We start from the raw sequence: 144,179 nt of genomic DNA on the forward strand, positions 1-144,179 counted from the left end.
AGACCACTTGTGGTCTCTGCCGAAGGCATAACTCAGCCGTTGCATGCCGCTGGCGCAGCTTACAGGCAAGAGGCTCCAGTGCCAACGCAAAGAGTATAGGCAACAAGGGGCACCCCTGCCACATACCTCTCTCATTGGGGAAAGCCGGAGACACCCAGTCATTAACACACACCCGAGCAACAGGCTCCATGTACAGCACCCTAATCCACTGAAGGAAGAACGGGGGTAGGCCCAGCCTAGTCAAAACAGTGAACATATAGTCCCACTGAAGAGAACCAAACGCTTTTGGTGCATCCAGCATCACACCCACTTCTTGAAAGTCTGGGTCAAAGTGATGAAGAGTGGCGAACACCATACGTAGGTTGTGTGTGGTTGATCTGTCAGGTACAAAACCCGATTGGTCTGTCAGGACCAGGAGAGGAACCAGCAGCTGGAGCCTATTAGCAATCATCTTTGCCAAAATTCTGGCATCGATGTTAATAATCGAGAGAGGCTGATAGGAATCGCGCTGTTTTGCAGCCATAGCAGGCTTTAAGAGAGTCACCAACAGGGATTCTCTAAGAGTGGGCGGCCGTATCATACGCCTCCGCGTAAACCTCTAGGAGCGTGGGTGCTAAATCGTCCACATAGGCCTTGTAAAACTCACTAGGGAGTCCATCAGTGCCTGCAGCCTTGCATGTGAGGAGCGACATTATGGCAAGTTTTACATCTTCAACATCAAATGGCTCCGTAATATATTCCCTTTGCCCCTGGGACAACCACCCAAGTGCGATGTCGTCAAGATAAGAATGTATGTCCAATGTCTGCACTGTAGGCTGTTGCGCATAGAGTTTGGAATAAAAGCTAAGGACTATCTCACTAATCTCGGATGTAGTGTAATGCGGCATCCAGCATCTCCGTGATATATTCCTGCCTACGTGGAGCGGCTTATTTTTGTGTCAGAGAGCTACTTGCTCTGCCCCCTCCCCATAATATTGTGCTGTTCATTGTCTGGATCTATCCGCAAGCTCTTGATCCACAGTATCATTATGTTCAGTCACAAGGCCTCGAATGGCTGACAACAGCTTAGGAGAGGGGTTTTTCTCATAAGCACGCTCCAGCGCAGAGGTTTCAGCAGATAATTTATGAATTTTCCGTCTTAGATCCATCAATACACCGGCCTGCGCACCCATGCAGAACCCCCTAATGGTCACCTTGAAGGCCTCCCATAATATGCTAGCACTCTCCACAGAGCCTTCATTCTGCCTGAAATAGTTTTGGATTGCCTCACCAATAGTGTGTTTAAAAACATGGTCCATAAGGGAGGCCTGCTGTAGACGCCATGTAAAGGGCGGTGTCTCAAATGTGGGTACCTGTAGCTCAAGGACCACTGGGGAGTGATCTGAGAGTGTCCTAGGCATGTGACTACCCTCACCACCCATGTACAGACTATCGCAGTAACCAATAAGTAATCTATGCGGGACCACGTCCTGTGCATGGAGGATATGAAGGTGCTCTCCTGCGCACCAGGGTGTTGCACACACCAGACATCATGCAGGCTTCCTGCATCCAATAGCCCCAGCAGTACCTCAGATGCCTGCTTGGGCCACACTGTGCCAATACCCAACCGATCCAGAGCCACATCCAGAAAAACATTAAAGTCGCCACCCCAGAGTATGTCAACAGGGGGAAACCCCGAGATGTGGTGCCATACATCCACAAAAAAAGACAGATCGTCAACATTCGGTCCATAGACATTGACCAACAGAACATTCATTCCACCCAACTGGCCATGCACCAGTGCCACTCTGCCATGCTCGTCCATTTCAGACCGAATGACAGTGAATGGGACCCCCTTCTTAAGGAGAATCATCACCCCCCTTGAGTAAGCGGAATAAGAGGATGCTATTCTGACACCCGCCCAGAGTGATCCCACAGTTCTTTCCAAGACTTTAGTGAGGTGTGTCTCTAGTAAAATAGCAATTTGAACATCCAGCCTATCCAAATATGCCAATACAGATCGGACTTTCTTGGGGGTGTTCAATCCTCGTACATTACAGGTTAATAACTGTACCTTACCACTCATTAAACATGTACCAAGGGAGGATAAATCAAATACAATAGAACCTACAGTTTGTGCCCACATTAGCATGATGCCAGTTGGTTTCAACTTAATCGAAGAGAGATTTATTTATTTATTTGAAAAGTTTTATAAAGCACGAACAAGACCCAGAACAGGTAACAGAGCGTTGTACAAAGAGGACAATTAGCATTGCCGTGAGGAGACAGTAAAAGTGCAATAGGTAGCATAGGAGGAACCAGGTGAAGGCTGTACTGGACGAGGCTGTGCAGTATAAGCAGCGCACTACACCCAAAGAATAGTACAGTACATTTCGAATCGAGTACATATTTCAGACCCTATAGAGAAAAATGATGGTCAGGGATACATTACAATACACAAAGTAGAAATGATTGTCAAGCACTCAAGGGAAGTGATTATCACAGGACATAGAAGCTTTTGCTGCTGAAGTTCTTTCAAAAGTACTCATTTGACTTGTTTCTTGAATGAAGCAGTTGAGGGTTTGGTTCTGATTTCTGTCAGTAGGGCATTCCAGATTCTTGGAGCCAGTCCTGAAAAGGTGCAATTGTAAATTCTTTTTTTGTTGCATTTGGGTGGTTTCAGGAGTAAGGCATTGAAGCTTTTTAAGTTTTGTCTGGAACCAGAGAACTCGAGTTTCTTTGCCAGGTTAACGGGGCTATTACGGTGTATAGTTTTATGTGTCAGACAAGCTATCTTGAAGTGAATCCTTGCTTCAATGGGAAGCCAGTTGAGTTGAATTAGGTCAGGTGAAATATGATAATGTTTTCTGGAGCCTGTGATTAGTCTGGCAGAAGCGTTCAGAGTAGCTCTAAGCAGAGATAATCTTGCTTTGGGCCGCCCTGCTAGAGTAACCAATCCATATTCTACTCATGAGATAACAAGGGGCTAGACTTCTGACTGGATGTCCTTGGTAGGTAGGAAAGGTTTGATTTTCCTGAGCGTGTTGAGCTGATGATTGGCACTCTTAGTAGTAGCACTGATGTGTCCTTGCATGTTTAGACATGTGTCCAGGTTGACACCAAAAGAGCAAGCGGAGTCCACCATGTGCAGGGAGCAGTTGAGTGCAGAGATATTTTTGATCCAATTTTGCGTTGGGGTCTCTTGGTTGACAAGTGTAATCAGGAGAAATTCTGTTTTGAGGGAGTGTAGTAAAAATGGTTATGTGTTAGCCATTGTTGAGTTCTTTGGAGCGCTGCATTAAGACTATTAAGATCCTTTGGATAGGAGATCTTCAAGTACAGTTGTGTATCGTCCATGTACATATGGTATTGAATGTTTGACCGGTTCAGAATAGCAGTTAGTGGTTCCATGAAGAGATTGAAGAGCGAGAGTGCAGATCCCTGAGGAACCCCAACCGGGGTGCTGGCAGCCAAACATTGGTTGACTTTGATTCTCTGTGTTCGGTTGTGCAGGAAGGAGGAGAACCAGTTTAAAACTGTGTCAGATAGCCCCATCCTATATTGCAGAAGGTTAATCAAGTTATCATGTTTAATAGTGTCAAAAGCAGAGGACAAGTTCAGAAGAATTAGAAGACAAGGCTTATCTTGGTCCAGAGCTCTCAAGGCGTCATCCACAATGTGTGTTAGGGCCGTTTCTGTACCATGGCCTGGTCTACAGTCTGACTGATGTCGGTCTAGCAGCTGAAATCTTTCGATGTGTTTGCATAGCTGTGTGTGAACGTATTTCTCTTGCAACTTCGCTAACAACATGATACTGGTGATCGTCCGGTAGTTATTGGGGTCTGTTAGGTCTGCATTGGGCTTCATGGGGATATGTGTGACTTGCCCCATTTTAAGACAGTCGGGAATCCTCCCCTGTAAGAGAGATTGTTGGATGATCTTGGACCAGAGAGGCAGAATGGCCGGGTGGAGGTCTTTGAGCAGCATAGCGGGAGTGGATCACTGAAACGATTGGATGGTTTAAAAGATGCCAGTGAATGTGATACCTCCTCCAAGTCCAAGAGATAGTGCCTACCACGTCCACCCATCCACCCACTCACTTCAGCATCCCCAACTTGCCAAAGCCATCCCAACTCAATTTCACCCTTCCCCAACAAAGACAACAGTTAGCAATATTCTTTAGGGGTTCTCCCATCTGGGGGGCGTAAGAGTGCGACTAGCCTCTGACATAGTCGGAGGTGCCTGAGCAAGTCTAACACATGTGCCTATAGAGCTGCACCCAACCGTCCTGGTGGGAATCATGAAAATAAAGCCCCTAGCGGCCGGGAAATGAAACAAGTCCCACCTGTAAAGCAAAAAACATACAGATAGTAGACTAGTGGACTATGCACAGAGTGCCCAGGAATAATAGAGTAAAAAGGTGATTGCACAGTAAACCATCCTACTGTTCCTCATCATCCTGTGTAGCGTTGGACTCATGCCACCTCCAGTTCAGGTGCTTGGCATGCTCCAAGGCCGCTTTAGGGTTGGAGAAGATTTTAGAGTCTCCATCAGGGCATAATCCGCAAATGAGTGGGGTACAGCAAGGCATAAGGGACCTCCTCAGACTGCTAAAAATTTGAATCGCTCCAAACTCTGGCTGCCTGCACAGTGTCCGTAAAGTCGGGGAAAAATGCAAGGGAGTTACCCTGGTGGACAATGTTGCCTTTGTCCCTGGCCATGCGCAAAATTATGTCACGGTCTCTGTAATTTAACAGCCTCGCAATAATAGGCCGGGTAGGTGTGCCCAGTACAGGCCTGGCCACAAGGGATCGATGGATATGCTCAAAGATAAACATGTTCGACAGATGTTCAGCAACAGAAATGTCTTTTATGAGGTTTTCCACGAAAGTCCCCATTTTGTCCACATTGGTGGACTCCAGCAGTCCCTTGATGTTATTGCACCGGGACAGCGCTTCTAAGTCCTCGTTCTTGGCCTGAATGAGAGCCAACACTTTTCCATGTTGTGCGTTTTCCCAGATACCTCACTCAGGCCATCCTCTGTCGCCGATACCCTCTGCTCGACCTCCCCCATGCAGACATTCTGATTTTCTAATTGCGATGACATGTGGTCCAAGCAGTGGTTCACTGCCGCCATTGTGCCCTCGATGGATTGGAGACTATGCTGCATTGCCAGGAGTGTCCTCTCTGGTGTAGAGGTAGCATCACTCTGGGCGTAAGCCTCTGAGTCTGAGGCCGCCTTCTGCTGAGTTTTCGTGGATTTGCGCACCACCAACTATGTGGAGCGGTTTCAGGGCTTAGATGCCCCACAGTGAGGCGGATAATGGACGGATAGTGGCTCAGCCGGGCAGAGCAACACTAGAGTGCAGCTATCTTGCCGTGCACCCTCTAGCGCCCCCCTTTGATGTTTCTTTTTAAACCTGTTAGGTGACAGAGAGCTTGTTTAAAGGCAGGCCAGGCAAAATAGTTGGAAAAGTTACACAACCATCTATTCTGGCCTAATTTGATAGCTAACAAAGTGGCCCGAGACATATGTCATGTCCATTTGAAGAGTATACAGAATTGAGCAAAATGAGAGAAGCTTCATAAAGCAAAGACACATATTTGCTGTATGTCAGTGTTGGCCACTTTGTACGATAACTGTATATATGCTTAATGTGATGAAATGCTTACTTGAGTGTTGCTGCACATCCCTCATTTGTAGTGCTATGTACATTCTTCATTTTTTAGGTCTCGTGTTTGGCAGCGCATGCGCTGCATGCGCTGTCTCAGCGAGACCTGAAGTAATCTATATGTTGGCTGAAATTTAGTGTAATTTGTTTTTCCGCTTGTGATTGGCTTACCTGAGGCATTGTGTTGTGTTTGTGCTTTCTGTTGGCTGTTGATCCTCCAGTTACTTCCGTATAGTTCCAAAGCAGCGGCGCCTAAGTACAGTTTTCGTCCGCAACTCGCACTTGTTTTAATTAACTGCAGTGTGTCATCTGTTTCTCACGCCGCGTTTGTTTATTTATTTAAGACGCGCTCCCCGTGTTCGCAATAGAACGGCGGCATTCCTCCAGCCCAGCATGCTACTTTCAAGCATGGTCTGCTCCTAGCAAGGCTCTCGTACAAAGTCTGGTGCGTGTCATAATGTGGGGATATTTCCATATATTTACAAGTTCATGCACAAATTTGTTCTAGGATTTGGAAATGTCGTCGATGTGGCTTTCGGCGGCAGCAGCAGCACCCATGAGAGCGCCGCATGCCATCTGCCCTTTCTTCTGGGCGCTCAAGCAATTTACATTCAAGCAGAGTGGCATTATTTAGCTGTTATGCAGAATCAAATGAATGGAAAACTCGGCCAGGGGCAGTCTTTCCAAGCAGGGCGCCGGGATTCACATGTTAATAAAAAGCTATAGAAGTGACTGCCAAGGGAGGCGAGGAGTGTGTGTGGGGGGAGGAGAGATTACTGCTGGCAATCAGGGCCCTCCCCATGTCCGCCTCTCCATTTGAATAGGGAGAGCCCGAGGATTACAACGCCTTGTAGTCCAAAGGACTATTCATGGCCGTCACCTGACCTAATTACATACATCTCAGTCAGTGGTTCGGCTGATGACTATCAGCATCCTGACCCTTCAACTTTCCCATCTCCCACACACAAAGTTGGCGGAAATTCACAGCGCGTTTTCAGTGCTGCTTCGTTCGATCCTGAGCATGACAGATGCACTGAAAGCAGGCTGCGCGCTGCAGGGCGAAGGAGCAGAGCTGGTCACTCACTTGTGTGTTTACACCCTACAATGAGATGCCCATAGGTCAAATTCAAATGAGAGTGGGAGTGAATGGGAAATGAGAGTGGAGGAATTAGCCCGCCATCAACGGGTTGGTCTCAACCTGGCGTTGCTGTGCAGATTCGGAAACAAATACTGACAAACTCGGTAGGTCTGGCTTTTGTAGAAAACTGAAGTGTGAGTGGGAGTAGACTATAATGATGCATTTGTAATTGCATTTATATAGCGCCCACTAGTACCCCTGATAAGGCGTCGAAATTGGTAAGAGCTAGACAGTGCGTTCACATTTAAAATATTTTAAGTTTCCCAAAATGGGCCAACACACTGCATGCTCTTTGCTAAATACGTGTTTGTGTTACAATAAAAAAGAGATAAAGTGCGGAGGAAATGCTGTTGGCAGTGAGGGGCCTCTGTGAGGGCACGATGACGCTCACTTACAATCTTTCACACCACTCACAGCGGAAGATGTGGGTGAGATAGATCATCTTCTTCCGGTACAGCCAGTTACCTGAGGGGCTGTGGCTCAGTGGTAGGGCGCATGCTGTGCATGCACGCGGCCCTGGGTTCGATTCTCCAGCATCTCCGTTTCTTTTGCTACGTAAAATGGATTATGATTTATGTATATTTGTGGGTGACGGACTACATAGCCATGTATTATTATTACTAAATGTATTATTGATGATAATAATAATATTCATGGATGTATCGACCGAAAATGATATCCATACAGCTGAATTGGAGCTGATAATGGCTAAAGAAATTAGTAGAATTAAATAACGATCGCTGGCCGGATAGAAAGACACTACCATGTCTGGTTTCACAGTTTCTCAATTACCCACACAATAATGTTAGACAACTCAGTTTCTATATTTTTTTAAAATTCCAAAATCTATAAAAATATAGAAACCCCAAAAATATGGAAACTGAGAGGCAGTGCATAAAAATACAGTCAAAAACAAACTGTGAGAACATGCAGTGAGACAACATAAAAATGTAAGGGTTGGTACTATCGTACAAATTTTACGTTAGTATTCGCTTTTGATACATACTACGTCAAACACTGACGAGCATGTATGCCCTCTATCTTCAAGGATTTGGTAGAAGGGCAGTTATCTATCTGGGTATGTAGTTTAGTGGTAGAGCGTATGCTTCTCATGTATGAGGTTCCGGGTTCAATCCCCAGTATCTCCAGCTTTTTTAAATAAAAATGTGCTTTTCGATTTTTTTTTCATTTACACTAATAGATCAGATGAAACATTTACTTTCTTTTCTTTTAATCTCATTTATTTTTCCGCTCATGACCGTTGCAATGCCTTCCGAGCACTAGCTCATTAATGTGCTCCGGTGGCCCCGCGCAAATGCTCGTGTGGCACTGGATGCAAAGACCACAACATATTTAGTCACTTATGGATTTGCACTGATTATATTAGTAGGACACTGTGCCCTCTGCTAAAATGTGCTTTTGTTAGTAGTCTCTCGATAGCAAATCAGCAGGAGTTGTACACTCATTTCATGTACACTGTACTCTATTAGCGACTTCCACCACTACCTGATTAGATATGCACCCCCTTTCTCATCACTTATGAACACTGCTACCCATCTCCCCATAATCAGCCTTAGCATCGCTTACTGACTAGTTAGAGCACAGCACTTCAGTCATCGTAAGTAGCTTCTAGCAGTTAATTTCTCGCTGGCCCATAGCAGATCGGACCCCCACCTACAAGGGGACCCCTCAAGGGAGGTAAGCGCCTAAGCGGGTAGGGTCAGGAACTGCGACCGAGGAGACTGAAGCGCTCCCCAGGCAAACCGACAGTCTCTTAGCACTCCCTCATCATAAACAGAGCTGTCTGACAGCTTTTAATTAACAAGTCTTTGATTAACCTTCATAGGAAAGTGAGCTCAAAGATCTGCGGCGGACGCGGGATCATTTCATTTAGAGTTAATCACTGCTCTCTTGTGCAACATCGGACTCAATCCCAGAGTCGAGCCCGCTCTGTTGAGTTGATCAGCTAAGTGTCAGCGAGAGGCCAAGTAATGAATGAGCACTTAGTCTATGCTGTGCTCCTTCTTGAGCGGAGTTGATGCGTGCTAGCAGGCTGCCAGAAAAACGCTAGCTGCAGTGAAGGACTTACCTTTTAGAGTTGTTTGTGGTATTGAGTATCTTTAGCTTGGGTCAGGCACGGCAGCTATTATTTATAGCGCTTAGTAACTGTAATAGCGTTGTATATAACAAGAAATTATCATAAATACTGTAAATATTACTCTTCAGTGAACTCATGCCACTGGTGCAGAATCTCGCACAGGACCAAAAAGGTCCTTTTATCTTAGGTATACTAGTGGTAAGCTACTGTAGATGTGGTCTTAATTTATGCATAAACAAATCAGTGCAAAGGTCTAAAGCTTTTCTGCAGAGCCCGCCCCGGGCGCTGCCAAGTACCAATGCAGCTAGTATTGATTTCACCGCATGTCCTTCTCCCACCACCCTATGCTTCTTTTTCCTTTGCCTCATTCTTGATAGGTTTCTGCTTCCTTTCCTCCCTGCTCTCTGCCCGACCCCTCTCGGGCACCATTGGTACTTTGGGGCCACAGCGCATATTTTCCACATCCTCATTGTTTGACCCTCAGCAAAAGAGAGAACAAATATGTGCAATGCAATAGGTCTCACATTTATGCGAGTTTGATCTATTGACATTGCAAATGACAATGCCTTTTATATATGTTTTAAAAACGAAAACAAAAAAAAAGCCATTGTCATTTGCAATGTCATTAGCTCAAACTCGCGTAAATACGAGACCTATTGCACTGCAAATGCTTGTTATATAGTGCAAACTCTTCCCAAAGGCATTGTAGCATCTTACAGTTAGATTGTAATGTGCCCAGAATCACAGGATGTTGAGCCGATGCCAACCTCGGTGCTGGCACTTAAAACTGGCTCTTGAACCTGGTTACGCAGGTCCAGTACCAGCAACCCTGATGGTAAGGTCATATCCTCTCCCCTTTTATTTTTATCTTTCATCATGTGCTAGTTATGCCTATAACTACACAGAGAAAAACTTCGGGTTTCACAATTGTTTATCTTGGAGTCTAAAACCTCATGACCTTGGATGATATTGAAGTGAAGAAAAAGTAGCACCTATTTACCCCGCCACAAATTAAATAGTCATTTGTTTCTGCTCTTTATTGGGCTTCTGGCTAAAGAAGAGAAATGGTTTACTGTTTGGCAGCTAGCTTTGAAAATAGCAGAGAATCTTCACGATTTACCCAGACACTGGCTAAATAATTGAGGTGTGGCATTTTTTTTCTTACGTTGTGCAAATAGCAGAAAAGATTTATTATTTAGCTGGCCACTGGCACAATATTAGAGATTCGTCATTGACTAGTTGGTAGCTGTGTAAATGGTAGAAACACGTCATTACTTACACAATAGTTGGCTAAATAGCAGAGATGCTGCACTGTCTAGCTGGCAGTGGTGCAAATAGCAGAAAACATCACTATTTACCCAGCTGCTGACTTAACAGTAGAGATTCTGTATTGTGTGGCTGGCTGCTGTCCAAATAGCAGAAAACATCACTATTTAATTTCCTCTTGGTTAAATAGTGTAGCTTCTGCACTGTTCATCTGGCAGCTCTGCAAATAGCAGGAAAACATGAATATTTACCCACCTGCTGGCTGAATAGTAGAAATTATGCAATGTTCATTTGGCAGTTGTTAAAAAGAGCAGAAATATGTCGCTATTTACCCAGCCGGTGTCAAAACAGTAGAGATTCTGCACTGTTCAGCCGGCAGCCATTCAAACAGTATAAAAACCTTCACTATTCACCTGTTCATCGGCTAAGTAATAGAAATTCTACTCTGGTTGGCTTGCAATCATGCAAAAACAAGAAAATATTACTCTTTACCTGCTTTGAATAAATAGCAGAGGTTTTGTACTATTTGGCCAGGAGTCATGCAAACAGAAAAACTTCACTCATTAACCAGTACTGACAAAAACAGCAGACATGTACAGTTAGGCCAGCATCTATGCAAACTGCAAATAACATAATTATTTACGTAGCTGCTGGTTAAATAGCAGAAATTATATAATATCTGACCAGTAGCTTGGCTAGTAGCAAAGGAACTACAATATTCAGCTGGCTAAATTGTATAAATGATGCACTGTATTGCTGATGGCCTTGTAAATATTTTAAAACAAATTTCATTACTCACCGGATGGCTAGATAAATAGTAGACAGTATGCATAACATAGCCAGTAGTTGTGTAAATAACAGAGGAACTTCACTATTGACCCAGCTACTGTTTAAACAGATTAACATTTGTTTTATTATGCCTTATTCAGATTTCAACAGGTACTTACCACGGGTAGATCTTCACACAATTAGCATCCGTCTGCTTATGAAAGTAGGCCCTGATGTATTATTAGTTAATTCTAAAGATCTTGAAAATTCTGCACATACTTTTTGCAAACAGAATAGTATTTTGAAAACTGACAGATGTGCTGTTTGGTCGGTTAATAAGACACTGAATTGCAAGGGGTGTGCAGAAAGATCTGCCTAATTAGTATTAATTAGGCAATTTGCGGCCTTCTGTTACTGGCTTTAATCACAGGAATAGTGGCCTCAAATGGACAGCACACACCATATATGACTGCATTCCAAAATAGAAATTAAAGGAACTAGTGCTGGAAAACAATTGGTTTAGGAAAACTTCTCCCCCATTGAGGCTGTCAACATCCTGTCCTAAAGGGTCTTCTTAATTTAATTACCCCTCCAACTCGGGGGCCGTTAGCTCATCAATATTTTGTAAAAGCAATTGCAATCAGAAACTATCAAAACATTGCTTTCCAAATTAGAAAGGGGGTGCAATCCCTTTCATGAACCCTCCTAATTGTCACACAGAAACTGTGACAAAAGTCCTTTTACTAACTAAAAAAAAAAACATAAAAATGGTTTTGTCCATACTAATAAGCACTTTTTTGGTCACAAACCTTGTGAGTTTGGGACATGAGGCCCTTAGTGCGAAAACTGTCTTAGATGATAGGCACTGATTTAAAGATCTGAAGGTCTCAAGTGTTTGAATGTTTCCAAGTTATTTTGACACATATTGAACAGAATACCACTCCTTTACACCATAAGCAAAGACATAGTAACTTGGGAGTCTCTTTATGGACCTGTCTCAAGCTCTGCAATTACTTCTTCTTTACAGTTACCTGCAGAGGTGACTAATGATCAAGATGATTCTAACCTTTGTCGAACTAGCTAAATATGTTTACTCATCTAAAGCTATGTACCCACTCTTATTTACAAAGCCATGGGTATGTACAAGGACCAGATACAGGATTAGCAAAAGGCTCTATGTTATGAGTAGGGGTGGGCGGAAGTCGTGGAGTTATACTCTATGGAATTCCACTGAGTTACATAGAGACCCAGCGCTTTTCTGCTGAGTTCCACTCACAGGTGAATACTACAATGACTAACTTGCATAAAGTCAGATTCTGTGCTCTGCCTTTAACCATTAGATGGCAATATATGTTTGATCTAGAAGTAAAGGGTGCTCTTCCAAGAAAGCATGTAACAAGGCGATGAAATGCAGCAGAAGCAGTGAGCTCGAAAGAGTTTGCATCTTCACAGTTCAGCGTTGTACATTGATTGAAGTCTACCTCTGAAGTCTCTAAACGCGAGCCCATAATGGTGTGAAAATGTGAAATATATATATTATGAACCTTTGCTAACAATCACATAAGGAATGTTGTTTTTGCAATGTAAAATTAGTATTCAGGTATGTAAGTGGTAACTCATGTTGAATTCCTTGTAGTACCAAAATCTACATACACACTGACATGCTCCAGGGCTAACGCCACAACTTCAGTGCCACTCTGATTTTAGCCTAACAAACAATAGTGACAGTGCCAAATGTTCCCACTCACACTGGTTACATTTTAGTGCTCACTTTCACTCACCTGCACATGCAGTGCCACAGTGCATTTACGACCTGCAATGTAAGAGTAATCATGATCATACCAGTTCCAATTCACTTTTAACTAAGCATCTCCATAGTCACACTCACTGCCTGCAGAGCATGGCCATCCATGCTCACACTCTAGCCAGAGTGATCCCTCCTATCCCCGCAAGCGTGTGCTCACTCACTATGTGCTTGCTTACTTTGTAGGTGTTCTTGGTCATCCTGTTCGCCTCCTCGGCGTCCTGAGACATGACTGCATTTGGGGGATGTAATCCTGGGGTGAGTCCCTTTGGTGTATGTCTGTTTCACAAAGGTAAACCTAGACCAAAAGTCTAAGTTTACAACTTTCGGTATTCACAAACATACTCTTAGACCAAAAGTCTAAGTTTACCACTTTTAATATTGACAGAGGTAAGTTGTGAGTTGTATCTTTACATCCACACTCAGGGTGGAGTTTCCATACTCAGGGTGGAATCTCCACTCCGAGTGCAGAGATTCCACTCTGCAAACAAATTCAAATCTCTTCACCCGGAGTGGATTCTCTAGCTGCAGAGTGGAACTTCACGCTCAGATCAGAGATTCCACCACAAGTTTGGAAACTCTACCCGAAAGCAGACATACAGATACTACTCGCAACTCTTCTTTGTGAATACTGAAAGTCGTGAACTTAGAATTTTATTCTGTGCTCACCTTTCTGAATAACATTCTTCGCATGCTCAGAAAAAACATTTCGCTGGATCCCCACCGAAACAAGGAAAACTGTCACCCACGCTCTGGTCACGAGCCGACTGGACTACGGAAACACCCTCTACGCAGGTACTACCGCAAAACTCCAGAAGAAACTCCAACGAATCCAAAACGCCTCAGCCAGAATCATATTAGACATCCCACGCAACGAACACATCTCTGGTCACCTCAAAGACCTCCACTGGCTACCCGTCAATAAGAGGATCACTTTCAGACTGCTTACCCACGCACACAAATCACTCTACGACATCGGACCAGAATGCCTCAACTCACGTCTGTCCTTTTACACCCCCTCCCGCCAACTACGCTCTTCCAGCCAAGCCCTCGCCACTATCCCTCGCATCAACAAGACCACCATGGGAGGCAGATCCTTTTCTTACCTGGCTGCTAAAACATGGAACTCTCTCCCCGCATACCTTCGCCTCACCCAGAACCACCTAGCATTCAGAAAGCAACTTAAAACCTGGATATTTGAAAGGTAATCCTCCTCCCCTTCCTAAGCGCCTTGAAACCCTATGGGTATGTAGTGCGCTATATAAGTTTTGTGACTTGACTTGACTTGACTATACTTAGACTTTTGCTTTAAGTTTACCTATGTGAATTGGGCCTCCAGACAGGAAGCTCAATCTTCGGGTGGTGTTGCCTGTTGGGCCAGTCTCAGTCAGATCCAAAGTTCCACACATAAGCTTCTTGGTGACGAGAGCAGGGCTCTGTATTAATTAATGAGTGAAGAGGTAGAGGAAGCACTCTGTGTCACTTCCCTGTTTTTACATTGAAGTTCCTATTTATGCACAAAACATTTGAAGATATTATATTTTATATTAAACAAGTCGAGGGAGAAGGTATGCTCATGGAAGATCTGCTTAAACGAGACTATCCACGCCATGTGGTAGCAAAGGCTCGCAAACGAGCCAGAAACAACAACAGGGAGAGCTTGTTGGAAATTAACGTCAAGGCACCTGATAAGTGCATTACATGTGTCACTACCTTCACCCCGGACTCCAATAGGATCAAATCCATCATCAAAAAACACTGGGGCATTCTTAACACCGGCGATTTGGATTTACAGACCCCCAGATTTGCATTTAAGCGCACGAGCAACCTTAAGGATCTATTGATCCATACTAGACCTAGGAGACCTATCCACAGTTCGCAAAGAATGCTATGGGATCTTCCCCCAGTCAAAGGGCACTATCCCTGTGGGTCATGCTCCATGTGTGCCCAAACTTTCACCAGCAAGGAAGTGACATTGCCCAACGGTCTTACATGGAACATATCTAAACACACTAACTGTAACTCCTCGAACTGTGTTTACATGATGCAATGCCCATGTGGCCTTCCCTATATAGGCATGACGACTCGCCCAGTGAAGACTCGTATGTTAGAACATAAGAGTAGCTTCCGATGCGCAAAAACCAACACTAAAATGACTACCCATTATCATCTTGAACGTCATCCTCCAAACTCTTTTAAATGGATTGTCCTTGAATCACACCCTCAAATGTCTAAGAGAAGCCTCTTCAGACTTGAACAACGTTGGGTCCTGAGGTTATCCGCGGACACTACGGGCCTTAATGAGGACATTCCGTGGAGTATGCTGACCTGATTTCACCAGTTTCCTTTCCTTGAGTTACTACCTCCTCTTGACTGTCACTCTCATAAAATAAGACCTTTATTTTTGCCAGTACTTAAGAGTGTCCTGGTGTATGATGGGGCACTGTTATTATGAACCCTCATAAAATAAAACCCTCATTTTAGCCAGTGAATATGAGTATCCTGGTGTATGATGGGGCACTGTTAATATGAACTCCTCAGCTGCTTCACTTAATTTCCCAGCGGGCCACTTTGACCCCTATGGAGTTCGTTTTTTAACCCGAGTGCCTCCTACACTTTGCCACGTCAGCCGATGTTGATATGCGCCGTCTATTATTGACGGTGATTTGCCTCCATGCGTCGTCATATTGCCATGACAACGAGCAGGACGCGCAGCCCCGTACGTTCTTCTTCTGTTAGCGGTCTAGCTAACCCGGCGTCAGCACGCTCCCATCTGACTCGTGCCTCTCGCGTGAGCTTGCTGTTGGGGGTTTTTTAACGGGCTAGGCGCGTTTAGACACCACCAGTCTACTGCGGCTGGCGCGTCACTAGGTGGACGGCGTGTATCGAGTAAACAGAACAGTGAGTACTGTACCATTGACCCTGAGAGCGTCGTCTTGCACGGCCACGCTTCCACTTTTTCATCCTGTTTTGGATGGTTTCTGCGAGCGCATTTATTTTACAATTAGCGCACAACGCTGAAATCCATGATCAGACCCACGTCCCCGTGTTCCCTCGATCACTGGCGTGTTCATCCATTATAGCACGCACAAGGTTGGGAACTGACTTGTTTAATTAGAGATTTTACTATTCCTCCCCGCTTCACACTCGTTAATTTGGCAGCCTCATTTCTATAGCTCCCCCTGATGGTGTCGAAGCGGTCACCACGGAGTCAATTGCCATGTGTTATTCGAGTAGTCAAGCTTGGAGTGTCACTGGTATTTCTGCCTCACGGACTACTCCCCATTATGGTGGATACAATTGCTCTAACACCTGTAATTGTTTCTTTTTTATTTTGTCTGTTTTCCCTCACCCTAGGACACTATAATTTAGTGTGTACTCCTCCCAGCCTTATATACAGCACAACCAAGGAGGGTGAGTTCCTTTGGATGTATTATCTATCATAATCTGATTTATCTAATATAAATATATGATGGGCTCTGGCATCAGTGATTGGATATTGTGCCTCCTTCATATACTTGCGTTTGGTTCCTTTACAAGTCCTCCATACATTGCTCACCATTTTTGCATGCCACGGTTGGCTTGACACCACTAATTGTCTTCAGTAACCGCAGCTGCAATGCATACGTTGTTTTAACTTTATTTGTTGTTTATGCTTTTTATTTGTTGTTATTTTCTCTCCCTGCAGGTGTGCTTTTTAACTACGGTACCACACTTTTTTAGGGTGCTGTATGCGTGCTCACTACTCAGTCTCTTATAGACATTGGGCACCACCAAAGAGGTGTAGGTAGCCGCATTTATTCCTTGGTCCTGATGAATTGCCATTTATTATATACAAAGGCAAGAAACATGTTGACCTCTTGATCACGTCAGCACATACACTCACTTAACTATTGGTGTCACATGTGCAGACTGTATATATTTTTTAACCAGGATGGTGACCACACTGCATTAAAATTATTTAGTGGATCACCTACCCCTGTTTTAATCACTTTAACTCCATTTGCACCTACACTCACATATATCTTAATACTGTTTCTTCAACCCCACACACACATCACTCACCGGCGTTGGAATAAAAGATCTCCGCTAGGAAGGCCCTATTAGGTGCCTGATCGGGCATTGCACTTGCCGGCCCGATAAGGAGCAAAGACCCGGTGATGAAGCAAGACACCCGCTTGTTGGGTGTGTGAGGGTCTTCTTTTCCAAATAAGGAGTAACCTTTACTCCTGCTTCTCACTATAGTTTCCTGTCACCACTGTGCGACTCACTTGTTATTCTGTCACACCTTGCGTTAATGCTAGGAACTGCATACCTTCTGTTTTCACTAACAAAACATTTGAAGAACAGGACAGTTAGACATGATGGCTGGCTAGAAAACTTTAACAAAATGTTTGTTTTCAAAAATCAAACTACCAAAGCAGGAGTTTGTTTTTGAAAAAAAAAATAATAATTCTCCCACAGGTTGGAAGTTTTCTCTCGGGGTAACAGGGACATTATTCTTTTTCCAGATACGTTTTACTCTAAATAGGTAGGTGGTGTAAAGTCATTCTTCCAATGACCCCTGGTCTGTCACCCCCATACTTCACCCAAACAATTCTACTCATAATGAAGGCATCCCTGCACTATGCGCAAATGCTAGGCAACACAGAGTGGAACAGCACAGGGAGAGAGTAGAAGTGTGTGATATCTTAGAAGACATGACGTGTTCTGCTCTCTCCCTGTCACACAATGCAGCGCAGCAAGCATTGCGTGACTTTTAAGTAAATCTGTCCCTTGCTACATACCCACCTCACATAAACACACATGAAATATCACTGCAAAGATATGGGGGTAACAAATAATTCCTCTCTGGACCATCTTAGATGTTCTAGCTGGATCCTCCTTGACTCTCTCTCCAGCTCATCTATGCCTTCGTATGATCTTGAGCTTCCCTTTGCTGATTGCCAAATCCCTTTGATTCCTTTGTTGGCTAGTTAACATTTTTCCTGTATTTTGCAATATGAGTTTCTAAAAAAACATTCTTACCATCATTCACAGACCACACTCATTTTCACCTGTCCTCCTTTAAACTCCTCTGCCAAGTTTTAGTCCTTATGCCTTCTGATCTACCCTCAGACTATGTTGCCAGCATAAGACCGCGTCTTCTTCAGTCAAAGGTCAGAGTGTACTAGTCCTGGCTTTTTATTCACTTTGTTTGCTCTGATTTTTCATCAAATACTTACCAGTTCTATATGTAGACTGAAGAGGTGGGGTTTACTAGGGGTTGGCCGCATAAGACGGATGAATAACAAACATTTATAAAAGGGATATCCTAATATATGTAGACTAGACTCACATAAGTGTCCTCCTGCTCCTTGTGTTATTTCCTCACTTCCAGGTCTTTAGGCATTTAGCTCCTCCTAGTCCTGATCCAAAGTAACACTTTATTGGTTGTTTAGTTGCTCCTGATCTTTATACTGGCCCTGGTCTAGCTTTCCAGCATCTGGGGGTTGTAGTCCTTCCTGACCTTGGTCTTCCTGGGTCTGTTCCTGGCTTGCCCTTGTATTAGCCCTTCCTTGGCATCCTGACCCTTGTATTACTGATCCACATCTGCTGGTCTTCTGGGTCCTTATTCACCTTGACCGGTTGTCCTGTTCTCCTAGGGGATTGGACTCCTAATCTTCCTGGTTTGGGTCATCCTGATTCTCCCTGCCCTGATTCTTGTTCTTCTGGTCCACCTGATACTGCCACCACTGGTCCTTGTCCTCCTTACTAGGTCCTCTTGTCCTTGGACTGGTCATTTTGGTCTTGGGTTGGTCCCATTGGTCCTCATGGCTCTGGATGTCCTGGTTCCCTTGATCCTCACCAGCCTGATCCTAATAACCCAGTTCCTAGTCCTCCTGATCCACATAGAGTTCTTCAGTTACTGGTTCCTTGGTTCTGACCTCTCTAGTCCTCCAGCAAAGAATTCATACACTTTGTAGGAAGGTGGAATCTGACTACATGGTTGCCCTCACTTTCTTCCTGGTCTTTTGATGGTTTTTGACTTAGTTTGGCTGGGAGCCTGCTATTCAGGTTCCCAGCCTATCTGCTTTCTCTTATCAATTGATTCCCTGTACCACAGATTGGATTCTGGGGTTCCCCTACTAAGTCCCTAGTATATGGTATACTATGTACCCAGGGTATAGGTACACCAGAGGCTTAACACGGGCTGAACCATGTATTATGCCACCCCTGGGAAGCCCTTCAAAATGGGGGAACAACCTTTACAACGCAACTTTTACAACGCACTACACTTACAATGCATTTTTTACAACGCAACATCCATTACAACGCATTCCATTACATAGCATGACACTACAACGCATTTTTAAAAACTACCTTTACAACGCATTCCATTACATTGTATACTACCTTTACAATGCATACCATTACAACGCATAATATTACACTACACTATCCAACACTTACCCTACTGTTGCACCCCCTGGAGTTAGAATAGTAATTTTTACCCCTATACTATCCAACACTTACCCTACTGTTGCACCCCCTGGAGTTAGAATAGTAATTTTTACCCCTATACTATCCAACACTTACCCTACTGTTGCACCCCCTGGAGTTAGAATAGTAATTTTTACCCCTATACTATCCAACACTTACCCTACTGTTGCACCCCCTGGAGTTAGAATAGCAATTTTTACCCCTATACTATCCAACACTTACCCTACTGTTGCACCCCCTGGAGTTAGAATAGTAATTTTTACCCCTATACTATCCAACACTTACCCTACTGTTGCACCCCCTGGAGTTAGAATAGCAATTTTTACCCCTATACTATCCAACACTTACCCTACTGTTGCACCCCCTGGAGTTAGAATAGTAATTTTTACCCCTATACTATCTAATACTTACCTTAAATGCAATTTAATATTATGCGTTGTAATGGTATGCGTTGTAAAGGTAGTATGCGTTGTAATGGAATGCGTTGTAAAGGTAGTTTTTAAAAATGCGTTGTAGTGTCATGCTATGTAATGGAATGCGTTGTAATGGATTTTGCGTTGTAAAAAATGCGTTGTAAGTGCATGCGTTGTAAAAGTGTGCATTGTAACGACATACATCCTTCAAAATGACACCACAGGTCTGCTACTGCAGCCTGGGTAAGGTGGTGCATGCACCCCTTACAGAGATATAGGTGCAGTGATATCTCACCTATCACTGCACATAGAAACCAATCAGTCACCCCTATGGCAGGCCTTATCAATCCTGAAGGCAGGGTGCTTGGTTTTGTGTGAGAGGGTGCCCAAGCATGAGCAGAGCCCCTCTGCAGCCTTCGGAATCTCTTCTCTGGGGTTGTCTGTGATGCAGCCTGACCATATACTCTTAAGTGCATTATAACCCAATGGTAAATGCTAACTTTGGACTGGCTGCACAGAAACCTGTTGTGTTTGGTGTCAAACACCTTGGAATCATACCCCCACACCAGTGACTGGTATGGGAGTACGATCCCACCCTTCTAGAGGAAGAGACATGATAGAGACATAACCGGTACCAACTTAAAAGAGCCCTGGCATCACAAAATGGATGCTGCAGCCACATACACGAATCTGGCCTCCTGCTGCTGACTAAAACTTCAGCAGGGGAGGCCTGGACAATAGGTTTACTGTCACAGGGAGGTGTCACCACCTCCCAGACAGGCTTATGTGTATTGGGGCTGGGTGGGTGCACTCTGAGATTGCTTTGAAGTCCTGCACTGGGGGCACACTTGGTGTCCCTGTGCATAGTCCAGCTCAAACCGGTTCAGGGGCTACCAGCCCCTGCTCTGTTGCGAAACTGGACAAAGGAAATTGGTGTAGCCACCCCTCTTTCCAAACCCTCTAATAGGTGGGCCCCCAGAGTTAGTCCACCCCTTCCTTGGGTATAAAGAAGGAACCTCTGTAATCAGAACTTTAGATATCCCCGGACGAAACTCTGCAACTGAATCCTGGAACTTCAATGCTCTACTCAAGACTAGAGGACTGAAGAAATCTCCCTTGGGGTCAAGGAGTGACTCCCCTGCTTGGCAGGCACCAATGAAGCAATTGCCTGTCTGAATCTCCGAAGCTCCCGATGGACTCTGAAATATCTGCAGCCCAGGAAGAGGATTTCCAGACTTCTCAGAGGACGACCCGAGTCTCCAGCAAAGCTGAGACCTGCAGCCCTTGTGAGTGATGTAGAACCGGAACTCCTGGACATCGTGCACATTTGCAAGTGCATTAACTTCTCAACATCTCTTGAAGTTGTGCTTTGGGTTACTTGTAGCCCAAGCCCCGAGTACTTTTTGCACTGAAGATTGTGGGCCTACACTCCACAAGTGTTCCGTGAGCCTGCTTCTTGCATTTCCGCTTGAGTCTCCTTTGCGATCCCTGGTTCTTCGACTGGTGGGTCCCTGTGAAGGCTTCTGATTATCCGTGGTCTTCCCTGGTTGCTTCAGATGTGCCCTGACTCCCCACCATGTGTTGAGTCCCTCAGACCTTGCTGGTCTGCACCGAAGCATCTTTCTCCTTTCTGCAAAGGTTGCTGTTGCCAAGGCATGTTGGGTCCAATCTGGGCACCGACACTGCAGCACTCGACATCCTTCGTGGAACAGCTCAAATCCAGCTCCTGGTTGTCGTCAACGCCTCCTGCTCCTCGTGGCTGAAGAGTCAAGCTTCACCTTCTTCACCTGAAACACCCGACATCGGTGGGCATTTGTCTATCGTGCCCCTGGTCACTGGCAAGTGACCCAGACTCTGTTCCCTCTGCTTTCAGGTTCTTCACATCTCCGATCCAGGCTTGGATCTCTTCAGACACTTCGCATCTTCCCGGCAGCAGCACCTCTTCGCCAGCTTCCATTGAAAACAACGACGCGACCCAACACCATTTAACACCTGTGCACCTGGCTTCCCTGGGTGAGGTAACTCAAGTACTCCAGTGCTCCCGGGGGTGTTGACTAGGCCTGGGCTAAAATTTCATTCCGTTTGCGGAAATTGCGATAATTTGACATTTTCGCGTTCCGCGGAAAGCGCAAAAATGTCAAAATTTCCGCATTCCGCAGCTTGGCGATAATTTGTTTCTTGCTCGCGCTGTAAAATAATACATTCTCACGCGCGCGCGATCGCCTTACCTGAATCCCTGCGTTCGCCAACAAGTTTTCTTGATCCGGTCGCGTTCTCCATGAGATGTTGTATTGTTTTTAGCCATTTGCGCTTTCTCGCGACAGTTCGCGCCAGCAGTGACGTCATGCGTCACGCGATCGCGTCTTTCTTCTCACGATCATGCACCGCGAGACAACTGAAAACAAGATGGCCGCGCCCGCGAGCAACCACATGGGTAAGTTGGCGAGCCGCAACCATGCAGAAAATCTCGCGAACATGCGGGAAAAAAACTTCCGCATCTTCGCGATATTTCCGCATGTTTGTGATAATTTTTAACATTTTCACGATAATTTGCGATGTGGATTTCGCAAATTCCGCCCACCCCTAGTGTTGACCCTAGAACTGCCTAAGTCCAAAAGGGTTTGGTCCTAGTCCATCTCTAAGTGTCCCTAATCTTTAAAAATCTTACCGCAACTTTCCCCATAGAAGCTAACGGGAGCTCACGGCTGTGTTCTCACACTGCACACGGTCCCTGTGGGTCCCCTGCGTCACTACCTTGGGTGGTTGCTTGGGGTCCCAGCGATTCTACAGGCTCTAGGCCTTGTGTCTAGTTAAGTCCTGGTTCTTATACCACTATTTTAGTATGTGGTTTGGCTCGCCCCTAGGGCCTAATGTGTATTTGTGCTACTTACCTGTAATATTTGAAGTGTAACTTATGTGTTTTGACCTCTAACCTCATAAAGAGACTAGTAATGTGTGTTTAGTAATAAATACATATATTGTATATGTATACCTGGTGTGGTTGCCTTTCATTTAGCCATTCAAGAGATTATAGACTGGTAAAACAAGCTGCTTTGCATTCCTTCAAGACTTAGCCTGAAGGCTGATCGCCATAGCTACCACTAGGATAGCTTTCAATAAAGGTTGTCTTTAACCTATCATCAATAAGGGGTTGTTTGGACTGGTGCAAGGTGCCCACTATAACTAGTGGACAGCATATACCAGGCCAACTTCTCACACACTTGCTTATTCTGAACCTAGTAGTCCACCATATGTTCCCCCATCTGGTCCCCAGTCTTAATGGCCCTAGTCCACATTCTCCTGACCTGACTAGTTTTCTGTGTCTTCCTCTAGCATCCCATGACACCTTTGGCCCTGATCATCAAGCGTGTTGTCATCTTGGACTAATTTGTACAATTGATCTTGATCCTCCTTGTTCAGGTCATCCTGTTCATAGCCACCGAGTTTGGTTCTCATGGTCCCTATCATCCTGGCATTCTTTGTAGTGGTCCTCCTTTCCCTCATTACCCTGGTCTTGCTTCTCTTGATATGCCAGGTCCTGATACTCCTGGGCCTCTGCGAATTGAGCTTCCTTTTCACCTAGGTTGTAGTCCCACTGGTCATCACTGCTCTGGTCCTCTTTACTCCTTTACTGTTGGCTCTGGTTACCTGGCCATTTTCTCTTTATTTTTCAGGTCCTGTTCTCCTGCATCTCCTCACTGTCAGTCTGGTTTGCCTAACAATGGCCTTCAAATTCCCGGTCATAACAGTCTGTGCTCTCTTCCTGGTTTTGTACCCATTAGACGTGCTCCTTTTGTTTCTTGTCCTCCTGGTTTGAGGCTTTGTATGCCTAATCCTCTTGGTTCTTGTTCTTCTGGGCATCCTGGTCCTTTCAGACTTTGTTCATCTAGCTCTTTCTTTCCTTAACTGACCCTCTTGACCCCATCCATTTAAACTGGCCCTTCTGATACTTCTCCCCTTCTCAACAGGTCCAATTACATCGGTTCCTGTATACCTGGCCTTTTGAGTCATGGCCCTCTAAGGCCTAGCAATCGTAGCTCTTGTCTTCCTGCTTTTGGATCATCCTGGTCCTTCTGGCCCCTGTATCTTGCCTTAATGATCCTTCTTGCACTGCACCCAATGACCGAAGCTCTCTTGTACCTGGGTCTCTTTATTTGGACCCTTCTGAAACTTGTTGTTTTGGTCCTGGTCCTTCTGAACAGTCATGTCTAGTCCCCTTGATCTTCCAGGCTCTGGCCATTCTGGTCGTTCTGATGTACCTCACTCTGGTCCTGCTACTCCCAATTTCTTGTCTTTTTGCTCCACCTGATACTCTGGGCCCTGGTCATATGGCCATGGATCCTCTGGCACCCCTAGGTCTGTCATTGGTGCTGATCCTTTTTATCCTCCTTGACTCTAGTCCTCCTGGTTCTTTCCCTACTAGTAGTAGTAGTAGTAATAACAGTGCACCAACAATCAATATACAAGCAGAATAGTACATAAAACTTGTTTTAAAAAGGAACTATGTGCACAAAAATAAAGCATCATCCTAATACCCTTTAAAATTACCCTTACAATATTCATTTAAAACATTACTTATTTTTTGGTAGTATTCCTCCAGGTAATAAAATATAATAAAGCTCAGTGGGAGAATGTGCGAAATACAACAAATACTAAGGTGCAAGTTAATTAGAAATATGTATTACTTTTAAAAATTTGCAAAACGAGAGTCAATACATTTGCAAATGTCCTCAAATGTGCATTGAAGACTGTACAACAAATGCATATTGTGTCCGTGTATAGAGCAAATAGGCAGCTGAGTAGCAAATATCAAAGGCATAATCAATCTAGGGAACAGAGCAATCTATAGCATTTAAAACTTTTAGGGGCTTATTTACAAGCCCATTGCGCCACCGGTACGTCACTATTACCTATATTAAAAGTGTTGCACTGGTGGCGCAAGAGGCTTGTAAATAAGCCCCCTAGTCTTTTAAACTACACTGCTTGCAAAATGGTACTCACAGCAAACACTATTTTTGGCGACGTGTCGCTTTTTAAAATTCTAAATGCTGCCATCTGGCTATGGGTAAGGGTGGGCGGAATTTGCGAAATTGACTTTTGCAAATTATCGCGAAATTGCACCAAATCTCCGCGAGCATGCGAAACTTTCGCGAAGATGCGGAGATTGCTTTTCCCGCCCGTTCGCGATGTGTGTTTGCGTTCTCTTGGGGAAATATATCTCCAACTTGCCCATGCGGTCGCTAATGGGCGCGGCCATCTTGCTCGCGATGCTTATTTCCTGTTCGCGATCGCAATGATGTGTTCGAGATTGCTAACTCTCGCGGGATAGCGCGACCGGCTACCAACAATCCAACATCTTGTGGCACGCGCGAATGGATAGGAAAACTCGTCGGCGAACGCAGGGACCCGGTAAGTCGCTCGCGTGCGCGAGAATGCATTTTTGAAGCACGAAAAAGAAAAATACTTCCATTTCGCGGCAGGTTGCGAAAGTTTTGACATTTTCGCGTTCTCCGCGGACAGCGAAAATGTCAAAATATAGCACATTCCGCGAATGGAACGAAATTTACCACCCAGGCCTAGCTATGGGTAGATATGTCGTGGCAGATTGGAACTAACCATTTGCGATGTGTGAGACGATACTCCCTGCAGAAGAACATTCCATGTTTCTCATCTTCAATACCCAAACTACATGTAGGGCAAATCATGCTAGTGCGCCATTTGCTAGTAAACAACCTGAAAGGTAGGATTCCATATTGGAACTGTGTATACAAAATTCCTAGTTGATGATGGGAATATTAAATCTAAAAATTCTTCAAACCTGTGTACATGCTTGTCGGCTAAATATTTGCCAATTGCAGACCCATTTTGACTATTTAGAGCATGACGGTCATTACTGTAAGTCCAGCATCAGGTTTTTAGCAATTTGAAACAGTTTTAGGGTCGTACCACAAGTTCTGCATTCCAAGTTTAGAAAACGAACTTGATATGGACCTTACCTATAGAATATCCCTGGCACCTTGAAAATTCAATATCTCTGCCTGTGAATCTTTAAAAACTTCAAGTCTGATCCAATATAATAAGGTTTTTAAAATAGCCAAATCAGCAACTAATATCCCAACATCCAAATACATGGGGGTTAATGGTGAGCTCGATGGTAAACCTAGAATCCTTCTAATAAAGTTATTCTCGGCAATCGTCAATACTGTAATTTACCACAGCTCCCTGTGCAGTTGCTCGGTATGTTTCCACAGCAGGGGAAATTATGCATGACCTAGTTTGATTGTAAAACCTTAAAATAGCATTAGTTCTATGTTCAACCATTTGTGTAGATTTATTCAGTTGACTTGTCCACCTTAGGTTATCCATGGCTATGGGTCTGTCGCCTAAGTAGTCAAAATTATGTACTCTCTCATGAGCCTCACCACCTACATGGATACTGCGACTTCCTTCTTCATATTTCGAAACACCATAAACTTGGTTGTATTAATATTTCATTTTAAATCTCTTGAATTACAAAAGTTAAAAAACATTTGAATTAAAGTTTAAAGACAAATTCGATGATTTAGAAATAAGAAGTGAGTCATCAGCAAAAAGGTATCTTCTTATTAGTGAAAACCAGGATATTCTAAAGCATCCACAACATCATTAATATACAAGGAAAATAAAGTAGGTGCTCAAACACAGCCCTGGCAGACTCCTCTCTATAAGGAAATGCGATCCATAGTTCGGCGTTGGGCCTCAGCGAACCTGTGCGTAGTTATTCACATGCAATTGATTTATTATGTGTACTAGGATAACTGGGACCCCCGTACTTCTCAAGGCTTGCCAGAGGGCAGAACTTGCTATGAGATCAAATGCGGCCCTGAGGTCAATAAAAGCTATGTATAGTTTTAGTTTCTGAATATAAAACAGTAAATCTAAAAATCCGATCTGTTTTGCTGATTCTTAATCTAAATCCTGCCTGTAGGAGGGGATCAAATTTCATTAGAATTAACCTAATCAAGAAGTCTCACTAAAAGTTTTGGGCATTATCAATGAGGCTAATGGGTCTATAGCTTGATGGCTCCCCTGCATCATCTTTTTTTTATATTGCTACAATTATTGCCCTGATCTAGGAATCTGGTACCTTCCCCCCAGCTGCTATGGGGTTTGACAACATGTTTAAAAATATGGACATATCGAGGGTTTGGGTTTATTCAAATCACCATGAATTTTGTCCAGGCCGGTGGCCTTTGCAGATTTCAGCGAATCAATTGCTCTAGTTGTTTCTTTCAAACTAAAGATAATGGAAGTGATGGGGTCCAATGCTGATGGTGCATAAAAAGTGCTGATGCTGTTATAAACCTGGGGGTCACCTGGAGGATAGAGGGTGGTAAAATGTGCCACCCATGTATATGGGGGAATGTTATAATGGTGTTATTTAGGCTTTTTTGACTTAGTTTGGGCAACAAGTCTCCAAAATAATATTGTGTCATTATTTTGACGGGCATCCAAAATATCTTGCCATAAACTATTTTTCCAGTCCTTCTTAACTTTGGTCAGGGTGGACTTATTTGTAGTTCTTGCTGCCTTGATATTGGCACGATTCCCTTCTATTATAGCGTTTCTCAAAGCTGTCTTTGCTTAACCAGTTCGCCACCTCAGGGGTATTAAAAGTTTTAACAGTACTAATTTGATAAAAGATTTTCTGTAGTGCTTTAAATAAGCCAGTGTGTATATCCAAAATAGGGATTGCATCCTCTTTCAACCATTCATATATTTCAAGGTGCTTGACATAAATGCTATAGATCTGTGTAAACAATTTGTGTTTTGACATAACATTCAGCCAGAAAACATAACAACGATTATTTTTTACCAAAGGGGCGGGCACAACAGTTATCTGATGGTTTTTATCTTAATTCAAGGAGTCACCAGATAGAATTACTTCAAGAGAATTGTGGTCATTATCCAGACGCGTCACCACTTCCATGTCATCCAGGAGAGGCCACAATCGTATATCAAATAAGACATAATCGATAGTACTAGTGCAATCACCTCTTTTGAATTGAACAGCCCTAGTAGGAGCAGAGGGAGTATGCCCATTACATTCTCTAAGAACCCTGTTTAATGTGAATGAAGCTAGTTCTAGAGCAACATTTGAAAGCGTTTTCTTAGGGACACCTGATATTGGTGGAATACCACAGGCTTCATCTTCATCTTTAGATATATCGTTTGAGTGAGTCGAGGGTTCAAAGGTAATATTAAAATCACCTGCCACATCAATTCTTTTATTTGGTTTGAAGCTATCAATAAGACCCTCAAGGAGTCCAAATGGCCCTGTTCATTTAGTGGTCCTCTTGTTCCTAGTCTGTCCTGTTTTTACTCTTAGTCTTTATCCTTTTGATTTGGGTTGTAATTGTTCTCTTTGATCTGCACCATGTCCATTTAGTCCTACTGGTATGCAGCCATTGATCCAGGTGTTCTTTATCCAGATTCTCCTTGTTCCGATCCTCCTGAGCCTGGTCATTCTGGTTCTGGTCCTCCTGCCAACCCCAGATGCTGGCTGTACTTCTTACCTCAGATCCTCCTAACCCTCGTCCTGCTAAATGTAATAATTGCTCTTCCTCACTTGGTAATCTGAGCCATGGTCCCTCTAGCTCCTGATCTTTATGACCCTCTTAGCCCTGTATATAGTCCTACTTGTCATAATCCTTTTAGTTTACCCAGTCCTCTTGCTCTGGTCTTTCCTATACCTCTGGTACTGCTGCCCCTTAGCCTTCCTAATCCCTATTTCACTTATCCTGAACGTACCGGCCATTGCCCTTCAAGTCCTGATTATCGTAGGCCTCTCTATTGTGACCTGATACTCCTGGCCCTCGCCCTCCTGTTCCTTGCAAGCGTGGCTCTGAAATAACTTGTGCTGTCACAGACCATTCTAGTTTTTCCTAGTTCTGGTGTTCCTTGACCTCCTCTTCATGCTAGTCTAAGAACTTCCTGGACCTCTACTTCCTGGTGGTGATTTGACTGGCCGCCATTCCCTTGTACTCCTGCCCCATGTCATTTGGATCATGGGCCTCATGTTTCAAAAACTTCCAATCCTGAACCTTTTCATTCTCGTACATCATTCATCCTTGGGCTGCTTCCCTTGTTTATATAGTCTCCTTGTTTGCATGTTACTAATCCTTCTAATCTTGGTCACCTCGCTCCATGTAGTTCTGGTCTTAGTTCTGAGACTCTTCATGTATCGGGTCTTCTGGTGCTAGTTACACTGGCCATTGTTTCTACAGCCCTCATAGTCCCCTGTCCTCCCACCCCATCCTAGTAGTTCTCCAGCTCTTCAAGTTTGCCTATTCTACCTTGTTCTTTTCCATCTGCGCATGGGCCCCTCAATCATACTCCTCCTAGTAATGGTCCTATTGGGTCTGGTCTTACTCATTCCTCTGGCAAAGACCTACCTAGTTCCTAAGTTGCTGGGCCCCCAGGTTCATGTAGATCTTGTCAATCTGATTTAGGATCTTCCTGAGTCTGACACACCTGGACCCTCTGATCCTGGTCACACTGGACCTAGACTGTGTTGTCTTTTATAACTCCTCTGGTCATTCTAATCTAGGATCCTGCTCACCCTGATGCTTTCTGGCTGTGGTCTTCCTGGTCCTGGTCCTTTTGCTTCTGGTCCCTTGGTGTTCCTTGATCTAAAGTCTGTAATCCTGGGTCTCCTGTTCTTCTTTCTATTGGTCTCCTGGTACTGGTCCTCTTTGGTCTGTTTACTTGGGTGTGCTACTCCTGTCCCTGATTGTCCTTGTCCCATTCGTCCTGGTTGCTGTGTACAGGCCCTCATAGCCCTCGTTGTCGTAATGGTCCAGGGCCTTCTGTTCCTTCTACCTCTGGTCCTTCTGTTCCTTCAGGCTCTTGTCCACTGTGTCCAGGTCCCCCTGGTCCACAACCTCCTGGCCCTCCTGATCCATCTCACCCTGGTCCCAGTACCTACAGTGTTACTATTAATTTTCCTTTTCCTCATCGTCTAGTTGTTCCTGGTTCCCTCTGACATTGTCACTCTTGTCCTCATATATTTGGTGTCTCTGGCTCTTGTTCTGCTTGTCATGGCCTATCCTAAAGTGGTCTGAAACATGCAGTTTGTTTTTTAATCTCAAGTAGGCTCACAGCATGGAATACAAATAGGATCATGGGCATGTGAGTCATAACTCAATTTTAGTTTGGAGAAATGAGGGTACTTCTTTTCATATTACGGGGTCTAATTTGACACTAGCACAGTTCTGTGCATATTCTTTTTTATTTACTCTCCACCTCCTATTTTTGACATTGGACATTGTTTCTTTTCTTTTATGGGTAAGAAAATTGCCTATGATGAGAAATGTGGGCAAACAGGTGAGTACCTACCAGCAGCTCCCTTGGTGACTCTTACGTGAGGTACTTTCTTACCTTCACACGTTTTTTGTACACACCTTTTAAATGGGGGTACATGACAGGGTGGACTGGTAAATACACTTTTAAAAAGTTTTCATTTTTGGACATTTAGGACTGGATAGGACTGGCAATTGATTAAAGCCAGCGGTTGGGCGGAGAGATCAGTATCCTACCCCCAGTTTCTAATAAGGTTTAATATGCCCTACACAGTCAGGTCTATTCAGTATACGTTCTCTCTTGCCCTATATTCTGCTACCTTTCATCCTCCTCCTACTGCTTCCTTTGCCAGCCCCCCTTCAAAACGACTTTAATGAGATATAGCGTCTTTTAATGAGACAGCACTATCAGGTACAGAAATGAGGCTCCAGTAGGGTCAGGACCTTGCCCATTTAAAACACTGCTCAACATGTTAAAAATCCAAACTACCATTCCCAATATGCATTGTGTAAGTGACTAAAATTACAGTGTGGCTGAAGGGACCACTCATTACATGGGACCAAAGCATGAATGTAAAAAACCCACTCTCCTGGGTGAATAGTATGAACATGTGTATGTATTCACTTGCAGCAGAGTGGACTCCTCCTGTAAAATATATTACTTGTCTGCATCCTGCTTTCATTTCACCATTCCTCCTGTAGGTGCTTCGTAACGTTGTGTCCACAAACACTAATTACCTAGTGTACTTGTTCCTCCATATGGGGCCCAGATGCCACTTATCTATCTGCATTCCCTGTTCACTGCTGCTTGTTGACGTTTGCTGTATTGCCAAATTTGAAATACTAAGCAAGCACAATCCACCTTAAACAGAAGCCTAAAGCATCATGAACATAAAAAAACAATGTATTCTTACGAGTGATTAAAACATTTATGTTACATGCTTTAAAATTATCCTCAGTAGTCTGTACTGACAGCAAGCAAAATATCTGTGTTCCATATCCTCCTGAAGCTTCTTTTGTATTCATATCCTATTTGAATATTACAAATGTTTTATTCAAAATTGGTTTTGAATTTATATCTGAAAATGACTGATTTTTACATCAATAAAATATTTTTGAGTAGCAGCTAGAAAGTGAATATTAATCAGACGTGCCATGAACAGTAGGGCACAGGTTGAAGGTCAGAGCACAGAAATCATCCAACACCAGTCGTTACAACGTATCGTGGCCTCAGTATTGTGATAACTGCTTGGTGCACTAGGCCTGGGATGTGACCTACATGCATCCCATGAAGGCGGTGTACAGACCACCACAAACAATTCAACACAAATGGCCCTGCAGTCAAGAAACACAGGTAAACAGTTTGTGAAGGAAATTATTGTCCATAGTATGAGTCAAAGAGAAGTATAGGTCGATAGCTTCCCAAATGAAAGAACAAAGGATAATATTTTTGATTGTAGAAAACGATGTCTTTATTCTTTTAATCCATACACACTTTCTTTAAAATACAGACGCACAATGGAAAAGACTGCCAACGCGTTTCATCCCTCATGGGACTTCTTCAGGGCCTAAAAAGTCTGCAATTTTCTGTAAGTTGTAATTCTTATGTAAATATTTGGATCAAAAAGAGAGTAAATTAATGATTTGTCTATTATTCAGAGTCATTTATCTAGAGGTAAAAAGCCAGGCATCCCCAAGACGCACTGTTTGTGGCTCTCCCTAAGTGATAATATGGGATACGTATCACCCCCGCGTGTGTGCGGTTGTCCGGTTCAAAGGAAATCGAAAAGCAGCAGCTATAAAGTGAATATTAAATCAGACGTGCCATTAACAGTATGTTTTCATCCCAAACTGATGCAGGCTTGCTGCTAGTCTTGAAAGTTTGCACTCAAGAAAGATAGATTATCCTTGTAGAAATGCAGTGCCTCCTAAGAGAACACAGACAAGACAAGCAAGGGCAAAAAACAGTCATTCCGAGCAATGTTTTGCAGGTATTGATCTCCTTGAACTGAAATTAACCCTGGCCTCAGTAAAATAGCGGCCGCATGGCAACACTGATCTAGAATTAAAAGAGAAGTGAGAAACCAGTGTCTATGAAGTGCACTGCCTCCAAATGCAGATGAAGAATGGGGGGGCACATTCCCAACTGCTGCTGATTTAAGTGAAAATTAAGTTCACAAGAGAAGTAAAGATGGAGTGCATTGCTTGGTAGGTAAATATCCGCATGTCCAGAGAAAAAATGCTGCCACTGACTGCAGGGGGCTGTTCCATTGCCATATGTTGAAGGCTGTGATGGGTAGGCCTACATTGTGAATGACCCTAAAAGAGACCAATAGATGAACAGGGTTGATGAAAGCCCATACATGTGTATGTATTTTTATAAATAATTATTTGGGTAAAAACAAAAGTTCTTGGCTAGCGCAATACCTAAAAATACAATGTCACCAGCCAAACCACACCTACTACACTCGAGGGACTGTTGGTTATGGGATTTTCATCTTCACAACACCTGCACCTGGCTTTGGGGCAAAAATGTAGATGTTGGACATCAGTGGATGACCAAAAGAATTTGCAGTAAAGTAAAATTATATGTTGGCTACTGTCTACCTGTGGGATTTTTCATTCTTAGTCAAGCCGCTTAGTGAGTGAATCCATCTTTTTGATTGCACCTTTTTAAGGCATCCAGTTGAATTGTGAATGCTGTGGGGCCTACATAATAGGCATGTGCCAATTTTAACTTCCCTTCTTGAATTTATCACTTAATAATACCAGCAAGTTCCACAAAATGTATGTCACTACTTTGTTTGTCAACATGTGTTTTGGTGAGGCATCATCCTGTAACCCTTTGATGTGTGTCTTTTCTGCATTTTTCTGTTTGTGGCATTGAGCTATGTACCAAAAGGATCATAACATGAAATTAGAGCTAATGTGAACCTTTACAGAGCATACTTTGGGGGTAGGGTGGGGCTTAGTGGCTACAGCTGCTGAATTTAGAACTGGGGAGCTAGCTTTAAATAGCAACCTCCATCTAACATCCTGTGATTCTGGACAAATCACTTAATTACATATGTCTAAAAAAAGGAATGTGTAATGTTGTCTGGGTCAGTTCTAAGTTGCTCAAATGTTCTTGGACCAAGTTTACGGTGTGTAAAACTGCTAAACAAAACTGTAGGATTCTAAATGCTTTCTTCCCACTTATTGTTGTCCTTCATTCTGTTTTAGGTCTGGTTTGACATCACAGCTTTCTCTGACACATTGCTACCAATTCTTTCAAATATACATGCATTGGCCTTATACTTCACTGACTGGAGTAGTATAAATCCTATTGGTTGTTTGGTTATCATTCCACTCTACAGAAAGTTCTTGCTTCAACTGGAAATTCTGAGGTATTATTTTACATCTCAAAGTATAGTCAATTATCATGCTGTTTGTCACATTCAGTTCTCTGTCTCCTGTATGCATACTATAAAGAAAGGAATCATATTTTGCTACGTATTTTCCCAGCACTGGCATAGCAGATAGGGTAGGCTTTAATATGATCAACATCATTTGTGGATGCAGCACATGCAAACATCATTTGAGTATCTCAGTATTTACATACATAGGCACACAGGAACAGAACAAACCATTTGGATTTGCCAATGCTCTTTTTCTTAGCCCAGTCCAATACCCTCTGAAATGTGTCCTTAAATGAAAAAGTGAATTTTAGCAAGACTATAATCATATCACTGGCATTTTATTAGAATACAGAAAAATACATGAACACTTTAAAAGGAATTAGAATGGCTGCTTAAAAGAAGACACCAAACACCAGTTTTTTCACATATGAAATGAATGAGCTATTACAACAAACATGTAAGAAAGAAGGTAATACAGAGGGAGAAGGTCATTTTGTAGACCATGGTGTAGCCAGGCTTATCAGAGATCGGAGTATCTTGGCTCATTATACAGATTATCTGATGTATCCGTTTTACTTCTGTCACTTCACCGCATAAACCTCTACTTCACACAGCGTAAGGAACTGGGCATAGTATGGAATAAGGATATGGACGTATTGTCCCTCCATCCCATTGCAGCAGAATACAGCAGGGTTGTAAATGTCTGACAGTGTGACCATACCACAGCTATGACAAAAGAGATAAAAGCAACAGGTTTAGGTTAATGAGAAACAATCCAGACTATATAAAAAGGATTAGTTCATGAGAAGGAATATCTTGCCTCTGTTTATAAATACATCTATAATTTCCCTCCACTTATATAAAGTGGGCAACCTCAAATCAAATTGACATTAGTTATTTGGACTCTCTCAAATCTTTCTTTTCTTGATGGATTACTACTTACCTTGTCTTTACGTAAAGAATGTGATGGCTTTACCCTTGTCTTGGTTGCCCACCTTTATCAATACCTTACTAATGTCTTATCAATACGTTACTGACCTTTGTGAATATCTGCAGGCCTTGACTTTCCTATGAACATAGACTACCCCCAAACATAACTATTCTCTGTATACCAACATCTTGTGAGCTCCTAAATTGACCCACGCCTATCTACATATTGACTAAAATTCAATTTGGCACAAATTGGTACCCTCCTCTTTGATCCACCAAAACTTCCCTAGAATCATCATTATCTGATTTAGAGGTGGAGATGACTATCTCATATGATTAGCTAAATTCCTAGGCCCGGCTGGGTGTCACAATATTAGCAGTGATGAATAACATTAAAATGTCAGTACAACAATCTGAATGTAGCAGCAGATTCACCTGATAATCCATTAAAATCCCAGCCAATGAGGTGATTATGCTATAAAGTGCACTCCCCAAAGATCACAGTATCTCAAATTCATATCCCGTGCGATGTGTGAGGGAGACTCTTTCCAGAGTACACCTAGACAACACAGGTTACTGCTAAGATGGAATGTAGTTCTTTGCTAATTTGGGCAGTTTCCTCTCCACATCAAGATGCCAACAGGGTTTTTTTCTGGGTTGTGCCTGGGCTCTGTTCAAAGAGATTTAATACACTGGGTTATTGATTGATGGGGATGTAAACCTTTTCAATTAGCAATCACAAAAGACACTAAATTAACCCTCTGGTAGGTTTGCACAAAAGCAGTCAGGCTTAACTTCGAGGTAATTTGCAAAGTATGAATGCAGCATACAAAGAGTATTAAAATGAACCACTACACAAAAAATATCCTAAATCATTAAAAACATAGATTAAAAGAAATGAGACTAAAATGACAAATGTCCAATCAGTAGAATCCGAAATATGTGATGGTAAAGTATTACGTGGATGCAGTGTCTAAAAGTTCAAAGAGACACTCGCAGCGCCCTGGTCATGCCAGACCCGGACAAAGTCACATTTTCAGGCTGACTAGAATGAGGCATACAAATGACACACAAATAATGGACGGAATGCAGAACAAATCAAAACATTCACCCACAGTCAACAGACCTGAGTTAAATCCATCATTCTTTTGCTTACCATGCCACCCCAGTTTAGACCCAGCAATATGCAAATCAGTCTTGACCATGTTCGTTAGGGGATCAGTCCAGCCCAAACTGCCAAACCAGGTCCTCCCTAGATCGGAACAAGCATCCTATGGCCAGTTTCGAGGTTTCAGCCCTCTTCAGCTAGGCTAACTTGAATCCAGTGGCGCTGTGAGCCTGGGACCCACGTCTGGGCATACCCATTGCACTTAGGGCGAGAAAGCAAAAGACAGAAGAGTGCTGTGGTCTCCATGCCACTGGAGTCAAGCTAGCCGGGCTGATGAGGGGTATAAACACAAAACCGGTCCCAGAATGCTTCTTTCCAGTCCAGTGAGGAACAGGCATGGCAGTTCAGGCTGGACTGTTCTCATTGGGAGCAGGGTCAAGACTGATTTGCATATGGCAGGGTTTAAACTGAAATGGCACAGGGGGCAAAAAAATAGATTTAGGCCCAGATCTCTGTACTGGGGTGAATGCTTGACATTGCTCAGCATTCAGTCCATCAAGTGTTCTTTTTGCATTTGTCACTCCGAGTGGAATGGGTATGCCCAGACGTGGGTCCTGTGCTCTCCATGCCACTGGAGTCAAGGTAGCCTGACTGATGAGGAGTAAAACCCTGAAACAGGTCCCAGGATGCTTGTTTCCAGTCCGGGGAGGACCTGGCGTGGCAGTTCGGGATTGACTTTTCCTTTTGGGAGCAGGGTCAAGACTAATTTTCACATGGTCAGGTTTAAACGGGAATGGCATGGGGAGCAATAAAACAATAGATTTAGGTCAAAATCTCTGTGCAGGGGTGAATGCTTGACATAGTTCAGCATTCTGTCCATCAATTGTTCTTTTTACATTTGTCAACCTGAGTGGTACAGATATGCCCATACGTGGGTCCCCTGTTTTCTATGCCATTGGAGTCAAGCTAGCCTGGCTAATGAGAGGTGAAACTCCAAAATCGGCCCCAGGATGCTTGTTTCCAGTCCAGGGAGGACCTAGTCTGGCAATAAGGGATGGACTATTCACACTGGGAGCAGGGTCAAGACTGATTTGCATAGGGTTTAAACTGGAATGGCATGGGGATCAAAACAATTATGGATTTAGGCCCATATCTCTCTACTGGGGTGGATGCTTGACATTGTTCAGCCTTCTGTCCATCAATTGTTCTTTTTGTAGAATGAACCAAGGGCCGGATACAGGAACCAAGTTAGCTCCAGTGAAAAAGTTTACCTTCTCCAAGTCATGTGCAGAGAGTCGAGAACTGCAGGAGTTCTCCTTTTCTTGCAGAGGAGTGCACGCTGATGCCATCCAAGGCTCCGGGGACTGGAGAGGCACCTCTTGGGGATCAGAGATTCTAGTAGAGGTCAGCGAGGCACAGGCTGGTTCAGTTGCAGCAAGTCAGCTGGTAAGTTGCAGGGAGGTCTCTAGAGAGTAATGTGTCACTGTAACTCAGAACAAGAGGTCAGTCAAATGACCTTTATAGTCACTCAGGTAGCCTGGGATAAAGAGAGCAGGTCCATTCTTTCTTCACAGAGAGTAGTTCAGGCCTCAAGCAGTTCTCCGGGAAACAAGGCTTGCCTCAAGCAGTAGGCAATCCTCTGGGGAATAATAAAAGCTTCAAACAGCAGGGTAATCCTCTGGTAGCGGCATGGCAGGTTCTCAGAGGAAATATGCAGGCCTCAAGCAGGTAGACAGTCCGCTGGGGAACAAGGCAAGTCTCAAGCAGCAGAGCATTATTCTAGAAGCAAGGTAGGCCTCCAGCAACAGGGCTGTCCTCTGAGGAACAAGGTAGTCCTTCTTCTGTAATGTCCTCAGTTATAGGAATGTACTGAAGAGTTGCTCAGGAGGTCTGATATGTATACCTGGTGCCATCCGTTGAAGTGGGGGAATTCTATAATCTATCAATACATCTGCTTCTGAAAAGGTGTTCCATGCCATGCCATGGATCACAGAAGTCTAGGGTCACAAATACTGTTGTAAAGTTTCTTTGCTTGTGCTAGAGGCATGCCCTTAGAAATATAAATGGGTGCAGTGAACAGCTCTACCTCATCTTTTCTGGAAGGATGGGCCATCCTGCTCACATTTAGTCCAATATTGTTAACTCTCTGGGTCAAGTACACATTCTTGATGGTGGGGCCATTAAGAGACCTGGGCAGCTGGAAATTCCTAGAAAGCCAAAGAAGCTTATGGGCAGGAAAATGTGCTCTTTCTAAAAGTGGCATTTTCTAAATGTTAATCTAAAATTTGATTTAACCATCAAAGAGGATTTTAAATAACAATTGATTTGAGTTCAAACTTGACATTTCTACCTGCTTCCAAGCAAAGAAGGTTAGCACTTATTATATGTAATAAGGTGTATGAATGTTACACTGGAAGAGATAGGCCTTCATTTAGTAAAAAACCTAATTTTAACATTTTTTCAGTCCCAGGACATGTAAAACTTACCGACACAAGTAAATAGAATGTACCCTGCCATATAACCCTTAGGGCCCACCTTAGGGGTGACTTAAAAGTATTTAAAAAAGCTCTAGCCCTCACAAAAGATTTAATTTGCTAGGCCAAAAATGGCAGTGTAAAACTGCACTACAGATTGCAGTGGCAGACCTGAGGCTTGTTTTTAAGGGCCACTTTAGTGGATGGCACAATGAGGGCTGCAGGTCCACTAGTAGCATTTAATTCACGGGCCCTGGGTTCATATAGGACCATACAGTACCATTTTATAGAATTAAATTGAATCTACCAATCAGTTTGAATTCAATTGCACCACGCATGAGGGAGAAAGCACAAGCACGTTAGCGCTAGTTAGCAGTGGTAAAGTGCACTGAGTCGTAAAAGACAACAACAACTGATTCAAGAAAGGAAGAGTGGGAAGGCAAGCATTTGGGGTGACCCTGCAGAGGGGGCCAGTGCCAACAGGGGACAACTATGACGTGAATGAAAAGGGCAGAAACATCCTCAATGAGAAGGAAAGTATATTTAAGCCTTCAGCAACATGCGGGCAGACCATCTGACATATTTTCTTAAAGTAGTAAAAATAACTATTTTAGTCTAATTTAACTTAATCTACATTTCTACATAAGAACACAATACCAGTTTTGAGTAGGCTAATGTGAATTTATTATGATTTTATTGTAATAATATCATTAAATAGTACATTAGACACCAATGCACCTTTCAAAACATACAAGCACACATAGCTTCTCCTTCGCAAGAAACCTCAAAACCTGGCTCTGACAGACCCCCTCCCTGTTGGACTGTAACCTGCTAATCCTTCCCCCCCCACCCCCCAGCGCCTTGAGACCATTACGGGTGAGTAGACGCGCGTAACAAACACCTTGATTGATTGATTGATGTGCAATTTTCTTCTGGCCAAGATCAAAATAACAGGAATCAATGGGGTAGATACCGGCAAATTTAACTAATGATCTAAGAATCTTTTGTTCAATGACTGGCAGATTACCACAGTTTGAACAACCCCAGAGCTCTGCACCATATAAAGTTGCACCTAGTGCTTTAACATTATAAATCTCTAGCGCTGGTGTCAGTTTTCTGGAAATTGTTTTCCTGTGGATTTTCAAAATACTCGCCGTTGGGTGAATCAGGCTTAACTGTGCTTTTTCTAATTGTGGGTCCCAGCTCATATTCTGTGTGAGTTTAATACCCAGATAATCAAACTCTGTCACTAGCTCTAGTGGGTCGCTGCCCACATTCAAGGGCTTCTTGCATTTGGACTTTAGACTAGAAGAAAAAAGCATACATTTAGTTATAGAACTATTTAGCTCCAACCCCCGCTCCACTCAAAATACCTGGAAGTCATCTAACAGCTGCTGCAGCCCTTGCGGTGTCTTTTATTTGAGCAGAGTATCATCCACAAAATGGAGAGCAGGGGCCCATTGCCCTCCTATTTCCAGAGCATCACAACCATCCCTGCTCAAAAAGCTAATAATATCATTGATAAACAGGGTAAACAGGGCGGGTGCTAGAAAACACCCCTGCCTTACTCCTTTTTCAATATGTATCACCTCTGTCAGAGCCTAATTATCGCCCCACCTCACTTGTGCTAGAGTGTTAGCATGAAGTCTAATTAAAATAATGAGAAAGGATGATGGCACTCACATGTTTCCAAGACTTTGCCACAATTTCACTTTTGGTACCATATCAAAGGCGGCACGCAGATCCATCAAGGCAACATATAGTTTGCACTTTCCTCGAGAAGATACACATGAAGTAGAAGATTTGGTCGAGGGTACTAACGTGAGCCCTAAAGCCAGCCTGCCACACTGAAATCATACTCCCCTCTCTAATCCAATTATGGAGGTGGGCAAGAACATGTTTACAAAAAATAAATTGTAGTGAATCAATAAGGCTGATAGGCCTATAATTTACCAGGAGAGCATGATCCACCTTCTTAAAGTTAGTAAATAACTCTGCCAGAATCCTTGAGTAGGGTATTTCCATACCCAATAGGATACTATTAGAGAGTAGATTGATGTATAGTTCCCAGGTTTTTAGATCATCTTTATCAAGATCATTAGGTATCCTATCAGGTCCAGGTGCACGACCAGAAACACCGGAGCGGATTGCTGTTTCTGTCTCAGTGAGTGAAAAATACAGACCATTAGGCTCAGATTGAGCCTCACTCACAACTAAGGAATCTCGATCATTTTCCAATCTGTGGTTGTCTGTGTACAAATGGCTGAAATGTGCAATCTACTCCTCTGGTTGTATACAAAGGTCAAGTGCAGGTTTGATCCCCCCAGAAACAACAGCTACACCTTTTCCAAAAACCTCTATGGTCTTTATTCATCAAGGCATCATGCAAATCTGACCATATTGAATCTTCCCACGCCCTTTTTAACAAATACAGTTCTATGGTGTGCTCGGGATTTAGTAATCCGTACCTATGATTTAGATTTGATAGCAGACAAAATCTCACCTTTCGCCGCTCTGCAGGCATTATTGTACCTGGACTCTGCTTGAGGGCAAATTTTCTTCTTGTTTTTTTGTTTACCCAGGACATCCCTAATTGTCGCCCCTAACTTCTCAAGTGTATGCAGCATCCTTTCATTTCTCTCGCTAGTGAGGCGTTTAGACAGGTGATCAAAATCAGCCTTCACAAACTCCTTGATAGTACATAGAGCAGCAGGATTTTTACCTACCCATTCCCATTTAATAGATCTTATGTTATTTGTGGGCTGGAGCTTTCCAATGTCACAGTGGCCCCTACTCCGAAGGTGTGGTGTTTTCTTAATGCTCAGTGACATGCTGAGGATGTTATGGTCACTATCTAATTGATCAATCACTTCCACATCCATTATGGCAGGCCATAGCTCGACTTGGACTAAGAAGACGTCCATTTTACTACAGTGATCTGGTGTACTAAAAGTCACTTTTCCCTGGCAATTGGAGGGACACCTGCCATTGGTGGCTCTAATATTGTGCTCAAGAGTTAACGTCAACAGCTGGCCAGCTTTTAGTGTCCACCTAACCTTGGGCAAATCTAAATGGGGTATTCCCCATTGATTATCGAAGTCTAAAGTTAGGTCATGAGGGGCAGCTGCTATTGGCTCAAACTTTGTGTTGAGTTTTCCCCCCACCAGTATAAAATCTCTCACCCCAGGGCTCAAAAGCAATTTCTCTAGGTGATAGATAGTGTTTGTTTCATTATTCCTGCCCTCAACTCTATTATAAACATGTATTAGCTTTATGGTCAAACCAGAGGGAGCCAAAAGTCTAAGGGCTAAAGTATCCTTTGAGCTGCAGGGCAAAGAGCTGATGGTACATCACAGCGATGTCTTAATCCAGATACCCAATCCCCCTGAGGATCTTCCCTTTGTACCCTTTGTCACTTCAACACAGAAGGATGTATACCCATTTCTAAACATGGGAGCAAGACCCAAGTTTCATGAAATTGACATATATCATTGGTATCTATCAATGCCCACTCATCAGACAAGAGTTTTGCTAATCCTGCTACATTCCATTTCATTAGTCTTTATTTCAATATTTCATCATAAAAGACGTAACAATAACAAGAGAACAGATAAATTAACAATCAGTCATAGTTAAAAATACCATACAATATAAACCAGTTTGTACATGGAACAAATTACCACACAATAAAATCCAAAATCATTTAAAAACAAATGTAAAAATAAGAATTAATAGTAATAATTCTCAGTAAATAAAAAACACACAATTATTGTCAATTCTATGTCAACAATTATCAAAATGAGAACAGGAAAACAGCTCTATTCGCAGCAATCCGGAAAACCCCAAACTAAATTATTGGTGTTGGTATATTCCCAACCCTAATTATCCACATCCAACCAAGAAATTTAGCAACCGCTATAACCAGAGGTTCCTGAGTGTTAGTTCTCCAAATTCTCAATGCTTCAGAACCAACACGTGTGCCTAGATTCCGGCAAATAGGTATCAACCACTTGTTATGTGGGGCAGTGTAGGCTGGACATACAAAAAATATATGGGCAGTAGATTCTTTTTGGCCCATACACCATTTACAGACATCATCCTGCATGCCATTCCAAGATTTGGTAAAGGTTTTGATTGGAAGGCTACCAACCCTGAATTGGTGATATAATTTACGATCACAAGACCTAGTGATAATATCCCAATAGTCCTCCATAAGGGGGACGATCTTGTTTTTAAAAAAGTAAACCAGTCAGGGAGGTAGCCTCAGTCTTCGTTATGAATTTATGACACACTAATGCCCAGTATGTTTCTTTAAAAACCTTTTTTGTGGGAAATTGACTATTAACAGGATCAAACCACAAGTTGCTCATCCCCACATCCACCAAAAGCGTTCTAACTACCCTAAACCATGGGATGTTTCCTGAACCTGCGATTGATCTAACATCCAGAATTGCCCTGGCAAATAAATCAAGTTCTGGAGTAATCCATATCCGCGCCAAAAGGCCAACGGCCTATAGCGTGCCACATCCTCAATGGAATAACATCCCAGATCCATTAAGAGAGGCTTTAATGGGGTGGAACCCGGGAGACCTGTCAAATTCCTCAAGAATTTGTCTTGAACCTTAACCAGCATGGATAGGTCAGAGAAGCCCCATAGTTCTGCTCCATATAGGATTGCAGAGCTAATCCTAGAATTGTAGATTTTAAGGGCTGGACCTATCCTTTTAGTCAAGGACGAACGCTGTTCTTTAATTAGGCTCCCTGTCAGCTGGGCGAACTTGAGGGAAAAAACATCAATCTGGGGTTTCCATTTTAGTTTGGACTCTAATGTGATTCCTAAATAGGTCATTGCATTAGTCTGGGCTAACTTAATGTTGTTCATAGTTACAAAACCATCCACCTGCTTTTTCTTGGTAAGGATCATAAATTTAGTTTTGTCGACATTAACCTGTAGATCATTGTCGAAACAAAACTCTTCAAATTTATCCAGTGCCCGTTGCAATCCTATCTGGGTTTTAGATAATAAGAGAGTGTCATCCGCAAACATGAGTAGCGGCACTTTGGTGCCATCCAGGGATGGAGCATCCGTTGGAAAAGTAGAAAAATACTCCATTACCCTGTTGATAAACAACAAAAAAAGTGTTGGCGCTAGGACACATCCCTGTCTAACCCCACGTGACACAGTAAATTTGTTTGTAACCTGCCCTTGTAATCCTCAGCGAACACGTACGAAATTTTCCTCATGTAGCTTGATAACTAGTGCCAATAAGTCCAAGGGCATCCCCATTCCACTCAATGCCCTCCATAACTTGCTCCTGGGCACCAGATCGAACGCAGACTTGAGGTCAATAAAGGCAGCATAGATGGTACCACCACCCACTCACCACACACCAATAAATCAATAAAAACCTAAAAACTTGCTCGATGGTGCCTACACATGGTCGAAACCCAACCTGTAGTGGGGACAATATATCGTCAAGCTCCATCCAACTCTGTATTCTTACGAGAACCATCCTTGCAACTATTTTTTGTATGCAATCAATCAAGCTGATCGGGCGGTAATTTCCTGGATGGGAGCGGTCTCCCTTCTTGTAAATTGGCAAGATCTCGGCACCCCGCCATGAATCTGGAATGTGTGCCCCAGTAGCCATTGCATTCGCAATGAATACTATATAGGGCACCCAATTCACAATATCATATTTATAGAGATCCACAGGAACACAATCCATGCCCGAGGCCCTACCACTAGGGGCCTTGTTTAGGGCATCCTCTGCCTCCTTACTATCAAACAGTATAATTTGTTTGTTTGTTGGAGAACAGAATTAAGCTCCAATTATAAGTCTGGCAGCAAGGAATCAGTCCCGGCCCCTGACACAGAAAACTGAGCACCAAAATGATTAACCCAGTCATCTGGGGAAACATAATTTGCGGGGGATTGTGATTGAGTACCCTTGCCCCATTTTACAATGTGCCAAAACTTGGCCAAGTTAGTCAATCTGCTGGCATCAAGAAGATCTTTCCAATGCTGTTCGTCCCATTCTTGTTTAGCACAGTGCAAGGCTTTTCTATAGTTTTGCCTGGCCATCTTGATATTAGGCATTTGTTTAGACCTAATTGCCAGGGACAAGAGTTTATAAGATTCACGGCACGACTTATTGTACCATGATTTGTCTCCACTCTGGCTTATTATTTTCTGAGGTCTAGTGGAGTTAGAAAAATGGGATTTCAGACTTAGAAATAGATCTTCATGAATATTGAGGATGGTATTATTAATTTCAGCCTGGGAATTAAAAGATCGCAGTATAGCCAATGACCGTACAACCTCTGATCTTATGTTTTCTAGGGCTTCCATATCATCAAACACTCTTGCCCATCGAACCCTACGTAAATCATTTGTTAGTAGGGCATCAGCAGTGGCCACCACTGTTGGTTCATTACCGGCCAACATTGCTGTAAGATTTAGACTAAGAAGCAAAGGATTGTGATCACTTTCAGGACGATCAAGGATCACCATGTCATCTAAAATGGACCAGTACTCAATCTTGATTAAAATATAATCAATTCTGCTTTTATGCAGACCATTATCAAAAGTGGCCCTACCCATTTTATCTGACATTGATCGTCCATTGGTTGCCCTAAAACCACGTTCCAAACAAAAGCCCAGCAATTGCCCGGCCGATTCAGACCATTTTTTTATGGGTAATAGATCGAGTGGAGGAATATCCACTCGACATCCTCCTCATCCATAATATTTTCCCCTTCATAGTTTCGAGGTTCAAATGTGCAATTAAAATTCCCCACTATAATCGTAATACAATCGTGCCCCACTAAATCAAAGAGGGAGTCAAAGTCAGCAAAAGTTTTCGAACTCTGCCCCCCCTGGCATCCCTCGCATATATACATTTTCAATAAGAATATCCTTTAAAGCAGGACGATGTAATTTAACGGCGAGTATATCAGGGCTATTTGTGGGGATCTCCTCCAAACTATAGTTGGTTGATTGCCTAACCCAAAGTGTAAGGCCCCCCGAGGGCCTACCTAGTTTTCCTCTCACAGCTGCTTTAAAAAAGTTTAAAAAACCTAAACGGTGGACGGGTTCAACAGCCCATGTCTCCTGAAAAGCCCAAATAACATACTCCTTCGCCTGCCAGTACGTGAGGATTTGGGCGGACTACAGATCCCAGGGGGCCTGCTGCCATCGCCCGCACCTGGTCTCACTTTGCATTCCTGCCGGCGCCGATAAAGCGCCTCGCCGCTCCCGCTGTCGCGGGAGCCGCTTCGCCTGCCAGTACGTGAGGATTTGGGCGGACTACAGATCCCAGGGGGCCTGCTGCCATCGCCCGCACCTGGTCTCACTTTGCATTCCTGCCGGCGCCGATAAAGCGCCTCGCCGCTCCCGCTGTCGCGGGAGCCGCTTCGCCTGCCAGTACGTGAGGATTTGGGCGGACTACAGATCCCAGGGGGCCTGCTGCCATCGCCCGCACCTGGTCTCACTTTGCATTCCTGCCGGCGCCGATAAAGCGCCTCGCCGCTCCCGCTGTCGCGGGAGCCGCTTCGCCTGCCAGTGCGTGAGGATTTGGGCGGACTACAGATCCCAGGGGGCCTGCTGCCATCGCCCGCACCTGGTCTCACTTTGCATTCCTGCCAGCGCCGATAAAGCGCCTCGCCGCGCCCGCTGTCGCGGGAGCCGCTTCGCCTGCCAGTACGTGAGGATTTGGGCAGACTACAGATCCCAGGGGGCCTGCTGCCATCGCCCGCACCTGGTCTCACTTTGCATTCCTGCCGGCGCCGATAAAGCGCCTCGCCGCTCCCGCTGTCGCGGGAGCCGCTTCGCCTGCCAGTACGTGAGGATTTGGGCGGACTACAGATCCCAGGGGGCCTGCTGCCATCGCCCGCACCTGGTCTCACTTTGCATTCCTGCCGGCGTCGATAAAGTGCCACGCCGCCTACGCGCAGCGGACGCGTGCGGACGCTGCCGGACGAAGCCCGGACAAAGGGCGGACAGTCTGTGACAGTCCGGGACTGTCCGAGGCTGGGCTGGGCCCTACTCTTTTCATCGAACCAAGGAGTCCCAGAACGTTGAAGACATCTAAGCTGGTAACTCGTCAAAGGGTGGACTGCACAGTCGAATTACCAATTAAGTTTAAAACCTACGGTTATTGACATTTGTCAGCCTGTTTTGCTTTGACAATGCCTATAAGTCAAAGAGAACCAGGTTTATCGGGGTTAGGCCCTCTTGACAATTACTTAGTAAAAAAGGTCAATAAAATTAACAGTGACCGAAGGGCTTCCTTGGGGATGGATAGCCTCCAGGAGAATCCCCAAAACCCTTCAAATGCTGAGAGAGCCCCAATGGACAAAGGTATTTGTGTCTCCCCTTCTCATATACAAGCCAACGCTACTGTTATGGCCACAGCTCAGGTTTATTCGGACCCTCTAGATGCGGATCTAAATTCTGCAAGTGATGTGATAGACGAGGTTACACCTGTTCCCAGACCGGTTAGGAATTGCAGAAAGCAACAAAGTAAAAAGGGGGGGGCTTCCACCAAAGGAAATAGAAGGGGCGACACTGTGGAAAAAGCTCACATCGATCCGGACGAGCCCTTAAACAACAGTTTTGGTGCAACAACCCCTTTATTCCCTGACCATTTTTCCCAATTACTTAGCTCCTTTGAGGTTTTACTTGATACAAAATTAGATCTACTCATGCAACCTCTGGTATTGAAACTTGACATGGTCGCTGATGAGGTTAAAAGGTTGGGAGGATTATTAACTAAACATTTAAACTGGGTAGACAGCAACAAAAAGAAGGGGCAGTGTGCAGCTAGGCAGGATAGCCTAGTTAGAGTTGAACACCTACAGATTCCATCTCAGCCCGTCAGTAATAATGCTATGGTCACGCCTACTCCTCCCGTGATTACTTTAGCCTCAAACTCAGCTAGCCCAGTAGTAAAGGAGCCGGTCCCCGCACATAAAGTAGAGGTGGTAACGAAAGCTAGATTTATTAACTTACCCCCGGCATGCTCCCCTTACTTTGTGATTTTAACCAACGTCCCACCCCAGGACAGGCACGCAGTCCCCTTGCACACGGAATCGCACGACTCCCTCAAGCAAAAGACAGTTTCGTGGTTACATAGGAAGTGTGGGTTCCCTCTTAACATGGCCAATGACATCTTAAGTACTCGAAGAGTAAATTGGATTGGGCCCTCCAAAAAATCATCTACTGGAGATTGTGTCATAGCCAATTTTAGACACACACAACACGTAGCTACTGTCTTACTGAGGGCAGCATCCTTGGCACAAGATGCTAATAGTATCCAGGTGCGTCCCCTTGTTTTTTTTTACACCCACCTCCCCCCTAGAGATTGTTTCCACCTGACTAGACAGAGAAATCTTATTCCAGCATCGGAATTGATGCCTTTTCCCCATCTGGGTGTAGGTGCTGTCCATCAGTTTACGGGTGGGCCAAATATACCCACATCTAATCGTTTTGAGGCACTCTCTCTGTTGGATATGTGCGATTGACGGGAGGCTGGTTTTCATGGGGGGGACGAGTCATCTTTTGTTCAGGCCCTTCATGAAGAAAATCAGCCTCCCGTATCACCCGCATGTATCGATGTTAGTCATCTGACTGCCGATAACTGTAAGGGGGGTTCACCTAAAAAGTTAATCAAAATGTTAACGTGGAACATTGCGGGCTTACGTGCCAAGAGAGACAATTCATCCTGGTTAAGTTTCTTGAAGGATTATGACATTCTGGCACTTCAAGAGACCTGGGAAACTGAAAGTAATTTTTGGTTAGATGGTTATACATCTCATTTTGTTCCAGCATCAAAATCAGTTTCTGGAAGGGCCTCAGGTGGTTTAGTGGTTCTGCTTTCGGTGAAATTAAAAGGTACCGTTAGCAGGATAACTTGTTCATGTAATAATTTTCTTGTAGTGGAATTTAAACTTTCCAATAATATAAAATTACTATTGGTAAATTGCTATAATTCCCAGCAAGAGGACTCGCCGAACGCTCACTTGCTATGGTTGGCGAATTTTTTAAATACTTATTCTTCGAAGCAAACCACTTTCTGTTATTATATTTTGCTAGGTGATTTTAATGTACACTTATGTAGTCAAAATTGTTGCTTATATGATATTGACGGACCAGATCTGTCATCCCCTCAGCATTTTGAGCACTCAAGCAAGGGGGAAGCTCTGGAAAAACTTCTTACCGAAAATCAGTTGTATGATCCAGGCTTTCATGAACAAAATTCACGGGTGCCCACCTTTATTGGAAGGGATAGTAACACCATTATTGACTACATATTTCTTTCTTCTGGACTTTTAAAATATGTATGTTTTTATAATGCGATTCCCTCTATTTTTAGTGACCATAACCCTGTGGTAATTGATATGTTAGATGGTCTTTCCCTTTTAAATACCTTAACCTCACATATGATGGACACTGAAGTTAGGGTAAAGGATCAGGGAAGAAGGCTAAACTGGTCTAAGGTAGTCCCGGAGGAATTTTTTAACTCAATCAAGTTAGAGGCGGCCCTGGACCTGGAAATCTGTGGAGACCAACATTCTATGGGGAAGGAAGTAATTTCCTCGTTTGAAGCCATATGCTCCCTAGTGTCAAAGGACCTAACTAGTAAAAGTAGTCCAGCATCTAAGAATGTAGTTTCCGGCTGGTTTGATCACAACTGCACCAAAGCTCATATTAACCTTAAAAAGGCGCTTCAGGCCAGTCCGAGGAATAAAATCCTGGTGTCGCAGTTAAGAAGCGACTATAATAAAGCATTGATGGCCCGGAAAAAAGAAATGAAACACAATGCCTGGGCCGATCTTATGGATAAGGCAACCTTAAAAGACAGTGCGAAATTTTGGTCTATTATCAACACTCCTCTTTTTTCCGACGTTAAAAACGGAGTGTTGGAAACTAATATAGCAGAGGAGGATTGGTTGAGTCATTTTAAAAACATATATGGTAGTCACTTAGACTTAGAATCCCTAAACGGGCAAGTCTCGGCTTCTACTTTAACAGCAGTTAGATTTCATATAGGAGAAATCACAAAAGCAATCGAAGACTCTGCAGGAAAGAAGGCTCCTGGCCCGGACGGTGTCCCCACCGATTTGTATAAGGCAAACCCGGTGTTCTGGGCCAATATACTGACTAATGTATTTAACTCCTCGGCTACTGTGGGTTTTCCTAAATCCTGGTCTCATTCTATCATAATACCGGTGTTCAAGAAAGGCCAAAGGGCTGACCCTAGATGCTATAGGCCCATATCCTTGATAGACTCTTCTATAAAAATCTTGGGGAAAGTCATACTTGCTAGGATAACAAAGTGGGCCTCGGATAATAACATCTTGTCCGACGCACAGTATGGCTTTAGAGCCGGCCGGAGCACGGAGGATCAATGTCTGAACCTCCTCTTAATAATATATAAATACACCAAGGCGGCCGGGGGCTCCATATATCTGGGATTTATGGATTTGTCCACGGCCTTTGATCTCGTAAATAGGTCAAAGCTGTGGACAATGCTCCTGGAGATGGGACTTGACCCACCCCTTGTGTATTTCCTCTCAGAGCTCCACCAAGACCTGAATGCATCGATAAGGATGACGACTGAGGGGAAGTGTACGGCCAGCTTTAATTCTATCAGAGGGGTACGACAGGGTTGCATTCTAGCGCCCATGTTATTCACCCTTTACATAAATTCCCTGGAGCAAAACCTGCTGGCTGCTACGCAGGACATCCCGCGTATGGGAGGTACCCCGATCCCGGTCCTCCTATACGCGGATGACGCTGTCCTGCTGGCCAGGACCCCCCGGGCGCTGCAAAGATTGCTGGACTCGTTCGGGGACTTTATGCATAGCCTGGACTTGGTGGTAAATAACGGCAAATCTCACGCTATGTCGTTAGGTCACGCGAAAAATAAGGTAAAGCCTTTTTTCTGCAGGGGAGCAGAAATCTCAAGAGTGAAGATTTTCACTTACTTGGGAGTAGTCTTTGATGACAAAGGCTCATGGTCCCCTCAGCTTTCTATAAAGGTAAACTCCACAAGAAGCTCATCTGCGGCCGTACTTGGCTTTGCAAAAAGGTTGGGAGGAAAACCGACAGAGGCAATATTAACAATCTACAAAGCCAGAACAGTCTCCATTGTAAGGTATGGGGCGTCAATCTGGGGTTACATTAAACACGACGCGATCCAAACAGAGGAAACCAAATTTTTGCGCTCCCTCCTTGGCCTCCCACAATCAACCGCTTCTTTTTCAGTCCATTTGGAACTCGGGATAGGTTACATAGCAGATATGATTAAATTAGCCCCTCTACTGCTATGGATCAAAATATGGCTAAACCCGAATCTTACTTTAAATCATAAAATCCTAAAGGACTGTACTCGACTTGACAACATGAATAAAATTCAATGGTTGTCAAATATCGAGAAGTTAGCTGCCTACATTGGGAGACCAGAAATCTTTTTTAACCCCGAAATTCTTTGTAAGGCAGATCTTGAGTGGGTAAAATCAAATTTTATGAGGCTAAGGGAGGCCGAGCGGGAAGAAGTTGAACTTCATAAACCCTCTGTGAGGGGACATGTCCTGGTATCCCAGCTCTCAGGGTTGTCTTTATATCTTGCAGTGGTAACCAACCCTTTTCACAAATGGTTGTTGACTAAATTCCGGTTTAACCAAGTACACATAGTTCTTTGGGATGTAGCTGGCTGGAATAGGCTAGAAGATGTTGCCCCTTGCAAGTGCGATGATATTTCTCCACAAGACACCACGCACTTTATGCTATTCTGCACTTTTTTCAAATATGCCAGGAAGAAGTATATTATTCCTTTGCTAAAAAGTAGGAACTTTACACAGTACAAGCCAGCTCTATTGTTCCTAAGCATGCTTGAATGTCCATTAATTATGTTCTGTGTTGCTAGCTTCTTGGTGGCAGCTGTCAGAGAAAGGAGGGTCAGACTAAAACTAACACAGGATGTGGATCCTATCTGATATATGGAACTCAAACCTGTACTAAAAATTCACGTTGATTATGGTCTATCATGAAATTTTAATAGAAATTGTTTTTAACTGTAGATCTGTGAATCGCAAGATTTTATATATTTAATTGTGTAGTATACTTTTATGATTTTAATTAATCGAATAAAGTGGTTTTGACTTGACTTGACATACTCCTCCACAAAGTCTGATCACTCAGTTACCGGGAGTCTGCGCTGTAAACCTGCAATATTCCATGAAGCAAATATAAACAAAGAAAGATGTCTACTCTGGCTTGGCAAGAGGTGAACATCCACAGACTGTATGGGGGCTTCCAGCACCACTGCACCCAGTGATGTTTCCCTTCCCGAACCCAAATCCTCACACATAGGGATCACAGTGTCCGGCCTTTCTAAGTCGCCAAAAGCCACTATAAAACCACCAAGAGTCTCGCCATCGATGTTTTCCGGCCTATTACCACCCCCATCATCACAAAAAGCCATCCCAACATTGGGTTCAGGGCTCCCTATGGAGAGAGAAAGTCAATCCACCTGATCCAAAACTCCAAAACGGTTGTTTATGGGAATATTATATAGACAATCATTTAACCACCCCCTATTATGCTCCCTGCTATCGTGCACTGTAGCCGACCATATCTGCCTTCCCAAATAGTTGCCATGAGGGTAAAAATAGGAAAGAGGATGGGACTTGATACATGATGCGGTACCCTCAGTTCCCTGGTCACAGATACATTTCACGGCTCGTTTGTCTCTAAAGTTAAGGAATATACAGTCACCTGTAGAATCCTTCTTTCGAGATCCCACCCAACCTACTCTACGCACATGAATGATCTCACTAAACACATGTAATGGTAAGGGTCTATGTTTGTTCAACCAATGTAAAGATTTGTTCTTAAGTTCATCATAAGATTCCTGGGTATTACTGCCAAGCCCTGGAACCCCAGACAAAACCACTACATAGGGTGCACAATCTGGGGGTAAGTCCAAAAGGACCCCGTTGGGCTTTGGTACATTTCGAGCACTGCTCATATGGCTTCCAGTACCAGCATCTCTAGGGGCAGAAGGATGGGGCCCCCTAACCTCATGAGATATAATATATACCACTGCTTCAGTATTAACAGGTGCATCAACCGACCTCGCAGTAGAAATATTATTGTTAGGAGATGGTAAAGCACCTGCTTGCATAACTGGTAGCCCTGAGTTATTTAGAGAGGATTGCTGACATGGCACCACCGTTGGTGCGGATAAACTCTCCACCTTTGTTGTTAGTATATTCTTCGATACACATTAACCGCTCATTTAAGGGAGAGACAATTGAAGAAACCAAAATTCCCATTTCTTCCCAGAATCTAGCACCCAAATTTGGGGATGAAGCATCCCTTATTTCGTTGGGTGGGGATATCTGTACCAAACCCGGGGTGGGATTATTTATAGGGGGGTCTGGAGGATCACTATACTTCCCTTTCCCTTTTTCTGTACCATTATTTACCATTATTTAATTTACCAACTTTGGCATTAGTCTGTCTCAATATACCTCCACCCCATATACGTTTACCTACATGAGCACCTAGGGGGGAGGGCACAGATTTATTTGATAACAAGTGCGGTGTGGATCTCGTTGACACCCGTGATATCACAGGATTTGAAACAAAACTTTGTGATAATCCCGCAGTTACTGAGTGAACAGTCTGATCAGATAGGGGCAGAACTAAATCAGCCGAATGAGACTGAATTAGACCAACAGGTGAGGATTGAACCGGGGATGGAGCTCTAGCCAATCTTCCCAATGAGGAACGTTTTGTATGCTCCAATTTGAGAGACACATGGCGTTCCGCTAATGTGATCTTTGTCCAAAACAGAAGTAGCTCTTATAATAAAATTATCTAAGGTCCCAAGAACACCAGTATTGGAGCTTCTCCCAGTTATTTCACGGCTGGCTGCCATAATCAGATGATAAGTGATTGATCAAATGAAGGATACAAAAGCACAAAATACTATTAATAATAATAATGATAATAATGCACAAAACCCCTGACACCGAGGCACAAACTTAATTTGAATAGGCCCGCCCTTGGCCCAAGTTTTTCCTCCAATGCGTCGACTAAAAAGCCTCTTAACAGAGAATCAATAAGCGTTTAAGAGACCCAATTTCAGGTAGGTTCAAATGGGGCGATCACAGAACTCCTAGGACTGTAAGACCTACACAGGCCTCCTTCAGGTTGAGAAACGTCAGTATTATCAGCCCCCCCCCTACACAAAAAAAAATGCAGGAAACATGGAACCTTGATGATACAGCCTTAACTCCTCACTTTTTCTGCGCACTATCTCGGCAGTCACCCCAATCAAGCAGCCTTTCCACCTAGCATCACCCTGTTATCAATGCTGATGTTGTAAGGATCCGTGTGAGATATTCGAAGTCCTCACAAACTGTTCGTCAATCTCAGCAGTCAGTCCTTAGGTACTGATCAGTAAATAAACACTCCCACGTACAAACAAAAAGGATGGTCACAGTACCTTTTTCACGAATCTATGTAACAGCGCCAGAACCCATGAATTAGGAGGGTAGCCCTGCCCTGGCTCTTTCTGGCGATGACGGGCGAGGGACGGGCCCGCCCTTGGCCCGGGCGAGCCCGCGCACGTCCCGCTCTGCAGGAGGCGCTCCCTGCTTATGAGGGCTTCCAATACCCTCAGATGACGTCCAGCGCGCTCGTAGCGCTAGGCCCCCTGGGATTTGTGGTCCGGTTTGGCCGCGGTTTGATTGCCGTTCCCCTCACGGCTTGGAGTTTTAGCAGGCCCAGGCAGACGATTGAAGATAGGCAGCCGCTCCCCTCACGGCAAGTGGAAAAATAGAAGTTTTGCGTCCCCATGATGCTATCTTCACCACGGACTCCAAGCTTTGTTCAGCCTCATATGGGGTAAGGATAACTTTTGAGGTACTTACAATGGACAAATTCTTGCCTTCACAGGGGATTGCTAGACTGGGAATTACTAGACTGCCACTTTTAAGTTCCCTATTCCTGGGAAGATTCCCCTCTTGTAGTGGAAGGGTCAGTAAATACTTAACCCCCGTATTTTCACATACATCCACAGAACAAGGAGGCCTATACTTCAGTCACTGGTGGTTTCTACTAGCTACTCTGTTTTTTACACCTGATTCCGTATCTGTCAGCATACACTGAGGGCTCAAAAGGTCAATAGGGGAACAAAATTTGAGCTGGACGACAGTAGGTGCATTTGTGATTTTGCATGCTTCAACTGCCAAAAGTCCCTCCACTATGTCATGACTCGTAAAAGAGACCCTAATTAGGTCTTGTGTTCCATCTAAAGTAGTGAGCCTTTCCACATTTGAGATATCGCTCATAATTATTGAATAACACTGCCTTATTTCATGGAACCAATAGATGACCTTGTTTATCAGGGACTCTATCTTCCCTTAGCCCCACGGGCAGCTTTGGGACATGAGTTAGATATATAGCTAACTTAACAACACCCCCATCATCCCACCATTACTTTATAACCATTGATTATCCAAATGGAGTAAAGGAGTCTCCAGTCCCGCCTCCACGCCTCCTTGTTAGCAGCTCCAAGCTCTCCAGATGTTCTCTTCCCATACAACTTCCTTGGGGCAGCCTTTTCCCTCCTATTTGGTGTCATATAAGGAGCTTGTTTGGACTGGGCACCTGTAATTAAGGGAGGACCATGCCGACATAGGGAACCTGAGGGGGATTTTACCTTAGCACATTTCACACCCACCCCCTCTTTCCTGCAATGGCACAAGTAGTTATAAGTGCACTCCCCAGCACAGTTTCCAACAATGTCAAGGAGGATTTTGACTTGTTCTTTTAGCTCCGTGATGGCTTCCATCATACTCTGCAACATGGCCAGAATCTCAATATTGATACAGTCTCTCCTTGGCAGAGAATGGTTTTCCGAAAAAGCTCAGTGCCGGCGAGCACAGAATACCTGTTTCTACATTCCACCCATGGAGGATCATGGAATATAGGTGAACTACTGCAGTGAGCATATTTTGGCAAACCGTCGTCCCCCTCGTGACCTAGCAAAAGAGGTTTTGGGAGTAGTTTTTCAAACAATTTATGGAATTGCTTTGGCAGGGAGGTGGAGTGGGCTGCTGTATGTAACCCATGGTTAGCAATGATATCAGTACATTCTGACAAGAGTGAATCAATTTGGGTGAGTACATCGTCGTTAACCTTTGTAGTCAGATTTTTTTCCCCTTTGGGGCCCGCGGTGCCCCATCCACACCCTTACACTTACCCATATTACAGTGCAGGTTGTATAATAATATTGCAGTACGTCACTTCAGACGAGGGGTTAAGGGATACAGAAAGCACATACACATGACCCAACAACCCTTAAAGTAGTGGTGCTGGAGACAAAGCACAAGAAGTAGCTCACAGTACCTTATAATCTTGAGAGGATGATTACAAGCAATGTCCCTCGTATTTCAGGCCAAGAGAATGAACCTAGCCCAGCCTCCTTCAGGCTCTGACGGGCGCAGAAGGGCCCCCCCTTGGGCCGGATTTTGCCCTGGCAAGCCTGCGCGCATCCCGTGCTGCGCCAAGCCCGTGATGGGTTTATGTGCCTCCGGGAACTCTCGGTGCTGGTAGCACCTCCCATGCACTGAGGCACATGGGGGCTGTGGTCCCTGGGTGTTGGCAGTCAAAAAGAATCAGCGGCGTGGGTTCCCATTAGATCTGGACGGTAAATTATATTTTGCTTGCGGAATTAGCAGAATTTGTGTAATTTCGCGTTCCGTGGAGAATGCGGGATTGCCAAACATTCTGCGATCCGCGGCTTCGTGGAATTTTTTGCTTGTTCGCGCTTTCAGAATGCTTGTTTGCGAGAGCACACAAACAATGTTCGCAAAGAGGAAAAAATAATCGCAAACGGCCGTAACAAGCAATTCCGCGTGTTCACGGAACTCTGCGTGCTCGCGGAGATTTTTTACCATTTCGCAGAGCTTTGCGTAGCGCGACTACACAAATTCCGCCCACCCCTAGTTCCCATGCTGGGGGAAGCCCGTGATGGATTTATGCGCCTCCGGGCACTCTCGGTGCTGGTAGCGCCTCCCAGGCGCAAAGGCTCTTGGGGACTGTGGTCCCCGGATACTGGCAGGCAAAAAGACTCAGCGGGTGGGTTCAAATTTCAGGTGTAATTGTCAGCTCCTCCCTTCCATCCTGTCCAGGATAAACCATCAGGCTGCAGATGAGCACTCAATCACTCCTACCTTTGCTTTATGTGTTTCTGTCTAGACGGAATGACCATAGTCTAACTGTCACTCATCCCAAATGTGTATTGGAGACAATCTGCAGGTACACAGAGCTTAAAGAGCAGAGAAATGCCATGTCTCAAAAAATGTCATTTCTAAAATAGTAATGTTAAATCCAACTTTGCCCGCAATGATATTAAACATGACAGAGCTACTCCTTCTCAATCAGGAAAGACAGCTGTAAAGTGTAATAAGGAATTCCCAATGAGCTGGGTAGGCCTCAAAGTAGTGAGAAATGACACCCTGCCCTATGGGCTACCTAGGGCCTACCATAGACATGATGTATGTGTGATAAAAGAAGAGTTTAAGGTTTGGCAAGGGATTTAAATATCAAGTTTACATGGCAGTGTAAACGGCAAACACAGGCTCTGTAGTGGCAGGCCTGCAACATGTTTAAAGCGCTACTAGTGTGGGTGGCTCTATCAGTGCTGCAGGCCCACTAGTAGCATTTATTTTACAGGCCATGAGCACATGTAGTGCACTGTACTAGGGACCTACAGGTAAATTAAATGTACCAATTTGGATACATCAATCAAACCATGTTTTAGAGGAGAAGCACATGCACTTTAGCACTGGCCAACAAAGGTAAACTGCTCAGAGTCTTAAGACTAACACAAATTTAATACAGAAAAAAGTTGAGGTAAGCAGATAAAGAGTGTGTGGAAGACCACTCAAAGGCTTCCAGGTCTAACACTGCTCAAAAAGAGAGAATTTACTATTAAGAGCCCTGAAAGTAGGAGCAGAGGGCTTGGATGTGTGGAGATGTTTGAAGTGGGCATGTGCTCATCTTTGATGGTTACAGTGTGGCGAGGTTAGGCAGGCTGCCCAATGGGGGGGGTCCCAAATACCCAGTGAATGACCAGAGGTTGCAGAAAATCCTTACAAAATTCTATTGCTTCTCAGTGAAGAAGTATTCAAAACTGTGAGGTGAGCAAATAAGATTTCATTTTATGAATACCTGGATTCATTCTTACAGGACATTTTCACAGCAAGCCTTCATAGGCGACTCTTGATAAAACCCATCACAGACATATGTAGAATGAATAAAGTCCAAAAAAGTTTGAACATTTCCATAGGCATCAATTTGGAGAAGAGTTATCAAACTAGCTTCTTCTTAGATTGAGTATTTGTTGGGCAGTTCCTGAACATCCTGAACATCCCACTGTTGGTCCATGGTGCAGTGAAGGAAAACTACAAAATAGAAACATGCTATATGCCATTCTGAAATGGGGTTGAGCGAGCAGCTGGAAAAAACCTAGATCACACAGTAGAAGGGAGGTGAAGAAGGGATTATGATACTTGACACCCTCTCAGTTGGTTTATCTTCTATATAATCAGAAGTGATCAAATAGTGACTCATGAGATGCATAACTGCAACATTAGAGTTTCATTTTTCCTTTTTCTGAACTATTGTCATACAGTGTTTTGATTAATTATGTGTGAAGGGTTTTGCACCACTTCTTTATACATAGCTTTACTCTGTTTGCTAAGAGATGTTGTGAATGGCATGGTGCTGTCCACACTATGATGGGTCACAATAAAGGGGATCACCCAGTAAAAGTTTACTGTCCTTTAGGAGAAACTCTTTCATCTTCATAGTTCAATTTTAATATGCTGCTTATATTTCTATGTTTGCTCTGGGCTAACACACTTATGCTTGAGGCTCCCAGTCCTTTATAGAGATGATGCTATCAAAAGATGCTGGAGTTTTCTGTTTCACTGTCCTGTATCACTAAATGCGAAAGGTCTTAACTATACTGCAGTGTGGATATGGATATGCAAATATGTTAGAGGAAACTGCTTTATAATGTCTCATTTTAAGACACATTTTACTAGGTATATCAAACCTGGATGATACAGCAGCTATCCCATAGGAGCTATTAATCCACATGCTCTGCAAAAGATAATGGGTTAGCCATTTTCTTACATTTAGAGTTACACTTTCCAGTGCTTGACTTAACACTAGATAAAGAAAAGAAGAACCTTATGGTCTGAGGAGCTCTAAGCCTTAACATTGGCCAAAGTCTACTCCCCAGTCTACTCCCCTAACTCAGGGTAGAACTTTTTTTGGCTGACGTTCTCTCAGAAGTCCCAGAATTGACAGGATATACTTGTGTGTGGGGACATTCATTCTGTTTGGTAAGCATCTGCAGACAGATTAGGCTAATGTGAAAGGACGCCTACTGCATTTTCTAAGAAACTATACGGTGCACTGAATAACTTGGGTTTAAGAGACATTTGGGGGTAATGGCATATATTTACATCTGATGCAAATACAAATAAGTTTCATGAAAATGCCATATCCTCTGTAGTAATAATGTGTCCCCTCCGGGTCACACGGCTGATAATCTTTCATTGCATTTTTCAATCATTGCTCAATGCCTCTGGACCTCGATACACATCACAGAAAGATGGTCAAGTGTAACCTCCATCCATCGCAGTGAAAGGGAATACAAACCCAAAGTGATGAGAAATTTGAACTCAACAATAACAAAGAGACATCATTCCTGGTGGTATTGGATGGCTTCAAGGGTGTTGTAAGAGGAAAGCTGATTTACTCCATTGCTATATTATGTGTACAAAGAAGATGAGAACCTTAGAGATTTTAGAAGGAACTTAAAGATGCAAAACAGAGTTACAGTGAGTTCCCTCACTCATGACCATCACAAACAATGGTTCTTAGAGGCCAGATGAAAGCAATAATAGGATGAAGACGGCACTGCTCCATTGTAAAATATTTGTCTAGGAGCCCAACAATCAATGAAATAATGAGTTCCTATCAGAATGGTGTACCCTCATACTAGTGGAAATAGAGAAGTTGGGAAATGTAGGTAATTTATGAAACCTTCTATATGGCTCAAGTCTATCTCAAAGCAGTAAAAGTGGAAATATAGTGTTTGGGCTGGGTTTCAAAGGATACCTAGTCCCAAGCTGAAGTATTAGAAACTCCAATAACAGACAGGAAGGTCACTAGATCAAGGCATCCAATGGTTACTTGAGCGGCTTTTATAAATTGGTTTTGCTCCCAACCAGTCATCAAACTGATTAAGCATTTTAAGTTTTTTCTAAGCACTGGCAATATTGCCCATTTCATGAATTTAGTGGATGCCTCAGTTATTCTCAAACTTGGAATACATCTAAAAATCTGCTACTAAGAAAGGCAAGTAGCTGCTCTCAAAAGTGATGCACGGTACAGGAAAGAATTGGCCCAGTGGACACACTGTTGAGGAAGTAAACATATACACTATAGCGTCGCCGGCTGAATTAATTACAAACCGTTTTCAGTAGGTTAAACATATTTATTTATGTGAAACATGAAATCTCATGTTCACAGAGGTCACATTTATTATATACAATTAAGAAGAGGTGATGAGGGTAAGTGAGAGAAGGAGGGCAGTGAACAACATATACATCCATATACATCCAAATAATGGAAAATCCAGTCCTGCTTATAACAAAAGGCTAATCTATTTACAACACCATAATGTTAGGACACATGGTGATACAGTGAAAATATCACTGTTGTCCACAAAGGTAAACACATAATAAAGCCATATACGTTTCGACCCTGGGATATGCTTAGACAATTGGATTTCTTAGGTTTGAAAAATCAAAACCTCGAAGGATTTAGAAACAAACATGAAAACTCGAATTAATGATAACCCCCACCACTAAGGAATAGACTTAACAAGACTGTAAAATACTGTGCCCCTCGGGACGAGGGAAGACAAGCATACCTCTATCACTGACGCGCGTCCGTTTCACAGATTTGTAACCGGAACACTGAGCTCAGTTCTGGTTAAATCCCAGCTCAGCCATCGGAATGCGCGCACCCGCCACGCTCAGATTAGCAGCAGCTGAGGGAAGTGGGGGGCTGAGGTAAAGATGCGAGCACCAGCAGCTGGGGGGGGGCTGAGGTAAAGATGCGACCACCAGCAGCTGGGGGGGCCTCAGGCAAAGATGCGAGCACCAGCAGCTGGGGGGCCTCAGGTAAAGATGCGAGCACCAGCAGCTGGGGGGGCCTGAGGTAAAGATGCAAGCACCAGCAACTGGGGGGGGCTGAGGTAAAGATGCAAGCACCAGCAGCTGGGGCGGGGGGCCTGAGGTAAAGATGCGAGCACCAGCAGCTGGGGGGGGGGCCTGAGGTAAAGATGCGAGCACCTGCAGCTGGGGGGGGGGCCTGAGGTAAAGATGCGAGCACCAGCAGCTGCGGGGGCCTCAGGTAAAGATGCGAGCACCAGCAGCTAGGGGGGGGCCTGAGGTAAAGATGCGAGCACCAGCAGCTGGGGGGGGGCCTGAGGTAAAGATGCGAGCACCTGCAGCTGGGGGGGCCTGAGGTAAAGATGCGAGCACCAGCAGCTGGGGGGGCCTGAGGTAAAGATGCGAGCACCAGCAGCTGGTGGGGGGGTCTGCGGTAAAGATGCAAGTTCCAGCAGCTGGGGGGGGGCTGAGGTAAAGATGCAAGCACCAGCAGCTGGGGGCGGGGGGCCTGAGGTAAAGATGTGAGCACCAGCAGCTGGGAGGGGCCTGAGGTAAAGATGCGAGCACCTGCAGCTGGGGGGGGTTCAGGTAAAGATGCGAGCACCAGCAGCTGGGGGGGCCTCAGGTAAAGATGCGAGCACCAGCATCTGGGGGGGGCTGAGGTATAGATGCGAGCACCTGCAGCTGGGGGGGCCCTGAGGTAAAGATGCAAGCACCTGCAGCTGGGGGGGGCTGAGGTAAAGATGCAAGCACCAGCAGCTGGGGGGTGCCCTGAGATAAAGATGCGAGCACCTGCAGCTGGGGGGGGCTGAGGTAAAGATGCGAGCACCTGCAGCTGGGGGGGGGGGCTGAGGTAAAGATGCGAGCACCAGCAGCTGGGGGGGCCCTGAGGTAAAGATGCGAGCACCAGCAGCTGATCGAAGGATGCAGCTTGTCGCGGTTGTGCGTGGGAAGGGTTTGCAAGGTGGAATGGATTGAATAATGACCAGCCGAAGTTGGCATTTCATGTTCCATTTTGAAAACATTAAATAACTACGATCACTAGAAATAAAATACTAATCTGAGTATAGGTATTAGCCATTGTTGAGTAAATTACTATGCAGAAGCATGATCATTCCTTATACATGGGAAAACATATATAAAATTCTAAACAATCGTCAAAACATGTTATGTGCGCTTGATGCGAGTGAACAGTGGTATAAACAAGCATGACTCGGCATGCACAAGTCCCCACTGTCTCATAGAAAGCCCTACACTCATAAAATGACATTTATAACCATTGATAAAAAGGGCATATATGACCATAGTCAGGGGTACAAGGAATTCCCAAATGACTTCATAGGCGAACAATATGCACAGTAAATAAGAAACAGAGGGCATATTCAACCATTGTCCGAGGGTACAAGGAAAAAAAATGAGCATTCCAACAATCGCGGTGCTACTCACGGCCATTAGTAGAGTTCCCAAGTTGTAAATAGGTGTTGAGCGTTACACAGAATTAGTAGGTAGAGTGTTTATACTACAAAAAACAGACTGCAAAAACTGCCGGTATTCCGTTCAGTGCTCCGTTTACAATTCAGTGATAGCGGTATGCTTGTCTTCCGTCGTCCCGAGGGACACAATATTTTACAGTCTTGTTAAGTCTATCCCTTAGAGGTGGGGGATATCATTAATTCGAGTTTTCGTGTATGTTTCTAGATCCTTTAGCTTTTGATTTCTCAAACCCAAGATTAATTGAAAATAAAAAATGGATACATGAGAACAAACTATTAGGTAAGTGAATGTTCTGTGTCACTGGGACGCTGGTTGGAAGACTAATGTTGGTTCTCCATACGCCCCATACATTACTGGTGCTGATATTTGCATATCTGTTTTTCAGCCTACAAACCACGTTCCTTTCTGACCCTGGAGTCTGAGGAACCATCTACTTCCAACTCTCCACCACTCGCACCGGTGGCCTAAGAGTCATTTTCTATGCCCATGTTTATTGTAGTACATTTCATTTTCATTAATGTCTCATCACCTGTATATAACCAAGGTCCCCTTAAATATTTGTAGGTGTCCCATACCTGGTTTAATCATGGCAGGCAAGCACATGACAAGATATGGAGCCTGGACCATCCGGTGAGACAGATGTGCAATAAATCATAAATAAATTGGATAAAGGTCCCTGCTGTGTTAGTCTCCCTGTACAGTAGAGAAATGGTCCCAGTAGAACAATTCTTAGGAACACACAAAGTTAGATCACATTAAACATGAATACACAAATACAATTTAGATTTTTGTTTCATTGTTATTCAATCACATTGAACATTTGGAATGATTATAAATCAGCAAATGACTCAAAAGGCTCAACAAGTGCCCCACGAGAGGGGGAAAAGCAAAGTGGGAGAAGTAGTGTGCATCAAGTGAGGGTTGGAAAAGTGTAAAGGAAGGGTAGCGACATTATATTCATCACGTAATTATTTACAATGGAGACGGCTTGGCTTAAGCCTCAAAGTTAAATGATAGAAAATACATAGCCATGATTATGAGTACACTATCACAGTGAAAAAGCACTGTTGATCAAACTGGCATATGACAATAACATAGTCGACGTTTCGACCCCCAAAGAACAAGGTAGGCTGCTTATTTCCTTACGATGGGGTCTTCCTCAGGGCTGAAAAGGGGGCACCTCGGGTATTAACAAATGAAGTCTTTAGTATCTAGTGTATTAGACTTGAATTTAAAACACAGGAGGGGTAAGTAAAGCTAAATATTACCATGTGCCACCCTTGACTGAAGGTGGTGACGTTTTGGCTGGGCCCGTAGGCTCCAAAGGGCAGAAAGCGGATTGATGGCACATGGAAAACAAGGTGAGGGTCATCAGATTTGGGGCCATATGTAGAAAGGCAAATTGCGATCGCAAATGCTGAAATTCGCAGAATTTCAGCGTTTGCCATCGCAATTTGGGCAGTATGCTATGTAGGGAACAACAACCGACATGCAAAATAAGGAATCGCAAAATTTGCGATTCCTTATTTTGCAAATGCAGTTAAGGAATCCCAAATAGCGATTCCTTAAATGCAAAGTAGAAAGCACCCAAGTTGTGCTATTTTGGATTAAGGAATCGCAAATTACCACCAACTTCAGGTTGATGGTAAGTTGCGATTTCTTTAAATAATGCAGTTTTTTGCATTATTCAAAGTGCCATGTGGCACACATACATGCCCTTAGGGCATGTATGTGCGCCACATGTGCACCCATGCTCATTTCAGGGGTGCAACATGGTGTCCTATTGACACCCTTGCAACCTTGAAATTGCATTCTCAATTTGCGATTCTCTAATTGAGAATCGCAAATTGAGAATGTCTTCCTATTCATTCCTATGGGCCTTTTAGCCCATAGGAATGAATGGCAAGGTATTCCTTATTTGCGATTCTCAATTAGAGAATCGCAAATAAGGAATAGGTGGGATTCACAAAAAAAATTGCTAATCCTTCCTACATAGCGTTTTGCTATTCTCTAATTGCGATTCCCTAAAAATTGCAATTAGAGAATCGCAAAACACAGCCTACCTACATATGGCCCTATATCCCATAAAACTAATGAATCAATAGAACAGGATAGCGCAATAAATCAGACTTACTTTATTGAATTCGAAGAGAATCTCTCCCATGAGATCATCCATTAAAGTCGGAAAATGATATTACTAAATTGACTTGGACCGCAAGGTTCCATTTAAGCTGTTAGTGAATCTAAAAGAAAAGAAAAGAAAAAGGGGCGGACCGAAGGTCAACCACCACAGGTAATTCTAAAATGACTCCACTCTTTAAAAATACCAGTAGTTGCAAACAAGGGAAAAATGTTTACCCAATTTGTTTGTATTTGGTCTCAACTTCAGAGACGCCCACTGGGTTCTTAAAGTCTACAAATATATACAAAAGAGAGAGCTGCTCTTAGCCACAATTGTGATGTGAGCCAGCATGTACGATGTACGTGACTGGAAGCAGATTATGCGTTCCAGTGACCAAGCACAGTCTTGGGCGTACCTGCAGCCCTCAAAGTGCACCTGTCTCTGTGAAGGGAACCGGAGCCCTGCCCCCACCCGCCGTTAAGTAGCAGGGGCTCATCTTCCTAATTGCACGCGCTGGCCGCGTGATGACCGACGCTTGAGGCTTGTCAAAATTGACAAGTCATCGCGGCATTGCCATAGAGGAAAGACTATGGCAAACAATGCAAAAAGTATGGGAAGCATTGTGTGGATAAATTACAATTCTAAAAGGGGGTTATTAACTAAAGTATGGGCGATACGTAGGATTGAATCCACGCTGATTGTAAAAAAAAATAACTGTGAAAGCGAGCACTCAGTGATGAAATACTGCACAGGTCTATACATAAATACAAACGAGTAGTCAGGTATCATGTTACTCAATATATAAAGTGAAAAAATATATAGATACGCCCATAATTCCATATCCCTACATGGGGGATGAGAGTAGATTGATAGCTAAAGGTCTTGTATGTAGCTGATAGATAACCTTAAATGGTGTACATGAAAATAAATCTATACGGTGTTAACAGGGTTGTAAGCATATTACATCTTGACTAAACAGCCCACTGGGGTTGGGTTCAGAAAAATACACATACATAGCAGGCATCTCATACATAAGACCTTATCACATGGTCCCATTATCAGGAAGGACATAGAATTTTACTCATCGTGGTTGTAAGATTGGTAGTCTAATGTACAATAGTATAAGTACTGACAGTGCAGATACATTGATGTTCTATTGCTAGACAGGGCAATGGTGCATGGCTGGTAGTTACTTTGAAAAGGACTTACATTCCCTCCTCACACATGGTATGGCAAATCTTATGTGCGGTAAAGCTGGCATAGACAGTCCAGATATACTACTCTTATGGTAGGCAGGCCAGCTGCGCATGACTAGCATCCAGTTCGTTAAGGCCATTATGTATAGAGTCCAAACGATACATCCATTTGCATTCTCTCACATTTGGAATGGTTTCCATATTGCCCTCTCTGGCCCCAAAGGTAGCCTTCTTCAACACTAGCCACTTGAGATCATCTGGCCCGTGTTTAGCCTCTCTGAAGTGCTCCACCAGGGGCGCACCTTGGACTCCGCATTCTGCTGTAATACTGCAATATGCAGGGCTTTTATCTTCTGCTGTGTTTGACCAACATATATTTTGTCACATGGGCAAATGATTCCATAGATGGCATCAGAGATGTTACAGTTTGTAAAGGATTTCAGGTCAATCTTGTACTCTTTGTGGACAAACTGTTTTGTTTGGATCGTGATTTTACAGGCCTTACAATGTCCACACTTGTAATGGCCTATGGTGAGGGGTAGACTCCATAGAGACTAAAGGGATGGTTCCTCCGGTGAGTCTAGTAGTGACCATACCGCATGGTCCCTCACACTTTTTGCCTTCTTGAAGGAATGCTTTGGTAGGTCCGGCTGTGCCATGTCATCAGATATTGAACCCCAATGTTGGTTAACCACCTTCTTGATTGCGTTACTATGAGTCAGAAAAGTAGTGACGCAGATCATACTCAGTGAGGGGTCGCCTTCCCTTTCCCTGGGTTTCAGCAATGTTTTCCTAGGGAGGGCTGAATCACTCCCTCTTCCGTGCTCTCTTTACCAATCTCTTTGGATACCCTCTTTGTAGAAGTTGATCTGATTCAAACATGAAGTCTTCCTTCCGTGAGCAGTTCTGACGGATCCACAGGAACTGCCAAAAGGGCAAGTTGTCTCTTAGGCCCCTTGGGTGATGGCTATTGTAGCGGAGCAGTGAATTATATTCCGCTGGCTTCCAATGCAGTGTGGTATACAGTAGTTTGTTCTAATTTCTAATGGTGATATCGAGGAAGTCAATTTCTCTGGAATCAAAAAGTATGGTGAACTGTATGTCCTCATTCCTCTGTTTCAAGCAAGTATGGAAAAGACCCAACTCCACTGGATCACCAGTCCGGATCATAAGGATATCATCTATGTACCTCCTCCACATGGTCACCTTGTTGTTATGGGGATTATTGGTGGTGAAGACATAGGAATTTTCAAAATGATCCATAACATTTTTTACCAGGTCTGGGGCAAAGCCGCCCCCATTGCCACGCCTTTGATTTGAAGGTAAAAATTACCCTGAAAGAAGTAAAAGTTTTTCATCATGGCAATTCGGAGTAATTTGATGATGAACTCTGTGGGAATAACTCTAAAACCTGCTACTAATATAGGCAAGTAGTTGCTCTCAATAATGATGTGACATTACATGAAAAAGGTCTGTGTTCTAGAGCAGACCAGCTCTTGTCAGTTTTAGTCCAACAAGATAAGTCTGAATGTATTCATGGCAGGCAGGCACATGACAAGAGTTTGAGCCTGAGCCATACAGTGAGACAGATTTGCAATAAATCAAATATAAATTGTATATTAGTCCCCGCTGTGTTAGTCTCCCTGGACATTGAGAAAGTGTTTAGGTTGACTGCTTCTTGTTTAGGATGGTTCTGGAGAAGATACAATATGGCCAATAATGTATCACAATGATTATGTTCAAATAGGTGACCAAAGGGCAACCCAGTTACGGTTTAGCAGGGCAGTCGAATATCTTAAATGTTTGACAAATAAAAAATACACTGCAAGTTGACCTCTTTAAGGCCAATCACCCTCCCTTATTTGCTGATAAGTGCAGTCATTTACTAGTTAAAATTTATAGCACTCATAGTCTTGCACTTCTTTCAGTCCCTTCTGATTACTATTGACACAGGTATCTCTGAGGCGCTGACGCATTACAATAGCTCTGTGGTGTATATAGTCCCATCTCCTTGTCTTGTATGATTGGTCCTTGCTGGAAATTGATATATTTTGGGTCCACATGGCAGATCTGCTTGGGATATAGCATGGCTTCCATGGCAGAGGCAGCTACATAACCCCTACCTCTGTACCCTGTTACAAACACTTTTAAAATTATGGGTTTCACAGGAGCATCGACCACCTTCACATATCCTTATACAATGATCCATTTTAACCCAGACTTAACACTAGGAGGGAAGGTCTGTCCTTATAAGAAGTCACATGAAGTTGAATGTAGGACCAGAGTTCACATGTTCTATGGGGACACTCTGTAATTTAATCTGGAGGTGTAGGAAAGATTAGTTTTAAAATCAGGGATACTTCTTTTGACCTTAAATCAAGAAGAGGAAATTAAACTTAAACCCAGTTACAATTTTGCTGGCTAGTGGCCTATATAACATTTTTGTGAATTAGAAATATACTACAGCTTGATCTTTTTAGGGCCAGTTGCCCTCCCTTATTTGCTGACTAATGCATTTATTTACAACCGTGATCCATTCTCTTCATCTCTTGGAGTGGGATGATGGGCACAATAAAACTAAATACTCCTCACTGTCTTGAACTTATTTCAGGCACAACTGGTTATTATTAAGAGGCTCTGAAGAATCCTACAATGCACTATTGCATCTCAAATCAGAGGGTGCGTCTGTGTTACCAAATTGAAACTATGCAAATATTCATCCCAGCTCTGAGTTTTGTTCGAAGGATCCTTGATAGAAAGTGATACGTTTTGGGTCCACATGAATCAATTGGTAGTAGGCAGGTCTGCTTGTGATGTAGCATGACTTCCAAAGCACAGACAATTACATAACTTTTGACTTTAATCCCACTACGTATGCTTTTAACATTTAGGGCCATCACAGGATGATTAACCACCTATTCAACTCATTATAAACATATCCTTTCAACCTGGACTTTACATAGTGAGTGAAGGTTGGTCGGTATGATAAAAGGCATGAACACTGTATGAAGGAGCATATTGGTGGAGGAAAGGCTGCTTTATAAGTACATTAAGCAATGCATGAAGCACTCCAAAATAAGAAAATTGCCCATAAGAGAGATGGCTCAACAGATGAATTATACTTCTATTCGTGTGATCTCCTTTTTTTAAAATCTTTTTAGCCATAAGTTTACTTCAAAATAAATAACAACATAACAACATAAAATACAGAAAAAAGGGAAACATCTCATGTCAAATATTTAAACACACATAATCCAAGAGAGGACCAATATATATAAGATGAGAGAACAATATCATCAGTCAGAACTAAATAAGAATTATGCAAACATACCAGGAAAAAAAACCCCATAAAATACAATGATCAATCCCAGTGAAGACTGGACCACACCTTTTTAAATTTAAGCCAAGCTCATGGACCTCTAGCTTTGTCTACTGCTAATTCCATTTCAAATAATTGTCAAAGTAAAACCCAAAATTCATTTATACTTGGACTCGAATTTTGAATCCACACTCAGGCAATACATAAAGGAGCACATGAAAATAGAAATGAAAGGTCTTATATAGCTGCCCATATCTCGTATAACCCCTAAAACTATTTCCTTCTTGGTAATCTGAACATCATGCCCAATCATTATAAGTACAGAAGTTACCTCTGCCCAAAATAAATTAAGCCTTGGACATGTCACAAACATATACTTTAAGTCTGCAGCGTACAATTGACATTTTGGACATTTTGATTTGGCCAGAGATTGGGTAGTGGCCCATTTAGATATATGCTCAGGAGTATAGTATAACATATATATTATCAGATGCTGTTGGAGTTTTAAATTAACTGATGTATTAGCTGTGTCTATACACTCGAGCGAGTCCTGTAGTTGTCTCAATATGAAAAATCTGACTAAGTTTCTCTGAAAGCAATAGTCCATCATCGCTAGAAGCTGCTAACAACTTCTGATAAACGTAACCAATAGTTCCTCGGCCAACATTCATTAATAGTGTTGATAATACTTCTGGGGTATTTGTCAGCTCTAAAAGCCTCTGCCCCGTACAAAATAGTCAATTACTTGCAAATACTTAAATAATTTATTCTGTTGTAATCCACACTCCTCTTTCAAGGCTTCAAAAGATTGGAACCCCAGTCCATCAAAACGTTGCCCCAATTGCAAGAAACCCTTGTGTTGCCAGCTATTACAAATAGAGTCATAAAATATGACGGGCAGAGTGGGATTACACCATAATTTCATATATGAATGCATTACTGGAACAGAGTATTCCTGAGAGATATACTGCCATATCCTAGTAATGTCCCTTATTATCTTGAACCTAACCTGTTTGTAGTAGTTCGGGTCTGCCGTTTTATAAAGAAGGAATCCAGTATTAGGTCCACAAACCAATTGATATGAAAGCCAAACAAAATTAGTATCAGGCACATCAAGTAAACTAAATAAAGTTTAAAATCTGTAGCCCCAAATAAAGCTACCTACTACGCTAACTCACCGCTTAAAAAATGAACACAGGACCCATAACGGAATTGTCCAAAAAAAAACTGTTCATTTTAACTATATTACACCTCCCGCATATACTGAGAGGGAGCCAGCGCCAATTACGTAATTTAGCCGTAATAGTTTTGAGCGGTGATTCATAGTTCAGAGAGACCACTTTGTCCACTCGACTACTTAGACATACTCCCAAATATACTGCTGTTGTTGTAATTCCTGGCAATTGCGTAACTGTTGCGGGCTGATAGTTTAAGATAGTCTGGGTTTTGTTCACATTTAGTTTGTAACCTGAAAATGAGCTAAAACGCTGTGCTTCTTGCGTGATTTCAACTATAGCCTCATCTGGACTAGAAGAAAAATTTGCAATGTCGTCCACGTACGCGGTTAGTTTAAGTTTATAGCGCGAACAGTAACAGGGATTACGGACATCCCTGCCGCGGAACCCCTTCTAATAGGAAAATGAGCCGATGTAAGGCCATTCAACTTCAGAGCTGCTATCGGATTGTTATTGAATTATTGAATTGCCAAGATAAATCTTTGAACGAGACCGAATGATGACATAATTGACCATAGTGCTCCCCAGGCAACTCGGTCAAAGGCATTTTCTGCATCCAACATTAACATCCCCATTTGCTGATTTAATTGACCAGAAACGTCAAATGCTGCAATTGCTGTATTAATATTTACTGCTGTGTCTCTGCCGGGGACAAAACCATGTTGTTGTTACGACACTAGCTGATGTATAGTCGGGGCAGGCCGAGAAGCTAAAATTTTAGATTATTTTTTTTTTGCGTCAGCGGTAAACAATGATATGAGGCGATACAAACCCCTTTCCTCTACCGGTTTCCCCTTTTTAGAGAATACTAAAATATTAGTAATTTTCCAGGTGGAAGGAACATCTTCCCCTTTCACGATATTATTAAACAATATAATTAAAACTGGTGCCAAAATCTCCTTCAAGATTTAAAAAAATTAGAATGGGATTGCATCTTCACCAACCGCCTTACCAGTTGGTAGCTCAACCTCCCCAAGTTAAACATCTCTTTGCAAACATTCATAATCCATTGGATTCAAAACCGGTAGCTCAGACTCCTGTATATAGTCCAGAGTTGATTGTATACTAGGGGGCACTGACTCGTCATATAGGTCTGCATAAAAGAGTCTGAATTGTTCTCCTATATCTTCTGATCTAGTATAAAGTAGACCATCTCCCCCTTTTATTGTTTTGATAGCCCTTTGATCGGCAATCTGAGTAGCTAACAGACAACCTATTCTTTCTCCATATTCATATTGCTTAGACTTATATTTGTGATATCTGGTAGCTACTTTATCCACTAACCCTCTATTAAGTTTGACTCTGACTTCCACCACGTGCCAGTATATTCGATGTTCCACTGCCTCTTTTAATACAATAGCTCTTGCATGTTGTTGCTCTAGCTCTAATAACAACTTATGTTCCTGCTCCTTCTCCCTATTAGCCTGATGCGTCTGCCTTAAAATAAACTGCGATGTGGCCCCTCTAACATATGCCTTCAAGCAATCCCATACCACTGCAATAGCTGCAGTGCCCCGAATATTCACTAAGTATTCCCGTAAAGTGTCCTGCATACTTTTCCCATACTCAGGGTTACTTAAAAGAGTTAATTAAAAGTTTAAAGTTTGAAAGATGTCTAGGAAAAGTAAATTCCCTAAGTGGCTCCTTATCGCCCTGCAAAATCTGCGTGGTGAACATCACCGGATTGTGATCCGATGTAATCTTTGGACAAACTTCGATAGTTGATTTGTCCAGCATGGTTCTTTTAACAAAAATCATATCAATTCGGGAATAATGTTTATGCGGGTATGAGTAAAATGTAAACCCGGTGTCAGTTGGATTTAAACTCCTCCAAGCATCCTCCAACTGATGCAGATGAAGGAGTTCCAAAATTGCAGCCCTAGACCTACCCATTGTTAATTATACAATTAAAATCCCCCATTACTATCAAGTCGCCAGCCCAATCCAACAGTTCAGAACATATAAAATGAATAATTTCCGGACAATCCATATTTGGACCATAAACCACGCATATGGTAGTTTTTCGTCCCCTAATCAATAATTGAGCAATTGCCCATTTACCTTTAGAATCGGCTCGTGTACGTATTATTGTTGCTCTACAGTTTTTTTACTTTAATATGGCGACCCATCGAATAGAGACTACTTGTGACGTGCATACTAATAAGTCAAATCCAATCTGTTTTAGCTGCATTTTATCTTTGAAAGCTGTATGTGTCTCTGTAAGACCCAGTATATGGGGTTAAATGCGCGAAGCTCCTCCATTACTAACCGTCATTTCCCGGCCTGATTAAGCCCTGCTACTTTCCAACACATGTATTTAAAGACAGACATTAGATCCTGGTTGTGAACTCACTTTAATTGCTTCCCCCCTTGTTTCATAGTCTTTTCCTGTTGTGCTTCCAATGACCTTCTAACTAAATATACTAAAGTGAGGCTATTTAAACCCCGCCTTACCCCAACCCCCCTCCCTTCTGGCTCACCCAGTCGACCGGCAACAGCCAACTACCATTCTCTGCCTGCCACCCACCCCTCCTAACCCACACCTGTGCCTACAAGAAGGAATCACCCCCTTCTTCTGCTGTCCTCACTGACAGCTTAAGAAAGCACCCCCCTCCCTGAGCCCCACCAATCCCTACCCCCCCGCTGCCCCAAATGGTATTTGCAAATGTAAGGAGGCAGGTACAGTTACGAAGCCAAAAATAAAGACCAAGAAGAAAGCAAGCGTTGCAAAGCAGGCATAACCAGATAGCAAAAGTAAACATAAAGTGTTCATTTCATCTCATTTCATCTCTACCCATGCCGTGCCATCTTTACTTTAGGCAATCATTTTTTAGAGTACGACTGCCACTTGACCAGAGCTGTTTTTACCTCTACTTCAGTGAGAAAAATGTGCAACTGGCCATTTTTAATAATCTTAAGGCGGGCAGGCTGTTGCAAAAATACTTGAGCGCAGACTGTTTTAAGAGGATCCATTAGTTGCCGCAGCCTCCAACGTTTATCACAAATCAGAATGTGAAAATATGGAAATGTTGTCTAGCTTAACAGGAGCTGCTGGCCGTGCCTTTAAATATATTGCCTGTTGCAACAGGAAGTTGCCCAGAAACACCAATATTGGTCTTGAATAGTTAGACCTAGCCAGTTTCCCGTGGTGTATAGTCAGAGGCAGTCTATGCGCCCGCTGTACTTGCGTGTCCATATCCCAATCCGCCAGATCTGGGAATACTTTTTGAAACAAGCTAACAATGTAAGCCCGGGGGCGGAGCCTTCAGACCCATTTGGAATGCCATAGATCCTTAATTTCTGACGCTGTTGGCGATTTTCGAGATCTTTGATTTTGGCCTGCATAAGCATAATTTGGGATTCCTGTGTCTTGGTTACAGTCATAGTATGTGTATTAGCCGCTTCCACTGCTATAACATGGCCCTGCAGTTCCGTAACCTCTGAGGAGAGCAGGGCAGCCTTTGAAGTGACCTTCCACAGAGTTTGTTTTATCTCACTACTGTCCGTCTTGGCCTGTCGATAATATTCTTGTGCCTCCGATCTCTGGGTTGTTAATGCCTGCAGTATTATAGACAATGATGGTTCCTCGCAGTCACCTGACTGAGAGCGCCTTTCAGTGTTTGCCATGGGCGCTGTTATAAATACAGATGCAGTGCTACCGGTGTGCTCCGCATATGAGGAAACAGTCTCTGGAGCTGCGAGAATCATAGTTTTTGAAAGTACAGGAGTTGTCAAGATTGTTACCGGTGCTATAGTCGAAGTTGCGTGTGATGCTGAAAGACACTGAGAGCCCCCATTCAGACTGCCTCTGCCCCCATCACAACTGACAGGACCATCTGTCTGTGGTGAAGAACCCCCATGGTTAGATGTGTTGCTTATTTGATCGGCATCAACTTAAACTTCAACTACCGCTCTGACCGTTCCAGCAACCTCCATATTGCCGGTATTAGATAGTCTTGAGGCAATAGCTTTAACGTCACCCTTTGAGGCCACCCATTTCCGCAAGTGGCTAATCCCAGTACCAATACCAGGCTTTGTGTATGCCACAGAGTCCTTTAATCGTCCAACATCAGCGGCTACTTGGGGTTTAACACCACCACCCCGGCCCTTGCCTCCTTTAGTTGCAGTAGTTGCTTTAGCCGCTTGAGGACCTTTCGCTTTAGTGCCTTTGCCCCCACTTAGAGGAGAGCATTTCTGAATGCAGGGCTCCCCCACCTTAGTTTTCGGGTTGTTCCGAGTAACTTGCTGATTTACATCGCCGCCCTGTTGGTCATTCTGTGCATTTACCAATTCCTCTATATCCACTATGTCCACAATATTGGAAATGTCTTTGGTCTGATAATCAATGGGGCCTGATCATTCCACTATCTCAGAGGTGCCACCACTAAACAATTTTTTATCTTCTGTACTTGCACTGTTCAACTCATATTACATATGTATTTGCATTAGATTCTCAGCATTCTGCTCGGAATTATCAGATTCACTGTAGGTCCTCTTGCTTATACCATTATTATATGTGATCTCCAAGCTATATTCAGTATTGCTTGTAATACAACTGGTAATGTAGTTTGGGAGGAGAGCATTGTCCTGTGGGGCTATTCATTGCAAAGTCTTGGCACATTACACAGAGCTATGGCTAGAAAGGAGATTTATTGCATGGTTGGTACTATGTGGCCACACATTACATTACATGTATTCTTATGTTATTCCTAGCTGATGGATCGGTTATGGGTTATCTGAGGAATATATGGTGGTGCTTCCTTGGGTTGATTTTTTCAGAAGGATAGGCTTGCAGCAATCAACGCTGTTCTCGGTTACCCTTTCATAGCAGACTCAGAGCTTTACTTTTGGAAAAGTGTCTATAGATTCTGAAGTTCATCACAAAGAGGGTATGTATCTACTGTTACACTGCCAGCCTCTGGTAGCTGAAAGCCCGACCATCCATGATCCAGTGTCATAAGTAAGAGTAGAGTATTTTGGTTATAGAGTGTTTAGTTAGTAAAGTTATGGAAAAAGTGCCAAAATGAATCACACCTGGAAATCACTTTTGGACTATATGCCTGATGATCTGCCAAACTTAGGGCCTTATTTAAATTAAGCGGGTCCGTCATTAGGATGGAATAAATTACTCTCTCCACATGTTAGAAAGTCCACCCACTTTATTTATAAATGACCACCAAGCAAGCAGTCATTCATAAAGACACTGACAGGAACCACCGTCATGGTGGTTTCTGTCAATGCTTTATGCATCCTTAAGGATACACCCCTTTAGCAAACAGTATTCTTTCCTTCATTTCAAAAAGAAAAAGCCAAAAGCAGATTTTTTTTTTGAAAGGGAAAAAAAGTAATGTTCCTCTTGCTATGGGAGTCTTCCTATTTTACTGTTCCTTATTGCCACTGCTAACCTCCGAATGGGACTACTTAAAATGGTACTTCAAGATATCAAAAGAATTATTGCATTAAACCTTGAAGTGTTGCTCAATAGAATTTAATGTAACTTTTGCACAGATGGCAACTTAACACAGTTGCCACTTTGTAGACCAAAGTGTTCAATGACTGTTTACAGTTGCACCTAGGCTGCTGTCTTCAATACAGCCTTCTGCCCTCCTGGGGAGAGGCGTGAATAACCTTCAGGAAGAAACACAAAAGGTCTGCTGAGGGAAGAGGTGTGACGTCCTTCCTGGTGGAAGAATTATTCTGATTAGCTAGTTAGTTGGCACATCACTCTAGGCTTTTAGTGGGTATAAAAGTGGCACCCCTGGCACCCAGACCTTAGATCACATCAGAACCTGAGAGAGGACTGCACAAAAGACTAGACTGCACCTGCTGCAACTTGGGCTACCAAATAATGGACTATGGCTGTGTTGTCTCACATGAGGAAATGTCTTCCCTAACCCTCAATACAGAGAAGGTGAATCCAAGGGTCAGTTGGCTGCCTCCGTGTTACAACCATGGGGCCATAAAAGCGGAAGAATCCTGCTTTGGTGTTTTGGTTGCTAAGAACACCTGATTACCTCTGCACTCCAAAGCACAGCCAGGGAGACCATGTCCCAACCTTCAAATGTTTTACCCAAGTTTGCTGTATCCAGGAGAGTTGTCGGAGTACAGCTTGGTTTCTATGGAAAGAAGTTCCAGCCAGTTAAAGAGAACCACTGTTTTTTTGCAACCAGGGACAAGTAGACCAATGACAACTGGTTTGTGGCTGAATTCCACCTGGACATCAAGTGACATAGGCCCCTGAGGCCAAAGTTACTCCACCATGTTCATGGACAGAGGGGTGGACAGAAGAATACCCCAGGTACCCAGTAAGCATTTTTGAGCCTCTTCAGTATCCATAAGCACAAATACATTAATTCCTATGACAGATTTCCCATAGAGTCCAAAACTGGACTTGAGACTGTTTCTTTGTGAGGCAACCGTTCTGTTGGACCATATTGATCCCTGTGTCTAGCTTCCTCATAGAACCCATCGCCATAGGAGTGTCCTTAGAGCCATTTTTAAGTTACACATTGTGGCTAACCCTAAACCAGAAGTTACAGTAAATTACAATGATTTGTTGTGCAATATGAAAAGCTATGATTCATTGATTCTATAAAAGCTCTCAACTCCCAAACCCTCTGGTGGATGTTTGTCATTGAAGTGTCTCTTTAAAGAGAAAAATACAACCTATTTTTAGGTCTGGTGTACTAAAAGTATATGTATAATTTATTTACTTAATGGGGATTTCAGCCACCACTTCATCCATTGGTCTGCTGTTGTGTAATTCATTTGTTTTATTTTGCTCTCTACAGCATGGAGCATGGGGCAGTGGGTAACTTCACTTTAAGTGATTGCATTTATCTTTTTCACAAGTAGCACATCCGCACACTAGGTAGTTCCCTTCGGTGTCAGTGTATTTGTTTTTACTTTATTATCGCTTTAGCGTAACCTATGTTTGTAGTGTTAAATTTGATAGCAGGATTCTATCTGCCAGATAACACAGGGTCCATTCCATCTTTATCAGTTACTGTTGCCTATCAATGCTATTTTAAATTCATTTTCAAGTGTCCTGTTTCACAGCTTAATAGATTGCATCCATTTGAAACTGTTCTGTATTTTGGACTCATTTCACAAATAGTTCTTTAATGCATTTTGTTCAAGAACAAAATCAGCCTTTATCATGTTCCATTTGCAGCTCTTGTAACCCTTTGTACTTATTTTCTTCCTCTTTCATTGTTTTTTTTTCTCTTCTTTCTTTCTTTCTATCTTGTTCTTTTTTTTTTCTTTCTTTTTACTTTTCCCGCTTCTTGGCTTCTTTCCTCTGTTCTTGATTTTTTTACTCCTTTCTTTACTTGTTGTTTTCTTTACTTCTTGGCTTCTTCTTTCCTTTATTTTTGTTTCTTCTTTCTTTCTTTCTTTCTTTCTTTCTTTCTTTCTTTCTTTCTTTCTTTCTTTCTTTCTCTCTTTCTTTCTTTCTTTCTTTCTCTCTTTCTTCTTTCTTTGTTTCTTTGTTTTTTCTTTATTTCTTCTTCTTGCTTTCCCACTTCCCTTCTTTCTTTGTTATTTCTATCTTTTGTTCTTTTGTTCTTTCTTTTCTTTTTTCTTTGTTTCCATATTTATTTCCACCTGTCCTTCCTCCTCTCCTTTCTCTTTTCCTTCTTTCCTTCCTGCCTTGTAGCTTTCTTGCCATCTTTATTAATTCTTTTTTCTTTCTTCCTTTTTTTCTTTCTTGTTTATATTCTTTCCTTCTTGCCTCTTTCTTTCCTTTTTTTCCCTTCCCTTCTTGCTTTCTTTCTTTAGTTCTTGCTCTCTTACTTGCAGTCTTTCTTATGTTTTGTTTTCTTTATTCACTTCTTGTTTTCTTTCTTTCTTGCTGTATTCTTGCTTTGTTCCTTGCCTTTTTTGTTCCTTTCTTACTTGCATTCTCGTAGGCAAGAGCCTGGCTGTCAACGGCTGCACAATTGGCTTTTTTAGGTCTGTGTTAGCCAAGACAATTAGATTTTAATAAAATGATGAGGTGTGACTTAGCTATTTATGGGGGTCTCCAGCAACATTTAATCTATTTGCCTGCGGTAATTGCAAAAACCATTAAAAACAAGAATTGGCAAAAAGCTGATGGACAATGCCTGACCTATTGACTTAGCCAATAATTGCTACCAATTGGTTTTATAGTGTTATGTTTTCTACTTTTTCAACTGTTCTCGTACTTCTAAATGCTTTACACTTGTGCCTTTGATTAGGTCTGACTGCTCTGAGCCACAGCTACCTAGTACTGGGCTATGGTTTTACAATTGCACCTTACTGGACTTGATTTGGAATTGTGATTTTATTACATGGTGAGGTCACACAACCACATCATATAATGAACCATTTTCCTCACACATTTTCATAGAAATGAAAACATGTCATGCTGCTTTGTTCTGTGAACTTCAAACCTTACAGGTGAGTTTATGGTGCTACGGAGAAGATTACTTTTCAGTAGTATAAATGTATCCTCACTAAGGCATTTGTCAGTTCAGCCAACAGGTCAGTTTGAAGAAACATTTTCCTTCCTAACCTTGGTTGCTGTAGCTGACTCGCCCCCCCCCACAGAGTTATTGTGTGAACCTAAAACCTACACGAAATATAACTCCCAAGTTTTCAGGCTTTTGGGAGGATGTGGGCCATGGATGCCCATATTTATTGACATAAATGGAGTAACACGGAATCTGCACCTCAGTCTCCACACTGTTTTGGTCCTTGGTATTTCTGTGGCCTCATGACTTACTATCCACCAAACGATGAGGAAAAAGGTCATAGCCATTCCTTCGTAGCTTTTATGCTTTATTAACTCTAGCAGTCGATAAGGGGTTCAAAACATTATTGCTCAATTAAAGTAATACAGTTCATAGAACAACAGCAATGACTTACAGAGGATTGATGCCATCCACGGAGTTTCCAACACGAATTTGAGCCAACATCAGGCGCTTTGCACAACAGTCATTTCTGTTAAATATCCTGATTGCTGATATTCTGTGGGTCTTTCCCAGATTCAGGCTCCACCAGGGACTCTTCTCTCTCTCTGTGTGGGTGCAGGAAGACTTTCGGAAATCCATTGAATGAACTCCATCAATGGCAAGCCAAGCAGTAGCCCCTGGGGATCCTTTGTACTGAGAACTCTGACGTACATATCCTTTTCGTGCTATATTAATTTCTGGAAGAATGAAGAACATTAGGAGATATGACTCAGCAAGAATAGAGAAGGCTGTATAATTCTCAAACCTATGTGCAAGTTACACCTAAAATTGCTTGACACATTTTTATTAAATATAAGAAAAAAGATACAATGATGGCTAAATAAGCAAGCAACCATGAGAGAGAAGGGAAGTCTGGGAGCAGTCTAAGGTATACATGTGTTTTATTTAGTCCTTTTCTCATATACCACCACAGTTGTAGGGCTAGATGTCTTAAAGTTAGGAATTGAAATTTCCTAATTAAGATTTGTTTGCAAATCGAAATTAGGAACTCCCTATTCCTAATGTATGCAACTCTTTTGAGTTTCAATAGCAATTCATAGTGGTTCACAAATACACCTACCTCATGAATATTAATAAAGCAGGTCGCAATTTGTGACCCACTGTGATTTACTGCAATTACAGGGATGGTGGCCTGCTGGTGTCAACAGACCACCATATAAGTGATTGCTTTTAAATAAAGCAATTTTTTAAACAGCCTGTTTTACTTAAAAGAAAACGAGATGCGTTTAGAAAGAAAAAAAATAATAATTTAAGTTTCCTGTTTGTAAAGGTACACAGGAGTCCAACAGACCCCTGCCTACTCTTGAAAAATATTTTTTCTACCATTCTCCAAGGAGAAGGTGTCTTTTGGGAACCCTTTACCATTTGCAAGTGGATTACCACCAACTTCGAGTTGCCAATAATATACGAACACAACATTTGTGCAGACCAATGCAAATCAGTATTTAGATGGGATGCCCTAGACACCCCCTTCCCAATAATGATTCATAAACCCAAATTGCAATTTGGTAATAAGTTACCAATGCGCAATTTGGACTTTCAGCATTTGGAAATGCTTTTTGCATTCATAAATTTCCCGACTGTGTGTATTAGGCCGTTTGCCATTTTAAAAAGGTTATGCACATCTAGCCCTATTTTCTTAGAATACTTAATGACTTTACCCAGTCTATGTCTATGATGAAATGTTGGATACACAATGGCCTATTTTTGTTATGCAGAAAACATCACTTAAGCAGAGCGGCATTTATGTGAATCCTTGCTGCTCACATATTTACAAAAAGAGTTGTTGCATAACGGTTGTCCACCCCATCCTCGCTTTTCACAAATTTATAAGATTTGTTGAAATCATATTTGGAACCAGCAGCAAAGTACGAACTTTGGCATCCCATCGTCTTGTAAGAAGAACCCAGCATGAAACAAATGCTGCTCTAGACTGATAGGCAGAGCTGTTATTGCAGAAACTGAAAGATTGATTTTACAGTACACTATTGGCATTACCAGGGAAAGGAGCAGTGAATATGTGTAATGTAAATAAAATAAAAATTGGCAAAAAAGTGGACACTAAAGAACATCTAAAATCTGGATATGTTATATAGTAATATTGATATTTTGCTGCTGAGCCTTGTGTAGTCGCCACCAAGACACGCATTTGAACAGAAAAATTACATACTTTTTAGTAGCTCCCAAAATAATTTGATTGAAGGGTATGCAAAGTACACTATGTCCAGAGTGCTAATATGATAAAATACATTTATTAAAACCATGGCTCAATTAGTGTCTACAATAATACACTGTCACAGTGCAGCATCACACAGTCCAAAATGAATCATGATATCTTTAGTATCCCCCAAAATAGTGCATTCTTTAAAAAATTTGGAATAAGATTCAGCTGAAATGTTACTAGTGTCTTTAGTTATTCAAGACTTACATACAATTGTTTCTCAGTCGAGAGGGCTCCTTTCAAACCAGCAGAATGACCTTTGTGTAAACTGAGTAGTTCTATGGCACAACATCTATGTCTGTTCTACAATGCACAGAAAGTCTTTTTCACCTAAAATACACTAAAATTTGAAGAACAGCTGTGTTGAAAGACCTCTCGCACATCTTTGGCTTCAATCTTGGTTAATTTTTATGTTGATCTATTTAAAGAAATGCTACACTCTGAAAACAATCCATGCAATGCAATAAGAGCCATATGGTGACGTTACAGAGATAGCATTCTCTGAATTTGCCATGATACATGCTCACTCTTGGCATACTAACATGATTATATTCATTACAATTTCTTCTATATTTCACATGGTCAATTAGCTATGAGAGTTTTTGTTCCATGTCTCAATGTAGAATAATTTTTAAAAAGGCCTTCTAATAAAAAGCATCACATGCACATAGATAAGTCCCCCCTACTGCATTATCTATGTTGCCATCTCTGTACCCATTGGAACAGAGTGCATGTGGATCATTTTTAAGATTTAGAGAGGATTGTAGCAAAACCTATGACTAGGCTTTCCTGATTTAGGTTTAAACCTATATTAACTGATAAAACCCCACCGAAAGGGAAATAACACTCACCAGTATAAACATGTAAACACTGAAGAAACACCTAAACAACCACAACTAGATGCCATTCATAAAAAGGAAAAGGAGAGTGAAGGAGTCATTTTAATTTTTCCTGAAGCGCCCAATACATTGTAACTTTTTTATGCAAGGTAGCAGCAAGAAAGACGGGGCTAACATATCTCTGCTTGAGATTTGTTGTTTAGGGATGTCACTAAAATATTGTTTATTCTTCCTTTTGCTTTTTTCAGCTTTGTTGTCTTTGGTCTAAAGAGGAAGGGTTTAGAAGCATGTTTTAGGTCTTCTTTAATTACTTTGTGATCTGTAGAGAATAAGGAAATATCAAAATCATATTTGGCTATGTTTAATTATTTCACTGATAGGTAAAATAGCTGGATTCATAAGAATCTTTCCCAATATGTACCATTACATTTACCCACAGACAGAGACTGGGTGAAACTCTTTAAATACACCACCCCCCTTTTCTTGGAAGTCAGTATTGATAATAGGTGAATTGCCAAACACCCCAGGCTGTTGAGCATTCAATGCAAGGTGTAGTGATAGGTATATGTGAAAAGAGTGCTGCCACCACGCATTTGGGAAAGTGGTGAAAACTTGACAACAGACTTTTGGAAAACATGGAATGCAGTAGCACTTGAAATGCTTCTGCAAAAATTATTATCAAGTCGAAAAAATATTAGAGTGATATTGTTTGTATTTGCAGTGATTCAGTAAAGTATATAAAAAAAATTTATGATGACCTTTTAAAATCGATACCTGAGATGAAGTTCTTCCCTGTAAGAGATCCTTGCCACTTGCTAGATGGTATGCTGAAAACAATTTTACAATCTTCAGAGTTAATGAAGAATGCTATTGAATTTGCAGTCCATCCTGGTGCACTGATTGATATCCACAGGAACTTAAATTTAAATATTTCTCATAGTGCTTTGTGCGGCATCAAAGAAAGTAGTTCCAACTGTGTCATTTAGTCAGCGGTTCTCAGGCCTTGAGACAGTAAATGCTATATTATTCATGTGGCAACCACTTAAAGAATTGTTGCTTAGTGATAATGCCAAAGGAAAGAAATGTGTGGCTCAATGGTCGCATATTAATATTGATGTGGAAAAAAATACACTCTACTGCAGTCTTAGATTCTTACACGAAAGCATGACTGCAAGGAGTTCACCATAATTTGTGTTGATGTGTAACATCTCCTTGAGAGTATGCTGGGCGACACTTTCAGTGATTTTAGCACTGCAACATGTTCCATGTTAGAATGCTTGCCACTTGGTAAGCAAATGAATGTTGAGGAGCAATTCAGGAAATTGTATTTTACAATGCATGAGAAAGGGCTTGCAATGATGCATCGACATGTCCCTATACCAACCATGGCATCTGAAGTCAATGAAGTCTCACTGTGGTTCGCTGCACAAGTTCTATATCCTTTCCATAAAGGGAAATTTTCTCTGGAGTTTCAAAAATTCTGCTTCATTTTTGATTGCTTCAAGAACTCTAAGGGCATATGCGACCAGTTCAACGCATATGTTGCAGAACCTGTCCCGGAGAATCGCAATCTGTAGGTGCACCAGTATTAGTATCGAAAGCTATGTCAGTAGCCAGAGTTAGCAAATTGTGTACTGGCTGTTTTGGCGCTGCCGATCTCAAGTGCCAATTTTGAGAGGGCTTCTCCAATAAAAGCCTACATGGGAAGGAATGAGCGAGCGAACATAACCTAAGACTCACTGAAGAAGTATTGTATAGTGTACTACAATACATTTTACAATAAGTAAAAATGCATTTGGACCTCATATACACTGTACGTACACTCTCTGTACACCATGCAGTATCAGTGCAGAAAGCAAGTAACAAAAGCAAAACATTCCATAAACACCAGAAAAACACTGTTTCTTTTATTTTTAGTGGCGCAACATATGTAACCAGCAATCAAAATGACAAAAACCCAATATATATGACCAGAGTTATGAATTTTTATAGAATACATTGAAATGTTCACCCTAGAGTCAAAACCAACTGTTCAGGCCAACCGATATGTTGCATGGGTTGAATACAGGGACCAACCCTCACCTGTAGTACCTTAGTTGTGTCATCAACGGAGCCAAGATGTGCAATGCAAAGAGGAGATGTGTTCTCGTCGAAATGGAGGAAGACAATGCGTAGGCTCCAAACCACACAAAGTTAAGGATACGCCAGGAATGAAGGTGATGCACTGTACAGTCGGCAATGCGATATCCTCGATCCTCACAGCAGCATTGTTGATAGAGATGTGCTGGTTCACAGCAGCGTGATGGCGTCAACACATGGATTTCTGCTGGTGCAGAATTTTATACTCACTTTCAAGTGCCTGGGGTTGTGTTGACACCACTTGGCAGAGCAAGACTCAGAAATGGCAGAGTCCAGGTGCTGTAGCAGGGTGAGTTGGAAGTCATTGATGTCCCTGAGACTTCAAAACAGAAGGCAAGCCCTTAGAGGCACTCTGGGTGTAAGTGGTGCATGTCCTGTTCTTCTCACCTAGGCAAGTAGAGTAGCCAGCACAGCAGAAAAGCTTTTCTTCCAGAGCAGCAGCCCAACAGAGTGGTAGTACTTCAGCAGCATAGCAGTCCTTCTTCCTGGCAGAGTATCCACAAGTCCAGAATTGTACTCAATTGATCGTGTCAGCAATCCAGTACTTAAACCCAATTGTGCCTTTGAAGTGGGGGAGACTTCAAAGATGGGATTTGAAATGGCCAGATGTCCTCCCTTCTTGTCCTGGCTCCAGACTCAGTACAAGGGGTCAAGCAGTCCTTTGTGTGGTGACAGGACACAGCCTATGCAGGTGTGAGTGTGAGGCTTTGTCCAGCTCCTCCCTCCCATCCTGCCCAGGATGGCCCTGTAGGAAGGTAGAATCTGACTACATGGTTGCCTCCAATTTTTTCCTGGTGTTTTGATGTTTTTGACTTAGTTTGGCTGGGAACCTGCTAATCAAGTCCCCAGCATATCAGCTTTCTCTGATAAATTAATTCCATGTACTTTAGGCACACCATAGATTGGATCCTGAGGCACCCTTGTGAGTCCCTAGAATATGGTATACTATGTTCCCAGGGCATAGGTACCCCAGAGGCTCACCAGGGGCTGAAGCATGTATTATGCCACCCCTGGAAAGCCATCCAAAATGACACCACAGGTCTACTACTGCAGCCTGGGTAAGGTGGTGCATGCACCCCTTACTGAGGTATAGGTTCACTATACCTCACCTATCACTGCACATACAAACCTATCACTCACCCCTATGGCAGGCCTTATCAATCCTGAAGACAGGGTGCTTGGTTATATGTGAGAGGGAGCCCAGGCATGAGTTGAGCCCCTCTGCAGCCTTCGGAATCTCTTCTCCAGGGTTTTTCTATTTATGGGGCTTTTTTTTATCATTGACAGTAACAAGCCTGTGGTGTGAGTGATAACTCCCTTTTTTACTTTTCCATTTAATTTCCCCGTTTTAAAGAGTGCTTATCATGGCAATTGTGAAGATAATTATGGGTTATTGTTTCACTAAATATGTGGGGGCAGGGGGCTCCAGAGTACCTGGCTCCAAGAAAGTTACACCTCTGTGATACTCCTTGGACTGGGATCCTCACCTTTATTCATCTCAGTGGATACTGTAGTGTCCTCCCCAGCCCAACAGCGTGCACATGAACACACCACAATCAGAGCTCTGGATAGTTCATCTATTATCCTCAGCATTCAATCATGTTCTGTTCCCTGATTCCATCATGACAGTTAATAAACACACTTTCACACCTCCTGATGAATACAGGCCCCAGCTAGGCCCGCAAAACACAAGGGTTCGCTCTCCTGTAACGGAATCTATAAGGAAGTTGGCACGGAAACTGCAAAGTACAAAAACAACGTTTATTAACCCTTAAGGGTGGTCCTACAATCCACACAACACTCTTTAGTATTGCATGGAGTAGCACACAGAACTTGCGTACACAGTCCCCTTTTATACGCAACAGAGGGGCTCATAGTGGGTGGATACATCATGAGGTCGAAGAACATTACCGTTTATGGTCATTCTCGATACTGAATCAATACATGGGCGGAGCCAACACACTCTTTGGGCCCGTGAAAACACATGGTCAAGCAAAGCTAATTATAACAGATGTGGTCAAGTCTGGGCATGCGCCAGATGGACAAGAGAGCTATTTATAAACTATTACTAGGCAGATTACAGGAGCAACTAACACAGAGGTCGGACTCTCCTCGTGACGAACACGTGGCAGTATGTCAAATACAAAATGGAGTCCGGACTTCAGTCAACATAACCGAAGAAAACACGATAACAGGGGAAGTATTAATGTTTTCAGTAAATGCTTAATCACATTCTGCTTTAATTTACAACAGACGACCCTTTCAGCATTTACTGAAGACATCCGGCTTCCAAGAATAATCGTCATATATATCAATTATCATCATTCCCTTAACCTCTTTAGCTAGACCCTTCTGGCGAGCAACATCGGCAATAGCTTTCTTATCTGGAATGCAGAATGAAATGCATACGGAACAGCACAATGGTCCACATTGAATACACATACAGAAAAGGAACAGAACTGCTATAATAATGCAGAGACCAGTTAAGACCTTCCATCCCCAGGCAGTAACCAACGCCCAAAACCATCCAGAAAAGGACCAAGTGCCGTTTTCTGTGTGGATTTCAGCTGCTATTTTATGCAGCTTGTTAATGGCATTATAGACGGATGGCGTATGATCAGGGATGAACACACAGCAGCTACTTCCAATAATTTTACAGGCTCCACCTCGATCAGCTAGCATTACATCTAATACCATACGATTCTGTAATGCAACAATCCTAGTTATTTGTAACTCTTCCGTAAGATTCCCAAGAGCAGCGGCAGTCTGATTGGTCACAGCTTCTACCACTCTTGTTAATCTTCGGATCTTCCTACTATTCAAAGCAAATTCAATATACTGTTGCAAGCTGGTATCGGTCTGATCCACATCATCAATTGATAGAGTACGTTTATATCTATTTACAGTCACATTATTCAACAGTTTCAAATCCTTATGATATGATGCAGGTGCTAAGAATACAGGAGGTAATAGGAATGATACATAGCATACCCCAGACCACCCAGCCGGCAAACGGTAATAACCTTTATTTCCACATACAAAGTAGGTATTATGGGATGCTAGGAAGGTACTATTATTTAACCCGTCGATGTTCAATACGGTTATGCAGTCACTGACACCAACAGGGATGAAACCCACACTCTGGACACACAGGTCCGCTTGGGCTTGGGCCACTTGGATCACAAACTTGTCCTTCCCCCCAGTGTCTCTGGTGTTCGTGAAGATATAGGGAATGGATTCATTGTCTGGTCGGTACTCTTCCCATTCCCAAATTGTCCCATTTGCTTGTGGATATCCATTTTTGTCCTGATGACATTCTTTATTGAGTCTGAAAAGCAATCGTCCCACTGTCGGTTTCCGAGTGGCAAACAGCAAAGTGTACCATGCCCTACAAGAGCCATTATGAGAGAAAGGAAGTGGTATGAATGGCGTACCTCCTTTCTTCTGATGGGCTGGCATCATCCCACATATCCAACAGTTCGTAGCGTTCGTAGCAACGTGGGTGTGATGCAGCATCTGAATGAAAGTGTTATTCAAATAGGATTGTCGATGCTTCAACTCTTGATATGGCAATGTATAAAAGTAGTGCTCCTCGGGCACCGGAGTTGTCAACACAAGTGTTTTCCGAGCAGGAGTCACCTCCTCCACAAACCATGTGGTTATCCCAACAATAGCTACTGTTAGCATGAACCCCAACGCACAAAGGATTTTCTTCTTCTCCATGTCAAAAGAAACAATACCCTGATATCTTCCTGAAACTAAAAAGTCTGTCAGAACTCTTCCCCTTGGGCAGCGGTTGATTTCTTCACCAGCGGGCCAAGACGGGTGTCACTACACTAATGCAGGGCTGATCCCCCCCCCTTGCCTCATCGGCTCTCCGTTTCACTAACCCAAGGGCCGTTCTGACAGTATGTCCCGGTACTGGAAACCTCACTTCCTTGGTCGCAGATGATATCGCCTTCCTCCAGAAGTCGCGTGGTCCGGAAAAAGCTCCTCAGTGTCGTTTGGCTCCGCAGCACGGCCTGTCTCTGCTGCTAGGATTTCTCGTTGATCGGTCAGCACAGCAGACTCCACCAACCCGGGCGGTACCTTTCGACAGTGCAAGGAATGGATCCAATTCTTCCTGTTCGAGACTCGCACTGCCGTCCTTGTTGCAAGGAGGACTTGCTCAGGTCCGACCCATCTCGGCTCCAAACTGTTCGTTCTGTCGAAAACCTTCACCATGACATGATCCCCAGGCCGGAGACCATGTCCTTCGCCGGTAGACCGATCAGGGAGCGCCTCTCGGACCTGTTGATGAATAGAAACCAAATTATCCGTTAACTGTGCCAGATAATCGCTCATCATTACACAAGGTACATCATACACCGCCTTAGGCCTTGGTGGACCCCAAATATTCATTGGGCGTCCAAATACGATTTCGTATGGCGTAAGGCCAGTTCGAGAGTGTGGCACCGACCTAATTGACAATAACGCCAGTGGCAGGGCGTCTGGCCAAGTCAAAAATGTTGAAGCTTGGATTTTGGCGATCTTAAGCTTCAGTGTACCATTATACTTCTCGACTAGTCCTGCAGACTGGGGGTGGAATACGGCGTGGAACTTCTGGGTGATGCCTAGGCCCTTCAAGACATATTTTATAACATCCGCTACAAAGTGAGGGCCATTATCACTCCACAGAAGTCTACAGACGCCGTATCGAGGGAAAAACTCTTTCAGCAATAGCTTCGCTGTAGTCATTGCAGTATTGTCTTTCGTAGGGTATGCCTCAACCCATTTACTGAAGGCGCAGACCACTACTAGAACATACTTCAAATTGTTACAGCGCTCAAGCTGGATATAGTCCATCTGCAGAACCTCAAAGGGTGCAGTGGGCATCGCAAATCCTCCTGCTGGGGTTCGAGTGCCTTTCCCTGGGTTATATTTCAGACAGATCATACAGGTCTGCACCACCCTCTTTGCTGTGCTAGCAATCTCTGGATGCTCCCAGACTTGGGTAAGCAATTTCACAATTGCGGAAGCTCCAACATGTGCTAGCCCATGTGCCATCTGAACCATAGGTTGTACAAAGGCCGTGGGTAATTTCCATCTATCCATCTGCTTATTTCTCCAACAACCCTCATCATCCAGTTCTCCCTCGCTAGCCCATTGTTCCCGCTCCTTGTCAGAAGCGGTCCTTTGTATTTCTCGCACTTCTTCCTTCGCATCATGCCATCTCTCCACCTGTGATTTTACTACATACATGGCAGTAGCGCCGGGCTGCATCGCAGTCTCCCTTGCTACGCAATCCGCTAACGCATTCCCTTTTCCAACTTTATCAACTACTTTCCTATGGGCACTACACTTAACAATGGCAATTTTCTTCGGGTATGTCAATGCGGTTAAGAGATTGTGGACTAACTCCCCATGCATTATCTGTACCCCATGTGACGTTAAGAACCCTCTCTCCTTCCAGAGTAGGCCGAAATCGTGCGCTACTCCGAAGGCATAGCGGCTATCTGTGTAAACATTCACACACAATCCTGTACTGAGCTCACATGCTCGTGTTAAGGCTATCAGTTCCGCTGCTTGAGCTGATTTCTGCGGTATGCGTGCTGTCTCCACTATCGTCTGTAACGTGGTAATCGCATACGCTGCTGAAGTTGTACCATCTGGTAGCTTCAGGCATGATCCGTCTACCCACAACTCTCCATCTACCTCTGAAAAGGGCGTATCCTGGAGATCAATACGACCCTTTGTTTGTTCCTCAGTCACAAGAATACAATCATGCGCTTTCTGCGCCTCAGGCTGGGTCTCGGGGTATGGCAACAATGTGGCCGGGTTTAATGTCACGCACCTTTTTAACGTAATATGAGGAGCCAAAAGCGTCAACTCATATCCCGTTAAACGGGCACTGGTCAAATGCTGCGTCTTTGTTTGATTAAGCAGGGCATCAACAGCATGGGGAACTAACACCAACAATTTATGGGACAACACAATTCCTTCACTTTGGCGTATTGACACAGCTGTCGCCGCTACCGAGCGAAAACACCCTGGTAATGCTCGGGCGACAGGATCAAGCACAGCCGAAAAGTATGCACAAGGTTTCTGCTTATCGCCGTGCATCTGCACTAAGACTGATAATGCACATCCATCTTTCTCATGCACATACAACGAAAAGGGTTTTGCATAATCAGGGGTCCCTAACACTGGTGCTGAACAAAGGGCCTGTCTCAATTGCTGAAAAGCAGCGTCACACTCATCTGACCAGGGGATCGGTATGGGCGTGTCTTTTGTCAAGAGAGCTAGTAATGGCTTAGCTATGTGTGAAAACCCCAATATCCACTGTCTACAAAAAGAAACAAGACCCAAAAATGCACGCACATCCTTCTGCGTGGATGGCCTCGGTGTGTCCAAAATTACTTGGATACGATCTGGTGTGAGTGCACGCCCCTCCTTAGACAAAAGGTGACCCAAATAAGTCACCTTTGGTCTACAGAATTGCAATTTCTTCCTAGAGACCTTGTGATTGTGGGATGCTAAAAAGGAAAGTAAGGCTAGCGTGCTTTTCTCGCACAACTCCAGGGTGTCAGCCGCCAACAGGATGTCATCGACATATTGAATGAGGGCGACCCCCTCGAGTAAGGCAAAGGAGTCCAACTGTCGCTTCAAAGCCTGACTGTAAATACTAGGGCTTTCTGTATAACCTTGGGGAATTCTACAAAAACGATAAGATCTATTGTTTAATGTGAACCCAAAAAGAAATCGGCTATCAGGGTGAATGGGAATAGAAAAGAAGGCATTTTTCAAATCAATCACTGAGAACATGGTCGCCGTAGGCGGGACCAAGGTAAGCAACGTCGTGATATCAGAAACCACCGGGTACTGAGGTATCACGATCTTGTTTACCTCCCTCAAATCAATTATGAACCGATAGACCTTTGCATCCGTGTCCTTTTTCAGAATAGGGAGAATCGGACTATTACAGATATTATAGGGAACTTCTTCCACTACTCCTACTGCGATCAAATCTTGCACAATCTGTATGAGAGCTTCCTCGCCCTCCTGGGAAATACGATACTGCGGGAGGCGTGGTAGCACCGCCCCCTCCTGGACACTAATGTGGACCGGAGGAATCACCATTTGTCCCACATCTGTGTCCGAAGTCGCCCATAAAGCTCGGGGGAGGGTAGCCAACAATGCATCCTCTGATATCGTACACATCCGCCCAGACCTGGGATAGTTGTCATTTAAGATCACCCTCACACCCTCAGGGGAACAGCGGATTGTAGCCCTAAAGTACTTTAACATATCAAGGCCCATAATGTTATCCGGTGTATACGGAGCAAGCAGAAACGGACAGGGCGCAGAAAAACAATCAACTTTAAATGCAAGGGGCTGCGAAAGAGGGCTTCGGGAGAGTGTACCGTCAAACCCTACCGATGTAACTATTGAGCCGGATGGGGGAGCCCCCGGAACCAAGTACCTAGACAATGCACTACGTGTCGCTCCTGTATCCACTAGGAACTGATCAGTAGAACCTAAAACCTCAGCCGATACATAAGGACCCGTCTGATCGACCGGCACCTCAACTGATTCGGACCCCCATCCTACGCATTCCTATGCATGCTGAGAATCATGATATCCCGATTGATCGATGTCCGATACATGATACTGGTGCTGGCGATCAAAAACATTTGAGCTATCTCGGTGCTGTCCAGCAGTATCGAAACGGACATTATCGTTAGAATTCCCTCTAAAGTTCGAGAAGCCCCCTCTACCTCTCGGGCCACCCGGAGTGTGCCCCTGACGCGAAGCACGCAACGCTGGGCAATCCCTGGCCCAATGGCCCAACTGCTTGCAATACGCGCACTGGTTCCTATTCAAATCAGATCGGCCCAAAGGGGGACCATAAGATCCGCCCCTTCCTCTATAATTATTACCCCGCCGGGGCGGGCCATATACTTGTGCTAACATCACCTTGGTTTTGAGATCTTTCGATTTCTTCTCCTCCTGGCCCTTCGCCTCGTGCTCCTGACGCTCATAATACTGAGCGATAGTCAGAAGGGCCGTCGGTGTCGCGGAGGACCAAGAACTCTCACTCGCTTTTAACCGGGCCGCAACTGCCGGTAGCAGATTAGCCACATATTTGTCCGCGAAAAGATGGCGGCCTGTGTCGTCAGTAAGCGACTGGCCACTAAAGTCATGAAATGTTTCTTCAAAGCGCGTGAAGAAATCTGCAACTGACTCGTCAACTTTCTGTTTACATGCTGCTAACATATTCCAGTCAATCTTTTTAGGGGGGATAATCGTCTTTAACTTAGTCACAATAGCAGCGGGGAGATCTAAAATACTCTGCGGCGGTTTCTGCGCGGGCTTCCTCTCCCTGTCTTCGTCCTCAAGCTCAGACCACCGGGCCTTAAAGGCAACTATATCATCTACCTTTCGTACAGATCGCCACATATCCGGTGGTAAAATAAGGCCAAAGAACAGGTCTATATCTGCTAAAGTCATAACGCAAGAATTCAAGGCCCCCTCGACTTCTTCATAGAAGGCCGCTGGATTCTTACGGGGGTCAGGCAATGCATTCTTCAATGCCATAACATCGGCTCTATGCCATGGAGTATAAACCCAATTATACACAAAATATCCCCTAGCATCGACAGAATTAATGTCCGGGCTAGTCCCCGCTCCTTTAGGAGGAACATACAAAGGCGCCGCCTCTCGCATTGGTTTAGCATGCACTACATCATCCTTATCTGACTGGGAGGTAGATGGGTAGCCCCCTGCCACAACCGAATCCGACTGCTTCTCCGCCTCCGTTTGTTGGCGTGTTTTCTCTCGAAGGGCCAGCACCTCGTCCCGCAAGGCGAACAGCCGCCGAGCCGCCTCAGGAGCCTTAGAGGGAGAAAAAGCACCGTTACGTATTGCTCTAGCGTCCGAAGACACTTCGTCAGGCTCAAGAACATGAGAATATTTTCGGAAAGCAGTATTCACTTCCTCCGCGAAATGACCCAGAAAATACACTTTATCTCTCTCCTGCCACTGCCCCCAAGTCTGAAATAAGTCCTCCATGGATACCTTGCCTTTAAGCGCACGGAAGGAAAGTGTCCGAAGCTCAGCCATTTGCTCGGCCGACAGCATGGACCGTGTGTCTACCTTACCCGAAACCGGGTCAGAATCTTGCGGCCGTGGAGCAGATGCGCCAACATAAGGGGGCGGAGAGCGATCTAGCAAATAAAAATCATCATCAGAATTATTAAGGACAGGATAAAGCGGCTGACGAACAACATATTGACCCGAAACTTGTAGCCTACGCTCTTTCTCTTGTCTGTCCGTTTGCTCTTTGTCCTCCCGACGCCTCGCTTCCTGCGCTCGCACATGATCATTCTTTCGTTGCTCCTTATCAAACAGCGCTTTCTCACGTTTCTCTCGCTCACGCACTTCCTTCACCCATAATCGCACACACTCAAACATATCCTGACGAGCACGTCGCTTACACATACACTGTTCCACATACTCAATCTTACGTATATCAAACGATCCATACAAAGGCCATCGCAACTCAGGATCCTTCTTCGTGTATTTCCTCCATAACGTGCTGTACATTATGGAAGAAAGACCATGCTTCACGTACATATCCCTATTAGGAGTCCCCTCTGGGGGAGCTGGAGCAGATTCCTCGAGGTTCAACCGGTTTCCAAAACAGCAGCACCACTTACGGAGTGCGCTAAAAGCAGGCATGCTAGGAATAGTGCAAAATATGCAATATTATAAAGAAAATGGCACTTAATCGTTGCGCCGTTCAAAGTTTACACAGCTCCTGGAGAAATTTCTCCACATTACCTGCCTATATGTGTTGCAACGCATATATTTCCACAAAGACAAATTCAAAATATGACTAGTCACCATCAATCAAACTCAAATAGCCAGACCAGGCTTCAAAACTCGGAGCAAGTACCGTACAACGGTTCTTACCAATCAAGAGTCCAGGTTCCAACTGCCAAGCTCCACAATCGCCCAAACGGCTCTCACGGCAGGACCGACAGAAGAGGTCTCAGTCGATGACCGGCGCCACCCAGACGGTCAGCTCGGAAGGGAAGGAAGAAAAACCTCGGGATGCCAGGGCTAAGACGCCGCTGGCAGTGATCACGTCCCCGGCCAAACTCCTCACCTTCGTCGCGACCAGTCCTTCGAGCATCCGAGTCGCCGATGAGCCCCACGTGACGGGCGCCAATTGATGAATACAGGCCCCAGCTAGGCCCGCAAAACACAAGGGTTCGCTCTCCTGTAACGGAATCTATAAGGAAGTTGGCACGGAAACTGCAAAGTACAAAAACAACGTTTATTAACCCTTAAGGGTGGTCCTACAATCCACACAACACTCTTTAGTATTGCATGGAGTAGCACACAGAACTTGCGTACACAGTCCCCTTTTATACGCAACAGAGGGGCTCATAGTGGGTGGATACATCATGAGGTCGAAGAACATTACCGTTTATGGTCATTCTCGATACTGAATCAATACATGGGCGGAGCCAACACACTCTTTGGGCCCGTGAAAACACATGGTCAAGCAAAGCTAATTATAACAGATGTGGTCAAGTCTGGGCATGCGCCAGATGGACAAGAGAGCTATTTATAAACTATTACTAGGCAGATTACAGGAGCAACTAACACAGAGGTCGGACTCTCCTCGTGACGAACACGTGGCAGTATGTCAAATACAAAATGGAGTCCGGACTTCAGTCAACATAACCGAAGAAAACACGATAACAGGGGAAGTATTAATGTTTTCAGTAAATGCTTAATCACATTCTGCTTTAATTTACAACACCTCCCACCAACTTATGTACTTCCTCTATTGAGGTCTTCAGAATCAAGGGTCCTAGAACACATAGTCTCACGGCACTACATCTCCCCCATTGTTAAACCACAATTATATTTTATGAGTCATTGAGGCACTTTAACTAGTTGGCCAGATCAAGTGGCTTAAAGTTGTTGAGATGCACTCTGATCATGCACCAATGGTACAGGTTCCGATATTCGATCTGAACTGTCAGATGGGGCGGCTTGATTTGTAAATGCAAGAGCTGATGATTGCAAAAGAAATAATTGATGGACAGAATGCTGGACAATGCAGACATTTACCCCAAGTCACAAGGATCTGGGTTTAAACCATCATTATTTTGCTCACCACACCACCCCAGTTTGGACCCAGCCATATGCTAATCAGGCTTGACCCTGTTCCTTGCATGAACAGTTCAGCCCTAACTGCCAAGCCAGGTCATCCCTGGGCCCGAAACAAGCATTCTGGAGTCCCATTTCAGGGCATTACCCTTCGTCAGCCAGGCTAGCTTGAATCCAGTGGTGTAGTAAGCACGGGAACCATGTTTGGGCATACCCTTACCACTTAGGGTGACAAATGCAAAAGAAACAATTGATGGACAGAATGCTGGACAATGCAAACATTCACCCCCAGTCACAAGGATCTGGGTTTAATCCATCATTCTTTTTCTCAATTCACAACCCCATGTTGGACCCAGCCATATGCTCCTAAGTCTTGACCCTGTTCCTTGTGGGAATGGTCCAGCCCAAACTGCCAACCCAGGTCCTCCCTGGACCAGAAACAAGCATCCTGAGATCGGTTTCAGGGCATCACCCTTCATCAGCCAGGCTAGCTTGAATACAGTGGTGTAGTAAGCACGGGACCCACTTCTGGGCATACCCTTCCCACTTAGGGTGACAAATGCAAAAGAAACAATTGATGGATGGAATGCTGGACAATGCAAACATTTACTCCCAGTCACAAGGATCTGGGTTTAATCCACATTCTTTTGCTCACCACAACACCCCAGTTTGGACCCAGCCATTGCAAATCAGTCTTGACCCTGTCCCTTGTGGGAACAGTCCAGCCTGAACTGGCAAGCCAGGTCCTCCCTGGAACGGAAACAAGCATATTGGGACCAATTTCAGGGCATCACCCTTCATCAGCAAGGCTAGCTTGAATCCATTGATGTAGTGAGCATGGTATCCACGTCTGGGCATACCCTACCCACTTAGGGCAACAAATGCAAAAGAAACAATTGATGTAGGAATGCTGGACAATGCAAACATTCACCCCCAGTCACAAGGATCTGGGTTAAATCCGTCATTCCCTTGCTCACCATACCACCCCAGTTTGGACCCAGCCATATGCAAATCAGTCTTGATCCTGTTCCTTGTGGGAACAGTCAAGCCCGAACTGCCAAGTCAGGTTCTCCGTGAACCGGAAAGAAGCATTCTGTGAAAAAAAATGTGTCCAATGAGTCTCCATGTCACTGGAGTCAAGCAATCCTGGCTGATGAGGGCTGTTAGCCCGAAACCGGTCCTAGGATGCTTGTTTCCAGTCCAGGGAGGACCTGCCCTGGCAGTTTGGGCTTGACTGTTTTGTTATATTCAATATCGGTGTCCTGATATAGGTCCAGGGAACATCATAAAATTTCCCTACTTCATCTCCCCGTCATTTCATATGAAAGAGTATTATAAGGACATAACTCCAAATAAGGACAGAATGCCTTGTATGAACATATCCCCTTATAAGGACTGCAGCCTTTTATGGACTAAACCTTTCACCTAGTTCCATTCTGAGGGTGGGTTTTTCCCAATCAATATTGCTAAGACGTCATCCTTAGCACATATGAATAATTTATGAGTATACTCTCCAGGAGGTACACTTCAGCTCGCCCATCGACGCACAAGGTTTAATCCCCAACGTCATCCTCATACTGAACAATGGGGAACACACGCATATAGACTGTATAAATACACCACCTCTTGCTATCAGTAGGCAGGAAGGAACCGAGACTTCAAGTCCGACACACTGACCAGAGACGCTGCGGCTCCGGCATGCCATCGCTCCAGCTGAGAGTCGTCTGACTATCCCTTGCGGGGTGTCCAACTCAAGTCCAGGATGAAGTCCCACACTCTCACTATTCAGGTATGTTGTTCAACTAAATCCTAGCAGGATTCTTGGCTCTTAGATTCTTGGCTCTTAGACTCTTAGGCTCTTATGCTTAGGCTCTTTTGCACCTACTCACATGTACGCACTTTATTTTATAAATGCATTTTATATTCATGTATGTGTTCATGACTATTGCAAAATGGTAGAAAAATACTATTCCTTTTTATTCACTGTACTGCTTCTATATCTCTGCTACTGTGTCATAGTTGTAGCAGCACCTTTGGTTTACGAGAAGAACAACAGTACAATAAATTCTTATTGTAAACACGCCCGACTGTTTCTTTTGTGTATCCCTCTGAGAGCAAAACAAGCAAGCACGAGTGACTAGGTGAAAAATAGTATATTGTTTACACGAGTCTGAGTAATCAGCGTTTGTTTTGATCTGAGGTTGCCAAAAAATATTTTCTCTGATAATTGGAGAAACTAGTGGTACTGCGAGCTAGCTAATGCAAAACATAGACTAACATATTCGGCGGGGTGTACAGAGTCAGCCTACCACCAGACCCAGAGTATTTGTTATCCATCAACAGTGCAGGTCCTGCATGAAGGGTACAATAGGAACTACACTACAGTTCCCACTAGGCGCAAGGTCAAGACAAATTTGCACATGACTGGATCCAAACCGGAATGGCATGGTGAGCAAAAAAACTATGGATTTTGGCCCAGATCTCTGTACTGGGGTGAATGTATGACATTCTTCCGCATTCTGTCGATCAATTGCTCTTTTTGCATTTGTCGCCCCAAGTGGGACGGGTATGCCGAGATATGGGTCCCGTCCTCTCCATGCCACTGGAGTCAAGCTGTACTGGCTGATGAGGGCTGAAAGCCCAAAACTGGTCCGAGGATGCTTGTTTCTAGTCCAGGAAGGACCTGGACTGGCAGGTCTGGCTGGACTGTTCCCCTTGGGTGCAGGGTCAAGACTCAATCAATCAATCACGGCATTTGTAAAGCGTGCTACTCACCCGGGAGGGTCTCAAGGCGCTGGGGGAAGGGGAAATGTCACTGCTCGAACAGCCAGATCTTGAGCTGCTTCCTGAAGGAGAGATGGTCTTGGGTTCGCCGAAGGTGGGTGGGGAGGGAGTTCCAAGTCTTGGCTGCCAGGTAGGAGAAGGATCTTCCTCCGGCGGTGGCTCTGCGGATGCATGGAACGGTGGCGAGGGCGTGGCTGGTCGATCGTCGCTGGCGGGTGGGCGTGTAGAAGGTCATGCGGTCGTTGAGGTACTTGGGGCCCTGGTCGTGGAGAGCCTTGTGTGCCTGGGTGAGGAGTCTGAACGTGATTCTCTTGCTGACGGGGAGCCAGTGCAGGTCTCTCAGGTGTCCAGTGATGTGGCTGTGTCGGGGGATGTCCAGGATAAGTCGTGCGGAGGTGTTCTGAATGCGTTGGAGTCTTTTTTGAAGTTTGGCTGTGGTTCCGGCATAGAGGGTGTTCCCGTAGTCCAGTCGGCTGGTGACGAGTGCTTGGGTGACGGTCTTCCTGGTTTCGGGGGGGATCCATCTGAAGATCTTGCGGAGCATGCGCAGGTTGTTGAAGCACGAAGATGTGACAGCATTGACTTGTCTGGTCATCGAGAGGGAGGAGTCCAGGATGAAGCCCAGGTTGCGTGCGTGGTCTGTTGGTTTGGGAGCGGTGCCCAGGCCCGGGGGCCACCAGGAGTCGTCCCAGGCGGAGGGTGATGATCCCAGGATGAGGACCTCCGTCTTGTCCGGGTTCAGTTTGAGGTGGCTGTTCCTCATCCAGTCGGCGACGTCTTTCATCCCTTCGTGTAGGTTGGCTCTGGCGGTGGTGGGGTCGTTGGTGAGGGAGAGGATCAGCTGGGTGGCGTCGACGTAGGAGATGATGTTGAGGTTGTGTTGGCGTGCGATGGCTGCGAGGGGGCTCATGTAGACGTTGAAGAGGGTTGGACTGAGTGAAGATCCTTGTGGTACGCCGCAGATGACTTCGGTGTCCTCGGATCTGAAGGGGGGAGGCGGACTCTCTGGGTTCTTCCGGCGAGGAACGAGATGATCCATTCCAGTGCTTTCTCTCGGATTCCAATGTTGCTGAGGCGCTTCACTATGGTGCGGTGGCAGACAGTGTCGAATGCCGCAGAGAGGTCCAGGAGGATGAGGGCCGCTGTTTCCCTGTTGTCGATCAGGGTTCTGATGTCGTCGGTGGCTGCGATTAGGGCGGTCTCGGTGCTGTGGTTGGCCCGAAACCCGGACTGCGAGGGGTCAAGGGAGCCGTTTGTCTCAAGGAAGGCGGCAAGCTGTCTGTTGACGGTCTTCTCGATGACTTTGGCCGGAAAAGGAAGGAGCGAGATGGGACGGTAGTTCCTGACGTCGGTGGGGTCTGCCGTTGGTTTCTTCAGGAGGGCGGTCAGCTTGGCGTGTTTCCAGCACTCCGGGAAGGTGGCGGTGTGGAAGGAGGAGTTGATGATGTCCCGGAGATGGGGTGCGATGATGGCGTCGGCTTTGTTGAAGACGTGGTGTGGGCAGGGGTCGGTTGGAGATCCGGAGGGGATGGAGTTCATCGTGCGGGTGGTGTCTTCGGTGCTGATCGGGGTCCAGTTGCAGAGGGTGGTGGTGGCTGGCGTTAGTTCGGTGGTAGGGTGCGTTGTCTGTGCGTCGAAGCTGTTGTGTATGTCGGCGATCTTGCGGTGGAAGAACGAGGCGAGTGAGTTGCAGAGGTCTTGCGAGGGAGTGATGTCGTTGTATCCGGCGCTGGGGTTGGAGAACTCTTTGACGATGCTGAAGAGTTCCTTGCTGTCGTGGGCGTTGTTGTCAAGTCGTTCTTTGAGTGCCGACTTCTTGGTGGCGCGGATCAGCTGATGATGTTTTCGGGTGGCATGCTTGAGGGCGGTCCTATTGTCTGTGGTCTGGTCATGCCGCCAGGCTTTCTCGAGGGTGCGGCAGTTTTTCTTGGATTCCTTGAGTTCGTTGGTGAACCAGGGGGTTTTCTTGCTGCCGGGTTTGCTGGGAGGGTTCTTTAGTGGTGCGAGATCATCGGCGCAGGCGGTCAGCCACTTGGTGAGGTTGCTGGCTGCTTCGTTGGGGTCCGTTGTGCTGGCGGGAGTGTTCTGGCTGAGGGAGGCGGTGAGCTGCTCGGCAGTGATCTTGCTCCAGCTCCGGTGGGGGGCCTGTTGCGGGTGGTGGTGGGTCGTAGTTCTTCTGAAGTTGAAGTGGACGCAGCTGTGGTCGGTCCAGTGGAGTCCGGTGACGTGGCTGAAGGAGATGTGCTTGCTGGATGAGAAGACGGGGTCAAACGTGTGGCCGGCGTAGTGGGTGGGGGTGTTCACCAGTTGCTTGAGTCCGAGGTTTGCGAGGTTGTCCAGCAGGGCGGTGGTGTTCCTGTCGTTGTTGTTCTCCAGGTGGAAGTTGAGGTCCCCTAGGAGGATGTAGTCAGCGGAGGGGAGGGCATACGGGCTGATGAAGTCTGCGATGTCTTCGCTGAATTGTGTGCGTGGTCCCGGGGGTCTGTAGATGAGGGTGCCTCGGAGGGTGGTCTTGGGGTCAGTGTGTATCTGGAAGTGCAGGTGTTCGGCGGCGGTGAAGGTTTCGTCGGAGTTAGTCGAGATGCGGATGGTGTTCTTGTGTATGATGGCGATGCCTCCTCCCGTCTGGTTGATGCGGTCCTTCCGGGTGATCTTGTATCCGTCCGGGATGGCTGTGGCGATGTCGGGCGCTGAGGAGGCGTTCATCCAGGTTTCGGTGAGGAAGGCGACGTCAGGTGCTGTCGCGTCGAGTAGGTCCCAGAGTTTCACGGCGTGCCTGTGGATGGAGCGGGTGTTGAGCAGGATGCACTTCAGGTGGTTGCTGCTGGTGCTCGACTTGGTGGTGCAGGTCCGGTAGCAGGTGAATCGGCAGGCTTGGCAGGCGAAGGGTCCATGGGTGCGTCTCGGGGTGGCTCGGTAGCAGGCAGGGTTCTGGCCGGCATTGAGTGCGTAGAGAGTGGCGGCGTCGTAGGTCCGTCGGGTAGTCTTGCATCGGCAGGGGCTAGGGGTTCCGGCACTGGGCGCGGTCCAGGCACGGACGGGCACAGACGGGCTTGCCTTTGGCGCGCCTTCGGCGCACAATCGGCGCTCCCGCTGCGCATGACTGCTGCGTGTCTGCGCGGTCGCCATTTATGGCTAAGTGGGAGGGAGGAGCAGCTGGGAGGCGGGAGCGGGGAGGACACGAAAAAGGGGCGTGGCCACGAGGACGACGGCGGAAACCGGAGAGCGGGGCAGACACAACAATCACCTACAATCACAACAGTTATGCACAAAAACAATTACAAATTGCAGAGATAACAGAAAGGAACTAGAACACAGCTGGGGGACAGTGCGAGGCAGGCAGAGGGCAAAACGAGTCTGCGAGCAGCAGCAGGGCACACGAGGGGGCTCACACAGCTTGGGGCCGTGCGGCGCGGGGGTGTCCTGAGAACAGGTCACACTCACCTGCGCCGCGCGGTCGCCATTTATGGACAAGTGGGAGGGAGGAGCAGCTGGGAGGCGGGAGCGGGGAGGACACGAAAAAGGGGCGTGGCCGCGAGGACGACGGCGGAAACCGGAGTGATTTGCATATGGCTGGATCCAAACTGGAATGGCATGGTGAGAAAAAAAAGATGGAATCAGACCCAGATCTCTGTACTGGGGTGAATGTATGACATTGTTCTGCATTCTGTCCATCAATTGTTCTTTTTGCATTTGTCACCCCGAGTGGGACGGGTATGCCCAGACATTGGTCCCATGCTCTCAATGCCACTGGAGTCAAGCTATCCCGGCTGATGAGGGCTGAAAGCCTGAAACCGGTCCTAGGATGCTTGTTCCCAGTCCAGGGAGTACCTGGCAGAGCAGTTCGGGCTGGACTGGTCCCATTGGATGCAGGGTCAAGAGTGATTTGTATATGGCTGGGTCCAACCTGGAATGGCATGGTGAGCAAAAAAAGGATGGATTTAGGCCCAGATATCTGTGACTGGGGTGAATGTATGACATTGTTCTGCATTCTGTCAATCAATTGTTCTTTTTGCATTTGTCACCCCGAGTGGCACTGGTATGCCCTGACGTGGGTCCAGTGCTCTCCATGCCACTGGAGTCAAGCTATCAAGGCTGATGAGGGCTGAAAGCCCAAAACCAGTCCTAGGATGCTTGTTTCCAGTCCAGGGAGGACCTGGCCTGGCAGTTCGGGCTGGACTGTCCCCATTGGGCGCAGGGTCAAGACTGATTTGCATATGGCTGGGTCCGAACTGGAATGGGATGGTGAGAAAAAAGAAAATGGATTTAGGCCCTGATCTCTGTACTGGGGTGAATGTATGTCATTGTTCTGTATTCGGTCCATCACTTTTTGCAAGAGCTGATGATCCCAGAGTTTATTGCTTAAAATGTGGCAAGTCCCATGTGATTGCCTATCTGTGGTGATGTTCAGTCACCACGTGTCTTTTGCCCCTCTCACTTCTGCTTGACCAAGACTAAGTCACCTTCATTGAAGATTGTTTTCTGGGCTCACTGTGCCGATCAGCGTTCATCTTCATATTGCACTTTTGAGTGTCAGTTACATAAACCTTGACAGCACTCAAGGAACACTTTACAGTCCATTGTGAAAGTTAGATACCAATGGTTCTCTCAAATAGCAAGGTGGCAAAACCGTAACCTGTTGTGGAATGAGGAGTTGAAAAATAAGTGAGGGGAGCTTCATACAGGGTTTGCTTTAATTCAATCCCCTCCACTGATACTCTCTGAATTACTCTTTTGAGTGAATCCATAAATTGTTTCACAACACCATTTGCTTAGTACCACAGAGGTGTACTCTTTTAATGCTTTATATTCATTCTTAGTAGGAACTCTCTGAACTGTTTGCTGTTGAATGGCAGACTTATGTCAGAGTTGAGAGTGGCAAGGATACCACACGCTGCAAAGATGTTGTCCAACCGCTCAATGACCTTGTAATCGGTGATTGATGATAACTTCTTTGCTAAAGGGAAACGTGAATACCCATCAATGTCTACCATGAGATGATGTCCATTTCCTGGGGGTCCAAAGAAATACACTGCAACTCTTTCCGATCTTTGTAGGGAGGTCAGTCATGGTCAATGGACGTTGCATTACTCTGGGGAAAAGGCCGTTACAAAGATGACCCTGTTTTAGATCCCTATTGAGTCACTCATCTGAGCATGGGAATCACACTCAATCTCTTAACCCCTTCAGTGCCCATGACGAGCTGGACTCGTCATGGGCCGCGGTGGCGCTGTGCCCATGACGAGTCCAGCTCGTCATAGACCCCGCCCGCTAATACAACGGCCGGCACAGGGCGGGGAAAGGGGCGGGCATTGAAGGGGTTAAGGCTCTTTTGGTAGTCACAATGCCAGGATTTATTGAGTTAGAATGATGTCTTTAAGGATATGCATGTTCTAATCAGCATTAGTATCCTCAATAATCTGTTCGAGTGATATGGCTGCTGGTGAACTAGTCTTCAAAATTAATTGATGTACCCCTCAGCTGTTTTGAATGTCATACTCTGATGATGAATAACACTCCTGAGAAATAAACAACCAGGTTGTAGTCTTTACCCAGCTTGCATACAATTGCATAATAGTGGTCTGGCCATCTCAAACCACACCTCTCAATTCAACGGTGAATCTTGCCTTTTGAATTTCCGAAGATGGTGAGCAGTGCTTGGTGGTCTGTTATGATGGTGAAACATTTTCTGTACCAGAACATATGAAAATGTTCGCAGCAAGCACCTTACTGCCAGAGTTTGCTTCTGCTCCTGAGAATAGGCATGTTCTATGTCAGACAAACTCTGACTGGAGCAAGCCATAATAATTATAATAATCCACATTTGTAAAGCGCGAACAATCACCTGTAAGGGTCTCTAGGCGCTGGGGGCCGTCGGGAAGATTAAGCAAGCTATTGCCCAGAGTCACATGGTGCTGGGCTAATCTGCCGCCAGCGCTGGGGATCAAACCGTGATCCCCAAACTCCGGAGTCAGTCACCCTGGCGCCACACCTCTTCCCAATGTGTCTTTGAGCATTCGGATGACCATTATGATAAGCAAGGACTGCTCCTAGCCCCACCGGGCTCGAATCCACTGTGATTTCAGTTTGTAATTTGGGGTCAAAGTAAGCCATCTCAGTTGCATTCTCAGTGGCATGATTTATTCTTTTGCAGCTTTGATCACATTCAACAGACCATTGGAACGGGACAATTTGTTATGTCAAATCTCTCAATGGGCACTTACAGTAGCAAAATTAATGATTTATCTTAAGGAATAGCTGCCCATGCCTACGAGCGATCACAGCATAATGACATCATATGGGGGTATGTAGCTGATAGCGCTTTCACTTCATAAGGGTTAGGAGTCATTCTTCCATCAGAAAATATATATCCCTAAAATTTGAGTTTGGTCTTGTAAAACTCATGTTTTGCTGTGTTCAGAGTGACATCTGCATCTGTAAGCAACTGGTCCACTTGTGTGAGAGCTTTGTCATACTCCTTGTACATTGCTTAAAATACCAGTATGTCATCACTGTAATTAAAATAGTTTCTAACCAGTTGAATTATTCGACATATAACATCCTGAAATATTTCTGCAACTGACAACACTCCAAAACTCAACCTTTTGTATGTGAACAAAGCAGTATGAGTAGAACACAATAGTGATATACCTACAATACTCTTCCAACTTAAGTTGGTGATATTCCTTGTTCGGGTCAAGATAGGTGAAGACTTTGGCCCTTTTCAGTTGCATTATCATGTCCACTATGTATGAACCAGGATGTTTTTCTCTCTCAATTGCTTTGTTGGCCTGGTGCATGTCAACACAGACATGCACTGCACTCTCACTCTCCTTTTTTTAGCACCACCAGTCATGTGCCATCCATAGCTTACAACCAATGAGGCACTTAATGATGTCATCCTTCAATAGCATTTCTAGTTCTTCCCCAACAACTTCCTGCAAGTGAAAATCAACTCTGCTGTGCCATTGGGCAACAGCAGGGCGAACATCCTCATTGATGTGAAGTCACACTTTCATTGTCACGAGCCTGCCCAGGCCATGGAATTACAATGGGAATTGACTCACAAGACTCACAACTTCAGATTGAGGATGGAGATTGTAATTAATAGATATCAGTCCCATGTCAGCAGCAGTGGCAAAACTGAGTTGAACTGATATTGCATTATGTCTCATAGTCACTGTGAAAGAACCTTGATTCCGCAATGGTTTAGAAGCGGCTCATGTGTATCATTTTGTTTTATATAGATTGAGGCATGGCACAGGAGATAAGCTGTTGATCTTTTTAACCAGCATGATTTTAATTGATGCTGTTTATATTTAAGGTTATGGGGCAACCATTGACTTTTATTGTAATCTTGGGGCTATGTCCAAAAGAGTGAGGGCTTACGTTTGTCATTTGTTCTTCCTTGCAAGTAGCCAGACCTACATGTGACTGTCGCTCATTGGTTGATGCAATTAGCACACATTCATCTCCTTCACTGGTGCTCAATAATGACGTTGATGAGTCTCTGTAGCATGAAATTGATGATCATTGACTGTCTGGTTTTGGCTAGTCGTAACTTTCCTTTTTCTTTGTGGCCATGGAAGGTATGCTTCTGGAACTTCCTGGTGTGCATTTTCTTGTCTCAGTGTTTACATAGTTAGTTTCTGGTTTTTTTGGCAAACCATTATGAAGTGATTCTCTTTACTGCAGCCTTTGCACATTTGTCCTATTGCTGGTCATTTGTCTTTGCATGAAGATGAAAATCCATATAGGAAACACAACTTTTTTTTCTTTCTAGACTGAAACTTACGTGCATCTACCAGAGGTATATTAATAGTTTTTACATGACCAACACTGATTCACTTTTCGCTGTTGCAACCTCCATGTCAGTGGCCTGCCAATTTGCTCTTTCTTTGGCACTGGTGGCAATTAAGACTTTCTCTAAGCTGAGCATTTCTCTCATAATGCATCTCCTGAAGGAGTCTGAAAGACAGCCATTGATAATTCGGAGATGTATGACTTCATCATCATTAAATTCACTAAATGTGCTATGTTTAATGAGCACATCAAGCCTTTCAACAAATATCCATTGTCTCACAGGCTTGCTATTGTGCTTGATTGAAAATGTATCATTTGTAGTCAATCTTCAGCATCAGATTGAACTTGGCTTCTAAAGCTTTCTTAATTTGATGGTATGCTGCTTCTTCAGTGTGTGAAATTTTCTTCAGCACTTCTTTCACTCCATCACTGGGAAGGTTCATTAAGTACTTAATGATTTTCTCACTGTCTTCTTTATCTAGGGCTTCTATGAAATCATCAATTGTCTCTATCCATGCAGTCCTTCTGGCAAAATATATTCTGCCTCTTCGCAGTGTCGAATGAAACACAACAGCAACATACTTCAAGCTCTTTCCTACTGCCATTGAGAGTATATGCTAAGGAAGGCACCATCTTCTTTTTTGATGGTAGTGATGGTTTCATCTCCAATATTATTCGTTGCTACTTTCAGCTTTCTTTATTGTACAAGGTTGTGGCTGGCTTTTCTGTTTCGCATTGTATTGGTGATGGCTCTGTGCTAGACTGTGGTGCAGTATCTCTTCTTTTGGTCTTACTAGTGGATTTCTGGCTGGCTTTCAAATGTGCTCCTCTTAAGGGCCTGCAACTTCTTCGAGGGACATATATGGACTGGAGCAGGGCTTCAATTCTAAACACACCAACTTTGAACTGCTTCTCATCAAAATAGGTGCACTTGACACATGCAAGCAGTTTGCTGTAGCATTGTAAACTTCCAGGGAGAGTAGTCTTGTTTTTTTGGGGCACAGATCCAACACTCGTCACCAGTTGTAGCATACTCCCCAGCCCGGGAGCTCCACTTGAATACACCATGCACAAAACTCTGGATTATACATCTTTGTTCCTCAGCATACAGTCATGTTCTGTTCTCTGATTACATCTTAACCATTAATAACCACACATTAACACCTCCTAGCAAGTTGCGTTCTACTATTAAGTTAACCTAGAACCGAAAAGTCATAGCACACGTAGCCTCACAATACTACAGATAAAGCTTCTAGAAATCAACCAAAACACATTTGCTGAGGGAGACTCCAATGGACCACTAAGCTAGCCTGGAAAAACTGTGAGGATCAGTGTCATTCATCGAATTCGGAGCGTGACCTGCATGGAAGAGGCTGGCATATTGGTGGCCATCAGGACCTGCAGGTTGATGTGGCGACTCTAGAGGCTGTGAGACACAACTGAGCTCATCGCATATGACCAGTCTGGGTGAGAATTATACCATCAGACTTACCAGCTCAAAAAGAGAACTCCAAATCCATCTCTTTCCTGTACAGATGGAGCGTGAAGGCCTTGTAGACTGCACAGTTGCAACGGGCCTGACAGGCATGGACTGATATGCCAGACATTGAACCCACCTAGTAAGCACTACGCATGGACCAGGCAGCCTGTTTGAATTCCCAGGCATCTTTTTAGTGCTGTGGGGTGAGTGTGCTTGGTCTTTAACTGACAGAGAAGAGAAACATCTTACAGCACTGTTGGGCAATCAGTGGCCAAAGTGAGGGGAGCTGAGGGATGTGACATACTCATATTTCTTTCAATTAAGAAAAACAGCATCTCTACTTTTTATGAAACCATAACCTTTCTGATATGGGTAATTCCAACAGTTTCAATGCTTCAGCTGCAGTGTAAAGAAGGGAGCCTCCTGTGCTGTGAAACCAGGGAGGGGCAGCCATCTTTACAAACCTCTTGCTTACCTGAAAGAAATGCAAATGTCTGCAACTGAAAGAGATCTACAAGCTAAGCAGTGAAATGTGTGCTTTTAAAGCACAGGTATTAAAACAAATTGTACTATATACTGTCTGGATACTCCTAAAATCTAGATTTTGGAAGCTGTTTTTATCTTAAACGTTTTTGTCACATTTTGTAGCAGTCTATTTCATGCTGTGTATAATTCAAGTTTAAAATAATGATATACATGTTTACAGTTCTTTCTCTCACAACTTAGAACCTCACAGCCCTAAACATACAGAAGTCACAATTTTCTACTGCACCAACCAGGATTCAAATCTGAGGCTTGCTAGTGCATTGTATTGACTAATACAGATTTCATAATGTATGATAATTAATCTCCAACTAATTAACATACGTTTCACTCAATTTTCAATTAAGTTGTGTGTTATTTTATATGTGGTTACCTGAAGGTGAAATATCGAAAAAAGTTACAGAATATTTTGATTGATTAGCCACGCCTTTGACCAGGGCCCATGCTCATTCACACTGCCTCATTGCATGCAGCATAATAGTTCCTATACTTTATTTAATGCACTTCAACCACTGTGGGCAATACACTGAGAGGGCAGGGGTACATTCCAACAATTGAAAGCATTTAACAAAATAGCATGCCCTGACAGCCCCCTTATAGCCTATCCACTGTAATGTACATTGGGGACATTGTGGCACATACTTAATATGCTACCTTACATTGGTAGAGATTGGAAAAATGCCTGCATATACATTTTCATGTAAGACAGTAGGTGCTAATTTTTGGTTAAGGGGTAAATGAACTCACAATTTGTGTATTCTAAAGTAAATTCTAGTGTATCCTGCTTACAGATACAATGTAAAACTATGCCGCAACAATGGATACGTATGACCCAAAACAAGGAAAACATATGTTTTAGTCCCACCACAGAGAAAGTAGAGGCACTGAAGAAATGTTGGCAAAACCCTTCTTTTGCATATACAACAGAGCCTCTGTTCAAAATGAAAATGGACATGCTCACTTCCAGAGTAAATGAGATGACTACACGTTTGGATTAATACAGCAGAATTGTACATATCCACCAGAGGAAATCTTCTGGACATGACTACGGTACTCAATGTTATAAAAGCATAAAATGAGGAATAACCTGCAACTGATAGGTATACTAGAATCAGCAAACACTGGCAACATGGCAAATTATGAAGAATCGCTCCTTATGACCTTATTTAGAACTGAGCATTTTTCCTCCTTATTACCATTAGAGTGAGCTTGACTATTTAGCGATAGATTTGGATGCTGTCATCAGGCTGGCTCTTGCAGTTCTAGCTTTCCTGACTTTACCATGGTGGTGTAGGAAGCACATCCAGACTACTCCTACCTCAAGCTCCCCCGTTGAAAGGATTGAAAAATATAGCCTTGTAGCCCACCATAGGTGGCTATTCAAGCAATTCAAGGCCCACTTCAGCATTGAGGATCCAAGAAAAGGTGAGGGTCTTTAACGAGGGAGCAGGACTTTAATGCTGGCATAGCCCAGTTACGGAGGGCTATAATGCTATTAGAACAATCCACCACTAGGAGGCAGAATGTTCTAACAAATAAAACAAAGGCCTCACAGAGTGAGGGGTTGGAAATTCCCTTCAGCTCTGTGAAGCCTTTGTTCACAGCAACAGCTGTGAAGGCCAACATTGAGATGTTGGAGCACCGGACATCTACTGGCCATTAGAAGCCCGGAGCACCCATTGTTTTCAATGGAGCTCCCAACATTTCGATGTTCGATAAAAAAGTCACTGAAGATCCTTGAATAAAAACTTTGCTTCGGCATGATTTCACCATCGCCAGCATTGGCCCTTATTGAGCTGTCATAATCTGATGACAACCAAATGATCCCTGATGACAAAGGCACAAGTCAGACTCCTTGTCCAAACTTAGATATGACCAACAAAACACTGTGCACGCAACCCTGACAACTTCAGTAGGTAAGGTAATGGGTGAACAAATCCAATGCTGTATGTGAATTGGTCATAAATATATACAAGGCCATGTTGGCCTAGAGCCAGCATGTATGTGCTGCTTTACCAGACTTATTGTAAAGGAGTAGGTGAATAGAAGCTCCACCCACTCCCCGCCCATATTTGCCATTGGTTTGTGTCATTGTCTGTCCTAAATGCTGGCCTCTAATTTGTGGATAGGCTTATTAGTCTATCCTTAGTACTGCCTCTTCTTCATTTGTCAACTTCCATGACGATTGGCTGTTACACGGTATCTGTTATTTAGACTGTGAACAATATTTTCTTTTATGAGGTTCTCCTACTGCAGGCACGACGTGCTTTGGTGCCTTCTACCTGTCCTACCCGCCCTCCCTCCGGTTGTCCGTGCCTTCTCCTCTTCCCCGCCCTCCCGCTGTCCTTGCCTTGTCCCCTCACCCTGTTGTTCATGCCTTTTTCCCCCTGCCCTCCCTCCCGTTGTCTGTGCCTTCTCCCCCCTTCCCTCCCTTTGTCCGTAATGTCTACCATTTGCAATGCAATGGGTCTCGCATAAATGCAAGACCTATTGCATTGCAAATGATTGTTATCGCCTATTCCCCGGGCAGTGCTCCATTAGACTTGGATGCTTCACAGAGCCAATTAGAAGGGAAGACTCCTTGGCATTTTGTTTAGACAATGGAAACAACAGTAAAACTTGGTCTTTTTAATTTTTTACAAAGGTTGTTTGTTTGAAGAGGTATTTATTTTATTTGTTGATTAGCATTAATAATAATAGAGCACTGACCCGCCAAGTGGCCGCGGAGCGCCTTACACAGTCGCCAAGATGGAAGAATGTATCTTTCAGTACGGAACCCGAATAAACAACCGACAGGCAGGAGTCCGCTGCCTTTCCTGACAGTTGCGGAGGATTGGATGATGATGACATTCTTTGCCCTCTTCTGAAAACACTGAAGATATTTTCCCTTCTGTGTTTTTACAGTTTAGACAATTGTTTTAAATGTGTCCATGCTTTTACTGTTCCCTGGGAACAGGTTTCTTTGCACCTCATCTTTGAAATTTCTTACCTTATCACATAAAGGATTATCGCCCTCCCTGTTGCTCTTAATGTTTGCTACAAACCTGGCATGCTAACCTCATGAAATGAACTACTTAAAGGGACACTAATCACAAAAAGGGACTCTTTCACAGGAACGGTAATGAAAAAAATCACATCTCGTTCTGTCCAACTGAAACCAGGGTTCGCTTTGCACGATTTATAAAATGCAAATTGTTTTTAGATGTTCAAATGACACGCTGCGATGAGCAAGGTGGTTTAACTACTAGAAAGAACAAGCAGTTCTAATACAATTGGTCTTGCATTTATGCAAGTTTAAGCTATTGGTATTCTAAATGACAATGCCTTCTATTTATGTTCTAAAGACCAACACATGAATAAAAGACATTGCCATTTACAATGCCAATAGCTGAAACTCGCGTAAATGCGAGACCTAATACATTGCAAAGGCTTGTTTTTACTACTTTATACAGCCATTCCTGGCAAAAAAACCCTGAAGGAGATGTTTATTGGCCAGCCCTCAAATTAGATTGATCTTTTGTCTTAAGGTTGGAATCTATGGTGGTTGTAGGAATGTATTCCACTGGAGGGTTGGAGTTGCTAATGTGTGTGTGGGGGGGTGATAATGGTTAAACTAAACTCTTCATTGCCAGGTAACTACCAGGCAGTTGCATGCTATGGTACAAACCATTGGCATGTGCGATGGAAGGTTTTAGTTTCAAGTTCACTTCTTCAGCACTCTCTCTACACACACTGGTACATGATCTGCCTTCCTCTGCACCATAAGATGAGTAACAATATACCCTACATTCAATTTACACCATGGAAAGTGTGAGATTGAATAATCGTTGGAAAACTAGACAGATACTGATGTATGCATATTGTCACATTATCGATCTAGCATTTTTGCAGGAAACACAGATTGCACCCTCCAGAGATACTCCCTTCACCAACAAATGGAGTGGATATAGGGCTGTAATCTCCTATTCCTCTTGTGAATGGAGGACTGCCAAGGAAACTACAGAAGGATAAGAACACACAAGGCTGATATATGGTCATTGAAGGGATGTCCTAGGTAAACATTGAACTTTAGTGAACATGTATGGCCCCAAAACTGAAAATCCCGAATGTATACAATAGGTATAGAACAAATGCAGTGAACTTTCCTCTAAAACCGTAATATGCGGAGGAGATTTTTATTTAATACTTGACAGGCTACATGATTGTTTGCATCCCACAAATCGGGCACACCATGCAGTCGCAAAAGCTCTTCATGATGTAATGCAGAATAATATAATGCATGATGAAAAATGAATAATGTAGAATAATAACAAAAGAACAATAACCTGATTGTTGTCTGGAGACACAGAAATCATATAGTTAAAAAAGTCACACATAACTTCAGCACATGACTCATGAACTCATCTAGATTATTGGATTAGAACGTGAGGCAAATCCACCTGGATGATATCTGTTGATCACATCCCAAGTAAATTATCCAATTAGTTTAACAATTATAATCTTTGCTTATCAACAGTGTACTTGGTGATTATTGCCCACAGCCCTCTTAGATGCTGTTTTCAGGGGCAACCCAAGACAGACATAAAGGCTTACTCCAATTGAATTACTCTTGTGATGAATCTTTAAGCACGCTCTGGGAGGCCTTCAAAGCCACTATACAGCTGATCTGCAATGCAAAGCAGTCTGGTGTGCACATGGCACAGAGAAAGGTTGGATAAATTAGAATTAGGTATACAATTTCTGGAGCAATGCCACTCACATAGCCCAGGAGATCACACATGACTTTAGGTCCAAAGTGACCCTATTGATAGAGGCAGAAAGTAAAAAAATTGCATAAACATGTTTAGGCACATGGGTATGATGAGGGAGACATGCCAGGTAAAACACTAGCCCCATTATTGAGACACCTCAGATCAATGCAAGATATTGAACAACTAAAGGGAGATAATGGACAAACAGTTATGAAGCTGAGCACATACTATCAAGGTTTTTCTCACACTATTCCAGCATTTACAACTTTAGGATATCCCTACCCCCATATGACTACCTCACTTATAATGATTGGTTCTCCCTGTTTGGACACAACAGTGCTTGGTAACAATTTCTTGACGTGTCTAAAACTCTTGAGATCACTTTCGGTATCTCAAACTTACCTACTTGGCAATATTTGGCTGCCGATGTTGAGTGAAATTTATAAAGCTTACTCTAACATATTTGCCCCACGGCTCCTACGGCACTACAACTAGGCAATAACATCAGAAATTCTCACCCTCACTGCTAGATAGACAATACACACACCTCCACAGATTGTGACTTTGAAAGGCTGCAATCTGTCATCATTGTCAATGTTAAGTTTTCCCAAGTTACCAGCTAACAGGCTGCTAAAGTTACTGTCTGACCTGGTCCTGCATGATCAGGCAGTATTCGTTCAAGTACTCAATCGAATGGAACATTTGGGACCTTCAGAACCACTCATCAATACACGCCTGGACCTGTGGAAGATTCAGAAGGACTGCCCTGCTGTCTGAAGCAGGAAGACTGGACATGCTTTCCATGAACTCAGCATCACCAGAAGGGACGCCAAGGGTTGGTTGGCTTACTTTTTGTGTGAGCTGTAGGGACGCAACAAGCTACCAGAGGCCTCCTTTCAACTGTTCCACACCCAAGGCCTTTTTGTCCCCACATGAATAAATCAACATTTATCAATCAAAAATGTATAGAGCATAGCAAATCACCCTAGAGGGTCTCAATGTGCTGGAGCTGTTTGCTGCTACATGGAGGTTTCATCATTCAAACATCAAGGTATTTGATTTTCTTCTGAATTGCTGGAGCAATGGTGTGGTCCTGAGGTGCAGGACGAGGGTATTCCAAGCCATGGCTGCCAGGTGTGAGAAGGAAAGTCCTCTTCCGTTGGCTCAACTGATCTGTTGGGTATCTGCAAGGGAGAGGGAAGAGGATGAAGGTGTCTGGTTGGTTGGCGGAGGGTCAGGCATTTGTTGGTGTATCCTGGTCCTTTGCTCTTCCTTTTGGAAACACACCTGCTTTGAGAAGTGGTCATACACTGGGGAGGATTGTCATGGAGACCGGTTTTTAAATGGAAATAGCTTGACATAGCTCAAAATACCTCATTCTGTGGCTGTGGTGACTTGGCTACAAACCTTCTCTGACTGTATGAATGCCGTTGGCATGATCTAAGTTTCCTTTTTATCCTAGATTTCACCCTGTATTTAAGTCTTGAACTACTGCTTGAACCCTTGCATCAACCAGGACAGATTTATCCCATAAAAACCTTTGAACTCCATTGAGCTTTTATAGATAACTCCAATATCTATAAACCTCAACATAAGTAAATGCATGGTCCTGATAAAGGGGAATCAAAATAAAAAATTCCACCGAAATGTGTGTTGACCTGTTGATTTGACATTCCAACTTATAACACCACAACGGATATTTCCTGAAGTTCTCTCTTCGTTGTTACCATCTGTATCTGTAATTGTGGTTGGGAAGGCTATGTATGAGATGTGTTTGTGATAGTATGTCGCTAGTGTGAGGAGAGAATGGTTTTGTGTGTTCAGTTTCTGGGGGTTCATATTAAGAGATGTACTGCACATGCCTCTAAAAAATTGTACTGCTTCTAATGTCTTTTTTCCTACAAAGAAAAACATTTGATGCACTATACTGTGGAAGAAATGTATATTTTGAAGCAAATATCAATATTGAGAAAAATAAAAAAATAATAATAATCTTCTATAATATGTTTAGTGGTGGTCAACCCATAGAGCTTTTACACGCCAACAAAGAATCAATACAGGTATTGTGGAGCTTTCTTTGCTCTTTATAGTTTCCCCCCCCCCTTAGTCCCTAGATCATTAAAGTGTTTTCAGGGGGTACCTTTCTCACATAGTGTGCAGGTCCTTTGTTGTGAAGGGCCTTGAAGGCGTGGGTCAATATCTTGAACAGGCATCTCTTCTGAATTGGGAGCCAGTATAGTTTCTAGAGATGTGGTGTGATGGTGGTACTTTTGCGGAGGTCAAGTATGAGTCTTGCCACAGAGTTCTGTATTGTTTTGAGACTTGTCAGGAGGCGTGCAGTGATTCCTAAGTGGAGCGTGTTTCCGTAGTCCAGTCTGCTTGTAATGAGTGCTTGTGTGGTGGTCCTTCTGGTGTTTGCCGGGAGCCACCTTAAGAATCTCAAAGGAATGCACAACTCACTACAGGAGGCAATTTCACAGTCATGTTTCCCTGGACACTGGCAGAAAGGAACATTTGGTTTAAGCAGATAAACGCTAACCTTCTAAAAGTCGCATTTTCAGATTAGTAACTTAAAATCTGACTTTACCATTAAAGAGAGCTTTCAATTACAATTTAAATGAGTAGATGAAGCATTCTCAATTTATTCCCAAACTAAGATTATCACTTATTAAATATAATAAGGTAAACCAGGGTTAGTCTCGGGAGACATATAGTAAAAATGAGTTTAGGAGTTTTTATTTGTTAGGAGATGTAGAAATTAAGTATGCATGTCCCACGTTTCAAATACCAGTCACTCTAGAGTTGAGTTATACGTATTAAACAGTATGTTTGGGTAGGGCAAAGGTTTACTTTATAAGGTTGAAATTACAGTTTAAAACTGTACTAAATGCTGCAGTGGCAGGCCTGAAGCATGTTTAACAATGCTGATTTAGTGGATGGCACAATGAGTGCCACACCCACTATTTGCATGTAACTTACCAGCCTTGATTAAATATAGTATCCTATACTAAGGACGTACAACTACATTAAATGTTTTAATGTGTTTTAATGGGGTAGCACAAACACTTTATCACTGGTTAGCAGGTTCAGCAAAGGAAGGCAACAAATTGGACTGACCCAGTAGAGTGGGCCCTGTACAACAACTGAATTCATTTTCTACATTCAGAATATGGTGACCAGCTCATATGTCAGCCCACGCCGTATGAACAGGACATGGAGGGAAAAGTATGTAATGGGGTAAACAATTATTTCACAGAAAGTAGCTTTTAGGGATAGGGCAGGCATCATGATTTTCCTAACCTTCTGATGAATAGTATCTGTAAAGGGAATATAAATCCCATGGCTATGCAAATAAATATATAAGACATAGGTACCATAGATTAACAGCACTTCTCAGCTGCAAAACCAACCATTTTGTAAGTTTGTCACACAGAGAAATTAATATCACTTCCTCATTTCAAAGTAATATTTGTTTTGATTTTCCTTTAAACTCATCTACAGAGTGACAATGATAATACAGACAGATAGATGAAAGCTGCTGAGCACTGAGGCTACAGCCCTCTGCAGCATACAAATGATATGTGAGAAGGGCAAGCATAGCTGGTGGCTACATAACAGTAATTTTATTATAGGGTAAGCAATTTAGACTAGACATAGATCAACACATTACAAAGCATTAGTGATTGGGAGCTACAGTGTACAATACTAGAGTAATAAAGAGGACTTCATCCACAACCTTAGATTAAAACAATGGTGGTTCTCTCCAACAAAGATGCAGTTCCTCTTACCAGTAGGTTACTAGTAGAGCCAGCTAGTCCCTTCTGGGTTGGGTGCTCACATAAGGGACATGCGGTTCAATTACTTGCGGCCTCTGCAGGAACAGCACCTGAACATGAGACCTTTCTTTTCAACCATGGTTTCAAGGTCAACAGGTGCCGGTCCTAACTTATTATTTTTGGTGTCAGCGAGTTAGCCACTGAGCAATGAAAGGTACTGCAGGAGGATGCAATGCATCTTTGTCCATGATGCATGGGCATCCTGACTGGGTTGTGAGCTTCTCATCTGTCAAATGCCTGGAGTATATAAACTGATTGATTGAACTGACTGTCCTCAATAAATAACAAATGGGTGCTATAGCAGAGTGTGGCCAACACAATCTTCCACAAGTGATATTCATCCACAATAGATCCATATCAGATTGTGAGTGATGGACTTAGCTCACATCTGCAGTGTCACCCCCCAAAGTGTTTGCCTACAATACTGTGTTTTCTGAATTTGTTCCCGAAAGTATTGCAAAATTGGCCTACATCTGATTAGCATATCTAATTTACTAATAAGTCCATATTATATGATACTGCATGTACCCAGGGCCCATAACCTGAATGCTACTAGTGGGCTTGCAGCAATTATTGTGCCACACACTAAAGTAGAACTTTTAAACATGTCTCGTGCCTACCATTGCTGTCTGTAGTGTCGTTTTAAACTTTCAATTCCACCCAGAAAAATTAACCTTTAGCCTGGCCTAAACCATCCTTTCTAATACCTTAGTCACCCCTAAGGTAGGCCCTAAACAGTCCATTGTGCAGGGTACCATATTTGTCAAAAGCATGACATGCTTTAAGTGATACTTTGTCCTAGTAAGGAAAAACTCTTAAATTTGATTTTCAGTTCTGTAAGCCCTACCTCTCCCTTAGGATAACATTGGATTATTTTATTGCATTTAATATGAGCTAACATTAAACTGGACACCGGCAGGAGTATCATTTTTGGACTCACATTTGGAGTCATAATTCTGAAAATTACACTTTTAGATAGTTGGCTGTTTCTTGTCCTGACTATTTGGTGTCCTGGGTCACGTGACCCTGGTATTAGACTTTGTGTATTCCTCCCAGAGAGTAAGACAAAATGGCTTAGGTATTGGCAAGTTTTGCCATCCTTACAAGATGGGGTGGGGCAGAGCTGTCTGACTTGCAATTGCATATCAAGGGGGCTTGCCTACAGCAAACACAAAGCAACCTAACAGGCTAACACTAGTTTTTTGGCAGCCCAAATGTATTGGCAGGAGAAGGAAAGAACTTTACAGAACCAGAATTGGGGGTAGCCTAGGGAAATTACCCCACATTAAAGAATGACACCAGGTATACATATTGAACCTGTAAATTAACTCTTCAGTACACTTCTAGACCTGTGGAAGACTTCAGGAAGACTGCCTTGTGCCTCAGAGGCTTGCTCATCTGCTTGTGGCCTGCCTTTTGCTCCAGAAGACTAGCTTCTACTTTCAGAAGACTGTCCTTTTGCTTGAGGCCTGCCTTGCTCCCCAGGGGACTGCACTGCTGTTTGAAGCCTGCCTTGCTGCTTGAACCCAGGGCTACCAGAGTGAATCAAAGGCTTGTTGGCTGGCCAGCTGTATGAGCTACAGAGACATAACAAGCTTCAGAGACCTTGAACCGAGCTCCTGGCCTCTGCTGGTATGAGCCCTAACTCACTAAGAGGTGCCACTCCAGTTATGGAACACTGATTGTGGTGTTGAAGGTACTGCCCCTGCCTAAATCTAAACCAAAAAGTGACCTGAGAACCTGCAGAAGTCCACCCAAGGGGCTTTGCCAGCCGGGCTTACTCTAATGTAGATTCTGAGATGTTCTTTTCTGCAGCAGCTGTATCCCTCTGCAAAGATATTATGCCTCATGGCAACCTCATCAATTACAGCCTGCAGCTTGGTCCCTCTAGAGATTTTTGACTTAAAAAAAAATGCCAAATTTTGTAAGTAGAAATCTTCACCGCAACTCTGTTCAATACCTGCCCGACAATGACGCCTTCTTCTTGGACACTGCCAGCTGCCTTGCCACACTAAATTTACCTCCTCAGGAACTTTTCCTCCAAATAACTTAAAGTCTGAAGGTAATGGAAACTGGACCTAATCCATCTTGTGTAGCCAGACACCCCTCCATTGCAATCGCCCTTGTCTTTTGACTCTGCCTTTTTCTTGCGCAACCAGACACCTGCAGTTGGCACTTGATCTGTTAAGTGCTATTGTTCACTTAAAAGTTTAAACATTCATACCTTATGTTCTATTGATTGGATGTGATTCGTATTGGTGGTATTTCTTTTATAAAATATATAACAATTGTCTAGATTGGTTTGGGATTTTTCTTGTGTTGTGATTTCACTTTATTACTGTTTGTGTGCTGAATACATACTTAACAATATGCCTCCAAGTTAAGCCTCATTGCGGAGGTGAATGCACTTTATTGTTTCAGTTAATAAAAACCATAACAATCTCCCAAATGACTATTATTTCTGCATCATAAAATTATTAAAATTGGATTTCATAACAAAATCTACAGCATTGCTATCGTTTCTAGTCTCAGTATAAAATGCAATATATTAAGTCCATTTAAAATCAGTTTGTGGATCATTTATCATACCTGACATATTAAAAACGAGCTAAATTATCTAGTTACCATAATAGTAAAACAAACTTCCATTACTGTCTTTTCCAATCCCAATCCCAATATAAGGTCCATTAATGCAAATAAAGAACCCATCATATTGATTACTTTTTTAAACTCCTACTACATCTTCTTGCTCATACAAGGAGGAGGGTCTTAGAATACCAGCACTCATTATTCGGTCAATGAAACACAGGTTTGTTTGTCCTTTTTCATTACTAACTGTTCATAAAGTATCAGAAATGTCATCACCTTACAGTTCAAATAGGGATCTGTTAGGTCCAGGCCTTTAATTATTGCAGCTCTACAGGACCGGATCCCTCTAACGTTAAACGCCTTTTTCAATAACCACACCAGAGTTGCTTTTTAAAAGGCACATAAGCAGATAAGATGAATGAAATTTTGCTTCACTGCACCACATAAGTTGCATATCGTGCGACCATTGTAATTCCATATAGGCTGATCCACTAAACATGGTAAAAACCCACACCTGGTGGCCATGAATTTTTGTTTCAACAAGTAGTATGGGTATATTGTATTTAGATATTCTGCCGGTCCTGTTGCGTGTATAGGACTGCAGGACCAGCCAGGCGTGAGACAGCTTTGCACAGGCATGAGACAGCTTTGCAAATTTATTTTTGCCCTCTAGTAATGAATGTAAATTTGCCATTTTGTTTGTCACCCTCGGGAAAACAGAAAAGGAGGGAGGCTGTGCCCAGAGATCTTTTGTCTTTGTTTCCTCCCGGGCTATTTTCAAAAATTTGCCATAATTTGAATGTGGATCTTCTGCCTGGGCCCATCACAAGGCATCATGTAAGTCATTCACTCGAATTAGCCAGATTTTATACTAGCTTTTAATAGTAGCATAGCTTCTCCTGATCTCCTGTTAAGTAAAACCAAATGCCAGTCACACCTGAGCTGGGGATGCATTCCAAGGTAAATTAAAAACTTTTTTATACACTTTCGCTTGTAGTTTAGCCAAGAGTTTTGCATCTGTACCATTTTGAACAATGCTTGCATAAGCCAGTGTCAGAAGAAATGTGGCACCTTTTACAGTGAGCAGCGGCTTTAAAGATGGACCCCTTAACTTTTTTGCAAGGGCACAGATTGCATAGATTAAACCATTTCATTTTGTTTCAAGGTAGTGTTTATGAGTTTGGAAGTTTAATCGATCATCTATGTACTGCAATAGATATTTATATTTCTTGACTAGCCCTAACGGTATTTCTCCCAGCCTGATCGGGAATTGACGTCCTGCCCGCTTCGCAATAGTCATTATTTCAGTTTTTTTATGTTAATTTTCAGGACATTGTCACTTGCAAACGTTAAAAGCTTTTTTAAAGATCTTTGTAAGACGACTCTTGTTAGATTTAGTAATGGTATGTCATCGGCATAGGAGAGATGTGTTATCTGTAATGGGCCCAAGCGTGGTGGATGAGAATTTGTCTGGTTTAATCTTGTTGAGAGGTCTGCCATAATGAGATTGAATAGATGACCTGCTAATACACATCCTTGCTTTAGACCTATTTCAGTGTGGATTGCCCTTGATAATCTCGTGCAATCCGCTATTTTCATTTGGATCCAAGTTCCGGTGTACAGTTGTATTATGGCACGCAGTATTAATTTCGGGAGGCCCAGATTCTTTAATTTTCTCCACAGCAGTCCTCGCTCTATGCTGTCAAACAATGCTGTAAAATCAATAAAACAAAGCTGTAACTTTATATGCAAACGTTCTTACCTTTCTGCTATCATGGTCAGTGCAGGTATATTTGTTGTCTTTCCAAACCCTTTACGAAATTCTGTTTGGTTCACATATGTATGTTTATTATTTGCGGTGATCCAGTTATCCCATTTATTATTTTCCAAAAAGCTTGGTTAATGGTTTGTTTTGCACAAAAAAGAATCTTTATCCAAAACTGTTCCTGGTTTGTTTTTTGATCCTTCCAAATTTGTTTTTGTGTACTTTTTCAAGACTTTTTATATGATCCCAGGTACAGGCATCATTAGTAAGCCTATTCTTTCTGACCGCCTTTCTGATTTCTTTTCTTAATATTAATGTTTTTTTTAAAGACTCAAGTTGTTCTTATTCCTTTTCTTCCATGCGTAATTGTTTTTTTGGGTGCCTGCATCATGAGATTTATAGTAAAAGTTGTCCAGTTTGTTACTCGACTACTTTCTGTGGCTATATTTGTTTCTAATATCTCTTTTGCTAACTTTGTTAACTCTGGTAGATTGGCGGCTGACCATCTTATGCGTTTCAGATTAGGTGTTGTCAAGTTGCCTGCTTCTGTGGGTGCCGCCGGGGGCTTAATATAATTTATTCTTATTTTAAGGTGCTGATACGAGTGATCACTATTTGTTGTGTATTTGATAATATATGTCCTCACTTGGTTTAATAATGGTAAAGTCAGAATTGTATAGTCTATTATTGACTGTGTATTTGTACCTTGGTAAGTCCAACTTGGGGGAGTGTCATCTTCAGTTCTTCCATTTAGTATTCTCAGTCCTAGATGTTCAAAGGCCAAAACTATTTTTTGTAAAGGTATGACCAGAAAACATTTTGCTCAGTTATTTGCTCATCCTCCTCGGGAGTATAAATGAGGTTTGAGTTAAAATTACCTGTTAAGATTATTTCCCACTCTGGGTTCTTAAGTCTAAGTTCTGTTATTATTGAAAGTAATTTATCCAACTGTAACTGTTTTTTCCTTGCATTTGGGTGCAAATAAACATTTATTAATATTATTGTTATTCAATCATGTTTTAACAAATTATTTAATTTAATAACGTGTATGTCAGAAGTTGTGGCACTAAGCTCTTCTGAACATATAGCCATTGCGATTGATATATACACAGCTAGGCCGCCTTTAGCTCTTCTATACCGATGTGTTCTTGTGGCATTGACATAATGAAGTGTATAGTTAGCCACTTCCAGTGTCTTTGTTAGCCAGGTCTCTTGCAGCGCAATGATTTCATAATTATTCCAGTCTACCGGGGGGACATTCTCCTGAATTTCACTTTTTGCCCCAGCAATGTTCCAAGAGAGACGCTTTAGGCAGTTGTTATGCATAGTAATATCTTGGTCAGTTTGTTAATCCCTTTTTGAGGCGTTAAGAGCTGCAGCTGTCCATTCCCATTGGTTTGGGCCCTGTCCCTGTATTTATTTGTTCTTAAAGTTAACGGTGTCACCCTCTTTTCCTCTGGCATTTTGTAATACCGAATACACAAAACTATTTTGGTGTCTAGGCTATGCTTACTCAGAAACTCTGTTAACGGTGAAGGGTAAGATGGTCTTAAGGGTTTTTCAAGTGTAATACCCCATGCTTCAAATTGTTGTCTAGCATTCATGATCCAGGTCGAGAGTGTTCTTTCCATCTGTTTCTTTGCTTCTTGAGGAATACATTTAATTGATAGCAGATCAGTTTAAGAGAGGTTTTTTTAGTGCATGTATTTCAGCCATTAGTCTCATTATGTTTCTTCTATTGAGGATATCTTGCTGTCCCTGTGATCTGTATTGGGATGTTAGAATGCTCTGCTTGCTCCAACTATCCTCTTGATTTATACCAATGAATGATGACATATGTTGCATTTCTTTCACCACTATAATAGGATTTGCCCCCACTCCATTATCATTTTGTGTATTAACTTTAATTACAATTTGTTCGTTTTGAGCGCCTTCTATTTGTGTTTTCCTCTGCTGGACCTCCTCAAACTTTATTTTGTCCCAAATATTATTGTTTTTTATGGTTAGTGCAGATTTTACATATGGAGGATCATATGTACGACTCTTCTGTTTTGTTCTACACTCATTATGTGATTGTATGTGTCCTTTGAGGGTATTTGGTTCAGAATATGGGTCTTTTCATTGAGTCTGCTTCAACACTACACTGTCAAATGACTCTGCTTGTCTTGCATTTGGGAGTTTCTTTCTATTATCATCTCACATTTGATTTGGGTATCAGAAGAATTTTTTTGTTTTATAGTTTATTTCCTTGCAATTATTGTACTTTGTTTGTATGATGTCTCATGATCAGTTTGCCTTGTGTTCATTGATTCTTCCGTACTTTTACTATGACTCATTGAGTTCCATGAAGAAGGTAGGTCATTGATTACGTCGTTCTCGTTTTCCATTACTTATTTTATAGACTTGAGATCTTTTACTTGAAGTAGTTGTTCTTATTTTTTTTCGAAAATATGGAGCAATCTCTTCTCACCGTTGTTGTTCTTTCTGGCTTTCCTTGCCCGTTTCTTTTGCCTCTTAGTTTGTTTGCATGTTTTAGAATTATCTTGTTCAACTATTGGAACAGGTGGTTGTTTTATTTGTTTTATATTGTTACTCTCAGCTCCTAGTCCTCCATTGTGGAGCTTGAGCGCTTCATTTGCATTCAATGATTTTGATTGCTCAGAGGGCGGAACTTGCTGATTATCTTTCTGCATTCCGTCTACATTTATTACATTTTTTAAATGCTCATTGTTGTTAATTTGTCTTTTGTTTAGAATACTTTTTAGAATCGTTGGTACTGTGCTCAACTTGTCTATTATTGGGCCACATGCACACTCACTAGTTGCTACTGTGTTTAGGCCTCTTTCCTTAATTATTATAGCTGTAAGATTTTCCAAGTTTGTATTTATTCCAGCAATGTATGTGGTTATTATATGCATTAGATTGATCTGTGTATCTAACTTGTCTGACTGCATATTGAATGTAGTTACTGCTGTTTCTAGAACTATCAATAACGAGGTGAACACAGTTGTGTAGTCCTCCATTTCGTTTTTTTTTGGGACCATCCTCCATGTGTTCTTGTGTGATTATTTCATTCTCCCTTACTTTTTCCAATTTTTTTTTTCTATTTCTCTTGTTTGCTTTGGACTAGCAAACAACTCTGTTATCAAATGTACTTCTTTTGGTTCATTTTCCTCCTGGATATTCTCTTTTCGTGTACCCATTTGTGATAAATGCTCCTGTGTGCTAGATATTTCAATTATTGGCTGACTGTGGTCTTATTGCACTACTTACATTTTCCTTCCGATTATGTGATAAATTAATAGTTTTGGCCTCAAGTGCATGAAGGAGGTCTAAGTTATTTGTAAATGATATTGAATGAAGCCATGATTTTTTGAATGCCTAATTTGGGCCCTGAGTAATGTCTGAGGCATTGCATTGCGGATATTAATCTTTTGACAAGACTCTAGGTGATCCCTCTTTTAATAACAATTTTAGGGTGGAATGTGAGCAGTCTGAGACGTGTACTTGTGCATGAATTAATAACTGACTACTAATTGTCTGGTTATTTTCCATATTTTGTTATTTTTTATGTTAAAATCCTGCAGTTTAGTTGCTGATATCTTTTGTGGTATCAATGGATTCTGTATACCCTCTGTTTCATCTGTTTCTGAATAAATAACTGTAGTAGGATCCTTTAGGAAAGTCAATTTTTTACTAGGTGATACTTTACCAATTAGCGAATATGTTGGTGAAATTAATGTACTTGTTGACGCTTGTCTCATTTTATTCGATGTTTCAAACACCTCCTTAGGCTTCCTGGTAACTTTTTTTTCCATTTTTTGTGTCACTTGTTTTCGAATTCTTCCCGACCTCATTTTTGTTTATTTATTTATTTTCCCTTACTTTGAGTGGTCTAGTCTCCATTTCTTCTTCCTTGCTGCCCCTTACTCTTACTGCCTTAACCGCTTGAAATGCGGAGAGATGGTAGAGGCACAGTGGTGTTTACTAAATGCAGTTACTTCTAGGTGGATATACTATCCAGATGGTATACCATGATTGGTGAAATTACTTTGAAAGGATAGTGGTGGCAAGTAGCAGGCGGAATAGCAAGGGGAAAAGCCATTGGAGACGCAGATGGATTGGGGCAGCCCACACTGACTCACAGACGGTGGCAGAGCAGGGGGTGGGGCACACGGCACAACACTTCCCATTTCCACTACTGCTCCATTGCTACAATCCGCTCACTCCAGTCCCTCCTTGCTCTCCACAGCACTGCGCTGCTACTGCATATAATAATCTCAATATTCTCTCTGAAGATTACTATATACTTTTTTACTTCTTCCCCTCTGAGTGGTGACTGAAGATCCAAACCATGCCAAAAATAAACCAAGGTAGCCTTGAAGTAGCATATGGGGTAGAGCCCACTCAGATCGGATACCCTGCACCAGGTAAAGACATTAAAAAACGTTACAAATTGTTTTGTGACATTCGTCGTAGTCTGTAAAATACCAGGCTGTTTTTCCGAGTAAGGTGATTTGATTCTTTATTGTTTTTGCTGCTTTTGGCATCCAGCTCAGCCTCTACCCTGCCCCTGCACAGGTTAATTTAGCAGCTTTTGTGGTTCACCCTGACAAGGGCAATGTTTGTTGCTTAAGTAGGTTTCTACCCCCTCAACTAATAACCCAATTACTTACAGTGAGCAAAAATAAATGTCAGCTTTTCTGGAGTCATATGATCCCAAATCACTTAGAAGATATTATTGAGCTTAGAATATTTGCTCAACCCACATTCTTATTTCTTTAAATTCCCTGCATTCAGGTAGTTAGTCAGAAGATAATACAGCAAAGTGCACTCCAGGCTGATCATCCCAGGTGGATGAAGAAACCCATGGTATCCAGAGCTTCTTCAGCTGAGCTGCATGCCTATGTGACCACCCCGTGCCTTACTGTTGTAGTGCAGAGGCCAGAGCTATACACAAGTTTGTATCAATGCAGTTTCTCGAGTGGTTCTTGAAAGCATAATTTATTCGTCCATTGACTTGTCAGCCTATGTGCTTGATGTTCATTTGTATGTGGCATGTGAATACTATGATTAGATATCTGCCAGTATATAATCTTCTTCAAAGATACATTTTTAAGATTACATATGGGGTTTCAGAGAAAGTGTGTATTGGTCACTTTCAAGATGCCTCCTTGGTATCTGAATCCAGTTTATAGCATTTCTTCATGGGTCATCTTTGAACTTATTCTCTTTTGCATCTTAATTTTCACAGTCAACAGTCTTTTTGGAGATAGTTAATTCATGCAAGTAGGTGGAAGAAATGTGTGTAATTTAATCTTCACCTCCCTTCACTGTTTTATCAAAGGCTATGTTTTCTGGGAATACAGTCCTTCTCCTTAACAAAATGGTCTCTGAATTCCACCTTTTGCAGCCATGTCTTTGCCAGCTTTATTCCCAAACCCCTTAACGAAAGTTGCACAAGCTTAATCCTAAAACACATTACAAATATACAACTGAGAGTACAGGCAAGATGGCGTCTGAGTAGCTCACACGTATTCTCCTCGCTCCTCTACACTCCTCGCCCCACGGTGCTCCTGCCGCAGAAATGTATATGGACCCCAGATTCTACCTGCAGTCATGCCAGACAGGGGGCAGCATATCATCATTTCTCATATTAATATACAGCAAGCGATCAGCGCGTGCCCAAAGCAAAACACAGGAAGACAGAGAGATGCAGGAATTATAGTTGCGGTGCTCCTGATAGTGCCACAGGAGCTGATCTTCCCTGATCCGCCTACCAGCCCGCTCACCTGGGTCATGAATCCATTTGGTCTGATGGCGGGCAGAGGCACTAAGATGCACTCATATAGGCTCCCTCAGAGCACTCCTGGCAGACCAGTAGAGAGGGGAGGGGTCCTAGGAGAGGTGGTGATACAGCTAGTCAAGGAGATAAGCATAACCAAAAGCCTCACCGCGGAGGAAACAGTGCTGCAAATACTGAAGGTCAGCTAGCAATTTGTGGCACATTTCCACTAATGCTTAATAAAAACCAGAGGAGTCAAGAGATGGCCGCCACTGTTCCTTTGTCTACTAGACTGAAATGGAAGATTCCCCTCAAAATTAAAATCCGGGACTAAAAGGAGACACTTGCCTCCTGATACAGTTTTTGAGAATATTCCCTCTAATACGGGGTATTGAGCGGGGGTGACCTGAACAGATGGGGGGCTTGCTACCCCCCTATGATTTGCCAATATCGTTTTTGAGAATCAGGTTCTTTGAGGGATGGGAAGGGGATCTCCTCTTCAGAACCAGTGGGGGGAGGAGAGAAACATTTCTCTCTCACCGACGACTCTGACTCCTCAATGCCAAATCTAGAATCCTTAGCTCCCACATTGTCACGCTCATCCAGTTGTAATTCTCTGGATAATTCTATTATCATGGGGAAAAAAACAAGCATGGGAATAAACATGCAAGAAATGAGAAGAACATGGAGATCCTACATGAGTTCTCACCCTGAAAAGGCCCCCCTCAGGCTGAGATGGGACTACTCGTCAATCCAACTACTTGAGCAACAAGGGGATAGGGCTGAGTGTCCAGTGCCAGCACTTAGTTTCACTGGTGAACTGCCATCGTCAGCTATTTTGGCAGCCATCAAGGAGATGCAGGAGGAGGTTCGGAGCGCTAACAGGGATGCTAGGCAGGCTTCAAAAAAACTACAAAGCTCTGTTAGAAGACGTAACACCTGCTCGGATATCTCCAATAGGATGACTATGGTGGAAGCTCGCACAGAAATGCTGGAAGCAGAGGTGACCGAATTAAAAACGTTGTGTATTTTTCAGAATACCCAGCTTACTGACAAGATGTGAAGCTCAAGAATCAGGAAAAGAGGCAAAGGAGTAATAACCTGAGACAGCTAGGTATTCCCAAAGGTGTGGCAGGAGGAGATCTCATACACTTTATAGTCAGGCTCTTAAAAGGCACCATCCCTGAACATGTGGGATGGGACTGGGAGAAAGAGATCCAGAGGACACATAGATTCTCCTAACACTCAAGAAACAACAACCCAGTAATAATGTATATCCCAAGGTTGTTTTAGTGTATTTTGGCAATTTGTTATTAAGACAGAGCATTTTTGAGCACGCATGTCCTAGGTCAAAAAATAATTTGATGGGGGTCTCTTTATTCACTCGGGCAGATTTTGCTCATGCCACCGCTCAGCAGTGATGGCGTTTAAGACAGATGTTCTCTTCTTTTCAGAAGCTAAGGTCTGAGGTTTATTTGCAAAACTCAGTGAAACTGAAAGTGGTTTTCAAGAGACACATAAGAAGTTTCTTTTCGGAGGTGCAAGCTCAGGGATATTTGGATGAGTTGAAGGGGGGTTCTAGTTTAAGATTCAAGATTAAGGGAGGGGTCAAACAGATGAAAGGAGGGGTTGATAAATAAGCATTGTGTTGGTGACGAAGGGATCCAAAAAAACAAGGGCTCAAGGGAGGGGATAAAAGGAGGAATCTATGGCGTATTGTATTCCACTGAGGAATGGGGTTGTTGAGATGCGGTCTCTTGGACTTGGATGGCGTCACTCAGGCCTGGCCGAGCTGCCTATTGGATGGGTAAGGGTTTGGGGAGAGAGGGTTGGGGAGGTGGGGGAAGGTGAGAGAGGATCCCTTAGGCTTGGAAAGAGAATAGGTAGAAACAATGAATTACCTTGGAGAGTGAATAAGCATGGGATTGTTGCCACTGTTAAGTTAAGAACCAGGAACCAGATAGCTCTTTTCTTTTTTTAAAAGGCTAAATGGGTGATACACAGAGGATACGTATCTCTTCCTTTAACATCTGTTGCCTGAATGATCCTAGAAAAGATCAAGAGCTCCAATAGGAATCGAGGTTGTGAAGGCAGATATCATTTGTTTACGAGAACCACACATTATAGCCTCACAAGGGGATGTTTTGAGCACTATGGGATACAATCTTATTGGTGCAACCTCACAAGAGGCATGTTTGGAGGGGTAACAATTCTGGTCGAAGGCACTTGGTTGAAATTCACGCATTTGGCTGTAGATACTCAAGGTCGATGGATTGTGGCAGTCTGTCATACTGTGAACCAAAATAAATTTACCCTCTGCACAGTTTATGGTAGTATCCTATATGAAAAACACAATAGAGGCCACTGGGTCTACTGCAAACGTCAAATGTGGGAGTATCCCTTTCTTAGGATGATTCCCCCCACCCACACAAAGGTGACATGCTTCATCATAGGGGATCTCCTCCCTCTACAAAACTAGTCATAGTGCAGGCTACAAACCCCTTGAAAGATATAGCGAGGTAGACTAAACATCTAGATTAGCCAGGTGTGGGGAAGATTTATGTGAAAAAGTAAAGTGTGGTTAAAATTAGCTCTACGTTATGCCACACAATTTTAATATTGCATACATAGGCTAGGATTAAAAAGAAAAAAATGTTTGACAGAGGGATATTCAATCTGTCAAAAAAGTTTAAGAAGTCAACATGTTTCACCCTACTGCTCCCCAAAGGGATGCTGTGGCTTTGATCAGGATCACACAAATGTGAAAAAAATAGAAAGTGTCAATAACCACTTATATAACTCATAATAATGTGGTATATGCTATATAAAAAATCAGTAGGTGGAGGAATTGTCACCCAAATGTAGAATATGCTTTGGAAGTACTGGTCTGCAAAACTCCCTGGAAAGAAAAAAATAAATAAATGCATTTCACCAACAGTCCAACATACAGCCTTTAATATGCATGTTTCTAGATCAAGTTTATATAGTAATCTTGTTTACCATAAACGTGACAAAAGACAGATACCCTACTTGTCGGGTGAGTGCAAGAATACCTGATACCTCAGTAGCAAAAACTCAAGGCTGCATTCAGCCTAGAGAGACATAAAGGAGGTGATGTAACTTGACTATAAAATGTTGTTAAAAAAACACACAGCGTATACAGTGAATTCAACATGTGTTAGGCACACAGAAAGGGTCGAGACAGAGATACTGCTATCAGTTTGTAATCAGAAATTAAAGTTAAATGAGTTCAAACACATCTTATGGTGACAACAGACCAGAATTGGAATACCTGCCATCTGAGACATGTAATGGCTCAGGCTGCCAATTCCAAAGTTACTCTAACTATGATGATCATAAAGTGTAAATAACATCTGCTATGCTCAGGCAATAAAACATAGACAAAATATGTGCCCGTAACAGGCAGCAGACAGTGCAATTTAAATGGATACAATACAACAAGTCTGCCATTTTTTAAAATAAATTGCCGCACTGCTGCCGAGACAGACTTTGGAACTTTGGACTTTGGAACAACGCAGTAACACCCCACTAGACACTCCATCTAAATGCCAGGAAACACTTATGAAAAAGGAAGAGCGTGTGCTCATAACTTATGCCGGGAAAGAGGCGGCCCTAAAGTGGCAAAGTCGATAATCACTACACAACTACAGGAAGTCACAAATAAACTTCCATATGTGTGCAGGAGGTCCTTCCTCTAGCTGGTAGCGTAAGACGTATCATGCCGAGGAGGGCGGATCTTCAGCTTTGGAATCCTAGATAACCCCTCAGTTATTGACCAGATATCCTACCCATAGTTTTGTGTGGGGATCACTCCTGATTGATTGGAATGTAGTGGTGCAGTTTCCATATACAGGCCAGAAACCTAGAGTATTTAAAGCCCTAGAAGGGCTATCTAAAGAACATGGTATTTTTAATGTCTGGGCTAAAATGAAACCAGCAGAGCATGGTTACATGTATTTTTCTGCTCCACAGTCTACACATGCTCCTCTGGACTATTTTTTGGTCTCAAATAAGCTCCTCGCGGCTTGTAAAATCAATTGATACCCGCCGTTCCTGTCGGATCATAATCCACTGGTATTACAAATTTAGGGAATGGGGGTAAAACTAGAAATGCATGGAGCTTTGAGCGTGCCCTCCTCTCTGATGAAGTTATCGCACATGCATCAGCGTGTGGATCCCAAAATATATTTTAAACAGAATGTTGGTAGTGCCCTATTGAGCATAGTCAGGGATACTTTTAAGGCCTGACTGAGGAGTGAGACACTTAGGTTTTCCCTGAATAAGGTAAAGATAGAGAGGCAAAACGTGCAGACCAAACAATATAGCATAGCCGCCGCGGAGGAGAATTTGATTGGAGTTCTACAGTAAGGAGGGGATGTAAAAGAAGCCTAGGTTGGGGTAATAACAGCCAGGGCTGTGACAGATGTAAAATTTACAAATAAAGCAGCAGAGAAATATACAGCCTAGAAGGAGAGAACATACAAATGTAGTGAACATGTTGGGCATCATTTGGCAGTCAGAGAAAGGCAGAAAATCGTGAATAATGAGATATGAGAAATTTGTGACACTAAGGTAGGGTTACTTTCAGACTCAAATAAAATCAGAAGTGCTTTTCAAACTGATTATCAAGCACTATATACTGAAGATATCAAGAGTAGAACCCTATATACACAGGAATTTCTTCAAACTTAAGTTACAGATAAATTGTCTATCACTGAAGGGGAATCCCTGGAAGAAGGAATATTATGGGAGTAGATTCTTCTCTCTCTTTCCAGCATACCCTCTGGAAAAGCAACAGGAGTGGAATTTTGTAGAATATTTGCCCCCCAACTATGGCTTTAATTTCGCTGGATGCTGAAAAAGCATTTGATAGGGTCTCTTGTCACTTATTTTGAAAGGTTAGGCAAGAAAGGGGCTTCAGCCCACAATTTATTCAGGGAGTAAAGGCGTTATACCTTAACCCAGTAGCAAATGTCTCCATCGCAGGGTGAATGACAGAACCAGTGACGATTACTCATGGAACACGGCAGGTATGTCCCTGCTCTCCACTTCTGTTCGCCCTATATATCGATCCATTTTTTAAGAAGGATCATTCAGAATACAGTAATTCCCGCAATAATCCTTCAGGGATTTGAAAGTAAAATGTTAGCATATGCAACAATATCATAATAGTAACCCCCATTCCGCAAACAGCCATTAAAGCAATAGAGAAAGAAGTATCCCTTTTTGGCAGCATCTCTGGCTTCTCTCTGAATAAAGAAAAACCCAAATCATTATCAGCGATAAAATTGTATGGGCAGATAAACAAGGGTTCAGTTAAGCAATATATCTTGGTGTCTGCATATCCTCTAATGTTGGGAAAATTATAGATTTAAACCTAGAGCCTTTGTTAGCTAAAGCTAGGCTGAATAATTTACATCTTACTATGATTGGCCGACGCAATCTTGTAAACATTATGTTTTTCCCCAAATGCTATATTTATTTAGATCGATCCTCTTGGAATTCTCAAACAATTGGCTTAAAGCCTTTGAATTGATTTTCTCAAGATTTTTGTGGACCTATACCAAACCTAGGAGAGCATATCACTTCCAAGAGAAAGAGGAGGGCGGGCGCTTCCAAATCTTAAACTATATTACTGGTCTACGTTGTTGCAATATAGGCATTTTTTAGTGATGAACCTCCATCGATTGATTCCCCAAAAATTACTCCCACAATTTATGAAGTGTTAATAAGACAAGAAGCATTGGGCTGACTTTGGAGGCAAGTAGAACCGAGTTACTATGGAAAAGTATGGTTTAAATGCCTCCTGGGAGCTTTTAAGGCATGGTCAGCATTGCGAAAGCTGTTGGGCCTTGGGAGTTTGAATTATTATACTCCGATTCAGGACAATTCGACTCCACCCGATATCTTTAGTGATTGTTGTATGCAAAATAGGCTAGTGGCCAGTATAGACAACTGGGTGTTTTCTTTCTCCCCATGGTCTTGTTACGTTTGATGAACTGAAGGCGGAGTTTACCATTGATAACAAGGAATTTTTGAAATACCTACAAATAAGGGACTTTTAACAGCACAAAGGGGTCTGACCTATTGGTTTTGACAAAAAAGAGTTGTTGGAAATTTTACAGTCACAGACCCATATACGTATTGGGACATTATATCAACTATTAAATAATTAAAGGAAGATGACCTTGATAGAATCTACCAAAAATGGTAAGAGAAGATGGTAATATCAGAAGCCGATCTTTCAAATGCTCTCAGTATTTCCCATGCAGTTTTAATGTCTGCTAACCTACAAGTGCAATTCTATAAGACTTTTTTTTGCTCTATTGGGGCAGCCATCTTGTGACTCGGTTCCACCGAGTCACAAGATGGCTGCCACCACTTCCTGGTTGGAACTGTTGGCAGCCAATCAGACTGCAGACTTGAGATATATGGATATCTGAGAAATGTTACAACTATGGCTGCGGTGGATCCGGGAACCCTCCAGATCTTGTGCCTGAGATTGATTGGCTGCCAACACTTCAAACCAGGTAGTGTTGCCAGCCACCTTGTGACTCGGTTGTATTTAGCAACAAACAAACATTTTACAAAAAATAAAAGTGGGCAAAGTAGAAACACTTTGACACACCTCGACCTGTTCAGGGGGTCACACAGGGACCTCCAGCGCCTCCCCAAAAATTTTTTGTAAGATTTTCGGTGGGACTCATAGTGGATACACAAATCCAGCCAATTTTTTTTAAATGAAACACAGATAAAGATGTGGTGTGCCGCGTGGGCCCCGCAGACCTGGGGATTGGCATGGAGCTATTTTTTATTGTAATGCGTAGGGGCCTCCAGTCTCCCACGCAGACCTGGGGACTGCCAAATCCCTGGGGCTCTATTGAAATAAGATGTGTGGGAGGACTCTGGCCCCATCACGGAGCCCTAGGTACCACCACCTTCTTTGGGCTAGTATACTAAAATGCGGGGGTGCCATGTGTCTCCTGCTCTCATGCTGACCACCACCTCCCTGGGGCTTTTTTACAAACTTGAAGGGGGCCATGTGGCCCCTCCCCTGGAGCTGTAAATGGCCTTGGGGAAGGCCACTCCCCAGAGCAGGCCTCAGCAATGCCCTGGGGGGGCCTACACCTGGGACATTCCAGTTTGCTTTGTCCCATAGCAAACAGTGTGTCCCGCTTTGAGAGCACTTTGCTCTTGCTTGCTAGAAGCAGAGCACACTTTGCTTTTTATACCCAAGGAGCTGCATCTTAGCAGCTCCCTTCAGGCTCCCCGCAGACCCCAAGGAGATGTCCATGCCCCGGAAGATGGGGTCTCCAAGGCCAAAATCATCCTGGAAAGGGTGGCAAGGTGGCACCCCTCCCTTGAAAAAAACCCCAAAACAAACAAAATGGCGGGCCCCAGGGATGGGGTCCCTGGGGCCAAAATCACCCTGAGGAGGGCGGCCTCACGGCCCCACTCCCCTTTTAAAATTAAACATAAACAAAGGCCCAGCCCAGGGGGATGGATTTCGTGAAGCTGAAATCGGCCTTAGGAGGGGATGTCATTTGAGAAGTCATCAGGGATGTCACTGACCATGTCATGAGTGATATAATATCTGAGGTCATAAGCAGTGCCTTTCAGGGGCACTAGTTATAGTTAAGTCAGATACGTATAACGGCTAAATTTCTCTGGTTTTGTATGATTAAAATCTGATCCTAACTATAACGGGGTGTTAACATTAGGAAATAGAATAAAAGAAACTTAGAAATTCATTGAAAAAAATTAAGGTTACAGGGACATTATAGTTTGGCTGACATTTCACCAGTTATAGTTAGCTGAGCTAAGTATAAGTCACATCCCTGCAATGCACTGCTTATGACCTCATATTTATCAATAAATGGTCAGTGCCATCCCTGATGACATCTCAAATGACATCACTGATGACATCATCCAGTGACTGTGATCATTTTTAAAATGTTTATGAGTGTTAAATATATATGCCAAGGTGTATTGATGAATCAGTGGGTGTGTGAGGGCCTGCGTTGATGATTCAGTAGGTGCATGACTGACTGTATAAGGTGTCTCAGTGAATGTATGGGTCAATGACTAGGGTGTCTGCATGTCTGTAGCAGTCTGTCAGATGTTGTCCAATTGGCTGTATGGGTTGGTGTGTGGATACATTAGTGGGTGTATGGGTGATTGATTGGTTGTCTGAGTACCTTTATGGGTGTTTGAGTATCTATTTGAGTGTATGAGAGCGTTTGTGACTGCCTGCACTGATGAGTGAGTGGGTAGATGTATAGGTTAGTGAGCATGTAAGAAAAGGGCTGCATAAGTGACTGAGTGTGTGTATGGCTGTGTCAGTGACTGATTGAATGTGTCAGTTGTTTATGGGTGAATAAGTGGATATGTGAAAGACAGTATAGGTGAATGTTGGAGTATATGAGTGACTATGTGTGAGTGAGGGATTGTGATAATGGCTGTATTGGTTAGTGAGTGCATGTATAAGGGGCTGTATGGGTGAGTGCGTATATCTTAGTATCTGTATGAATAAGTGAGTGGGTGTTTATATAACTGTATAGAGGAGTAACTGGCAGTCTGTTTTACTCTATAGGTGAGTGAGTGGGTATGTGAGTAGCTCTATGAGTGACTGACATTGTGAGTGGCTGTATGGCTGTATGAGTGGATTTATCAATAGCTGTATTAGTGAGTGATTTGGTGTATGAGTAGCTGTATGGGTGACTCGGTGGATGTGTGTGTAGACCTATGAATCAGTGAGTGTATGTGTAAGTACTGGTATGGGTTTGTCAATGATTTTGAGATTGGTAGCGCAGACGTTAGAGTGCGTGTATGAAAGGGTATGTTGGGTTTTGAGTGGGGGTGTCAGAGATTCTATGGATGATGTCATCAGTGATGTAATTTGAGATGTTATCAGTGATGTCACTGACAATGTCATGAGTGATATAAATGTGAGGTCATAAGCAGTGCATTCCGGGGGTGCAAGTTATTGTTAGGTTAGCTAACTCTAACTGCTGAATTTCTCTGGTTTTGTCCGAGTGAAATGTCAGCCTAACTATAACGTCCCTGTAACCTTTGTTTTTTTCAATGAATTTCTACATTTAAAAAAAAATTATATTTCCTAACTATAACGGCCCTGTAGTGTTTGGTTATTGCAGTGAATTGATAAGGTTTTTCTTTTATTATGTTTCTCAATTGTAACATCCATTTTTTAAAGTGAGCTTGTAACATTTTCATATTTGTTTTAGAATTTGATAATGTACATTATATTTATATAATATACCACTCACTCTTTAATTTGGTATGTGTTTATCAGAAAGTACATTAATAACTGGTTTTATTTTTAAGAATTTTTGGAGTTGTCTGAGTTGGTCTGTGACTGGGAGGGCAAGTGTCTGGGTGGGTCTGTGAGTAAATGCATGAGTCTTAACTGGGTGAGTGAGTGGGTGTGTGTGTTTTCTGGATGAGTTTGTGAGTAGGTGTGTGAGTTTCTGAGTGTATGAGTGAATGACTGAGAGGGTCTATGACTGAGTGTAGGAGTGACTGTATAGGTGTGTGAGTGTATCTGTAAGTGGGTGTATGAGTGTCTCAGTGGGTCTGTGAGAACATACATGAGTGTGTGAGTGAGTCTGTAAGTGGGTGCATGAGTATCTGAGTGGGTCTATGAGTGGGTGCATGAGTACACAGGTTGGTCAGTGAATAGGTGTAGGAGTCTCGTAGTCAGTATGAGACTGTATGCATGAGTCTATGAGTAGGTCTGTACCTGGTAAGTGACTCTCCAAGTGAGTCTGTAACTGGGTGCATGAATATCTGAGTAGGTCTGTGAGTGGATGCATGAGCACCGAGGTGGGTCAGTGAGTGGGTGTAAGAGTTTCCAAGTTGGTATGAGACTGTACACATGAGTCTATGACTGAATAAAACAAGGGTTAATGGGACATTATTGTTGGGAAATAGACTTAGATAAATAGAATTAAAGAAAACTTAGAAATTCACTGAAAAAAATATAGGCTACTTCTCTGCACGTTAGACTATAATGTGTCAGTTCTTTAGCTCATATCCGAACAAATGACTCATCCCTATTTCAATCTCTGATTGCAAATGCATGTAAGCTTCTGGATAAACTGTTTGTCACTTCCCAGGTTTTGTGAAACAGAATAAAATGGACTTCATGGACTCTTTCCTGGGTGTATAGCAAGTACTGGCTTTTTGAAGCATATGTGCAACTGCCTTTACTAGTGCTAGATACATATCCGTTGTGCCAAATATATCTCTATGTCCCTATCTGGGCCTGTGATTGCATGTACAGTGTGTGGGAAAATGACTGCTCCTGTGTGTGACCTCTCTGGTTCTCTAAAAGTGTTTCCCTACTGGCTGTGTTAGTTAGTATGGACTTGTGTATGTGCTACTGCCTACTTAAGCGCTAGATACATATCAATTGTGGCTATCCTTGAGAGGAAATGTCATGGTGCTTCTGTTACTATTTTACTGGATGATGTATTGTCTACCTCCTTTTGTACATAGGTATGTCAGATGAAAGTGTAGGTGAGATGGTGGATGTATAATTGTGCATATAGGTCTGTAGGAGTACATATAGCTAAGTGAATAAGAGTACAACAATAACATATTAATCACATAAAACCTTGCCATATAACCTAGCTAGCAGTCTGCTGGCATGTTAATGAAATTTTGCCAGTGTTTCAGTGTTTGATTTACTACCACTATATGTCACTTAATGTGAGTTTAAAAAGCTGAATGAATACCCCAATACTTGTATTAGGAATTTGAAAACAACATACTTGTCAGCACAAATATCTATCACAATACTGGATCTCTAACTTCTTAGTGAGTTTGTTAGTAAACTTGTAACTGTGTCTGTTGCTGTGTGACTGTGTGACAAAGGCTATATGCTTTAGAAACATATATGCCAGTTGCATTGTGGGTGTTGCACTGTATGGAGTGCTTGGCATAATAGTGTTAACATGCATGCATGCACTAAGAGAAGTCTAAGTGGACAAAGCAGTCAGTGGCCAGCTGGAGTACCCACAGAAAGAGAATAATAATAATCATAAGAGAAAAAGGGAGCACTAACGTGCAATATCCAAACCTCAGCAGTATTCACTAAGCGATGGAACCAGGAAGACGTAAATCACATATAGGGCAAAATGGTCACATGCAGGTGGATGCTGATGTGTCAATGGGAATGGGGTCCCTAGAAGTGAGCAAGCTAAATCCTATAGAAGAGGTGATAAGGACAATGCGGGGAAAGACAAGGAAGAAACCCCTACCTTAAAGCCCCTTGCACAGTGAGAAGGAGGGTGCATCAGTCTCTAAATCAATCGAGGACTTTGTGGGCAAACACTTTAAGAGCAAACAATTCTTGTCAGACACACAATTAACTAGAGAAGTGCAACTAATAAAAGTTGATCATGTTAACCAGTGGTAATCAGGCTATGCTTACCCTCTTTGAGCCAGCAAGATATGTTAAGTCAGAATGAACTCTGCTTGGAACCAAGAATGTCCTCGTCACTAAGGCTCTTCTTCATCCCAGATAAATAAGGGGTGCAGGTTGTGGATAGAAACACTAGTGGAGATAGAGGGTATTGTTGCATGGCCTCCATTAATGAGCAAGAGAAGAGTATAAAGCAGTCCCAGGGGATAGCAAACTAGGCAACGCAAGGCTCAGTGCATTAAATTTAGATATCTACATCATCGACTTCGATGTTGGATTTAATGCTGATTCGAAAAAAAATACTACAAGGAATATTAGAAGTATCTATCATGAATATCAATATTTTAAAAGGTCAAAAAAATCAGCTACAGATTAATATGGATGAACTAAAACAAATCCAGGACAAGATGCGGACTCTAGTCAGACATGTAGAAATTAATAAACAAAATATGGAAAATCCAGGTTACAAGAAAATGGAAGAGGAATTTCCCCGATCAGCTGGACTGCAGAGTGTGTTTGTCTCCAGATGCCCTATGCTTGTAAAGAAACAGGGGGAACAAACAAAGCATAGGCAATATATACCCCAGATAAAAAGAGTAAGGAAGGCCCTGGGGAAAGGGGTGAAAGGGAAGTGTTAGAGAAAAAAGGATATAGGAAAAGGGGGAGGGGAAAACATGCCAGTAAATGAGTAAAATAAAAGAGCCCCTGTAAGTATTGCCAATGAATTTATAAGGAAGGGGACCTCTGGGTGTGAGGGATTGTGAGTTCCAGCCAGAAAGATATTTCACAACCGCAAAGTAAAAAGGAGGGGAGTATAGGTAAACAACGGGTCGATAGATCTAGAGGATTAGGAAACATAAGGGAATCAAGCAGGGAGAGGAAGGAAAGTAACAAAAAACAGATATTGGGAACTGGGGACAGGATAGACTGGGATTTCAATAAGCAGAATGCAAAACTGGAAGCAATATGAGGCTATACTTTGAATTCAACAAGGAAGGAGTGGAAACAAAGAGAGAACGCTATGTCCCCTAAGCTTCTCGAAATGTGCTGGAATGAAAGAAATAGGGACAAAGGACCTCAGACAAGTGTGTTTTATGCAGAATAGCAAAGAAATAAAAAATACATTTAAGTTTGCAGGGCTGGTAAAGGCAGTACTTGTAAAGGCAGGGAGTAAGGTAAAAAAAGAAAGGATTAGGTTAGTCCCAGAACCAGAATTGACCAAAGCGGGTAATCAAGTTAAACTATTTCTGGGGCACCATGTAGGACTTGGACAAAAGCAAGTCAATTTGATCAGGTGTTTGGAGAAAAAGCAGATATGGAAATTACTGTGGCTTGCTCTGCCAAACTCTGTGGAGATTTGAGCAATAGAAATGGCCCTTTTCTACCAGCCGCGGGGAAGAAGGGTGGTTAAGAGAAATTGATTAGGGTGTCGGATAGGCGCACAGCCTTGGGATATTAACATGGAACATCAATGGGCTTGGGAGAATGTCACAATTGGAAAGTCTTGAAAAGTTAGTTAACTCCCTTGAGAATGTGTGTCAGCAAGTAACATGGCTATGCAACGAAAAACCCACAATTGATGGGTGTTTTCAATTAAATAGGCTTGCTAAGAGCAGCCACCAGGGACACCCTGCTGGGGGTATAATGACCTTGATATCCACTAAGATAGGGAAACAGGTGACAGCTCTAGAAGTAAAATGCAAATGGCTCCTGGCCTGTAGAATGTTGCTGCTGTAACCTGACCCACAGTATGATTGAATGGTAATTAATTGTGAGTGCATATAAACTGAGAGGGACTGAAGAAATGGGGAAATTCAAGGATGATGTGGATTGCCTGTGCGAATATTATAGCAACAGGCTTATCCTGGTGGGAGATTTCAACCACAAAATAAACCCTGAAAAGATAGATCCCTGGTTTAAAGAGATATTCCGCTCAAACAATATAAATGTAGCTAGCTTCCCAGAGACTAGACTGACAGCATGAGATATGGCAATAAGAATGTACTTGGGCTTGAAGGGTTTATTTTGTCTGAATGGTGGGATGGTTGCCGACCACCAAGAACAACAAACATTTAAGGTTGGCCTGCAACAATGCCCAATTGCTTATATTTTCATTCATGCCTGGAATTTTGTTAAAATAAAGGGCTTCAGGATAAGCCAGGGAGATGGAAGTGATCACAACTAGCTAAAATTAGAATTAACTAGATACAAAAGTATTCTGCAAGAGAGGGTAATCCCTGTACAGATGGACTACTCAAAGCAACATACCACTTGAATGACAGACAAATGGTGGGCAGAATTCCTATATCAGATGTTCTCTGTCATATTAGACACAGGCCAGATCCCTGTTGCCTGGAGAGGCGCTATCATCAGAACCATCCACAAACGAGGAGACACACAAGCCCCAAAGAATTAGAGGTTGTTGAACTTTCTAGACATGGGGGAAATGTATTTGTGAACATTATTTTGGGAATATTTAAGGAATGGGTCGAAGTGGATTTAATTGTGGCCACAGAAAAAGGGGGGTTTATGGAGTGTCACTCCACAATTGATCACTATTTTTCCCTCTGTTCCACTGCATGGAAATCATTTGAGTAGAGAGGAAGTTTGTTCTGCTGTTTCGTAGATTTCGGTGCAGCATTTGATCTTGTGGACTGGAATTGTCCATGGGAAACTACAATAAAATGTGACATCCCAAAGGGACTTTTGGTCTTAATCCAGGAGCTACATAGGCATAACTGGGCCCAAGTCATTATGGATACTGAGGGGATGTTGATATAGAAAATAGAAATGTATGTATTAAGACAGGGGTGTGTCTTGCCCTCCTACTCTTCTCCATATGTATATGTGATCTGCCTTCTGCCTTGGCAGGGGCCTAGGGGTGCTAGCCCCAGAATGAATGGCAAACATATATCATGCCTTTTGTATGCAGACGATCTTGTAATTTTAGAACAGAAAGAGGTAGGGCTGCAGAGAAAACAGGATGCATTTAGCCCCAAAAAATCTAACAGTATATATGGATAAAACCAAGGTGCTGTGCTTCGGTGAAAAAGTAGTAAAGTTTAGTTGGTATATGGGCCCCAGCAAGCTGGAAATAGCTAATGAAAATATAAGTATTTAGGGGTATAATTAATGAGGTCCTTTGAATGGGCATTTTGCATTTGTCACCATGAGTGGGACGGGTATGCCCAGATGGGGTTCCATGCTCCCCATGCCACTTGAATCAAGCTACACTGTCTGATGAGGGATGATACCCCAAAAACTGTCCCAGGTTGCTTGTTTCCAGTCCAGGGAAGACCTTGACTGGCAGTTCAACTGGACTTTTCCCATTGGGAACAGGGTCAAGACTGATTTTAATATAGATGGGTTTAAACTGGAATGGCATGGGGAGCAAAATAACGGTGGATTTAGACCCAGATCTCTGTACTGGGATGAATGGTTGACATTGTTCAGCATTCTGTCCATCAATTGTGCTTTTTGCGTTTGCTGCCTCAAAGAGTGGCATGAAAAAATTAAAATGGGCCTATGGTGAGATGACTAATAGACCTGTCTTAAAAGCTTTTATGGTCATGATATCCCCGCAAATACAATACAGAGTTGAATTATTATCTATTAGTGGTAAAACCTGGGGGGATGTTGAGGAGGTGAAATGTCTAAAGACCTCGGTGTCCCTACCAAGATCCTCCATGATTCAGGCGGTAAGAATGGAGACAGGCATGATATAATGGAAAATACTGACCCAAGTGGCACTAATAAGATTCTGGCACTGCTTGGGTCTAGAGGAGTAATAGAAAGTCTCCCAAAGGTGTAAAAATGAGATTCAGAAAGGTGAATTGAATTTGGCTTAATGTGTCAGAAAAAACTTGGAGTCTGTATGTAGGCATATGAAAGTGAGGTTATGTCCTCAGAATTTACAAGTAGAGGTCTCAGCGTGAGCTGAGGGCATTAAGTAAGGATTTGTCCTGTTAATATGATTGCCAGTATTTGAGGAGGATTGGTGCAACTTATGTTAAATTCTTGGCAGAATGAAGCATGGTTTCACTATATGGATGTATTGTCTAATCAATGGTTTGGGTTAAATTGCTAAGACTATGGACTGTGGCTAACCACTGTTTTTCAACTGAGAAGACAAAAACTAAAATGATCCAACCCGGAGGGAATTGTATGTGTGAGCTGAGCACAATATGTGATATTTTGCATAGTTTAGTGGATAGCTTTAGAGTGCTGCCCTTGTGGAAAATGTTTTTATGTCCAATTTTTCTTGAATATGGGATAAGGAATTGAGCGCAAACTGTAGAACTTCTTACTGAAATGTGCAATTTGGATATAGCAGTTGCTATCAGAAGGTTTATGACTGCAGTTACAAAGGGCCTGTATGGGTAAGCAAGATTAGTTCTGTTTTTAGGTCATTTATCACAAGGAGTTATAATGGAGTAATGATGTTGGCGGAAATATAACCGGGTATTTGTGAGGAGGTTCGGGTTTTATTAGGATTTTAGTAGATTAATTGTAATTGTGTCACATTGTCTATATACATTTGAGAATGCATATTATAATGTGAATACATTTGTAATTAGTATGTTGCTTAAAGACTGTTGGTCTCAATAAAAATGTCTTTGACTTGACTTGAATAAGCAATTAAAACTCAAAAAGACAGCTCTCTCCTTACTTAAGGCATAAAAAACTGTACTTCATGGCATGCCTACAGCATATCTCAGTAGTCAGTTATATGTACTAAAACACGCATTTAATACTTAAACATCCATCTTGCATATTAATTGAGTGTCGCACATCTCACTATCTAATCATATAAAAAGCTAACCTTGTAATTTAAAAACACCTACTCAAAAGACTGTCTAATACATACCTGACAATTTTTATAGCTTTATGCTTTATATATACAAAAATGCAAGTTTTGCTCCTTGAATTTTGACTGTTCTAATCCTATTTTATAATACAATAAACAAGACTACAACTCCCAGAATTCGATGAAAAAAATGGTTTCTGTGTACCATATCATCTATACACATTTTACACTCCTAGATCTCCTAATACATTATTACATCTAACTTCATAAATAGCACTACAATGTTTTTTTCTACTATGTAGAGAATGGATTAAACCAGGACAAGAACAGTATGTAGTTTGATGGCAACATGCTGTAAATTTACTTCACAGGTACCTAATGTGCACCTCACACAAATCAATGCTACCTGTCAGAAATATTCTCATCTAACTTTTTTCTCTATCTCACATACACATTTTCTTTCGTATCCTTTTTGCTTCAAATGAAATGTAACTCATATACCACAAGATTGGCTTTGTTGGTAAAATATTTTTTATCTAATTATGGAGATGCACCACTCTCATACAAAGCAACCATAAATGGCAACCTTCTGGACTTTTCAGTGTCTGATACTGCAAAAACCAGTGAATAAAAGCATTTCTTTAATACTTTACTGTTCTATATCTACTTCTAACTGGTTACTATGTGTTAACTCTTTTGCTCACTTTTACAGAAAAGCCCAAAATAGATGCCAATTTCGGCAAACTTGTGACAACATCGTGAAAACAAAACAGGAATTGAAAAATCTGTTTAGATTTACAGTTTTATTTTTTAAACAGTATACTGCACTTTAGTGGGAAGTTATCACTAAGAAATCAAACCCTAATTATAGAACAATGACTCAAAACCTCTCCAATATCTAATAAGTGTGACTTCTCTCTTTAACACCCTTCCCCTAAACACTGTTAGCACATTCTCCGTAGCAACATACCATAACCAGTCAGTCACAAATTCACAGCACATTCTAGAATGTCCATACTAGCTACAAAATGAGCTACAGCAGCATGTGCAGATTACTATATTGTAAAGCATATCCAAGTCTGCATTACATTATTGCATTTACCAGAGCCAATGAAACTTCTATGTACTAATCCTTTCAAAATTATTATCTGCTTTTATTCACCTGCACATTCCATGCATCGAATCATTTTTTTTGATTTTTCCAAACCACACATGTGTTGTTTTAACTGCTTTTCATTCCTTCAACTCACACATTCAGGTGCAGTGTTCTCCTGTCTGCTACTCCTTCTTTCTTAAAAATGCTTAGAATGTGGCTTGTGGGCCACAGCTATATCTATTAAGCAGAAGAGGCTGCAAGAAAGAGAGGAATTGACAGGGACTTTAGTTTGGCTAATGTGGACATTACTTGGATTGGCCAGAGAGGGTTAACCCCTTGTGCGCTCATGACGGAACCACGCCGTAATGAGCCACGGGCGGCGTGTACTCATGACGGCGTGGTTCCGTCATGCTGCGGCCGTTGGCGGCCGCTCCTCCCACGTGGCTCTAATTTCCCGCCTGTGCGGGCAAAATAGAGACTGGGCGGAGTCGTGATGGAACCACGCCGTCATGAGCACAGCTCGCCCGTGATTCATGACGGCGTGGTTCCGTCATGAGCATGGCGGCGCCGCGCTCACCCCTCACCCCCCCAGCGCTGCGGCAGAATTCGCGCCGCAGCGAAGGGGTTAAAGTATCATCAATTGGTGCCTTTGGTTCATAGAATTGTGGATTCACCAGCACTCATGATTGTGTACTGTGGTGGCAATTGCCTAATCACATTGACTGGGATAGTACCGGAAATTCAAATAAAGGACAACTTTGCTGATTTGATGATGCTTTTCCCTCACATAGGCTTGGTGTAGTCTGACATATGCCAAACACATTGTGGATTATGTACTTTACCTTTGTTCCAGGAATGGCTGAATACATGAAAAAAGTGAACAAAAACCTTGAGACCAGTCAAGAGGTCCAGAAGCGCTGGTATGATCAAAGGGCCGCCATGGTAGAATTTCAACCAGGGCAGAAGTTGTAGATTTTGGTGCCTGTGCCACATAGGGCCCTCAAAGAAAAGTGAAGCGGACCCTAGCTTATCATTGAGATAAAAGATAGGGCACCTACTTGGTGAAACTTGGCATATAAATAAACCCCAAAATGGTGA

The sequence above is a fragment of the Triturus cristatus genome, chromosome 5_1, assembly GCF_964204655.1.
Source record: "Triturus cristatus chromosome 5_1, aTriCri1.1, whole genome shotgun sequence".
Classification (NCBI taxonomy): Eukaryota; Metazoa; Chordata; class Amphibia; order Caudata; family Salamandridae; genus Triturus; species Triturus cristatus.